At 44.1% G+C, this 144,179-nt stretch overlaps 2 protein-coding genes, 2 long non-coding RNA genes and 1 pseudogene across 4 annotated transcripts; 4 read left to right on the top strand and 1 right to left on the bottom strand.

Annotated features, from left to right (window-relative positions):
* The first annotated feature begins 17,840 nt into the window (after positions 1-17,840).
* On the top strand, positions 17,841-24,182 carry LOC140721334 (uncharacterized). The gene is made up of 3 exons (XR_012097363.1): positions 17,841-18,144; positions 19,795-20,042; positions 23,815-24,182. It is a non-coding gene; the product is annotated as an uncharacterized lncRNA (long non-coding RNA).
* A 6-nt stretch (positions 24,183-24,188) lies between these two features.
* On the top strand, positions 24,189-26,936 carry LOC140721353 (uncharacterized; the record flags this gene model as incomplete). The annotated part of the gene is made up of 1 exon (XM_073036194.1): positions 24,189-26,936. A coding segment is annotated over one exon (1,209 nt), but the record flags the coding sequence as incomplete, so codon positions are not given.
* Positions 26,937-33,610: 6,674 nt separating this feature from the next.
* LOC140721333 (uncharacterized) lies at positions 33,611-59,039 on the bottom strand. Its single transcript, XR_012097362.1, has 3 exons — positions 58,926-59,039; positions 46,566-46,669; positions 33,611-35,711 (listed from the first exon to the last, which is right to left on the bottom strand). It is a non-coding gene; the product is annotated as an uncharacterized lncRNA (long non-coding RNA).
* A 10,466-nt stretch (positions 59,040-69,505) lies between these two features.
* Positions 69,506-93,393, top strand: LOC140721354 (uncharacterized). The gene is made up of 3 exons (XM_073036195.1): positions 69,506-69,532; positions 72,085-73,658; positions 93,297-93,393. Exons 2-3 carry the CDS (start codon positions 72,496-72,498, stop codon positions 93,391-93,393), a joined length of 1,260 nt encoding a protein of 419 aa, XP_072892296.1. The 5' UTR covers positions 69,506-69,532; positions 72,085-72,495.
* Positions 82,715-119,585, top strand: LOC140721355 (uncharacterized; annotated as a pseudogene).
* The last annotated feature ends 24,594 nt before the right edge of the window (positions 119,586-144,179 follow it).

Consider the following 144,179-nt stretch of genomic DNA (forward strand, 5'->3'; position numbering starts at 1 on the left):
AAATTATCTACCATCACAGAATTATGTTTCTTGCAACAGTCTGCAATCTCTCTGTAGATTTGTTCCTCTATATCCCACGGCCTGTTGCGTGATCTGTAATAGAGCCCCATTAACGTGATTATATTTTTTCTTATTCCTCATACTACCCATAAAGTCTCACTAGACAAGTTCTCCAGCCTGTCCTGACTGAGCACTGCCGGGACATTATCCCTGACTAGTAACTGCACACCTCGCCCTTTAATCCATCCCAATCTGTAACGTCTAAATCAGTGGAACCCCAGTATATTGAGCTGCCAGTCCTGTGCCTCCTGCAACCTGTTCTCCATACCTCTCCTGTTGTCCATACCTCTCCTGTCTCCATACCTCTCACCCATCACTTTCACCCCTCCTGTCTCAGCACTACCTGATGCTCATCACACACTTTCCCACCATCTACCGCAAACGTCAGCCCTCTCTCACTCACGTTATTCTCACTCTCCCATCTTTCCTCACCATCGAACAGTCACCCCGATTCCTCACTGCATATTCCCCACACCCCTCTCTCCTTGCCGCCCATCTCACTCATTCTTCTCTCCTATGCCTTCCAGTCATTCACCCTGGTTGTTCACTGCATATTCCCCACGCCCCTCTCTCCTTGCCGCCCATCTCACTCATTCTTCTCTCCTATGCCTCCCAGTCATTCACCCTGGTTGTTCACTGCATATTCCCCACACCCCTCTCTCCTTGCCGCCCATCTCACTCATTCTTCTCTCCTATGCCTCCCAGTCATTCACCCTGGTTGTTCACTGCATATTCCCCACACCCCTCTCTCCTTGCCGCCCATCTCACTCATTCTTCTCTCCTATGCCTCCCAGTCATTCACCCTGGTTGTTCACTGCATATTCCCCACACCCCTCTCTCCTTGCCGCCCACCTCACTCATTCTTCTCTCCTATGCCTCCCAGTCATTCACCCTGGTTGTTCACTGCATATTCCCCACACCCCTCTCTCCTTGCCGCCCATCTCACTCATTCTTCTCTCCTATGCTTCCCAGTCATTCACCCTCGTTGTTCACTGCATATTCCCCACACCCCTCTCTCCTTGCCGCCCATCTCACTCATTCTTCTCTCCTATGCCTCCCAGTCATTCACCCTGGTTGTTCACTGCATATTCCCCACACCCCTCTCTCCTTGCCGCCCATCTCACTCATTCTTCTCTCCTATGCCTCCCAGTCATTCACCCTGGTTGTTCACTGGACCCCACTCTCACCCATCCCAATTGCCCCATCATGCACACCCCTCCTTCCTCACCCTTCTCTCTCTCACCCTGCCCTCCTCACACCCCTCCCCATTCTCGTCTCTCGCACTGTCCCGAAACTGCTCGCACTCCCCCTCTACTGCTATCAACTACAACCTCACTATCTCCCTCCACTCTCTCCCATCTGCCCCCTTCTTCCCACCTTTCTCTCTCCTATCCTATCCGCCACTTTACTCGTGACCCAGCCTTTTACCATCTCTTCCCACCTCTGTCTCCTCCAATCATTCATCCTCACCTTCAGTTTCCCCCTCTACAACTTCTGCACCCCCGCCCTGCCCCTTCCCATCCCCTTGATCACCTGCTCACTCCGATCCATCCCGTCATCGTCACCCTTACGCCAACACCATTTTAAAGGTTAGAGCCAACTGTAACTGGGAACGTTGCAGGTTCCATGCCCGAGGTAATGTTCTTTATATTAGGGAATGCCGCCGTTGGCCACGGACTGATTAATTTAAAGGAATCGGGGGTGAATATTTTTTCTTTATGTGTTAAATGTATTTGTCATGTTAAAATCTCTATCGCTGTACCCTGTAACAGGCATTGTTAGATGCAATATTAAAGTGACTTTGTGACTTTGGGTGAATCATTTCCTTCTGATTGCAGCAGAAAGGCTGTTCTTTGTTCTGAGCAATGTACACGGACAGGTCCCGAGGAATGTGTACAGGCAGGTCCTGAGCATCAAGTCTCACAAAACAACAACCCGCATCTTCCGAATCAAACAATGATTAGAGCAATGACGTGATATTTCCCCTGACTAGTAACGCCCCCCCCCCTCTGTAACCGCCCCCCTATAATCCCCTCCGCTCTATAATCCCCTCCCCTCTGTAATCCCCTCCCCTCTGTAATCCCCTCCCCTCTGTCGGGCCTAAAACAATGGAACCCCGGAATATTGAGCTGCCAGTCGAGCCCCTTCTGCAACCAAGCATCAGTAATAGCTGCAATATCTTAATTCCATGTGTTAATCGATAAACTGAATTCATCTGCCTTTGCTACGTCATGCGTTGAAAAAATATGCAGCTCAGGATATTATTCGCACCAATCTCATCTGTTTCATTCCTGACTTTGCCATAAGAACATGTCTCCAGAATCCCCCCATTATCTGATCTGGCACTCTGGTCCCCATCCCCCGAAGCTCTCGTTTAACCCCCAACACCCATTGCAGCTCGAGCAAACGCATTCCTTCTAGGGCTCTATTCCCACCTCCCTGTTCAGCGGCAAACCGACTCTTCTGTGCAATTCCCAGCTTCCCTGCCGCGAGCCGATGCTTTACGTACCCAGTCGGCGAACCTGAGTGAGCTACGTCTTCTCACACTTCGGATTCGGATTGGCCGCTGTTCAAAAAACGGTACAATCCCCAGTGTTTATCAGTAACACAATTACTGATCACATTAATGTTCAGTGTCAGACACCCAGTGACTGTAAGCACAATCTCCCACAGTCTGGTACTTACCACAGTTTCTGTATTTTACACTCCGGGTTCCTCAGAACCTCAGACACCAGTTTCACTCCTGAATCTCCCAGTCTATTACCACCCAGGTACAGTTCCGTCAGTGATCAGTTTGTACTGAGAATGGAGACGAGATCCTCGCACAGGAATCTGTGAGACTAACCACACTCAGCCTGGAGATGAGAGAGGGTGAGGGTGGAAGACGCAAAGAGACAGGAGACGGTACAAATCCCCAGTGTTTATCAGTAACACAATTACTGATCACATTAATGTTCAGTGTCAGACACCCAGTGACTGTAAACACTATCTCCCACAGTCTGGTACTTACCACAGTTTCTGTATTTTACACTCCGGGTTCCTCAGAGCTGCAGACACCAGTTTCACTCCTGAATCTCCCAGTCTATTACCACCCAGGTACAGTTCCGTCAGTGACCAATTCATACTGATAATGGAGACGAGATCCTCGGCACAGGAATCTGTGAGACTAACCACTCTCAGCCTGGAGATGAGAGAGGGTGAGGGTGGAAGACACAAAGAGACAGGAGACGGTACAAATCCCCAGTGTTAACCAATAACACAATTACTGATCAGATTAATGTTCAGTGTCAGATACACAGTGACTGTAAACACAATCTCCCACAGTCTGGTACTTACCGCAGTTTCTGTATTTTACACTCCGGGTTCCTCAGTAACCCAGACTCGGGTTCCATCTGAAGCATCCACGTCCTTCCAGCCAAGTCTAAACAAACAGAATAAAAAGAGAAACAAAGCGATTCAAACCCTGGGTCCGGAGGAGTTTCTCTGCCATGGGTAATTTAGGATCTGCACTGTAGTGTAGCAGTGAGCATTCTGCTATCAAAGCACCAACGACCGGGTTCCATTCCCGAGACTGTCTGTTTGTCCATTCTGCCCGTGACTGTGTGTGTTTTCTCCGGGTGCTCCAGTTTCCTCCCACTTCCCGTAGGTGTACGGTTCCGTAGGTTAATTGGTCATATTGGTGTAATTGGATGGCAAGAAATTGCTGGGTCCGTAGATCCTGTTCTTCCTTATCTTTACAATAAAATAAAGTAAAATTCACGAAGCATCAAACCTTCTGGAAGTGTCAGTCTGTCAATGCCCCTCACACCCCAGCTCCAGTGTGCTCGGTAAACTGATTCCCCAAAGGAGGGAATTATTCCTGACATGAGAGGGTCAGCGGGGACTAGGGGGATGGACGCAAGAAAGTCCCTCAGAGGGTGAGATATGGGTGGGAAATAACCCACAGGAGTTACGGGGATAATTCATACGGGAGAGGGATGGACAACAGGGATTCCACAGGAGGGGGTGATGGGGAAGAGAGATCCCCACAGGAGGGAGAGGATTGAGAAAATGGAACGGGTTGGGGTTGTGAATCGCAGAGGGAGGGGTGGTTGAAATGAGGCCGACAATGGAGAGAGACAAGAAATCCGGATGGCTGGCGTGGCGGGAATGACAAGAGTCTTGCAGGAGAGAGTGATGATAGCAACTCACGGTGGCAGGAAGGGGAATGGGGTGAGCAGAATGCCACAGATGTACCCCTCTCCCTCTCCTGGCCCTGAACAGAAAGAGGCTGTGAAGCTCTGACACAGCGACTGTTGCAGTTAGGAACAAGGTCCATGTCATAGGCACCGAAAAACACGGCCATTCCTGTGATTGACGGCCATTAAACCACTGGTCATTGTTCACTGATCTGATGATCACTCCAACATAACACAAGCTCCTTCAACATGACTCTAGGTCTCGGAACGCCGACTGTTTACTCTTTTCCGTGATGCTGTCTGGCCTGCGTGGCTTCCTCCAGCATTTTATGTATATTACTGATGTTCAGCATCTGCAGATTTTAAAGAGCAAACACGAGGAAATCTGCAGATGCTGGAAATTCAAACAACACACACAAAATGCTGGTGGAACACAGCAGACACAGTCCTGACGAAGGGTCTCGGCCCGAAACGTCGATAGTGCTTCTCCCTATAGAAGCTGCCTGGCCTGCCGTGTTCCACCAACATTTTGTGTGTGTTATCTGCAGATTTTCTCTTGTTTGCGATTCCACCTTGTATTCCTTGGTAGCCTCCAACATGAATGCATGAAATCAATTCCTCCTCCGGGTAAACAAATTTCGCTCTATTCCCGTCACTGACTTTTTGCCTCATCTCATCTACCTGTATCCTCCCTCAGGGCCCCGCCTCCTTACACTTTGGTCCAGCTGAAGGCAAGCCCCACCTGCTGGTGACATTCTGAATTACACACAACAAGCAGACTTCGAGTGAGATTGTCTCTAATTGATGAGTCAGAGATAGCACGATTACTTTGCAAACATGACAGTATTTTCATCCTCTGTATCGGAGCAGCAGTCGGCGTAGGGAGCAAACATTCCCCATTACCATCAACGTCCACACCATATCTTCATGCCTGTCCACTGATATCTGTTGCATCCAATGATAGAGTCGCAGACCATGCATACAGTCCCTTCTGCCCAGGGGGACTATGCTGACCACTGTGACCACCATGATGCTCCCAATTTCCCGTGATAGTCCCAGATCGCTCCGGGCCCCGAGCCTCTATGCACCAATCCAAACTGCTTCTTGAATGATGCTGCTATTCCTCTGGCAACTCACGACACATATTGTACAGGTTTGAAAAACTGGTGGATCAGATACCTTTTAAATATTCCCCTCTCACCATAAATCTCATTCCCTAGTTTGCGCTCCACCTCCAAAACGAAGCCCACCTAGAGGCCTTGCGCCTAAACAAGTTCACTGCCTAGTGTTAGACACACTACGGCATCTCATCCAGCTTGCCCATCCACATAGTATGTCAGGAATTCTTCCGGGACTCGCATAACATTCTGCCCAGTTTTCTGAAGCATTTTTAATAAAGAGGTGGGAATCAACACTAGGGAAATTGAAATCATCAACTATAACAATCAAGTTATATTTTCACCTTTCCAGAAGCTACCAGCTTATCATCTCCTCATTGTCCCAATGTCATTAGCGGGAGGGGAGGCTATAGAATACTTCCAGGGCGATCACACCTTTCCTGCCATTACACTAATCCTGTTGAAGGGATTCGGTCTGAAACGTCAACTGTTTTTTTTTCAATAGTTGCCTCATGACCTGCTGAGTTCCTCCAGCATTTTGTGTGTGTTACACGTTTCCTGTTTCTGACATTCACCTGCACTGAATCCGTGTCTGCTACTCCTTGTCCCGGTGAACACTGGAGTGGGGAGGTGCGATAGAACACTCCCAGTGTGATTATTTCCTTACTGCTTCCGACTTTCACTCATAAAAGACGGTGTAAACATGTATCATCTATTTACTGAACATTGTACTAAGTTACTGCTATTCTTCATACTGACAGTATTGACGTGAACACGTTTCAAAGCATCCAACTGAGTACATGATGCCCAGTCCACAGCTTATCCTGACACAGTCTCTCTGAACGTCGAGTCTACACTTATATCCACTGCTCCATCATTTGACCTAACACGCAGCTTCCATCCCTCATATCAGCCGAGTTTAAACAGACACCAGCAACTCCAGCAGAACTGCCTGCAAGGTATATCCCGTTCCCTTTGTGCACGTCGAAATGGGAACAGAGCTTCCTTCCAATTCCCACTTCTCCTTTATCACAGGGTCAAAGAATCTGACATTTTAATTCATAGAAAAATACCTAACGATACCTGACGTATATAAATGTAAATTACTGGTCGGTATTTGCTCATTAGGACTCACAGAAATGCTACGTTGGGACATGTCGCTTCAAGAGGGCTTGTTCTCAGCAGAGGCTGCCCAACAATACACTCGAGTGTCAGTATATCATTGCAGCTTGCAATGACCAGAAAGTCAATGAAATACTGCTGCTGTACATGGTAATTTCACAATTGTACGGGTGGGACCTGTACCAAATCCGAGGGGGGCCTATATTCTCGTGGGCATATTTACTAGAGCTGTTGGGAGACATTCGTGGCTGAAAGAAGCCCATAGTTGGGAGATAAATATCAAAGGATATACATTTTTTTCGAAAGGACAGGCAGGAAGGCACAGGCTGTGGTGTGTCTCTATTGGTAAGAGCGAATTTATTGAATGGCTACGAGATGGCTCTTTAGAGCAGCTTGTGCTTGAGCCCACTCGGGGAAAGGCTCTCTTAGACTGGGTCTTGAGTAATAATCCAGATCTTATTAGGAAGCTTAACGTAAAGGAACCCTTAGGAGGCAGTGGGCATAATATGATCGAATTCATTCTGCAATTGGAGAGGGTGAAGCATAACTCACATGTATCAGCATCGCAATGGAACAAAGGAAATTACTGAGGCATGAGAGGGGAGCTTGCCCAGCTGGATTGGAGGATACTGACAGGATGACGGCAGAGCAGAAATGGCTGAGGTTCCTGGGAGAAGCTCACAAGGCACAGGATTATTATGTCCCACAAAGGACCAATTTCTCAAATGGCAGGGGTAGGCAACCATGGCTGACAAAGGAAGTTAAGAACTGCATAAAAGCCAAGGAAAGGGCATATAAGGCAGCAAGCTGAGTAGGAAGATGGATGATTGGAAAGCTTTTAAAATTCAACAAAAGGCAACTAAAAACAGCTATAAAAATAGAAAAGATGAAATATGAGAGCAGACTAGCCAATAATATAAAGCAGCATAACCGAAGTATGATTGGAGGGTTGTGGATGTTTTTCCCTCATTCAAAAAAGGGAGTAGGGATAGCCCAGCAAATTATGGACAGGTGAGACTTAATTCTGTTGTTGGTAAGTTAATAGAGAAGATCTTGAGAGGCGGTAGTTATGAACATTTGGAGAGGCATAATACGATTATGAATAGTCAGCATGGCTTTGTCAAAGGCAAGTCGTGCCTGACGAGCCTGACTGAATTTTTTGAGAATATGACTAAACACATTGGCGAAGGTAGAGCCGTAGATGTAGTGTATATGGATTTCAGTGAGGCAGCTGATAAGGAACCCCATGCAAGGCTAATTGAGAAAGTAAGGACGCATGGGATCCAAGGGGACATTGCTTTGTGGATCCAGAACTGGCTTGCCCACAAAAGGAAAAGAATGGTTACAGACATGGAGCCTGGAGTTGGACCTGGATTTGGGCAGGGGACGACAAAACCAAACAACGATAGTACATTCGTATCTTGGGTCGGAGGAGCGGCAAAACGGCCCGCGATACTCAGCTGGACACAAGAGGACAAAAACAACGACAGACAATTCGGATCTTGACTCGGAATAGCGGCAAACGGACTGCAAATCTCAGCTGTATACGAGACGACAAAAGTAAACAATGACAGCCCATTCGTATCGTGGCTCGGAGTGGCGGTAAACTTCCGACAACTCAGCTGGCCAGGGGAGCAACAGAATTCACAAAGCAACCCGGGCACCGAAGCAACTTAGAGTCCACAATTCTTGTCGTCCCGGAACGTGCATTGCCGCACTGGCTCGGAAGACGGTCCAAATTCCTGGCGGCCGGAACGAGCATTGCCACACAACCCCGGAGACGCATCCGCAGCGAGTAGATGTAACCCGGAGTTTCTGTGCTGCCGGTTCGAATGAGGGTCAGGTGCCCTAATCAAGGAGCCCAGAGGAGTACAAGGGAAAGGAAATTAACTGAAATGTGTAGTTAATGGACCGGATCGTGACAACTTCCTGCTCTGGGAGAAAAGACAGTTGATTTACCGAATTGAAAATATTCCAGAAAAATTTGGAACAATTTAGCAAGGTATTTGGCAAGAGTCTCACGTGGGAGGTTAGTTAAGAAGGTTCAGAGGTCTGGCATTCGAGATGATGCGTTAAACTGGCTTTGACATCGGCTTCTCGGGAGAAGTCAGTAAGGGGTAGAAGATGGACTGATCCTCGCCAGTGAGCAGTCGGGTGCCGCAGGGATCGGCGCTGGGTCCATTGTTACGTAACATCTATGTCAGCGCACTGGATGACATAACTACTGCAATGTTTGTTTTTTGGTTTTGCGAGAGGTAACGTACACGTGCCTTGGACTGTACTCATTAAATCGGTTTAGAATAACTGATCAGATACCAACACGGTGAATTCAAGACTTTTGTTCCGCAGTGCCGCCCGCGGCTTTCTGTAACTGGTCATTCCTCCCCCCCCCCCCCCCCAATGCTTACTACGTATCGATGCCTTGAACAGAATTAAGGTCTTTGCTTCTACAGGGCATTGAGGAAATCAGCTTGAAACACCCACAATAAACACATTCGCAAAGAGAAAACAACACGCATTCATCTGAAATGACAAGACTTGGAAACGGAACTCCTGTTGCCGAAACAGCCTTTTGCCCGCGTACTTTGAAATCGTAACCCCTGAGTAGAGTACTGTATTTTTTTTTAAATCTCGACGATCTCAATAGTTCAGACGAAAACTGCAGCGTCAATGATACCACCACCGCCAGAGGAGGGTTATATGTCAAAACACAGTTAACGCGCTAATCGGAAATAAATATCAGAAGCTGAATTAGTCTCACCTCAATTACCCAAGAATGTTCTGTCTCCGTCTGGATATTATTTTCAGGTCGCTTTCTTCTCCCTTCATACAGACAGTCAGGCGAGGATCATTTAGTAGCTATGGGGGAGGGGCCGGGTTGGTGTTCTGTGAGTCTCACAGCGCGGGTTTCTGTGTCAAGCTGCTGCCTGTCCGCAGGGCGGATTCCGACACGCAGACATTCCTCAGAGCGGGAGCGGCTTCTCTGCTGAAAACAAATCCAAATGGTTCGACATTCCGCGCTCACAGTCAACTGTGAACAAAATTGTTCAATACTGTCTTTAAATAATTCTGTTACAGGGAATAAACTATAAAAAGTATGATATGGAGAAGCAAGTACTCCAGTGTCTGCAATCAGAATGTCTACTTGCTGCAATTGCTATCAGACCTTATTACCTTCCAGTATTTTAATTTTACCTCAAACTCCCATCATCTGTTGTTTTAATGTGCGTTTCTGTGCAATTTAATTAAATAAATCGATCTGTGATCTGTGGCATTCTGAACGGGGACGTTCCGAACAGTCGCACAGTTATTCTGAATAGTTTCTCTGAGTGTGTGTGTGTGTGTGTGTGTGTGTGTGTGTGTGTGTGTGTGTGTGTGTGTGTGTGTGTGTGTGTGTGTGTGTGTGTGTGTGTGTGTGTGTGTGTGTGTGTGTGTGTAAAAGATCAAGAGAAAGAGATCAGAGACGGGACACTGAGAGATTTCGGATGTCGCTGTCGGAGCGAAAGGTTCTTCTGCACCGACTCAGTACAAACCAATCAGAGAATGTTTGTGATTAAAGGTAACAATGTCGTTTCTTTCAATCCATTTGGTCAAAAATTAATTCCTTCACTTGAACATTTCCCTTCTCCCCTAATATTCCCTCCCTATCCCGACAGATGCCGAGCCGCGGGGTATACGCTCACTGGTTCCTGAGTAGCAGACACACCATTTACCTCTGATGTTGAAACGGGGTGGAGTTCAGTGAGTTCCCGGGTGACCGGTGTGATCACCATGCACCGGGATTTCAGTCTGATCCGCTGCTCCCGAGGCAATTCGGTTATATTGCGTCTGTCGCCCATTACAGGTACACAGGTCCGAGTGAGACGGGGTAAATGTGGATTTCAGCAGTCTGCCTCCGCAAACCCTCGCCAGTCTGGGACGTGTCGGATATCGGGATGAGAGGGGACTGGGACAAATGGAGGAGGCACAGACGGGAATATTAAAGACTGGGTTGACTGTCAGTCGCGACCGCAGCTCGGTTCTGTCCGGATTTCCGTGTAGATCTCACATTTCCCTTGTTCTTCCATCACAACCAATGGGGCGGAGGTTCGCTGTTTAATCCAGCGAATCCCAGGCTGTGGAAGGGATTCTGAAAGGTTTTATTCTTCACCCTGCGTGAGGACGGGCTTCCCGACGCTGGACGAGTTTGAGCTCAAACATTCCTGACCTGTCCCGGTACCGGGAGTCGCAGCTCTGCTGAAATCAAACCAAGCACTTTGGACAAATTTCCCCCAGAGGACATCTGAACAACTTCTGTCGTATATTTCTGAGAGATTCTCGATTACAGAAAATCTATTAATATTGCTTTATTAACACTAACATTAAGGTATTATTGCGTCTTCATCCGGACAAATGTTGTCACAAGAAAACCGTCACCGGCCGTCAACAACGGGCTTCATTTCACAAGCAGCGCTTGTTGACCCACATCACGCCAAAACTCATCAGAAATGCTCCTTCCCTGATTTATTTATTTAGCTCCCCCTCCCCTTTTTGTTCTCTCTCTGCCCATCACTCTGCCTGTTCTCCATCTCCATCTGGTGCTCCCCTCCCCCTTTCTTTCTCCCTAGGCCTCCCGTCCGATGATCCTTTCCCTTTTCCAGTTCTGTATCTCTTTTCCCAATCACCTTTCCGGCTCTCAGCTTCACCCCAACCCCTCCGGTCTTCTCCTATCATTTTGCATTTCCCCTCCCCCACCTACTTTCAAATATCTTACTATCTTTTCTTTCAGTTAGTCCTGACTGAAGGGTCTCGGCCCGAATCGTCGACAGTGCTTCTCCCTATAGACGCTGCCTGGCCTGCTGTGTTCCACTTTGTGTGTGTTGCTTGAATTCCAGCATCTGCAGAATTCCTCGTGTGTGGATTGAGATGCATTGTTTAAAACGGAGCTGATGAGGAATGGCTTTAGCCGGAGAGTGGTGAATCAGTGGAACTATTTCCCACAGGCAGCTAGGGAAGCGAAGTCTTTATTTATATTTAAGGCAGTTTGACAGACTCTTGATCGATCAAGGCAAGAACGATACGGAGATTAGTCAGTAGACTGGGGCTGTGGGGAAAAATGAATCAGCATAATGAAATGGCGGAGCAGACCCGATGGGCCAAATGGCCTAACTCTGCTCCTATATCTTCCCGTATTATGGCTCTATTGCACGTGACAGAGGCTTGTTTAGGGAAACCCTTTGCTCCTAGAGATCACAAAGCCAGTAAATCCAACTGAACTATGGAAAAACAGTGCACCGTGTTGAGATTTTAAACTGGAGAAATCTATCAGAAAGGATTTGACGTGTGGATTGGGAGCAGCAGTTTTCTGGCAAATCTGTACGTGGTAAACAGGAGACCTCCAGAAGGGAAACTGTGAGAGTTCAAAGCCTGTACGTGGTAAACAGGAGACCTCCAGAAGGGAAACTATGAGAGTCCAAAGCCTGTACGTGCCTCTCAGAATAAGAACTAAGTGTATCTGTTTGGGGAAACCGAGGTTTTCAAAAGATATTGAGGCCTTGGTAAAGAAAGAAAATGCAGGTGCATAACAGGTATAGATAGTTAGAAACAAATGCGGTATGTTTGGGGTCAAGGGAACATAAGGAAATACTTGAGAAAGATACCAGAATGTTTAAAGGAAGGCATGAATTTGCCCTAGCAGACAAGGTGATGGAGAATCTTATGGGATTATAATGATATTTGCAGAACAAAATGATCGTCAGGGACAAAATTGACCCTCTGGATAATCGATTTATGCAATTTATTGCAATTTATGCATGGAGACAAACAAAATGAGGGAGATTATAATGGTTTATTTGCATCTGTGTTATCTCTGAAAACGGACACAGAATCCACCGAAGTGAGGCAAAGCAGCAGCGACGTCATGGACCCTGGACAGAATGCGGAGGAGGAAGAGTTTGCGGATTTGAGGCAAATCAGGGTGAATAAATCCCCAACGCGAGACAAGTTGTTCCCTTGGATACTGAGAGAGGATATTACAGAAATTGTAGGGGTCGTAGCAGACATATTGAAAATACGCTTAGCGACAGGAGAGGCACCGGATGATTTTATGCTCACCTCACATTCGAATTACCTGCTGTTGTTTTCACGATGTCTTTAAATAAATCAACCCGCGGCAGTCCCGACCGCGACTTGACACAATATAAAGAACTGTATCAAGGGGGAGGGGAAGGGCAGGGGGTGTGTGTGGAAGCTCGTGAGGGGGAAGCTGAAGATGTGTTTCCCTCTGTGAGTAGGTTGAGAGAATGAGAAGGAGCAACAGAGAAAGAGATGGAAAGAGGGGAGAGACAGTGTGTGTGAGGAGGGGGAGGAAAGTAGGAGGAGTGGAAGCGACAAAGAGCGGGGTAACTAGAGGGGGCGAGAGCTTGAGTTAGAAGAGATGAGTGTAGAAGAACTGGATTATGAAGGATGGTGAGACGATAAGTAACAGAGGTAGAGAGCGGGGAATGTGATAGGACTGGCACCTCAATGTTCCGCAGCTCCGTTGTTTCAGACTCAACAAAGTTGGTGGGGGGGGGGGGTGGTGTAATTAAAGGGGCTGGTGGCATCACTATTCAGGCAAAATGTCATGATGACTCAGTCAGGCCAGACTGGAGAACTTGTCCACACACAACACAGAAAAGTGCAGCACAGCAGCAGGACATGAGCCAAAATGTTGTGCCGAACAAGCTAAAATGCAAATCACTACATCCCTTCGACATACGTCATGTCCGTATCTCCCAAACTTCCTTACCTCTATGTGCCAACCCAAACGTCTCCTAAAAGTCTCTAATGTATCTGCCTCCACCACCAAACCAGGTCATTTACAAACAGCACAAACAACTGAGGCTCTAGCGCCGATCGCTGCAGACTCTCCTCATTACAGACCTCCCGCTCGAATGTCCCTTCAACCACTACCACCTGTCTTCTATACGCAATACAGTTCCGAATTCAGGCAGCCGATTCACCCTGGACTTTCCCTTGTTCCCTTCACAAACTGAACAGCAAGATTGGCTACTGGCCAGTCCTTCGGGACATTGCCTGTGGCAAAAGATGACAAGGATACTGGTCAAGGGGCCGGCAATCTCAACTCCCGCCTCCTTCAATAACCCGGGGCTAATTAAACTTTGGGTCCGATCCACCTTAATACTCACCTTAATCGACAAGTGTCCATTGGAACAGGTTCTTTTCTGGAAAGAAAATATACTATGTCAGTGGGAGAACATCAAAGGTAAAATTTTGAGAGTTTAAGCTTTTCTGGGTCTGTCAGAATAAAAAGAAAAAGTAACACTTTTTGGGAATCTTGATTTTCAAGAGATATTGAGCCCTGGTAAAAAGAAAAATTGAGGTGTGTGTGATGCAGAGGCAGGTTGGAATGAATGTGGTACCTGTGGAGTATAGTAATAACAGTGAATGCTTAAGAAAGAAATCAGCATCTCTATAAGAAAGCATGAGGTTGCCTTAGCAGACAAGGTGATGGAAATCCGATGGGATAATACAGATATTTTAAGAACAAAGGGATTTCAAAAACAAAACTGACCTGTGGATTTTTAGAATGGTACTTTAGGCGTGGAGACAAAAGAAAAACAATGCGGGCGATCGTAAATGGAGATTTTATATCTGTGTTTACCCAGGAAACGGACAGAATCTATAGAAGTGAGACACAGCAGAAGTAGGTCATGGACGTGATACAGATTACAGAGAGGACGTGATTGCTCATTGAAGCACATTAGAGTGGATAAATCCTCAGAGATTGACAAATTGATCCCTCAGACCCCGAGGGAGGCAAGTGCAGAAAGTGCAGAGGCCATAGCTGATTTGAGGAAGGTGTAGGGGCAGCGAGAAAGGGTGCCAGAGGAATGGGACAGAGGGTCATGAGACGCGTATGGGAAGAGTGGGATAGGCGAGAGGAGAAAGCATGAGGAAAATGGAGAGCGAGGGTGAGAGAAGGGTAGGAGACCAGGGAGGAGTAAGGGGTAGGGAGAGTGAGGAATATGAGTAGTAGTGAGGGAGAAACAGATGGTGTATGAGACAGGATTAGGGAGATTGAAAGGGGGAGGGGAAATAACGGGGGCGAGGAGGGGCTGAGGGAGTGGGATGCAGAAGGAGAGGTGTGCGTCGAGGAGAAATCGGTGTGTGATAGGGGTAGCGAGCAAGGAGGGATGTAACTGAGGATGCGTGAGATGGTCTGCAGGGAGGGAGGGGTGGTGGACTCTGCGAAGAAACAGGGTGACGAAGTCGGACGGCGAAGAACAACGAGTGAGTGAGATGGCATCAATGACGACAGTGAGCGAGACGGGTTGGAGGCAGAAGGGGGGAACGTGTTTGCTGCGGAGGGGCAGGAGGGTGAGCATAACGGTGATGGAGAGAAAGAGAGTTGAAGTTGTCGGGTGGCGAGGTCAGAATTATTGGAACAAGTATTTATTTATCTACATTTGTAAGGATGTTCATCATGGCTTTTCACGAGTCACTGAACAAATCCAGTGTGAGATTGGGGTTCCTGGTCTTGGGACACCACAGCGGGGATGTTCAGCACGCAAAGTTCCTGGTCTGCGATTTTACACGGGAATTCTCCACAAACGATTCATTCTCGGTCTCTGGATCTTATCGCGCACCATTCCAGGCTTTACCACGCATGATTCTCATTCCCTGTATCCCACAGCAGGAGATTCACTGTGCACAGTCCCCGGTCTCCAGGTCGAACGTGTTAACCTGTCGAGTCCCATTGATCTGCTCTCCATCCCCTCCCATCCATGTTCCACGAAAAAAATGCGATGCTTATGGAGTTGAGGAAAAGCCAGATAATAAGGGAGAAAGAAAATATGAAGGCTAAAAGGTGGGATAAGGTTGCTTTGCAGAGAAGATGAGTAGGAATCCTAAGGGATTATACAGGTATTTGAAAAGCAAAAGGATTGCAGGGGACACAAATGATCCTCTGGATTATCAGAATGGTAATCTGTGCGTGGAGACAAAAAAGATGGAGGAGTTCCGAAGTGGATGTTTGCACCTGTGCTCACTCATAAAAAGGACACAGTATCTGTAGAAGTGAGGCCATGGACGTTGTACACGTTACGGATCAGGAGGTGCTTAGACAAATTAGGGTTGATAAATCCTCCACGACTGACAGGTTGATCCCTTGGACCCTGATGGCAGCGTATACGGAAATTGTAGGGATGCAGCGGATATGTTAAAATTATGTTTAGCGACAAGAGACCGACCAGAGGATTGGAGGATAAGTATTCTTGTTCCACTTTTTAGGAAAGGCACCAAATTTAAACTAGAAACTTATAGGCCAGTGCTCTTCATATCTGTAGTGGAAGGAATTGGATGGACCAGAATAGTTAACATTTGAACAAACAGGCCTGTTTAGGGACTTCGTGTTTTCTAGAAAATCCTGTAGGTTTTTTTTTGAAGAGGAATGTTAACAGGAAAATTGATGAAGGGAAGGCATTGGGTATTTTCTACATGGACTTTAGTAAGGCTTTTTACAAGATCTCACATCGGATGATGGTCAATCAAGTTCATTCTTCGGGCATTGGCGTTGTGGGAGAAGGCAGACAGTGGGAGTGTCGTGGTTTCTCGTGCCCCACAAACGACCAGGAGACGCAGAAGATTCTTCAAGAAGTATTAAACTTTAATTTGCAAATCAAAGCTGAGACAGTCAGTGAGCTAGTCGCTGATTGCCCACCGATCCTTGTACATAGCATTTTTTATAGCAATCTCCTGGTTTAGTTGCATTAGCATATCCAATCGGTCTACAGGTACAAGTACATCCGCCACTATTGTTTCTACCTATTGACTTAATCATGTTCTAATCTACATCTCTTAGCTACCTCTCATTAACACACCATTGTCTTCTACATTCTTAAGATTTCATTCTCCTACTAAATTGGGTACATGCATAGCAAATAGCAAGTTCAAACTACATAATCTACATCAAAGCTGACTACATAGCTTTGGTTACACAGCAAACAATGCAACTTTTGTACTCCAATAGTAGTAGATGGTTGCCTCTCTGACTGGAGACCTGTGACTGGTGGAATGTCGCAGGGATCGGTGCTGATATCCGTTGTTGTTTGTCACCTATATCAGTGATATGGATGATAATCTGATTAACCGGATCGGCAAATTTGCGGATGACAGCGAAGTTTGAGATGCATTTGACAGCGAGGAGGACTATCAGAGCTTGCAGAGGAATCTGCATCTGGTGGGGAAAACGGGCTGAAAATGGCAGATGGAATTTAATACAGGCCTGCGAGTTGTTGCTCTTCGGTATGATCAACGAGGATAGGTCCTACACGGCTCATGGTAGGGCACTAAGAACTGCGGTAGAACAAGGGCGCCTGGGAATACAGGTCCACATTTCATTGAAAGTTGAGGCACACCTAGACAAGGTAGTAAAGAAATGTTTGGCACGTTGTCCTTCATAAGTTAAAGTATTCAGTACAGGAGACTGCGTGAATTAAGAAGGTTATGAGGCCTAATTTAGAGTATTATGAGCAGTTTACATCACCTACCCACAGGAAAAATGTAAATAAGATTGACAGAGTACAACGACAATTTACAAGGATGTTATTGTGATTGCAGACCCGAGTTATAAGGGAAGATTAAAGAAGGTTACGACTTTGTTCATGAAACGCAGAAGATTTGGGAGAGATTTAATGAAGGTCTACACAGTCATGAGGGGTATAGATAGGTTACATGGGGTAGAGGGATGGGGGGAGAGTGAGTATTAGGTCAGGCGATAGAGGGAACTGAGAGTTCCATTTTTAATCAGCACACTACTACTCCCCACCCCACCCTGGTAGCTCATTTTCAATCAGCCCATCACCACGCCCCCTTGGTAAAACTTCTGGCCATTTGGAATAGCCGAATTTTAAGAGAAGCAAATTCCACAAGTATTTCCGGCAGGATGTGAATCAACAATCACTGCTTGTGAAACGAAACCCGCTGTTAACCGTGAGCGAGGGGATTTCTTGTGACAACAGTTGTCCGGATGGAAATACAATAATCTCTCAATGATGGAGTCTATAAATGTTAATAAACTCCACTGAATCGAGAGGCGCTGAGAAAATCATTGGCTATATTTTTTCCCAAATGAGTTGGAATATGTAGTCGAACGTGTTTGCATTAATTTCAGCAGAAAGGCGGCTCCCTGTACTTTGCCGGGCAGGCCTGTTTACTCACTGGGCGGAGCTCAGGCCCGCCCAGAACCCGGACTGGATCAAATCCGTAGCCTGGGACTGGCTGAGTTCAACAGAGAAACTCCGCCCCACTGGTTACGATGAAAGAAAAAGGAGAGATCCACACGGAAATCCGGACAGAAAGGTTAACGCAGCCTGTTTGTTTTCCTCTTTAGGTTGCTACATTGATCCCACTCCCGCCTCGTCCCGCTGTCAGTCCCGTCCTGAGCCGGTGAGAGTTAGTGTGACCCGGACTGCGGCAGTCCCGCTCTACCCCAGCTCACCCGGTCCTGTCCATCTGTAATGAGCGACGGACACATCACAGCCGAGTGGCCTCGGGAGCAGCAGCTCAGACTCAACTCTCCGTACAGGGTGAGCACACCGGTGCAGGACCATTGTCGATCACCCGGGAAGTAAGACTGAGATTTCCCAGGACCACACTGAACGCCGTCCGGTTAAACATCAGAGGTAAGTGTTGTCTATGATTCTGCACAACGATTCAGCGTTTACAGCGAGGCTCGGCTTTGATCGGAATCGGGAGTGAATTTAGTGGGAGGAGGGAGTCCTGACATGTTCATGTTAACGAGACAATCATTGTCCAAATGGATTAAGAGAAACGATGCCGTTGCCTTCAACCAGAAATACTCTCCAGGGTGGTTCTACTGAGTGCGAGCTGAAGGCATCTTTCACCCCGATAGTGACACGTGAAATCCCACGGGGTAGTGACTCATCACCGGTCACTCTCTCTCCCTCATTAAAACACAACTACTTAAAATAACAGGACGAGATCCCAGTCACATTACGGAATGTCGCTTTTGGTAATGCCTCGGTTCGATTTATTTGAAGAAAGCCTGAAAATTATTTTAGCACATCTCCAGATGAAGCGAGTCTGAGATTAAATCAAAATGCTGGAAACTCGCAGCAAAGTAACTGGTAACGTTGTGGGATCGAGACCACACGTAATGTTCTGTGCAGCACGTCATTGGGACTATCTCTTCCTGTAGCAGAAAGGGTTAAACTTCCTTCAGATTTGAAGGGCAGTGTTTTGTCCAACCGGTTGAATTTAGTTTCTGCATAACGGCCGCTCCCTGTTCTGAGGAATGTGTACGAGCAGGCAAATACTTGCACGCAGACACTGAGCTCCGAGACTCACAGAACAAGCCGCACCTTCCCAATCAGTCAATTTGGCCGCTTGCCCTTTCCATTCCAGTCCTAATGAAGGAACTCGGTCCGTAACGTCGACTATTTACACCCATCCATAGATGCTGCCTGACCTGCTGAGTTCCTCCAGCATTGTGTGTGTTGCCATGGTTACGAGAGATCCGTGTGGGGCAGTGGGCGGGGTTATTTGTCAGAAACGACACACGGTATCCACACTCTCAGAATATTCTTGGGGAATTACGGTGAGAATAATTCAGCTTCTGATATTTGTTTCGGACCTTTATTTCCAATTAGCCAGTCCTCTGTGCATTGGATCAGCGGTCAAGGAGATATTTTAAGCCATTTTTGTCTGTGGTGCTTTTTGTGTTCCGACTGTTACCTGTTTGCACAATTTACATTTTCCACAAGTTAAGTAAAGATTAAGAACAACTCTAGAACAATGGCCACCTGTTTCAAAGCAAGAGTGCGAGATCCGTACAGCAAAACACCTGCTTCGTTTTCAGAATGTCTTATTTCAGACGAATATATCGATTGTTCCTGTGCCGATTGGGAGAGTTTTGAACTCTACTCCTCAATGGCTAGTGAAAGCAAAGTCTTTGACTCAGTTTACGGCCGATATTGTTGATAGACAGCGGGATTGAAGTGTTTCAGGGATGGACGGGGGGAAGGGGGGGGGGGCTGGGAGAATGCGTAATGACATTTTAGATCAGATCTGCCGTGACCTCTTTATCTGCAGCAGCAGCTTCAAGCGGCCGTGTGGTCCAGTTATACGTATTGGTATGTTGACACGAAAAGCTCTGACAATTTAATCAGTGCAATTTAGTATAATGACGGCATGCGAAGAGGGATATGATTTTATTATAGGGTTGAACTGGAAACAAATATTAATATTATTTACCTGCTGATAAATAATCAACACACAAAGCTGGAATTTAAATAATTTAATTTATAATTAAGGTGAGGGGCTCACGGTGAGACGATTTGGGGAACCTTGTGTGCCCGTCATCTGCCAGACAACCGTTGTCAGGAGACGTGCGAGTTATTTAGCTCCATTGGTGCCGAAAAGTGTCAATCTCTGCCTCATCTCAGACTGAACTCCCCGCGCAGGTTAAGCACCCTGGTTCAGATCCACTGCCGCCCACCCGGGAAGTCAGAGTGAGGTTACCCGGGACCACACCGAACGCCATCCGGTTACAGCATCAGAGGTAAGTGGTGTCTCCTATATCAGGGTATAGGTTTTATCTGTTTCCCCGCAGGGCAAAGGGTTGAGTGAAATATGAAAGCGACGTCGATCATACCCAAACGAGAGTGAGTTGTTGGGTAAATTGGAGTTTGCGCGGATAGGGAGCAGCTGACACACAGAACCAAGTCCCACAGAACCACAACCCACTTCTCCCAAATCAATCAAACATCTGGCCCTTCCCCCTTCCTTTCCAGTACTGATGGAGTACTGATAAAGCTGTTCACCCTCTCAACCCCAGATCCACTGATGTCAAAGGGGGTCAGCCTGTCTCCATTCCTCCTGTAGTCCACAATCGGCTCCTTAGTTTTGTGACAATGAGGGAGAGGTTGTTTTGTTGACAAAAGACAGATGTTGTTCAGACGTCAGAACATGGAATTATGATATTGTAGCCATTACTGGAATTTGGTTTCACCCAACAGTCTGAGGGATTTAGAGGAACCTATTTATAGAGAGATCGCAGACTATGCCAAGAAACAATTTTTCATTTAGTAAGTGAGTTTAACTTTCCATATATTGACTGGGACTCCCGTACTGTAAAAGGACTAGATGGGGTAGAGGCGTCAAATGTTTCCTTAATCAGTACGTAGAATTCTCGACGTAGAGGTTAGGAAATGATCCAGGGCTAGAGACATATATTAGTGTATGGGGACACTTTGTGTCTAGTGATCATAATACCATGAGATTCCAAGTTAATACGGAAAGACAGAGGCCTGGACCTCTCTTGAGATTCCAAATTGCAGAAAGCTCAATTTTAAGGATTTGACAAGTGTGGATTGGGACAGAATGATTTTTGGCAAAGGAGTACTTGGTAAGTGGGAGGCCTTCAGAAGTGAAATATTGAGGATGTCTAGTTTGTATATGCTTGCCTAAATAAAAGTTGAAAGGGAACTGGTGCAGGTTACCTTGGTTTTCAAGAAATATTGAGGCCCCGGATATTTTGTTCCTCTAAATGCCTCAGACTGTTGGGTGCAGCCAAGAGTCATTAATGACTACATCATTGCATCATGACAACATGACTACATCATTCCACGCCGTGAGATCAGTTGACATTTTTTAGTGGTCTTCTGTTGGTTTCTAAAAGCTTCCCAATGGGTTTTGCTCGTTTGTTTGCCCTTTCTTTGGCTTTTATGCTGGCTTTGGTTTCTCATTTCAACCACAGTTGTGTCCTCCTGCCTTTCCAATGCTTCCACTTCTTTGGGATGTATCTACCACGCACCTCCTAAGTTGCTCCCAGAAACTCCAGCCATTGCTGCTCTGTCGTCACTCCTACCAGATTCCCCTTCCAGTCAAGTCTGACCAGCTTCTCTGTCACAGAAACATGGAGAAGATCAGAACAGAAACATGCCTACTCTGGACAATCAGAATGGTAATCTATACGGGAGACAAAATGGATGGGGGTGGTTTTAAATAGTAGTTTTGCATCTGTATTTACACAGGAGATGGACACAGAGTCTATAGAAGTGAGGCAAGGCAGCATCAACTTCAGGGACCCTGTACAGATTACAGAGGTGGAGGTGTTTTCTGTCTCAAGGAAAATTAGCGTGGATCAATCCCCAGGGCCTGGCAAGTTGTTCCCCAGGACCCTGCATAAGATAAGTGCAGAAATTGTCGAGGCCTAAGCACAGATATCTAAATCATCCTTAGTGACAGGTGAGGTACTGGAGGATTGGAGGACAGCCAATGTTGTTCCTCTGTTCAAGAAAGGTTCTAAAAATAAACGAGGAAATTGACATCAGTAGTGGGAAACTTATTGGAACATTTGTGCAGAAACAGAATATATAAGTATTTGGATCTACGTGGATAGATGGCATGGGTTTGTGCATGGTAGGTCATGTCTAACCAATCTTCTCTCTAGTTTCTCGAGGAAGTTATCAGGAAAGTGGGTGAAGGCAAGGCAGTGGATATTGTCTACATGAACTTTAGCAAGGCAATTGACGAAGTCTCATATGGGAGGTTGGTCAAGAAGATTCAGTCACTCAGCATTCAAGATGAGACAGTAAATTGGATGAGACACTGTCTCTGGCAGAATTCAGAATGTGCTAGCAGATGATTGCCTCTCTGACTGGGGGCATGTGACTAGTGGTGAGCCACAGGGATCAGTGCTGGATCTGTTGTTGTTTGTCATCTATATCAGTAATCCGGGTAATAACATGGATCGCCGTATCAGCTAATTTGTGGATGAAAACAAGACTGGGGGTTTAGCAGACTGATAGAAGATTATCATGGCTTGTAGTGCGAACCGGACCAGGTGGAGAAATGGTGTGAGAAATGGAAAATGGAATTTAATGCAGCCAATTTCGAGGTATTACACTTTGGTAGGATCTACCAGGATAGGTCTTACACAGTGACTGATAGGGCACTGAGGAGTGTTGTTGAAGAAAGGGATGGGACTATAGGTCTATAATTCACTGAAAGATGTGTCACAGTTGGATAGGGACAAAAAGAAAGAATTTGGCACATAGGCCTTCATAAACCGAAGTACTGAGTACAGGAGATGGATGTGATGTTGACGTTGTACAAGACAACGATGAGGCCTTATTTGGAGTATTGTGTGTAGCTTTGGTCACCATCCCCAGGAAAGATTTTAAAAAAGTTGAAAGAGTTCCGAGAAAATTCGCAAGGATGTTGCCAGGTCAGGAAGTCTTGGGTTATAAGGAGAGTTTGAACTGGACTTTATTCCTTGGAACGCAGAAGACTGAGGGGAGATTTGATGGAAGTGTACCAAAATTATGAGGGCATAGATAGTGTAAATTCAAGCTGACTTTTGCTACTAAGATTGGGTGGGACCACAACCAAACGTCATGGGTTAGGAGTGAAAGGTGAAACATTAAGGTCAACATGAGGCGAAACGTCATCATGTCATCGTGCGAGCGTGGAATGAGCAGCCAGCTCAAGTTGTGCATGCGAGATCGATTTCAGCATGTTAGAGGTTTGTACAGGTACCTGGATGGTAGCGATATGGGAGTGGGCAGATGGCCAACGAGCCTGTTTCCATCTTGTACTTTCTATGACTGTTACAAGAACCTGAAATAATACTAATAATCATTCTAAATCCTTTGAACAGCTGTGTGGAACAACTATTCATCTCAGCAGGATATATTTACATGGCTTTAAAAATGTGGCACTTTAAATTGACAGTACATGAAAGAAAGTCAACATAGGTTACTTGTGTGAGATTGTTTCTGTTGCTCTGGGGCCAGGCACAAATGCAGCTCAGTGGAAACAGGGAATAATACCAATTCGAGAGCCAGACTGAGCCAAGTCACAGTTTGGAGACAGCAGAAACATGGAAAAAAATCCAACAGCACAATACAGGCCCTTCGGCCCACAAAGCTGTGCCGAACATGTTATTACCTGAGAAATTACCCAGGGGTAGCCATAGTCCTCTAATTTTCTGAGCTCCATATACCTGCCCAGGATCCTCTTAAAGACCCAATTGTATCCGCCTCCACCACCGTGGCCGGCAACCCATTCCACACACGGACCACTCTCGGTGTAAAAATCTTACGCCTGATAACTCACCGGCACCGATTCTTATAGAGACAGGAGGAGCATCACAGAATTTCATGGGCATTCCATTTCCCAGCACTGTGCCCAGTTAGAAGGTCATTTCTCTCTCCAACTTGGGTTGACCTTCACTGTAACAGTGTGATGTCAGATCACACCTCGGCGACCAAAGTGATCTCATCTTAAATGTTGTCCTTCACCCACTGATTGATTTTGCTTTTTTTCAGGTTAAACACGACAAGAAATTTGTCTACGGGAATCTCGAACACAACACGCCAGTCTCGCTGTGCCTGCCCAGATATTTAAAAAGTGGAATGGGGTATTCGTGCAATCATCCTTCCTGCTCATTTCCCGATCCTACCTGTTTCGACTGGGAAGGGACTCGCTCGGTCATTTGACCTACTGGCATACCCGTCATTTTACACCGGGAAGCGGCCATTCATCTGCTCAGACTGTGGGAAGGGATTCACTCGGTCATCCCAATTACGGACACACCAGACGGTTTACACTGAGGAGAGGCCGGTCAACCGCTGAATTTGTGGGGAAGGTCATCTGACGTAATGGCAGATCAGCGAGTTCACACTGGAGAGGGGCAATTCACCTACTGAAACACCAGTCAGTCCACACTGGGGAGAAGCCGTTCACCTGCTCAGACTGTGGGAAGGGATTCACTAAATCATCTCACCTACTGAATCACCAGTCAGTCCACACTGGGGAGAAGCCGTTCACCTGCTCAGACTGTGGGAAGGGATTAGCTAAATCATCTCACCTACTGAAACACCAGTCAGTCCACACTGGGGAGAAGCCGTTCACCTGCTCAGACTGTGGGAAGGGATTCACTAAATCATCTCACCTACTGAATCACCAGTCAGTCCACACTGGGGAGAAGCCGTTCACCTGCTCAGACTGTGGGAAGGGATTCACTAAATCATCTCACCTACTGAATCACCAGTCAGTCCACACTGGGGAGAAGCCGTTCACCTGCTCAGACTGTGGGAAGGGATTCACTAAATCATCTCACCTACTGAAACACCAGTCAGTCCACACTGGGGAGAAGCCGTTCACCTGCTCAGACTGTGGGAAGGGATTCACTAAATCATCTCACCTACTGAAACACCAGTCAGTCCACACTGGGGAGAAGCCGTTCACCTGCTCAGACTGTGGGAAGGGGTTCACTCAGTTATCTAACCTAAAAGCACACGAGTCAGTTCACGCTGGGGAGCGGCCCTTCATCTGCTCAGACTGTGGGAAGCGATTCACTCGATCATCTCATCTGAAGGTACATCAGAGTGTTCACACTGGGGAGAGGCCGTTCACCTGCTCAGACTGTGGGAAGGGATTCACTCATTCATCCTACCTGAGGAGACACCGGGTAGTTCACTCTGGGGAGAGGCGATTCTCCTGCTCCGACTGTGGGAAGGGATTCAATCGATCATACGACCTACAGAAGCACAAACAAGTTCACACTGGGGAGAGGCCGTTCACCTGCTCAGTCTGTGAGAAGGGATTCACGCGGCCATTCGACCTACAAAGACACCAGCGAGTTCACACTGGGGAGAGGCCGTTCACCTGCTCAGTCTGCGGGAAAGGATTCACTTTCGCATCTCACCTACAGACACACCAGTCAGTTCACTCCGGGGAGAGGCCATTCAGCTGCTCAGTCTGTGGGAAGACATTCACTCAGTCATCTAACCTACACAGACACCAGCGAGTTCACAGTGGGGAGCGGCCGTTCACCTGCTCAGACTGTGGGAAAGGATTCGCGCGGTCATCTAATCTACTGAGACACCAGCGAGTTCACACTGGGTAGAGGCCGATCATCTGCTCAGACTTTCGGGAGAGATTCTCTCAGCCATCTCCACCAAATGTGCGTCATTGAGTTCACACTGGGGAGAGGCTGTTCACCCGTTGTGAATGTGGGAAGGAATTCACTCAGTAATCTAACCTTGTGACAAGTGGAGTTTAATATTCTGGATCTGAGACAAATAAGTTAGTTCTATTTTAAACTCTGTCTCTGGTACTTAGTGAATTTATAACATGCCTAGTGCAGAGTAGAGAGTCAACTCAGGCTAGCTGGACCCTGCCAGTGATTCTGTTCCAGGACAGTCCTTTAAATCCTCCCCGGTTGTTCCCCTCTCTCTCTCCCTGTCGGATGGGTTCCAGTCACCACTCTGTGGGTGAAGAGGCTTCCCTTGAATTCCCTGCTGACTGAAGAAGACGAGCTGACTGCAGTTCTGTCTGAGATGTTCTTCACCCCTCTCATCTCTGGACTGAAGAAGAATGACTTTGGTAGTTAACCTCCTTATTCACGATTGATTTCCACATTATGTGTCATTTTCCCTGCTTCTAAAAGTTGTTGAAAACACCCCTGTCCTTTAAAGACTGAAAGCAGAATGGAAAACCATCTGTTGGATGTTCAACGAAGCAGGGTCAGAAACCCGAGGGGTGTCTGCACAGGGCAGAGTTTGGGGCTCTGGATTATGAACGTATGATGATGAGAAGGGAAGCAGCAGCGGGGCGTGGCAACGAATGACAGAGTAGCAACATTTGGAAGCTGATTGACAGAGAAAATCTTTTGTTTGTCTGACTGATGAGAGAAACAATAACTGTGGTGAGGTGCTCCACTGGTCGTGGAACATGTGTGTGTTGGGAATGGTTTTATCTATTAAGGTTGTTGTTCCTGCTTGTTTATCTTGTAGTATTATATCCGGATGGTTATTATGGATTGTCCTATCTGAAACATTGTATTGATAATCATATAATTTGTAATATTTTGACTCTAAAACCGGATCAGGCTTGAATTTATGGAGCCTTTAAGAAGTGATAGAGGGCATTCATGAGTTTGTATTTTAAAGATTTTGGTAAATGATATTTGCCACTTGATTGTACTTTTGTAAGTAATCAGATTGAATTAAACTGCTGCAGGAGCCTGGAATGTCTTCGATTGTCTTTGGTTTCTCTTGGCATTTTCTGCACTTACTGCTTTGTTTGTTTGTTGGTAGAATCTGCGGGTAGAATGAAGGGATAGTAAATGTAAAAACAAACCCCCTTATGGGAATTGTATAGAGACCTCCAAACAGTAGTAAGTATGTGGTCCACAAATTACAATGGGAGATAGAAAATGCGTACCAAAAGGGCAATATTACAAGATCACAAGACAAAGGAGCAGAAATAGGTGAGTCTGCTCCGCCACTCCACCTTATGTTAATAAGAGGGTTAAAAATGGAACCAAGGCAAATTCATGTTTGATAGAGCTATTTAGAAAAAAGAAAAGTATAATTCAGATAATGGTAGTAGAGTAATTTCGAGCGTGTACATTAAAACAAAATGGGACAAGGAATGAGGAATATTTATATCTGAGGAAGAATGGACAATATTATGGAGTTATCAATTGAGGTGTACCAGTTCACAGACATGGACGGAGTTTGGATGGAAAACCTTGATAAGATATTTTATTACACCCTCTCAGAAATCCCATTATGATAGTTAACTTCCTGTTTGCTGGAGTAATTGTGGAAATGAAAATGCAAACCATTATCATATGTTCTGGGATTGCCCTGTTGTCAAAGACTATAGGAGTGGGATACACACTGCCCTGAAAGACATTTTAAATGTGACGTCCCCATAGAAAGTAAGACCATATATTTTGGGTATACACCTCAAGAATGCTAACAAAGAGATAAATATTTAATGAATTTTCTGCTGGTTGCTGGTAAAAAGATTTTTTTTTACCAAGAAATTGTTATCACAGGACAGCCCCACCTTAAACGCATGAATGGAAGTTATAATGGACATTTACAAAATGGAGAAGATAACAGCATCTGTTAGTCATAAGTTGGAACAATTTGATTCATACTGGAAAAAATGGTTTAACTACATAACACCTCATAGACCTGATTTTATTCTCACAAATGAATGAAAATATTGTAAAAAGGATCACTGCCTACTTGTACATAGTTTTCTCCTTTCGCTTGTTCTTTCTTTCTTCTCTTTTCTATAAGTGTATACCTCAGATGAATATTATGTGGAGATTCGTGGCAAATATATATGTAAAGTACCTGAAATACATCTTATGGAAATGTTTGTTGATGATGAACATCATTAAAAAAATAAATTACAATAAAAAGAGTCCCGAGGAAGGATCTTGGCCCGAAATGTTGATTCCCATCCATATATGCTGCCTGACATACTGAGCTCCTTCAGCACTTTGTGTGTAGTTCTCTAGATTTCTAGCATCTGCAGGCCCTCTTGCTTCTCAGATACTTATATGTTTCTTGAGAGAACAAGCTGGTAGTGGGGTTTGTGGCTCTGTTGGTAAAATATTAAATAAAATAATTAGAAAGAGGCGGCATAGGGTCTGAACGTGTAGAATCAGTGGGTAGAATGAAGGAATAGCAAATGTAAAAAAAAACTCCTTGATGGGAATTGTATAGAGATTTCCAAACAGTAGTAAGTATGTGGTCCACAAATTACAATGAGAGATAGAAAATGCGTGCCAACAGGGCAATGTTACAATAGTCATGGGGGATTGTCATGCAAGTGATTAGGAAAATCAGGATGGTGTTGGTCTCAAGAGGAGGAATTCCTAGAATGCCTACAAGATGCATTTTTAGAGCAGCTCATGATTGAGACCACTTGCGGATCAGCTATTTTGGATTGGGTGATGTAACGAACCGGAATCAATTAGGTCACTTAATTTCAAAGAACCCTTAGGGACAAGAGATCTTAATACGATTAAATTCACCCTGACATTAGAGAAGGAGAAGCAAAAGTCTGATGCGGAATAATTAGAGAGGCATGAGAGAAAAATTGGTCAAAATTGATTTGAAAAGAACACGGGCAGGGATGAAAACAGAGCAGCAATGGCTGGAATTTCTGGAAGCAATTCGGAAGGCACAGGATATATACATCACAACGAGGAAGTAGTATTCCAAAGAGAAGGTGACAAAACCGTGGCTGATAAGAGAAACCAAAGAAAACGTAAAACCCAAGGAGAGGGCATAGAGCAAAAATTACTAGGAAGTTAGAGGATTGGAAAGCTTTTAAAAACAAACAGAATGAAACTAAAATAATTAAGAAAGAAAAGATGTAATACATCGGTGTGCTAGCTAGTAATATTAAAGAGGATACCAAATTTTTCTTCAGCTACATATAGTGCAAAAGAGAGGCGGAAGTGGTCGGGACAACTGGGGACTGCAGAAGATGGAAATTAACTCCTTTAGCAAAGAGGTTAGAGAGTATTTGTTAGAGAGAGTGCAATGAAGATTCATCAGACTGATCCCTGGAGTGGTGGGGTCATCATATGAAGAAAAATCAAATATGATAACCCTTTCATTTAGAGAATCGAGGAGTGAGAGGAGAACACATTGAAATGCACAACATCCTTACTGGTTGAACCAGGGATCCCAGTCTCTGAAAAAGGGGTGGACTGAAAGATGATGCTGAACAGGTAATAATGGGGTTGTGGTGCAAAGTGATGGCAGAAGAACTGAGTAAGTATTGTACGTCAATCTTATCTCTCGAAGGCACCAGCAGGAATATGGAAGTCCCAGATGTTAGTGCTCAGAATGTGTAAAGTTACATTACACGAGAGAAGATTCTTCGGAAAAAGAGAGGGTCTGAAGGTAAATAGGTCACCTGGACCAGATGGTGTACACCCCAGAAATCTGAAAGAGGTGACTGAGGAGATGTGGAGGCATTAGCAATTGATTTTTTCAAGAATCGTTAAGGAAATAAAACCCTAATAAGTTTTTTCCTTCACTACTCCCCCTCTCGCAGTTTTACCTATCACCGACCACTTCTTCCACCCCTTCACCCTCACACTTCTTCCACCCCTCTCATCCTCACACTTCACTACTCCCCCTCTCGCGGTTTCACCTGTCACCGACCACTTCTTCCGCCCCTTCACCCCCACACTTCTTCCTCTGACGTCTCATCTTTTTTTTCCCCCCAGTCCTGATGAAGGGTCTCGGCCCGAAACGTCGAGTGTTTACTATTTCCCATATATGCTGCCTGGCCTCCTAGGTTCCTCCAGCATTTTGTGTTTGTGTTGCTTGGATTCCCAGCATCCACAGATTTTCTCCTGTTTTGGATAAAACCAGAAGCGGGGTCACGTAATACAGCAAGAAAACAGTGGGAAGTGAGAGAATTGGAAAGCTTTTACATAACCAACAGGAGACAACAAAAAACACACACAAGAGAGACAAGATGAAAAATTAAGGTAAGTGAGCCAATAATATCAAGTATCAAAAGTTGTTCAGATATATAAAGAGTAAAAGAGAGGCAAGAGTTGATATTGTACCGCTGGAAGATGATAGAGCAGTTAGTAATAGAGCAAAGAAATAGCAGCCGAATGTAACAAGTATTTTGTGTCAATCTTCACTGTGCAAGACACTAGCAGTATAAGACAATAAGACATAGGAGCAGAATTAGGCCATTCAGCCCATCAAGTCTGCTCTGCCGTTCTATCATGGCTGATCCCGGTTCTCACTCAACCCCATACAACTGCCTCCTCGGCATATCCTGTAATGCCCTAACTGATCAACAAACTATTAGCTTCTGCCTAAAATGTACCCACAGACTTGTCCCCCATCGCCGTCTGTGTCAGAGAATTCCACAGATTCTCTGCTCTCTGACTAAATAAAATCCTCTTTAACTACTCTAAAAGGTCGCTCCTCTGTTTTGAGGTTGTGCCCTCCGTTATGGCTACCCCCACCATACGAAAAGTCATCTCCTCATCCACACTATCTAGATCTTTCCACATTCGGTGGGTTTCAGTGAGATTTAACACCCCCGACCTACATTTATTAAACCTAAGTCAGTGCAGGAGTACAGGCCCAAGGCTGGAAACGCTCCTCGTATCTTAACCCCTTCATTACCGGAATCATCTTCTTGAACATCCTCTGGACTCTCTCCAAAGACAACACACCTTTTCTGAGATATGGGTCCAAAATATTCTAAGTGCGGCCCAAGTAGTGTCTTATAAAGTACTTGCATTATCTCCTTGTTTAGATATTCTACATCACTTTAAATAAATGCCAGCATTGCATTTGCCTTCTTTACCAATTTCCTTCTGTACTTCCGTTTTTGATCCTTCTCCCAATCAGATAATTATTCACCATTGTTCCTTTTCCAAAAATGCATTATCGTACATTTCGAAATATTGTATTACATTAGCCACTTTTTGCCCGTTCTTTAAATTTGTCTGTGTCCTGCTACAATCGCATTGCTTCCTCAGCACCACCAACGCCTCCACCAATCTTTGTATCATCCACAAACCTTGCCAGTAAGCCATCGGTTCCATTATCCAAGTCATTGACAAACTATGTGAAAAGTAGGGGACCGAATACTGACCTCTGAAGACCAATAGTCACTGCTAGACAACCAGAAAAGGCTCATTTTATTCCCACTCGCTGCCTCTTGGCTGACAGCCATTCCTCTATCTATGCCAGTATTTATTCTGATTTTTATCTTGTCGAGCAGTCTCATGTGTGACACCTTATCAGATGCCTTCTGAAAATCCAAGTAAATGATATCCGCTGCCTCTTGTTTGTCCATCCTCCTTATGACTTCCTCGAAGAACTCTCACAGACTTGTCAGGCAAGATTTCCCTATGCAGAAGCTATGAGGTTAAGCTAACTGGACTATAATTTGCTTTCTTTTGCCTTCCTCCCTCCTCAAAGAGTAAAATGACTTTTGCATTCTTCTGGTCCTCCGGGACCATGCCAGGATCCAGTGATTCTTGAGAAGTCATGACCACTGCGCCTGGTATCTCTTCAGCAACCTCTCTCAAGACTCTGGGATGTAGTCCATCTGGTCCAGGTGACTTATCCACTTTAAGAACCTGAGTTTGCCTAACACATTTCCGTTTGTAATAGCAATGACACTCTTTCTGGCACACTACTAGTGTCTTCCACGGAGAAGACGGATGTAAAATACCTACCAAGTTCATCTACCATCTCTTCCCCATTTCTACCAGATGAGCATCATTTTCCAGTGGTCAAATATCAACTCTCGCCTCCCTTTCGCATTTTTATAATGGTTTATTGAACTGTCTAGTTTGCTCTCATATTTCACCTTTCCCCTTCATATAGCTTTTTTTTAGTTGCCTGTTCTAGATTTTAAAAGCTACCCAAGCGTAGACGCCAAGTCATTGAGTGTATTTTAAAGGGATGTTCAAAGATTATGGGGAGAAGGCAGGAGAATGGGGTTGCGAGAGGTAATCAATTGGACAGGAAGGAATGGCAGAGCAGACTCGATTGGCTGAGCAGCCTCTGTCTCATTTCTCATGGCTCATGGTCTGAAGAAGTGACGAGTGAGGTTGCATTAGGGTTAGGGTATTGCTCGGGTATCCACGCCTGGATTATTGTATTCAGTTTTGGTCGTTCTGCTATAGGAAAGAGGACGCTAAGCCAGAATAAGTGCAGAAAAAATTACGAAAATGCTGCCGATACTCGAGGGACTGAGTTCTGGAGAGAGGTTGGACAGGTTGGGACTTCACACCTTGAAGTGTTGGAGATTGAGGCCGACATTGTGCAGGTGCTCCAAATTATCATTGTACAGAAACGGGGAATGTGCGCAGTTGAGAGAACTCAGCATTGTCTCCTTGTAGCGACTGAGGATGAGAGGTGACCTGATAGAGGTGTATAAGATAATGAGAGGCATTGATCGTGTGGATAGTCAGCGGTTTTTTCCAAGGGCTAAAATGGCTGCCACAGTGGGCACAGTTTTAAGGTGTTTGGAAATTGGTACAGAGGAGATGTCGGGGTACGTTTTTTACACAGCGAGTGATAAGTGCATGGAATGGGCTCCGGCAGTGTTCGTGCAGGGGGAAACGATAGGGTCTTTTAACAGCCTCCTGGATAGGTGCATGGAGCTTAGAAAAATAGTGGGCTATGGGTAACCCCAGTAATTTATAAGGTAGGGACATGCTCAGCACAACTTTGTGGGCTAAAGGGCCTGTATTGTGCTGTAGGTTTTATATGTTTTTCTGTTTATTTTTCTTCCGCCCCATTTTTGTAGAATCAACAACCAGAGAGCACCGGTTTTAAGGTGAAGGAGGATTGATTTAATAGGGATCCCAGGGGAAAACTATTAATCCACTCTCCCTTCCGGTTCATTGCTTAACTAACACGATGAGTGCACTCTCAGGTTGGAGGAGCAACACCTCATATTACATCCGGGTAGCATGAGCATCGATATCTTTAACTTCTATCTCCACCTTTTCATTTCATCAACCCACACGCCAGTCTCCTCCATTCTGTCTCCTCACTTCTCTCTTCTCCACTGCGGATCGTCTCCCTCTGGTTCCCCTTTACTTCCCCATTGTCCGCTCTCCTCTCCTATCAGTTTCCTCCTTTTCAGTCCTTTGCATTTTCCACCAACCACCTCACAGCGTCTCACTTCATCTCCCACCTCCCCCACCCTCTCACCTTCACTCTTATCTGGCTTCACATGTCATCTACCAGCTTGGACTCTTTCCACTCCCCACACCATCTTATTCTGGCTTCTCCCCACTTCCAGTCCTGATGAAGGGTCTCGGCAGGAAATCTGTGTTTTGATTTATCGCCCTCTATAGAAGCTACCTGACCTCCTGACTTCCTCCAACATTTTGTGTATGTTACTCTCCATCTCCAACATCTGCAGAATCTCATCCGGACAGAGAGCAGAATGCAGAGAGGACATCGGGTCTCACTAATGTCGAGGAGGCCACACCTGGAAAACTGGAAACAGTAGATGACCCCAACAGTCACGATGCTGAAAAGTTGCCTCATATGGAAGGACTGTTTGGGACTCTGACTCGTGGTGAGGAGAGTGGTTAGGGGCAGGTCTGGAACTTCATCGACTTGCAGCCCCTGGACTCCTTCTAACCGTTGCAAACCTTTCCTTTTTGTGGACAACACTGCCGCTTGGTGGTGATTTACCACAATAACCCCCTGATTTGTGGACTCCATTGTCACCAGGTGGCGCTCTGCCGCATTAACGCTGAGAGACAGAAATGTGACGCTGCAGCCTGCTGAAATATTAATTAAAGATTCAGGGTTGTTTAATTCCATTTCCAGCAGACACGTGTAAATGATGTCGAAATAATTATTACTCCGGCTCCAATACAGCACAAAAACACAATAGTAACAACATATATCCACAGCTTATATACTGTGCACGGACTGATTGTATGTTCATAAAGTGACGCTCGGCATAGGACGCCTGCATATAAGATGACAGACAGGAAATGTTAAAGTCGAGGTGTTTGGTGTTGTGGAAGGGTGGGTTAGAGGGTAGAGATATTTATTAGCTTTACTGCTTGGGAAAAGTAGCTGTCTCAGAGGCTGGTAGTCCTGGTGAGGATCCTGCGCATCTACCGACTAATGAGAGTGAGATGAATAGTCCATGAGTGGGATGGGTGGAGGTAGATTGTGAAAATTAGATTGGTGCTTGATCTCAAGAGAGGGCATTTGGAAAATACTAATGAGATGCTTTTAGAATAGCTTGTAATTGTGCCCTCTTGAGAAATGTTGATTCTAGATTGGGTGTTGTCCAAAGAACCAAATTTGATTAGGGAGCTGATGGTAAAGGAACCATGTTGACGCTGTGATCATAACATGTTGCAATTCACCCTGCACTTTGAGAGGGGAAAGGTACAACAAGATGCATCATTATTAGTAGGGTGAGTGGAACTACGGAGGCACGGGAGAGGAGATTACTAAAGTTGATTGAAGGGGACACTAGCAGGGATGATGGCAGAATAGCAATGGCTGGAGTTGCTCCACTTGACAGCCTCAGGGTTGAAGAGAAACACATCATATTCCAACTGCATAGCTCCAACCTGAAGGCATGAATATCGATTTCTCCTTCCAGTAAAAAAATTACTGCCCACATTTCTTTCCACATTCTCCCGAGTAACGTAACTTTACACATTCTGACCACTGACATCTGGGACTTCCATATTCCTGCCAGTGTCTTCTACAAATAAGAGTGATGTACGATACTGATTCAGTACATCAGCCATCACATTTCACCCTCACCCCATTAATACCTCTCCAGCATCATTTTCCATTGGTTTGATATTCGCCTCTGTCTCTCTTTTACACTATATGTGCCTGAATTAAAAATAGTATCCTCTTTAATATTACTGGCTAGCTCACCGAAGTATTCCATCTTATCCTTCTTAATGATTTTAGTTGCATTCTGTTTGCTTTTAAAAGCTTCCCAATCCTCCAACTTCTAGTAGTTTTTGTTCTGTGCCCTCTCTTTGTTTTATATGGTGTCTTTGGTTTCTCTTATCAGCCACGGTTTTGTCAGCTTACCTTTAGAATACCACTTCCTCTCTGTGACTTCTGAATTGCTTCTAGAAATTCCAGCCATTGTTGCTCTGTTTTCATTCCTGCCCGTGTTCTTTTCAAATCAATTTTGACAATTTGTTCTCTCATGCCTCTCTAATTCTTTATTCCACATCTGTCTTTAGTTTCTCCTTCTCTAATGTCGGGGTGAATTTCATCAGATTAAGATCACTTGTCCCGAAGAGTTCTTTGAACTCAAGTGACCAAATTAATTCCGATTCATTACAGCACCAAATCCAGAATAGCTGACCCCCCAAGTGGGCTCAGCCACGAGCTGCTCTAAAAAAAAAGCATCGTGTAGGCATTCTAGGAATTCCTCCTCTTGAGACAAACACCATCCTGATTTTCCTAATCACCTGCATGACAATCCCCCATGACTATTGTAACATTACCCTTTGGTACGCATTTTCTATCTCTCATTGTAATTTGTGGACTACTTACTTACTACTGTTTTGGGGTCACTATACAATTCCCATCAGGGATTTATTTTGTACATTTGCTGTTCCTTAATTCTACCCACAGATTCTACACCGCCCAACCCTATGCCATCTCTTATTTAATGATTTTATTTAATATTTCACCAACAGAGCCACACAACCCCACGACCAGCTTGTTATTTCACTAAACATATAAATATCTGGGAAACAAGGGGACTTGCAGATGCAAGAACTCAAGAGAAATTCACACGAAGTGCAGGAGAAGCTCAGCTGGTCAGGCAGCATCTATGGATGGGAATCAACATTTCCGGCCATGACCCTTCTTTGGGACTCTTGATAACCACGTATCTAAAAAAAAATCAACAAGCAAAAACAATAGAACGTAGTGCAATATTGGGAAAACCTTTGACAAAATTTATTTCAAGGCTTTAAAAAACTGTGGAACAGAGCTCAATAGTCAACAAATACAACAAAGACAATAAACACTTCCATCAATACCGACATTGACTTTTTATAATGAAAATATCTTAGTCCCATTTCAATCAGTAAAATGTACAAAGATAAGTAAGAACTGAAATGACAAGTTTAGAAAAGACTATTTACACTCAAACCCACTTAGATTAACACTACCTTGGACAGAAGGAGGAAAAGGAATAACGCACATGAGAAAGAAAATCACATAAGACCATAAGACACAGGAGCAGAATCGGCCATTTGGCCCATCGAGTCTGCTCCACCATTTCATCATGAGCTGATCCAATCTGCCCTTTAGTCCCATTCCACCACCTTTTCACCATAACCTTTGACGCCCTGACTACTGAGATACCTATCAATCACTGCCTTAAACACACCCAATGACTTGGCCTCCACTGCTAGCCATGGCAACAAATGCCACAGATTCACCACCCTCTGACTAAAAAAATTTCTCTGCATCTCTGTTCTGAATGAGCGCCCTGCAAACCTTACGTCATGCCCTCTTGTACTAGACTCCCCCAGTCACTCTCGAAATTGCATTCAGCAACGGGGATGGACAAATATCCAGCCTACAGCTAATTGAAACTTTCTCCCCAATGTGAACCCGGTCGTGTGTTACATGGTTAGATTATTGAGTGAATCCCTTCCCATATTCACAGCCGGTGAACGGCCTCTCCCCAGGGGAACACAATGATGCAGCCTTGGTGGAGACGGTTGAGAGAATCATTTCCCAAAGTCTGAGCAGATGATCAGCCTCCAACTGGTGTGAACTTGCTGGTGTTTTAGTAGACGAGATGATCGTGTAAATACCTTCCCACATTCACAGGTCGACGGCCTCTCCCCAGTGGAACTCACTGGTGTGCTAGCAGATCAGATGACTGAGTGAATCCCTTCTCACAATCTGAGCGGGTGAAATCTCTCTCTGCTGTGTGATCTCAGTAGGTGAGATGATGTGGTGAATCCCTTTCCACAGTCTGAGCAGGTGAACGACTTCTCCCCAGTGTGAACTCGCTGGTGTGTCTGTAGGTTGGATGACTGAGTGAATGTCTTACCACAGACTGAGCAGGTGAACGGCTTGGCCCCAGTGTGAACTGACTGGTGTACTTGTAGGCTAGCTAACTGTGTGAATCCCTTTCCACAGTCTGAGCAGGTGAACAGCCTCTCCCCAGTGTGAACTCGCTGGTGACTCTGTAGGTTAGATGATGAGTGAATCACTTCCCACAGACTGAGCAGGTGAAGTCCCTCACTTCAGTGTGAACTGACTGGTGAGTCAGTAGGTGAGATGATATGGTGAATCTCTTCCCACAGTCTGAGCCACACAACCCCATCAGTTCCATTATCCAGATCACTGACAAACCATGTGAGAAGTAGCGGACCGAATACTGACCCCTGAAGACCACAAGTCACTGCTGGCCAACCAGAAAAGTCCCCTTTTATTCCCACTTGCTGCCTCTTGACTGTCAGCCATTCCTCTGTCCATGCCAGTATTTCTTCTGATTTTATCCTGTTAAGCAATCTCATGTGTGACACCTTATCAGATGCCTTCTGAAAATCCAAGTAAATAATATCCACTGCCTCTCGTTTGTCCATCCTGCTTATGACTTCCTTGAAGATCTGTAACAGACTTGTCAGGCAAGATTTCCCTGCATAGAACCTATGCTGGCTTTGACTTATTATATCATTAGTCTCCCAGTACCCCAAAACCTCATCTGTTATCAAGTGATTCTTGACGTGTCATGACCAATGCATCTGTTATCTCTCCAGCAACCTCTCTCAGGACTCTGGGATGTAGTCCATCTGGTCCAGGTGACTCATCCACTTTAAGAACCTGAATTGGCCTAGCACGTTTTCCTTTGTAATAGCAATGGCACTCACTCCTGTACCCTGACACTCACGGATCTCTGGCACACCGGTGGTGTCTTCCACAGACAAGACGGATGCAAAGTACCTATCTAGTTCATCTACCAGCTCTTCCCCATTTGTACCCCAAGAGCATCATTTCCCAGTGGTCCAATATCAACTCTCACCTCCCTTTCGTATTTTTTTATAACTGGTTTATATTATTGTATAGTTTGCTGTCTTATTTCACCTTCCCCATTATAGCTTTTATTTTAAATTTGCCTGTTGTTGGATGTTAAAAGCTACCCAATTATCCAACCTACTACTCACTTTTGCTACCTTATATGCTTTTATGCAGTCCTTAACTTCCTTTGTCAGCCACGATAGCCTAGCCCCGCTGTTTGAGAACTACGTCTGTGGGACATATCTATCCTGTACATTATGAACTATTCCCAGAAACGTCAGCCATTTCTACTCTGGCGCCATCTCCACCAGCATCCTCCAATCCACCTGGGGAATCACCTTTCTCATGCCTCTAAAATTCCCTTTCATTCCATTGCGATACTACGCATGTGACCTGTGCTTCTCCCTCACAAATTGCAGTAGGAATTCAATCATATATGATCACTGCCTTCTAATGGTTCCTTTACATTGACCTCCCCAATAAGATCTGGGTTATTACACAACACCCAATCTAAGATAGCAGTTCCCCGAGTAGGCTCAACCATCAGCTGCTCTAAAAACCCATTTCGTTTGCATTCAATACATCCCCTCTTTTGCGATCTCACGCCAATCTGACTTTCCGAATCCTCCTGCAGATTGAAGTCACCCACTACAGCTGTGTCATTAAATTTATTACATAAATGCCAAACATTCAGCAGTACCTGGGGCAGAAGTGAGGATACGTGCTTTTACCAAGGAGAGAAGGTGTTTTTGAAGCTGAAAGGCCTGAAGGTAGATAAGGCACCGCAGAGTTCAGAAAGAGGAGGCTGAAGAGATTGTGAAGGCATTAGAGTCATAAAACACTACAACACAGGAATATGCCATTCGGCCAGTCTAGTCCGTGCTAAAGCATTAATCTTCTGAGTTCCAACAACTTCCACCTGGACCATAGCCCTCCATATGCTTCTCATCCAGTGACCTAAGCAAACTTCTCTTAAAGATTACAATCGTCCCTGCCACTTGCTCTGGCAGCTCGGTGCACACTCTCCCCGCCTCTGAATGAAGAAGTTCCCCCTTAGTTTTCTCTTCAAGTGATGAGTAATGATCTATCAGAAATCACTAGACTTTGGAACGGTTCTGGTGGACCAGAAATTTGCAAATGCCACTCCACAATTTAAGAAGAGAGGGGGCGCAAGAAAGAAAATTATTGGACAGTTAGTCTGACCTTAGTGGTCAGGAAGATGTTAGAGTATACTAAGAGTGTGTTTTTTGGGTACTGTAATTGGGGAAACATGATGAAGTAGGCCAAAGTCAGCCGGATTGTTTCGAGGAAATCTTGACTGACAAATCTCTTGGAATACTTTGCGGAAATAACAGGCAAGATAGATAAAGCAGAGGCAGTGTATGTTGTTTGCTTGGATTTTCAGATGATCTTCAACAAGGTACCCCATGCAAGGCTTATTGAGAAAGTAAGGAGGCCTGGGATCCAAGGGCACATTGCTTTGTGCATCCAGAACTGGCTTGCTCACAGAAGACAAAGAGTGGTTGTAGACTGGTCATATTCTGCATGGAGGTCGGTGACCAGTGGTCTGCCTCCGGGATCGGTTCTGGGACCCCTACCCTTCGTGACTTTTATAAATGACCTGGATGAGGAAGTGGAGGTACGGGTTAGTAAATTTGCTGATGACACAAAGGTTGGGTTAGGTTGCGGGGAGATATTGATAGTCTGCAAACCTGGGCTGAGAAGTGGCAAATGGAGTTCAACCCCAAGAAGTGTGATGTGGTTCATTTTCTTCGGTCAAATATGATAGAATATAGTATTAATGGTAAGCCTCTTGGCAGTGTGGAGGAACAGAGGGATCTTGGGGACGGAGTCCATAGGAGACTCAAAGCTGCTATGTAGGTTGACTCTGTGGTTAAGAAGCCATACTTTGCATTGGCCTTAATCAACCGCAGGCTTGAGTTTAAAAGCCGAGATGTAATGTTGCAGCTATATCGGACTTTGGTCAGACCCCACTTGGAGTACTGTGCTCAGTTCTGGTCGCCAAACTACAGGAAGGATGTGGAAGCCATAGAAAGGGTGCTGAGGAGATTTACGAAGATGTTGTTTGGAAAGGGGAGCATGCCCTTTGAGAACAGGTTGAGTGAACTCAGTCTTTTCTCCTTGGAGTGATGGAGGATGAGAGGTGACCTGATAGAGGTGTACAAGAAAATGAGAGACATTGATTGTGTGGATAGTTAGAGGCTTTTTCCCAGGGCTGAAATTGCTAGCACGAGAGGGCATAGTTTGAAGATGCTTGGAAGTAGGTACAGAGGAGATGTCAGGGGTAAGTTTTTTACACAGGGGTGAGTGCTTGGAATGGACTGCCGGCAATGGTGGTGGAGGCGGACACGACAGGGTCTTTTAAGAGAGTCCTGGATAGGTACACGGAGCTGAGAAAAATAGAGAACTGTAGGTAACCCTTGGCATTTCAAGAGCAAGGACATGTTCGGCATCGCTTTGTGAGCCAAAGGGCCTGTAACGTGCTGCAGGTTTTCTATGTTTCTAAGGTGCTGCACGTGAGGCTGCTGAACAGGATCACAGCTCATGGAATTACAGGAAAGAAACTTGTACTGACAAGGGAGAAAGAGTCATAATAATGTGGGCAATTCTGTTTTGCTGTCGGTAACTAATGCTGTTCTGCAGGGGTCAGTATTGAGACCGCATCATTTCATGTTAAATCTGAATGATATGGATGACGGAATTGATACCTTGGTGACGAACATTGCAGTTGATACAAAGATAGGTACGGGACAGGTAGTTTAGAGCAAAGCGGGAGTCTGCAGAAGGACTTCGATAGGTCTGGAGAATGCCAGCAAAGTAGCAGTTGAAATACAGTGTATGCAAGTCATGTACATTTGGTAGAAGTAATTGGGTGTAGGAAAAAAATAAATGGGAGAAACTTGAAAAAATTAGAGGTGCATAAGTGCTTGTGAGTCCTTGAGCAAGAGGCGCTAAAGGTTTGCTTGCAGATGGAGTTGATTAAGGATGACAACTGCAATGTTAGCAATATAAGAGCAAGGATGTGATACTATAGCTTTATAACGCATTGGGCAGATCACTGTTGGTGTATTGTGAGCAGAGTCCGACCTGTACTTCCGACTTATTATCTGAGCAAAAGATGTGTTCTTATTGGAGTGGGTCCGGAGAAGTTTCAAAGAATGATTCCAGGAAGACCAAGAGTGGATGACCTGGATGAGGAAATACGTGGGAAGGGATTCACTCAGTCATCCAACCCACAGAAATTTATCAATATCCACTGTTGCTGATTTCCACACACAAATAAATCAAAAGGGATTTCCCCAATCAAATCGATAATTAATCGATCAATAGCCCCCAAACAACACGGCACAGCCGGACACAAAACAGGGGACTTTACATCTCACAACACTGGATTCAGTAATGAAACCCGTGATTAATGTTGTTGTCCCTCTCAAATCATAAGAAACACACATTAAGGTGCATTTAAATGCGAGCGCATCCCCACAGGTGATGTCACACAGACCCCCGTCGCGCCTGACGTCACGCATGGGCTTCCCACATCGGGATCTGCCCTTACGTGCACAGCATCTTACGTCATCCATGCGCTGGTGAACTCGGGCTTTATCAGTTTAATAGCTGGGCTAATAATCACGTGACCAGCCCTCCCCCACCGCTGTCAACAGAGGATTCAGGGGCTGCGCTATTCCCATTGGTGCAAAGCGATGTCAATCACTTGTTACCACCAGTCGCAGAGGTGGACAAGTCCAGAGGGCGTTACCCCCGCTGAGTTCGCCTCCCGCTCTGGCCTCAAACTCCACATCATGCGGAGTAAATGTCCGTTTTTTGATTTATTTCCATTTTCCTCCAAGGAAAGTTGGGGGGGTTTGTGAAGCGTCTTCTGTGGCCGGAGTCTGATGTGTCGCCGAGAGGTAGGAGGAGACCGCTCGGCCCGTCAGTTTGATGCCAGTTCCCTGGGGAGGGAGAGGAGGGATTTTATTGAAAGGAAAAAGATGGTGTGAGAGGGGGCGGACAGGATGTTTGTCCCGGTGGAAATCTGTGGAAATGTCTGAGCCCACGCTGGTGGCGAGCAGAGGGATTCACGTTGGGGGGGAAACACCGGCAGACGGTTGACCTGCAAGTGGGGCCAATGACAGGGGTAGGAGGTGAGTGGTTGGGGCAACACGGGGCTACAGAAGATGGACATTTTTTGCACAGAGGATTAACAAAGTGGTTAGAGAGTATTTGTTATAGAGAGTGCAATGAAGTTTCAATAGACTGATCCCTGAAATGGTTGGGTCATCATATGAAGAAAAATCAAATGTGATAACCATTGCATTTAGAGAATCGAGGACTGAGAGATGAACACATTGAAATGCACATCTTTACCGGTTGAAACAGGGATCACAGTCTCTGAAAAAGGGGGTGGATGCCTATATTTTATAATATAACCCCTATTGTTTTACCTTTACCTCCTCTCCCAGTTTTATGTTTCCCTCGTCTTTCACACCCCCTTACCTGCTTAAGATTCAGCCCATTAGCAACAGTCAGCAATTCATTCCTTTTGGCTTTTCCTAATGCCTCAGGGGTTGGCGCTTCCAGAAATTTATAAATCTCCACTGCTGCTGATTTCCACACAAATAAATGAAAAGGGATTTCCCCAATCAAGTCGATAATTCATCGATCAATAGCCCCCAAATCTGTTCATATCCCAGACCCACGCCCCAAATTTTTTACAAACCATAATGCTTTAGAAACAAACCAGCAGCAATAGACTACACCTGGAGTCTGGTTTTGATGTTAAATCTATCTTTATTAGAATCTACTTGTAATATTGCAACTTAAACAAGATAAACAGAAGTTAACAGTGTTAAGTTTATAGATGTGTGTAAATGTAACTCCCAAACTATTGAGCTCGGGGGAAACAAGGCTTGGAGTCTTGAGATGGTAAAGTATGAAAGTTCCGTTCAACTACAGAATAGACGATGAGAGAGAGATTTGTAATCCATGGTAAATGGCGAGAGAACGCAAATATGTAGAATTCCACAGGTTCTACGGTGGTAAAACGAGAGAACAGTTGCTGTAGATTTTATCCATCATCGTTCCAAATCCACATACAAATTCTCACCGAAAGTGACTTGTCAGAAGGTGTATCGTCTTCAAGTGAACTACCACATCACAGCCAGGCAAGGGTTAACACATAAGGGGTCTCCACAGGATACACCAAATCCGATCCACTCCTATGGATCAAACAAGGTGACAACCACACATTCTATGTACATGAATCGATAATTAACCCACCTTGTGGGCATAGGAAAGTTCTAAACAGTGACCCTTGGCCACTAGTTCCCTGGTTTCGATCCTTCAGTTTTTCCTCCTTCGTCTCCGTCTGACTCTGAGTGTCTGTGTCCTCGGTTAAAACTAAACAAGCTGCGAGCGATGTAAACAAGCTGCAAGTCAGACTGATTCGCCTTCTTAATCTCTCTCTCTCTTAAAATAACAGTATACAGCAAACAAAACCCAGGGATTCATAACAACGGCCAGTCCCCACTGTGAACTGACTGGTGTGCCAGTAGTTGTGATGACTGAGTGAATCCTATCCCACAGTCTAAGCAGGTGAACGGCTTTTCCCCAGTGTGAACTCGCTGATGTACCAGTAGGTTAGATGACTGAGTGAATCCCTTCCCACAGACTGAGCAGGTGAATGGCCTCTCCCCAGTGTGAACTCGCTGGTGTCTCTGTAGGTAGAATGACAGTATGAATCCCTTCCCACATTCTGAGCATGTGAATGGCTTCTCCGCAGTGTGAACTCACTGATGTACCAGTAGGTTGGATGACTGAGCGAATCACTTCTCACAGACAGAGCAGGTGAATGGCCTATCCCCAGTGTGAACTCGCTGGTGTCTCTGTAGGTAGAATGACAGTATGAATCCCTTCCCACATTCTGAGCATGTGAATGGCTTCTCCCCAGTGTAAACTCGCTGATGTACCAGTAGGGTGGATGACTGAGTGAATCCCTTCCCACATTCTGAGCAGGTGAACGGCCTCTCCCCAGTGTGAACTCGCTGATGATTCTGTAGGTGGGATGACTGAGTGAATCTCTTCCCACATTCTGAGCAGCTGAACGGCCTCTCCCCAGTGTGAACTCGCTGATGAATCTGTAGGGTGGATGACTGAGTGAATCTCTTCCCACATTCTGAGCAGGTGAACGGCTTCTCCCCAGTGTGAACTCGCTGATGACTCAGAAGGCTGGATGAATGAGTGAAACCCTTCCCACATTCTAAGCAGGTGAATGGCTTCTCCCCAGTGTGAACTCGCTGGTGACTCTGTAGGTTAGCTAACCGAGTGAATCCCTTCCCACAGACTGAGCAGGTGAACAGCTTCTCCCCAGTGTGAACTCGCTGATGACTCAGTAGGTGGGATGACTGAGTGAATCTCTTCCCACATTCTGAGCAGGTGAACGGCTTCTCCCCAGTGTGAACTCGCTGATGACTCAGTAGGTGGGATGAATGAGTGAATCCCTTCCCACAGACTGAGCAGGTGAATGGCCTCTCCCCAGTGTGAACTCGCTGATGACTCAGTAGGTGGGAGGACTGAGTGAATCTCTTCCCACAGTCTGAGCAGGTGAATGGCTTCTCCCCAGTGTGAACTCGCTGATGACTCAGTAGGCTGGATGACTGAGTGAATCCCTTCCCACAGACTGAGCAGGTGAACGGCTTCTCCCCAGTGTGAACTCGCTGATGAATCTGTAGGGTGGATGACTGAGTGAATCTCTTCCCACATTCTGAGCAGGTGAATGGCTTCTCCCCAGTGTGAACTCGCTGATGTACCAGTAGGGTGGATGACTGAGTGAATCCCTTCCCGCAGACTGTGCAGGTGAATGGCTGCCCCCTGGTGTGAACACATTGGTGTGCCATTAGGTCAGATGATCGAGAGAATCCCTTCCCCGAAATTCAGCAGATGACTCTGAAATTCTGCCCAGTGTGATCTGACTCTTGGGTCCACAGGTGGGATGCCCGGCAGAATCCTTTCTCACACACAGAACAGATGAATGGCCTCGCCCAGTGTGAACTTGCTGATGTACCTTCAGTTGAAATGACAGAGTGAATCCCTCCCCACAGTCTGAGCAGGAAGGATGGTTGATTGAATCCCTTGCTCCACTTCTTAAATATCTAGACAGAGACAACAAAACTGGCGTGCTGTGTTTGGGATCCCTGGAGACAAATTCCTTCTCGTTTTTAACCTGTAGAAGATTTACAAAATCCATCAATGGGTGTAGGACAACATTTCAGATGAGATTACTTGAGTTGCCAAGGTTTGATTTGGTATCACACTGTTACAGTGAGGTTAAACCCAAGTTGGAAGAGAAATCATCTCCTGACTGGGCAGAGTGCTGGTATCTGAAATGACCATCAATCCCCATATGCGTTTCAAGTTCCAACTCCTTAAAGTGCAGGGTTACAAGCTGCAGCTGGATGCATTTCTTGTAAGTGAGGGCATCAGGGACACTACAGGTCTCCCCATCTTCCCTCCAATACCCCCTCTAATTGTAATAACCAGTGTGTACATAAGTCTTGCACTGTGCATTTTTTTTACCCAGTGACAAGATGTGCACAGTGAATTTTTTTATAGAGAGGTATTCATTTTCACAGCTAGCAAATCACTGTCAATAGGAACTTTGATCTCCTCTGGGTTCGATGCAGTTCATCTGCACTCTCACACAACCTATGTAGCAGGCCTGTAATGTGTAATGAAGGATTTTCTCACCAAAGATTTTGCATATTGTCCATATGTGGTTTGCTTGCTAAGTTACACCTTAAAAAGTCAGATTTCCAAATATCACTCCACTTCTTCCCACTTGCAAATTCTCCAGCAACTTTTGCAACACCACAATACACACAGGGGACTCAAGTATCACCAGTTTCTGTATTCTACATAAATATTTCCCCTGAACCCTCCCCCCCCCCGCCAATGACTACAGTGGTGAACTCAGTTTCTATATTCCCCTGAAGCCTCCCCCAATTCTCCAGCAATGTTTGCATCGCCACAATACACACATCAGACAAAAACTGACAGTGGTGAACTCAGTGATGGCAATGCCACTAAATATGAAGGGAAGGGCAGTAGTCTGTCTCATTGGAGTCTGGCACATTTGTGATGTGAAAGCTACTTGTTGCCCAGGACAAAGGTGTTTGATATCATAATGCACTCAGAGAGAATGGGACAAAACATGTTCTCACAGGTAAAAAAGTCCAGAACAAGAGGTGGTAGAACAAGCAACAGACACAAAATGCTGGAGGAACTCAGCAGGCCAGGCAGCATCTATGGAAAAGAGTACTAATGCTGAATTTCGCTGGCATTTTGTGTGTGTTGCTTGGATTTCCAGCATCTGCAGATTTTCTCTTGTTTGTGATCGGTGGTAGAAGAAAGGTGATTTTCTCAGCTGGTGATGTAAAATATTTTGTTCCCTTTCTCCGAGTTGCTAATCCTTGCATTTAGATAGCTGGAGCTCAGCTCTGTCTGAGAGATCCATCGGTTCCCATTCCCTCATCAGCCGGAAGCTCCCCGGGGTCCGTGTACGGATCGTGGGGCTGAGAGACAGGGATGAGAGCAGGACTGTCCCGGGATTGTTGGCCACGGTGTTCGGATTTCACAGGAATTGTTGTGAATTCGGTGTTTAAGATAAAATCACGGAGAATCGCTCTTACCTGCAACCGACATTTTCAAGGCGTGAAACTCAGGGACGTCCTCAGCCTGATGCTGGCGCATTTCATCGGTGCTTCAGCGCCGGCAAAATTCTTAACGCATGGCCCTATGGGTAATCACGATGCCATTAACCATTTCTGCAAGCACCGGTTCAATGTCCATACCTCATTTTTTTTCGTGTGTATAGAAAAATCTGCAGCTGTTTTAACGCAGAAAGCGGCTCCCATAAGCAATATACTCAATATCAACGTGTATCTAATGCCAAAGTAAAATGCAGATATAAAACACAGGAGATTCTGCAGTTGCTGGAAATACAGAGACGCACACACACACACAATGCTGGAGGAACTGTGCAGTTCAGGCAGCAACTAAGCAGCGGAGTACACAGGCTAGGTATGCTGAAGGGGCTCGGCCTAAACATTGTCTTTTTATTCCTCTCCACATTTGCTGCCTGAAATTAACCACCTTTTTATCGGTCAACCAGTTTACAAATGTTTCTGATCTTTCTTTTGTAGCCACATCCTGTTGGTCTGATTCCTCCTCCTCCTGGTAAACTCTGGACCACATCTCTCTCTGGAGCCCCAAAGCCCTGACTCAGGCTGGCAACTTTTTTGGTTTTTGACTCTGCACCATCGAAGATTTACTCACTGGTCTGCTGTCAGACTTTAGAGGTGCATTGTGTTGCGAGACCGCGGGTTCATTTACTGTGAGTGTCGCTTTAAGTGCCTGAGTGAGGCGGGGCTGTGACGTCAGACACAAGGAGAGAGAGGGAGAGAGAGAGAACATCAAAACCACAGTGAGATCCTCTTATTCAGCCTGGTGAAAATCAAGCAGATGTATAAGATGATGAGAGGCATTGGTCGTGTGGATAGCCAGAGGCTTTTTCCCAGGGCTGAAATGGCTAACATGAGGGGAATAGGTTTAAGCTTCTTGGAAGTAGGGACAGAGGAGATGTTAGAGCTAACTTTTTTAAGCAAAGAGTGGTGTGTGTGTGGAATGCACCGCCAGCGACGGTGGTAGAGGTGGATACAATAGGGTCTTTTAAGAGACTCTCAGATAGGTACATGGAGCTCAGGAAAATAGGTGGCTCTGTGGTTGAGTAATTCTGAGCAGTTTCTAGAGTAAGTTACATGATCGGCACGGCAATGTGGGACAAAGCATCTGTAATGTGTTGTGCATTTATATGTTTCCATGAAATTCACGGGAAATCTCCTATCCCACGGAGTGGTGACTAGTTGCAACCTGTCATCTCAGGGAGAGTGAGAGGGGAATGACAGGGAGAGATTTTGATATACTGATATGGAACAGAAACATGGGCAGGAACCAGATGGGCTGAGTGGCCTTTCTAGTGTACATTGTGAGTGTGGTAGAGACAGTAAGTACCTGAGACACGGGATTTGATACAGAACTGATTCATCTTTCACAGATCCACAATATTAAACACCAGTCTAGTTTAAGGCTAACATCAGCAGAACAGACTCCTCCAATGCTCAGTGACCAGGGTTCAATCCTGGGTGCGATGAGCAGCCGCAAGAACTGCAGAATCTGACAGTAACAGTCCCTCATGAACCTACAGCTGCCTTCAGTCACCATGATGGCTAAACTTTTAACACACAGATGATTTGAACTTCCTCCCTGATGTAGGAGCGCTCAGACTGAAGGTGTAGGGGAGAAGGCAAGAAAATAGAGAATAAAGTTATTTGCACCGTTAGGGATAAACAGAGAGGAAGAGGTGGAAAGTTTCTTGAATGCATCTATTTTAATGTTAGAAGCATTGTAAGAAAGGTGGATGAGCTAAGAGTATGGATTGATAACTGGAAAGATGATGTTGTATCTATTAGTGAAACATGGTTGCAGGGGTGTGATTGGCAACTAAATATTCCAATATTTTGTTGCTTCTGGTGTGACAGAATCAGAATGGCAAGAGGGGAAGGTATTGCAATGCTTGTCCGAGAAAATATTACAGCGGTGCTTTGACAGGACAGATTACAGGGCTCATTTAGGGAGCCTATTTGGGTGGAATTGAGGAATGGGGAAGGTATAGTAACACCTATAGGGGTGTCTTATAAACCACCTAATTGGGAGTGAGAATTGGAGGAGGAAATTTGTAAGGAGATAGCAGATATTTGTAGTAAGCACAAGGTTGTGATTGTGGGAGATTTTAATTTTCCACACATAGAAACATAGAAAATAGGTGCAGGAGTAGGCAATTAGGGCCTTCGAGCCTGCACCGTATTCAGTATGATCATGCCTGATCATCCAACCCAGAACCCTGTGCCTGCTTTCTCTCCATACCTCTGATCCCTTTAGCCACAAGGGCCATATCTAACTCCCTCTTAAATATAGCCAATGAACCGGCCTCAACTGTTTCCTGTGGCAGAGAATTCCACAGATTCACCACTCTGTGTGTGAAGAAGTTTTTCCTCATCTTGGTCCTAAAAGCCTTCTCCTTTGTCCTTAAACTGTGACCCCTCATTCTGGACTCCCCCAACATCAGAAACAATCTTCCTGCATCTAGCCTGTCCAATCCCTTTAGAATTTTATACGTTTCAATAAGATCCCACCTCAGTGTTCTAATTTCCAGCGAGTATAAGCCTAGTCGATCCAGTCTTTCTTCATATGAAAGTCCTGCCATTCCAGGAATCAATCTGTTGAACCTTCTTTGCACTCCCTCTATGGCAAGAATGTCTTTCCTCAGATTAGGGGACCAAAACTGCACACAGTACGCCAGCTGTGGCCTCACCAGGGCCTTGTACAGTAGCAGTAGAGCCTCCCTGCTCCTGTACTCAAATCCTCTTGCTACGAATGCCAACATACCATTTGCCTTTTTCATCGCCTGCTGTACCTGCATGCCCACTTTCAATGACTGGTGTACAATGACACCCAGGTCTCGTTACACCTCCCCTTTTCCTAATCAGCCATTCAGATAATAATCTGTTTTCCTGTTCTTACAACCAAAGTGAATAACCTTACATTTATCCACATTAAATTGCATCTGCCATGAATTTGCCTACTCACCTAACCTATCCAAGTCACCCTGCATCCTCTTAGCATCCTCACAGCTAACACTGCCGCCCAGCTTCGTGTCATCTGCAAACTTGGAGTTGCTGCATTTAATTCCCTCATCTAAATCATTAATATATATTGTAAACAACTGGGGTCCCAGCACTGAGTCTTGCAGTACCCCACTAGTCACTGCCTGCCATTCTGAAAAGGTCCTGTTTACTCCCACTCTTTGCTTCCTGTTTGCCAACCAATTCTCTATCCACATCAATACCATACCCCCAATACCGTGTGCTTGAAGTTTGCTAACTAATCTCCTGTGTTGGACCTTGTCAAAAGCCTTTTGAAAATCCAAATATACCACATCCACTTGTTCTCCCCTATCCATTCTACTAGTTATATCCTCAAAAAATTCTGTAAGATTCGCCAGACATGATTTTCCTTTCACAAATCCATGCTGATGTTGTCCTATTATTTCACCTCTTTCCAAATGTGCTGTTATCACATCTTTCACAACCAACTCTAGCAGTTTCCCCACCACCGATGTCAGGCTAACCAGTCTATAGTTCCCCGGTTTCTCTCTCCCTCATTTTTTAAAAAAGTGAGGTCACATTAGCCACCCTCCAATACTCAGGAACTAATCCAAAATCTAAGGAGTTTTGAAAAATTATCACTAATGCATCCACTATTTCTTGGGCTACTTTCTAAAGCACTCTGGGATGCAGACCAAGATAGATAGATAGATAGATAGATAGATAGATAGATAGATAGATAGATAGATAGATAGATAGATAGATAGATAGATAGATAGATAGATAGATAGATAGATAGATAGATAGATAGATAGATAGATAGATAGATAGATAGATAGATAGATAGATAGATAGATAGATAGATAGATAGATAGATACTTTATTAATCCCCATGGGGAAATTCAACTTTTTTCCAATGTCCCATACACTTGTTGTAGAAAAACTAATTACATACAATACTTAACTCAGTAAAAAATATGATATACATCTAAATCACTATCTCAAAAAGCATTAATAATAGCTTTTAAAAAGATCTTAAGTCCTGGCGGTAGAATTGTAAAGCCTAATGGCATTGGGGAGTATTGACCTCTTCATCCTGTCTGAGGAGCATTGCATCGATAGTAACCTGTCGCTGAAACTGCTTCTCTGTCTCTGGATGGTGCTATGTAGAGGATGTTCAGAGTTATCCATAATTGACCGTAGCCTACTCAGCGCCCTTCGCTCAGCTACCGATGTTAAACTCTCCAGTACTTTGCCCACGACAGAGCCCGCCTTCCTTACCAGCTTATTAAGACGTGAGGCGTCCCTCTTCTTAATGCTTCCTCCCCAACACGCCACCACAAAGAAGAGGGCGCTCTCCACAACTGACCTATAGAACATCTTCAGCATCTCACTACAGACATTGAATGACGCCAACCTTCTTAGGAAGTACAGACGACTCTGTGCCTTCCTGCACAAGGCATCTGTGTTGGCAGTCCAGTCTAGCTTCTTGTCTAACTGTACTCCCAGATACTTGTAGGTCTTAACCTGCTCCACACATTCCCCATTAATGATCACTGGCTCCATATGAGGCCTAGATCTCCTAAAGTCCACCACCATCTCCTTGGTCTTGGTGATATTGAGACGCAGGTAGTTTGAGTTGCACCATATCACAAAGTCCTGTATCAGTTTCCTATACTCTTCCTCCTGTCCATTCCTGACACACCCCACTATGGCCGTGTCATCAGCGAACTTCTGCACATGGCAGGACTCCGAGTTATATTGGAAGTCTGATGTGTACAGGGTGAACAGGACCGGAGAGAGTACGGTTCCCTGCGGCGCCCCTGTGCTGCTGACCACCGTGTCAGACCTACAGTCTCCCAACCGCACATACTGAGGTCTATCTGTCAAGTAGTCCACTAACCAATCCACCATGTGAGAGTCTACTCCCATCTCCGTTAGTTTGTGCCTTAAGATCTTGGGCTGGATGGTGTTAAAGGCACTAGAGAAGTCAAGGAATGTAATCCTCACAGCAGAACTGACCCCCTCTAGGTGAGAGAGTGATTTGTGCAGCAAATACGTGATAGCATCCTCCACTCCCACCTTCTTCTTATACGCAAACTGAAGAGGATCCTGGGCGTGCCTGGTTTGTGGCCTCAGATTCTGTATTATCAGCCGCTCCATGGTCTTCATCACGTGCGACGTCAAGGCAACAGGTCTGAAGTCATTCAACTCCTTTGGTTGTGGTTTCTTCGGTACCGGGACAATACAGGATGTTTTCCACTGTCTGGGTACTCTTCTCTGCTCCAGGCTCATGTTGAAGATGCGCTGTAGTGGTTCTCCCAGCTCAGTCGCACAGGCCCTCAGTAATCGTGGGGAAACTCCATCCGGTCCAGCCGCCTTGCTGGTACAGATCTTCCTCAGTTGACCTTCCACCTGTGCAGCCGTAATCCTGGGCGTGGGCAAGGTCTCCTGTGAGTGGCTATTTTCCTGTGAGGGAAGTAAGAGGGAGGACAAGTAGAAAGACAAGCCTCGTGTGGAGTTCTGCGGTGAGGATGAGATTGTGCTGTCGAACCTATTGAAGAAGTTGTTCAGCTGGTTCGCTTTCTCCACATCTCCACTTATGTTTGCCCCCCCGCTTTGCACCGCATCCGGTGATGATCTTCATCCCATCCCACACCTCCTTCATGCTTTTTTTCTGCAGCTTTTGTTCTAGCTTCCTCCTATACTGCTCCTTTGCCCCTCTTATCTGTACTCTGAGTTCCCTGGGGATTTATCTGCCTTTAATCCCTTCAATTTACCTAACACCACTTCCCTACTAACATGTATTTCCCTCAGTTCCTCCATCTCACTAGACCCTCGGTCCTCTACTATTTCAAGAAGATTATTTATGTCCTCCATAGTGAAGACGGAACTAAAGTAGTTATTCAATTGGTCTGCCATATCCTTGATCCCTATGATCAATTCACCTGTTTCTAACTGTAAGGGACCTATATTTGTCTTAACCAATCTTTTTCTTTTCACTTATCTCTCAAAGCTTTTACAGTCAGTTTTTATGTTCCCTGCCAGCTTTCTCTCATAATCTTTTTTCCCTTTCCTTATTAATCCCATTGTCCTCCTCTGCTGGACTCTGAATTTCTCCCAGTCCTCAGGTGTGTCACTTTTTCTGGCTAATTTGTATGTTTCTTCTTTGGACTTGATACTATCCCTAATTTCCCCTGTCAGCCACGGGTGCACTACCTTCCCTGGTTTATTCTTTTGCCAAACTGGGGTGAACACTTGTTGTAGTTCATCCATGCAATCTGTAAATGCTTGCCATTGCATATGAATGTTGAGGAACCAACTAGAGAGCAGGCCATTCCACATTGGGTATTGAGCAAAGAGGAAGGGTTAGTTAGCAATCTTGTTGTGCGAGGCCCCTTGGGTAAGAGTGACCATAGTATGGTGGAATTCTTCATTAAGATGGAGAGTGACATAGTTAATTCAGAAACAAAGGTTCTGAACTTAAAGAAGGGTAACGTTGAAGGTATGAGACGTGAATTCGCTAAGATAGACTGGCAAATGATACTTAAAGGGTTGACGGTGGATATGCAATGGCAAGCATTTAAAGATCGCATGGATGAACTACAACAATTGTTCATCCCAGTTTGGCAAAAGAATAAACCAGGGAAGGTAGTGCACCCGTGGCTGACAAGGGAAATTAGGGATAGTATCAAGTCCAAAGAAGAAACATATAAATTAGCCAGAAAAAGTGGCACACCTGAGGACTGGGAGAAATTCAGAGTCCAGCAGAGGAGGACAAAGGGCTTAGTTAGGAAATGGAAAAAAGATTATGAGAGAAAGCTGGCAGGGAACATAAAAACTGACTGTGAAAGCTTTTACAGATATGTGAAAAGAAAAAGATTGGTCAAGACAAATGTAAGGACCTTTACAGTCAGAAACAGGTGAAATGATCATAGGGAACAAAGACATGGCAGACCAAACTGAATACCTACTTTGGTTCTGTCTTCACTAAGGAGGACATAAATAACCCTCCGGAAATAGTAAGGGACCGAGGGTCTAGTGAGATGGAGGAACTGAGGGTAATACATGTTAGTAGGGAAGTGGTGTTAGGTAAATTGAAGGGATTAAAGGCAGATAAATCCCCAGGGCCAGATGGTCTGCATCCCAGAGTAGCCCAAGAAATAGTGGATGCATTAGTGATAATTTTTCAAAACTCCTTAGATTCTGGATTAGTTCCTGAGGATTGGATGGTGGCTAATGTAACCCCATTTTTTAAAAAAGGAGGGAGAGAAAAACTGGGGAATTATAGACCAGTTAGTCTGTCGTCGGTGGTGGGGAAAATGCTAGAGTTGGTTATCAAAGATGTGATAACAGCACATTTGGAAAGAGGTGAAATCATCGGACAAAGTCATCATGGATTTGTGAAAGGAAAGTCATGTCTGACGAATCTTATAGAATTTTTTGAAGATGTAACTAGTAGAGTGGATAGGGGAGAGCCAGTAGATGTGGTATATTTAGATTTTCAAAAGGCTTTTGACAAGGTCCCACACAGGAGATTAGAGTGTAAACTTAAAGCACACGGTATTGGTGGTATGGTATTGATGTGGATAGAGAATTGGTTGGCAGACAGGAAGCAAAGAGTGGGAGTAAATGGGACCTTTTCAAAATGGAAGGCAGTGACTAGTGGGGTACCGCAAGGCTCAGTGCTGGGACCCCGGTTGTTTACAATATATATTAATGATTTAGATGAGGGAATTAAATGCAGCATCTCCAAGTTTGCGGATGACACAAAGTTGGGCGGCGGTGTTAGCTGTGAGGAGGATGCTAAGAGGATGCAGGATGACTTGGATAGGTTAGGTGAGTGGGCAAATTCATGGCAGATGCAATTTAATGTGGATAAATATGAGGTTATCCATTTTGGTTGCAAGAACAGGAAAACAGATTATTATCTGAACGGTGGCCGATTAGTAAAAGGGGAGGTGCAACAAGACCTGGGTGTCATTGTACACCAGTCATTGAAGGGAGGCATGCAGGTACAGCAGGCGGTGAAAAAGGCGAAAGGTATGCTAGCATTCATAGCAGAAGGATTTGAGTCCAGGAGCAGGGAGGTTCTGCTGCAGTTGTACAAGGCCTTGGTGAGACCACACCTATAATATTGTGTGCAGTTTTGTTCCCCTAATCTGAGGAAATACATTCTTGCCATAGAGGGAGTACAAAGAAGGTTCAACAGATTGATTCCTGGAATGGCAGGACTTTCATATGAAGAAAGACTGGATCGACTAGGCTTATACTCGCTGGAAATTAGAACACTGAGGTGGGATCTTATTGAAATGTATAAAATTCTAAAGGGATTGGACAGGCTAGATGCAGGAAGATTGTTTCTGATGTTGGGGGAGTCCAGAACGAGGGGTCACAGTTTAAGGATAAAGGGGAAGACTTTTAGGACCGAGATGAGGAAAAACTTCTTCACACAGAGAGTGGAGAATCTGTGGAATTCTCTGCCACAGGAAACAGTTGAGGCCAGTTCATTGGCTATATTTAAGAAGGAGTTAGATATGGCCCTTGTGGCTAAAGGGATCAGGGGTATGGAGAGAAAGCAGATACAGGATTCTGAGTTGGATGATCAGCCATGATCATACTGAATGGCAGTGCAGGCTCGAAGGGCCGAATGGCCTATTCCTGCAAATATTTTCTATCCACCATCAACCCTTTAAATATCATTTGCCAGTCTGTCTTAGCTAATTCACGTCTCATATCTTCAAAGTTGCCCTTCTTTAAGTTCAGAACATTTGGTTCTGAACTAATTATGTCACTCTCCATCTTAATGAAGAATTCCACCATATTATGGTCACTCTTACACAAGGGGCCTGGCATGACAAGATTGCTAATTAACCCTTCCCCATTGCCCAATACCCAGTCTAGAATGACCTGCTCTCTAGTTGGTTCCTCGACATGTTGGTTCAGAAAACCATCCCGCACACATTCTAAGAAATCCTCTTCCTCAGCACCCTTACCAATTTGGTTCACCCCACTACCTGCTTTCTCCCAGTACGTGGATTGTTACACCAGGGGTAACAGGACTATTGACCTGCTGTATGCAAACGTAGAGGATGCATACAGTGCATCCCCGCTGCCTGCACTGGGGAAAGCTGATCACAACCTGGTTTTGTTACAGCCCAGATATAAATCAATTGTGATGAGGCATCCCACTACTACACGCTCTTTTAGAAAATGGACTCCTGAAGCTGAACAGGCCCTGAGAGACTGCTTCGGTACTTCTAACTGGGATGTACTGCAAGGGGGGCTTTGTGGGGGCGTTGGGGAGGTCACTGAATGCACAACGGACTATATTAACTTTTGTGTGGATGTCGTTGTTCCTGTTAGAACTGTTCGCTGCTATCCCAATAATAAGCCCTGGATCACTAGTCACATCAAAGGCCTCCTAAATCAGAAGAAGAGGGCCTTTAAAGATGGTGATCGGTTGGAGCTTAAAAGAGTTCAGAAGGAACTCAGAGTACAGATAAGGGGGGCAAAGGAGCAGTATAGGAGGAAGCTAGAACAAAAGCTGCAGAAAAAAAGCATGACGGAGGTGTGGGATGGGATGAAGATCATCACCGGATGCGGTGCAAAGCGGGGGGGCAAACATAAGTGGAGATGTGGAGAAAGCGAACCAGCTGAACAACTTCTTCAATAGGTTCGACAGCACAATCTCATCCTCACCGCAGAACTCCACACCAGGCTTGTCTTTCTACTTGTCCTCCCTCTTACTTCCCTCACAGGAAAATAGCCACTCACAGGAGACCTTGCCCACACCCAGGATTACGGCTGCACAGGTGGAAGGTCAACTGAGGAAGATCTGTACCAACAAGGCGGCTGGACCGGATGGAGTATCCCCACGATTACTGAGGGCCTGTGTGACTGAGCTGGGAGAACCACTACATCACATCTTCAACATGAGCCTGGAGCAGAGAAGAGTACCCAGACAGTGGAAAACATCCTGTATTGTCCCGGTACCGAAGAAACCACAACCAAAGGAGTTGAATGACTTCAGACCTGTTGCCTTGACGTCGCACGTGATGAAGACCATGGAGCGGCTGATAATACAGAATCTGAGGCCACAAACCAGGCACGCCCGGGATCCTCTTCAGTTTGTGTATAAGGAGAAGGTGGGAGTGGAGGATGCTATCACGTATTTGCTGCACAAATCCCTCTCTCACCTGGATGGGGTCAGTGGTGCTGTGAGGATTACATTCCTGGACTTCTCTAGTCCCTTTAACACCATCCAGCCCAAGATCTTAAGGCACAAACTAATGGAGATGGAAGTAGAATCTCACATGGTGGATTGGATAGTGGACTACTTGACAGATAGACCTCAGTATCTGTGGTTGGGAGACTGTAGGTCTGACACGGTGGTCAGCAGCACAGGAGCGCCGCAGGGGACCGTGCTCTCTCCGGTCCTGTTCACCCTGTACATATCAGACTTCCAATATAACTCGGAGTCCTGCCATGTGCAGGAGTTCACTGATGACACGGCCATAGTGGGGTGTGTCAGGAATGGACAGGAGGAGGAGTATAGGAAACTGATACAGGACTTTGTGATATGGTGCAACTCAAACTACCTGCGTCTCAATATCACCAAGACCAAGGAGATGGTGGTGGACTTTAGGAGATCTAGGCCTCATATGGAGCCAGTGATCATTAATGGAGAATGTGTGGAGCAGGTTAAGACCTACAAGTATCTGGGAGTACAGTTAGACGAGAAGCTAGATTGGACTGCCAACACAGATGCCTTGTGCAGGAAGGCACAGAGTCGACTGTACTTCCTTAGAAGGTTGGCGTCATTCAATGTCTGTAGTGAGATGCTGAAGATGTTCTATAGGTCAGTTGTGGAGAGCGCCCTCTTCTTTGTGGTGGCGTGTTGGGGTGGCAGCATTAAGAAGAGGTACGCCTCACGTCTTAATAAGCTGGTAAGGAAGGCAGGATCTGTCGTGGGCAAAGTACTGGAGAGTATAACATCGGTAGCAGAGCGAAGGGCGCTGAGTAGGCTCCGGTCAATTATGGAAAACCCTGAACATCCTCTACATAGCACCATCCAGAGACAGAGAAGCAGTTTCAGCAACAGGTTGCTATCGATGCAATGCTCCTCAGACAGGATGAAGAGGTCAATACTCCCCAATGCCATTCGGCTTTACAATTCAACCGCCAGGAGTAAGATATGTTAAAGTGCCGGGGTTAGGACTCAATGCATTTAAGTAAACTACTTAAGAACTTTTTAAAAGCTATTATTAATGCTTTTTGAGAGGGTGATTTTAGATGCATATCATATTTTTACTGAGTTAAGTATTGTATGTAATTAGTTTTGCTACAATAAGTGTATGGGACATTGGAAAAAATGTTGAATTTCCCCATGGGGATGAATAAAGTATCTATCTATCTAATGATGTTTTGTCAGAATGACTTCAAACATTTAGTTTTTAGTGCAGATCTTCAGCAACTTGAGATTCTGCCTGACTTCCACCGAATGACAGACTAGTGACAGTGAAGGGGGGGGGGGGGATTTCCAAACACGATTTGAACACCAGACTCACGGGTCTATTTCTACTGTTGTAAACACGGAAAAGCCGATCCGGAGACGTCAGAACACACCACAGCTACTGAATTAATGATACATACTACTGTATAAAACATTCAGAAATAACAAAGTTAGAAGAAACCAAAAGAACTTTGTCATATATTCTTTGACCCTCACCAAATTTTTATCAAAACCCCATAGAAAGTTTCCCATCCGGACACTTCACGCTTTGCACGATAACTACTCTGCCCGTGACTGTGAGGAACGGCAGAGACCTTTGGATACACATCGGCACATCACAGAAACCATTCTCCCCCCGAGACTTCACGGTTCCTCGGTAAAGCAGGCAGTGAAATCAAAGATCTCCACAACCTGGGACGTTCTCCTTTCTCACCCACCCCACTCCGGGAGAAGACACAACAGCCATAAAGCTCCAGGACAAATGCGAGGAGCTTCAGGAAACGAGGCGAGTTCGGGGAAGTTAATGGAACTCAGTGGGCAAAATCACACCACGTGATTTGGCGTCACAAAGCGGAGGGCGGGGCAAATGTGCAGCACACAGCCTCACGTGACCTGTCGGCGGGACTTCCAATTCAATTCTGCGGAAACAGACAACCAGGGCTCCTGGTTTGGATCGTTCAATGCAGATTAAGTGAAGTCGACACATTTCTGACGAGCCCCGATAATTGGAAAATAAATGAGTAACTAGCCCTCAGTTCGGAGCTCACGACCAACATCGGATCTCCCCGCTCGGGATTGGTCTCAATACTCACCGATGGGAAAGTGATACCTTCGGCCCGCAGACAGAGATCCCGACGGAAGAGACGAAAGGCTTTCCCGAACACATAGCCGACCCACTTCAGCTCTGAGCGGAGAGGATAACTCCGTCCACACGGAGACTGTGAGCATGCGCGTAGAGATTGTTACATCATCGGGAGGCGGGGCCTCGGAAACAGACGCGCAGATGCTGCCCATCTGCGGTTAAATGGGAGGGGCAAACGGGATCACGTGTCAGGAGTGGTGACCCCCTCCCCCCCCCAGGCAGAGAATCCAGCTACTCATTAGTCTGTGGAAAGAAGCAAACTTGCCGCTCACATCTCCTCTCACCTTAAATGTATTAGACATTTCAACCCCCAGGAAAAATATATCGTCTGTCCATTCTATCTATTCCCCTCGTAATCTTATAAACGTCCACCAAGTCTCACCCCAGCCTGCGCCGCTCTGGAGAAAACAACACAAGTTTGTCCAGCCTCCCGTTATAGCTCATGCCCTCTAATCCAGGCAGTGTCCTGGTAAACCTCTTCTGCGCCCTCTCCAAAGCCCCGACATCCTTCCGAGAATGGGGGCGACCAGAACTGTATGAAACACTCCAGATGTGGTCTAACTACTTTTATAAAACTGTGTTACGAACTGAAACGTTTTAGAAACGAACCAGCAGCAATAGAGTTCACACTGGAGTCTGGTTTTGATGGTTAAAACAATCTGTTTATTAGTATCTACTTATAATATAGTAACTTACCGAAATAAAGGAAAGTTAACAGTGTTAAGTGTATATATGTATAAATGTAATTCCCAGACTATCGAGCCTGAGGGAACAAAGCTTAGAGTCTTGAGATGGTAAAGTAGGAAAGTTCAGTAATCCACGGAATAAATGATGGGACAGAGATATTTGTAATCCAGGGCGAAACGTAGAGAAAAGGCCGTTACTTCAAAATAACCGCCGTCGAAGTTCTTATCCGTTGAATCCGTCCACATCCGAGTTATCAGCGAAAGTGACCTGTCACAGGAATACCGTCTTCCAGGGGTTACCACACAACATACCCAGGCAAGGGTTAACACAATATATTCCAAAACCCACTCCTATGGATTATACGAAGTGACAGCCACACACATTCGTTGTGGTTCCGTGTACCGATGATCAACCCACTCTTGTGGGCATAGGAGAGTTCCAAGCCTCAGCTGCGACTAACTGAAGCGATCAGCTTTTCCAGTCTCTCTCTCTCTCTCTTTAGACTGGCCGACTGCCTGTCTGCCGATCGCTCTCTCTCTTATGGTTCAGTCCACAGTCAGCGCTGTCAGCCTGTGACTGACGTCATAGTCCCGCCTCCTCACGCCGGCGCTGTTAAAGAAACAGTCACAGTACGACCGCAGGCTCGTAACAGCCGCAACACCACTCCCGACTTTTGAACTCAATGCTTCAACTAATAAAGACAAACGTGCCATTTGCCTTCTTAACCACCCGATCAATCTGTGCAGTCTCTTTCAGGGAGCGAAGAACTTGGAGTCTAAGATCCCTCTGATCATCAACACTGTTCAAGGTTTTACATTTAACAGTGTACTGTCTCATACATTCGACCTACCGAGCTGCCAAGATGATCATCACTAATCAAATCTCACTGAGATTTCTCAGGTCCTGTTGAATTTATTGCCAAGTGCACAAGTACGGGAAGGTACAGGGACAGAGAAACACTGACTTGTGGCAGCATCACAGGCAAGTACATTCAGATAACACACGGAACACAAATTATACGATTCTCTCTCAGTAACAATCTGTAAATATGTTTTGGTCATTAACAATATATAAAATACATTGTGTCATGATCAATATTAAAATGTACATTTTGTGTCAATAACAGACTTGCAAATGTTGAATTTGGTCCCTGTCTCCATTCCTCCTGTAATCCACAACCAGCTCCTGTGTTTTTGTCACAATGAGGGAGAGGTTGTTTTATTGACACCACTGTGTCGGGGTGATGACTTCTTCTCTGTAGGCTGCCTCGTTATTATTTGAGATTAGGCCAGTCAGTGTAGTGTCGTCAGCAAATTTAATTAGCAGATTGGAGCTGTGGGTGGCGACACGTCATGGAATACAGAGAGTAAAGGAGGGGTCTAAACAGACAACCCTGTGGGGTATGTGTGCTGAGGGTCAGAGAGACAGAGGTGAGGGAGCCCACTCTTACCACCTGCCGCGGATCTGACAGGAAGTCCAGGATCCAGCTACACAAGGCAGGGTGAAGGCCGAGGTCTCTGAGCTTCTTGTCGATACTTCACGCCTTCGTATGGCTACTGCTCTGCCCATGACTGCAAGGAACTGCAGAGAACTTTGGAGAGCAGAGAACATCAGAGAAACAAGCCTCCCCTTCATGGACTCTCCCTACACTTCCCCTGCCTCGGAAAAGCAGGTCATGTACTCAAAGACCCTCACAATCTGGACATTCTTGCTGCAAACCCGCTCTCCCATCGGGTAAGAGATACAAAAGCCTTAAAGCGCGAACCACCCGGCTGAAGGACGGCTTCCTGTCTGTGGTTAGAAGCCAAATGAATGATAAAATGTACTCGGCCTCACAATGTAACTCGTCGTGACTCTGCACCATATGTCTAGTGATTGTTTTGCCAGTTTCATTTTTCATTTTTAGAATCTTTTTTATTGATACATAAACTTCTACAGCTATAAAATGATACAAAACGTCAATAGATTAATATGTATACAATTAATAAAGCTGAAAAAACTGATCGTAAAATATAAAAATGGAAAAAATATATATAGAAAAATAAGGGAAAAAATTACCCCATCTAACTCGGAGAAAAACCCAGAAACCACAAAAAAAGAGGAAAAATCCATTAGGAATGAACCCTCCGGAGCAATATGTTTGATCAACATCTAATTTTTTTAAAAAAGAATCATCAACCGTAATTTCGTATTTATAAAATATAAAATTGGATGGAAACCATATAACATAATTCAAATTAAATGATAATATTTGGCAAAGGAACCCCATCTTCTCTCAAAATCGAATCGAGGATCAAAAGTTCTACTTCTATGTTTTTCCAAACTAAGACATAACATTCCTTGAGAAAACGATTCAATTAATGTAGGGGAAGAAATATCTTTCCATTTTAATAAAATAGCCCTTCTTGTCACTAGTGTAACAAATGCAATTACATGTTGATCTGAAGATGAAATACCCTGATTATGATGTAGAGCTATTCCAAATAGAACAGTCAATCTATCAGGTTGTAAATTAATTTTCAGAGCTTTAGAACTTGTAGAAAATAAAGATTTCCAAAACTATTTTAATGAAGAACATGACCAGAACATATGTGACAAAGTAGCTTCTTGAGTTTTACATCTATCTCAGCATTTGTCTATGCTAGGAAATATTTTAGATAGTCTCCCCTTTGTTAAATAATAACGGTGAACAGATTTAAATTGAATTAAACAATGGTTGGCACATACAGAAGAAGAATTTACATTTTTCAAAACTCGAAGCCAATCTTCATTAACAAAGGTCATATTAAGTTCTCTCTCCCAATCTTGTTTAATCTTTAGTGATAGGTTCTCGTTTTGTAACAAAAATAAATTATAAATTCTGCCAATGGAACCTTCCACTAAGGGATTCAATTTCAAAATGGTATCCAACAAATCAGATTCTTGTAAACATGGAATCTTAGGTAAATATTGTAAAAAATGTCTAAACTGAACATATTGCAAAAAATGTGTATGAGCGAGAGGAAATTTGTTAATTAACTCTTCAAAGATCATAATGGACCATCACAAAATAAATCTGTAAAAGAATGGATCCCTTTATTTTTCCATAGGAGAAAAATGGGGTCAGTTGTTGAAGGTATAAACGAGAAGTTTCGATGTAAAAAATTAGTCATCTTAAACTCTTTAAAAATTTTTAAAAATCGAAACTGAACCCAAATCCGTAGGGATTGTTTAATAACTGCGTAAAGATTTAAATTTGGAATTTTGGAGAGCTGTAAAAGTAATGGAGCTCCAAATAATGAAGTTAAATGAAATAGTTTAACTGCTTTTAATTCCAAATCAACCCATAATGGATTTTGGTTCTTATCAAGCCAATATAACCAAAAACATAATTGTCTAATATTCACAGTCCAATAATATAGTCTTAAATTAGGAAGTGCAAGTCCACCATCTTTTTCAGATTTTTGTAAATGATACTTATTAATTCTTGGACTCTTATTGTTCCAAATAAAGGAAGAAATAAGTGAGTCAATTTGATCGAATTTTCTTTCAGTTAAAACGATAGGTATATTTTGGAAAATACATAAAAATCCAGGTAAAATCATTTTCACAGCATGAATACGACCTATTAAAGAAAAAGCAAGTGGATTCCATCTAGAAAATTGTTGTTTCATGGAGTCCATTAAAGGAACTATATTCGCTTTATAGAGATCTTTATATTTTTTTAGTAATTATAATACCTAAATATCTAAATGTATTAACAGTTCTAAAAGGAATGTCGTTATATATACTAACAGGGACATTTAATGGAAACAATTCACTTTTATCCAAGTTAAGTTTATATCCAGAAAATTTAGCGAAATCTTGTTTTTCCAAAAGATTAGGAATTGATTCCTCAAGATCTGAAATAAAAACCAAAAGATCATCTGCATAAAGAGCAATCTTATGTATGGTTCCATTCATAGAGATACCAAGAATATTTTTAGCTTCACGTAGTGTTATAGCTAAAGGTTCCAATACAAGATTAAATAATAAATGGCTTAACGGACATCCCTGTCCAGTGCCACGAGAAAGTGTGAAAAAAAGAAGACCTGCAGTTCTTAGTAATGACAAGCTCAAGGGCAGCTTCCTGCCTGTGTTTATAAGCCAAATGAATGATAAAATGGACTCGACCTCACAATGTAACTCGACGTGACCCTGCACCATATGTCTATCTGCACTGCACTTTCTCTGCAGCCATAATGCTTTGTTACAGTTATTGTTTTGTCGTATATCAGCTCATTGTACTGTTGAAATGTATCCATCTGTGTGGATGGTACGTCAGGCAAGATTTTCACTGTAGCTCATTACATGATGAGAATAAAGAAATTCCCCATTTTAATTGTGTGGAAATATTAGACAGACTGAGCTTCTGCTCTGGAACCTCAGAAGGAAACTTAACTGTTGTCATTTCTGTGGAATACAAATATATGGAAAAGGCTTGAAACTCACATTACGATCTGCAGTAACTGGGAACAGGTGACCGGTGGTGGGTCTCCCATATCAATATCAGAATCAGGTTTAATAGCACCGGCATATGTCATGAAATTCGTTGTCCCTGCGGCAGCAGTAGAACCTAATTCATAACAATAGATTTTAACAATTGTGACTTAAAATAAAAATATACATTTTAAGTAGTTAAATTATATAAATAGTACAAAAATATTTTTTAATGTAATAAACTATTTTAATTGTGTCGACTATTTGACTGACTGGGTTGTTGCTTTGGAAGAAGTGCAGTGAAGGCTAAATTCTCACATAAATGGGTCAGACACCCAGAAACATCGGCTGCACTTCAGCAGACAAAAACAGTGGAATGAAACATGCTGAAAATATTGCAGAAAAAAAAACATATTGCCCACCACAACGAGAGGACGTGACAGATCCGGATCTCACTGCCTTGTCTGAACGGGGAAAGATGAAGCTACACGTACACGTAAAGTGACCCGCAGATGCTGCAGATCTGCGGAAAAACGTGAACAGGAAACGGGATCACGTGACCGGTTTGGTCTCCCACCCCAGACGGAGAACCAGCTACCCACCACTCTGTGGAAAGAAGCAAACTTGCCGCTCACATCTCCTCTCACCTTAAATGTATTAGACATTTCAACCCCCAGGAAAAATATATCGTCTGTCCACTCTATCTATTCCTCTCGTAATCTTATAAACGTCCATCCAGTCTCACCCCAGCCTGCACCACTCTGGAGAAAACAACACAAGTTTGTCCAGCCTCTCGTTACAGCTCATGCCCTCTAATCCAGGCAGTGTCCTGGTAAACCTCTTCTGCGCCCTCTCAAAAGCCCCGACATCCTTCCGAGAATGGGGGCGACCAGAACTGTATGAAACACTCCAGATGTGGTCTAACTACTTTTATAAAACTGTGTTACGAACTGAAACGTTTTAGAAACGAAACAGCAGAAATATAGTTCACAGTGGAGTCTGACTTTGATGTTAAAACTACTCTCTTTATTAGTATCTACTTATGATGTAGTAACTTAATGAAATAAAGGAAAGTTAACAGTGTTCTGTGTATATATGTGTAAATATAATTCCCAGACTATCGAGCCTGAGGGAACAAAACTTTGAGTCTTGAGATGGTAAAGTAGGAAAGTTCAGAAATCCACGGAATAAATGAAGGGAGAGAGATATTTGTAATCCAGGGTGAAACGTAGAGAAAAGTCCGTTACTTCAAAATAACCGTAGACGAAGTTCTTATCCGTTGAATCTGTCCACAGACGAGTTATCAGCGAAAGTGACCTGTCACAGGAATACCGTCTTCCAGGGGTTACCACACAACATACCCAGGCAAGGGTTAACACAATATATTCCAAAACCCACTCCTATGGATTATACGAAGTGACAGCCACACACATTCGTTGTGGTTCCGTGTACCGATGATCAACCCACTCTTGTGGGCATAGGAGAGTTCCAAGCTTCAGCTGCGACTAACTGAAGCGATCAGCTTTTCCAGTCTCTCTCTCTCTCTCTCTCTCTTTAGACTGGCCGACTGCCTGTCTGCCGATCGCTCTCTCTCTCTTATGGTTCAGTCCACAGTCAGCGCTGTCAGCCTGTGACTGACGTCATAATCCCGCCTCCTCACGCCGGCGCTCTTAAAGAAACAGTCACAGTACGACCGCAGGCTCGTAACAGCCGCAACACCACTCCCGACTTTTGAACTCAATGCTTCAACTAATAAAGACAACCGTGCCATTTGCCTTCTTAACCACCCGATCAATCTGTGCAGTCTCTTTCAGGGTGCGATGAACTTAGAGTCTAAGATCCCTCTGATCATCAACACTGTTCAGGGTTTTGCATTTAACAGTGTACTGTCTCATACATTCGACCTACCGAGCTGCCAAGATGATCATCACTAATCAAATCTCACTGAGATTTCTCAGGTCCTGTTGAATTTATTGCCAAGTGCACAAGTACGGGAAGGTACAGGTACAGAGAAACACTGACTTGTGGCAGTATCACAGGTAAATACATTCAGATAACACACGGAACACAAATTGTACGATTCTCTGTCAGTAACAATCTATAAATATGCTTTATGTCATTAACGGTATGAAAAAATACATTTTGTCATGATCAATATAAAAATGTGCATTTTGTGTCAATAACAGATTTGGAAATGTTGAATTTGGTCCCTGTCTCCATTCCTCCTGTAATCCACAACCAGCTCCTTTGTTTTGCCACAATGAGGGAGAGGTGGATTTCTTGACACCACTGTGTCGGGGTGATGACTTCTCTGTAGGCTGCCTCGTTATTATTTGGGATCCGGCGGATCAATGTAGTGCCGTCAGCAAATCTAATTAGCAGATTGGAACCCGCCACTGCTCCCCACAGTGCACCATGTACTGATTGCAAAGCTACGAAATTGCATGTGAATGGCCTCCCCTCCCCCAACTCCACTCTCTGCGTCACCAGCAGACTGGGGCATCTCACATCTCGCTGCCTCCGCCAGGACATTAAACTGTGAACAACTGTGGTCAGGGACTGATCTCTGGGGTACTCCAAACGCTACCTCCTTCCAGTCTGAAAACGACCCACTCATCCAGACACACACTACCGGCAGTTTATCGATCTCCAACGGAAAAGCCTAATCACCTACTCCTGAGCTTCAATACCATTGTTGACTCTGAGTTTACCACCGTCAAATGCCGGGAGATACATAATAATCAGAAAGTCTCTAGTCACAGCCGTGTAAATAAAATGTGATCTCAGTAGGTGTGTGGCGCATGCTCAGAATGCGAAGGAGACAGACAAACTGAGCCAAGTCACAGTCTGATGAAGGGGAGGAATGATCCATTTTGATACAGAGAGGGAAGCAGAGAGTTTGATATTGTGCCTGATACCGGAACTGTGGCCAGTTAAAAGATGATAGATAGATAGATAGATAGATAGATAGATAGATAGATAGATAGATAGATAGATAGATAGATAGATAGATAGATAGATAGATAGATAGATACTTTATTCATCCCCATGGGGAAATTCAACTTTTTTTTCCAATGTCCCATACACTTGTTGTAGCAAAACTAATTACATACAATACTTAACTCAGTAAAAAATATGATATGCATCTAAATCACTATCTCAAAAAGCATTAATAATAGCTTCTAAAAAGTTCTTAAGTCCTGGCGGTTGAATTGTAAAGCCTAATGGCATTGGGAAGCTTTGTTCCTTCAAAATGTTTTGAGTTGTGACATTGTTTTTATCAGAAGGCACCATGAAGACTCAAATTATTTCAGTTGAATTGCTGTACTTCACCCACTGACGTGCTTTGTAAAATTTTAGCAGTGTAGAAAAGTCAAAAGATTTGTGTATGGGAATCCCAACACAACAGCACGTTAGTTCCGCTGTATCTGTCAGTTCACCAGCGCTTGAATGCCGCCGATCCTTGAATGTGGAGGCGGAGATGCTGGAGAAGACAGCGCCCCACTTGCTGCAAGGAGTGATCCATGTGTCCATGTCCGTGATCTGATTGGATACACCGCCATGACGTTCAGAGCACTGTGACGTCATTCACTGGCTCTCATTTTGGAAAGGATTCAGTCAGCCATCGCAGATACACCAACAGCTTCGCTCTGGGAAGCGGCCGTTCACCTGCTCCGTGTGTGGGAAGAGACTCATTCAGTTAACCCACCTTGTGATGCTCCGGTGAGTTCACAATAAATAGAGGCCACATTTCTGTCCGGAGTGAGCAAAGAGTTTTACTCAGTCATCCCAGCTGCTGCAACACCAGCAACTTCACATCAGGGAGGAAGTTCAAACCAGCTCTGTGTTAAATGTTTAACCATCACGGTGACTGAAGGCAGATGCAGGTTCATGAGGGACTGTTACTGTCAGATTCTGCAGTTCTTGCGGCTGCTCATCGCACCCAGGACTGAACCCTGGTCACTGAGCATTGGAGGAGTCTGGTGCTGATGTTAGCCTTAAACTAGACTGGTGTTTAATATTGTGGATCTGTGAAAGATAAATCAGTCTGTGTCAAATCCCGTGTGTCAGGTACTTACAGTCTCTACCACACTCACTGTGTATACTAGAGAGGCCACTCGGCCATTCTGTTCCTGGCCCATGTTTCTGTTCCATATCAGAATATCAAAATCTATCCCTGCCATTCCCCTCTCACTCTCCCTGAGATGACAGGTTGCAACTAGTCACCACTCCGTGGAATAGGAGATTTCCCTTGAATTTCATAGAATCATAGAAATCTACAACACATTACAGACCCTTTGGCCCACAATGTTGTGCCGACCATGTAACCTACTCTAGAAACTGCTTAGAATTACCCTACCTCATAGCCCTCTATTTTCCTAAGCTCCATGTACCTATCTAAGAGTCTCTTAAAAGACCCTATTGTATCCGCCTCTACCACCGTCGCTGGCAGTGCGTTCCACACACACACCACTCTTTGCTTAAAAACCTTAGCTCTGACATCTCCTCTGTACCTACTCTCAAGCAGCTTAAACCTATTCCCCCTCGTGTTAGCCGTTTCAGCCCTGAGAAAAAGCCTCTGACTATCCACACGACCAATGCCTCTCATCATCTTATACACCCGCATGAATTCTCTGCATGATTTTCTCCGGGCTGAATAAGACGATGAGCTCACTGTGGTTGTAACGTTCTTCAGGGCTCCGGACGAAGTTGGTTAAACTCCTTCTTCCCTGCTCTTTTCAACGTTTTGGGTCATTTTCACCAATTTTAAAGGACTGTGCCTCAGACAGCACAATTATTACGTACCAGCAGCAATAGATCACTAATGGAGTCTGGTTTCGATGTGAAAACCACTAGCTTTATCTGTATCTACTCCAAATATAAAAGATTAAACGAAATAAACAGAAGTTAACAGTGTTGTGCGTATATATAGCTCCCAAACTATCAAGCTTGGGAAACAATGCTTAAAGTCGTAAGATGGTAAAGTGGAAAAGTTCAGTAATCCACGGAATAAGTGAGTGAGAGGAGAAATTTGTAAATCCACTCGAAAATGTAGCATTTTGTGTGTGTGCGTCTCTGTATTCCCAGCAACTGCAGAATCTCCTGTGTTTTATATCTGCATTTTACTTTGGCATTGGATACACGTTGATATCGAGTATATTGTTTATGGGAGCTTTAGGCGTTAAAACAGCTGCAGATTTTTCTATACACACATGAAAAAAATGAGGTATGAATATTGAATCAGAGCCTGCAGAAATATTTAATGGTACCGTGATTACCCATAAGGCCGTGCGTTTAAAATTTCGCTGGCGCTGAAGCACCGAACAGATGCGCAGGCGTTAGGGCTGATGACGTCCCCAAATATCACGCATGCGCACGGTACACAGAAGGCCTTCGAAATAGCGTCTGCAGGTAAGATCGATTCTCTGTGTTTTTATCTTAAGCACCGACTGAGGGACGATTCCTGTGAACTGCGGGCACCGTAGTCCACAATCCCGGGACCGTCCTGCTCTCTCCCCTCTCTCTTAGCCCCACGGTCCGTACACGGGTCCCGGGGAGCTTCCGGCTGATGAGGGAATGGGAACCGATGGATCTCTCAGACAGAGCTGAGCTCCAGCTATCTAAATGCAAGGATTAGGAACTCGGAGAAAGGGAACAAAATCGTTTATATCACCAGTTGAGAAAATCAGCTTTGTTCTACCTCCAATCACAAACAAGAGAAAATCTGCAGATGCTGCAAATCCAAGCAACATACACAAAATGCCGGCGGAACTCAGCATTAGTACACTTTTCCATAGATGATGCCTAGCCTGCTGAGTTCCTCCAGCATTTTGTGTGTGTTCTTGTTCTGGACTTTTCTAGTGGTGAGAACATGTTTTGTCCAATTCTCTCTAGGTACCTAGTGATATCAAACACTTTTGCCCTGGGCAACAAGTAGCTTTCACATCACAAATGTGCCAGACTCCACTGAGACAAACTACTGCCCTTCCCTTCATATTCATTGGCATTGTCATCACTGAGTTCACCACCGTTAGTCACTTGAGGGAGACTTAAGGGGAATTATTAATGGACAATACAGAAACTGGTGTTACCTATGTGCATTGTGGTGATGCTAAAGTTGCTGGAGAATTTGCAAGTGGGAAGAAGTGGAGTGATATTTGGAAATCTGACTTTTTAAAGCATAGTTTAGCAAGCAAACCACATATGGACAATATGCAAAAGCTTTGGTGAGAAAATCCTACATTACCCATTACAGGCCTGCTACATAGGTTGTGTGAGAGTGCAGATGAACTGGATCAAACCCAGAGGAGATCAAAGTTCCTATTGACCGTGATTTGCTAGCTGTGAAAATGAATACATCTCTATATAAAATTCACTGTGCACATCTTGTCACTGGGCAAAAAATGCACGGTACAAGATTTATCTGCACACTGGATATTACAAATTAGAGGGGTATTGGAGGGAAGGAGGGGAGACCTCCAGTGTCCCTGATGCCGTCACCTACAAGATGTGCATCTAGCTGCATCTTGTAACCCGGCACTTTAAGGAGTTGGAACTTGAAATGGATGAATTTTGGATCATCCAGCAGTTGGAGGGGGTGATAGATATGACATGAAGAGAGGTGAGTTACACCCAAGGTGAGTGTCAGGAAGGGGAATGAGGTTAAATAGCCATCACAAAGTACTTTGTTGCTATCCCGCACAACAGCAGGTGGACCACTTTAGACATTGTTGGGGGCAATTGCCTGACAGAGGAAAGTCAAAGGGGTGATAGGAGATTTGTTAGTTAGGGGAACAGACCAAGAGGCAACTAATATCCTAGTGATAAGGCTTACTGGAGGTAGTGCGGGGGGTGGGGGGGGGGTGGTGATGTGGTTTACATAAGTTGTAGGGGGAATGGGAGCTAGATTGACAGAACATATAGTGGAGAGGGTGAATTGAATTGACTTTATTACAAATATCCTTCATATAGATGAGGAGTAGAAATATTTACGTTACGTTACCATCTAAATGTGCAATGTGTAATTTAAATTAACTCATAATAATTAGTTTGTATATAGGCCAGGCAAGAAAATAGAAATCAATTAATCATTCTGATGGCCTGGTGGAAGGTGATGTCCCGGGGCCTGTTGGTCCTTTTGCTGTGGTACCGTTTTCTGGATGGTAGCAGCAGGAACAGTTTGTGGTTGTGGTGAACTGAGTCCCCAATATCCTTTGGGCCATTTTCACACAAATCCATACGCCTACCATCCAGGCTCCCATCCAAACTTCTTTTAAATGGTGAAACCGAGCTCATATTCACCACTTGTGCTGGCATCTCATTCCACACTCTCACAACCATTTCAGTGAAGAGCTTTTCCACATGTTCCCATTAAACTTTCACCTTCCCCACTTACCCATGCCGTCTAGTTGTCACCCAACCTCAGTGGAAAAAGCTGCTTGCATTTATTTACCCAATCTTCTCCCTCATGATTTTGTAGACTTCGGACAAATCCTCAAAGCAATGTATAATGTCCTTGTTTATGTTTAGAGCCTTTTTTAGGTGTATAAGATGATGAGGGACATTGATCGTGTGGATAGCCAGAGGTTTGTTTTCCCAGGGCTGAAATGTGTGGAATGCACTGCCAGCTTTTTCGGTGAGCGTGTTTCAGTTACTGTGGGGTGAGGAACCCATGCAGCTCAGTGGGAACAGGAATAATACCAATGGAGAGAGTCAAACTGAGCCAGGTCACAGATTGGAGATGGCAGAAATGCTCCATTCTTATAGAGACAGGAAGAACATCACAGCGTTCAATGGTCATTCCAGATACCAGCAGTGTGCCCAGTTAGAAGATGATCTCTCTCTCCAACTTGGGTTGAACCTCACTGTAACAGTGTGATGTCAGATCACACCTTGACAACTCAGTGATCTCATCTGAAATGTTGTCCTACACCCTCTAATGGATTTTGTATATCTTTTTACAGGTTACAAATCACAAGGAATTTCTCTACGGGAATCTAAAACACAGCACACCAGTTTTGCTGTCTCTGTCCAGATATTTAAGAAGTGGAGCAAGCGATTCACTCAATCATCATTCCTGCTCAGACTGTGGAGAGGGATTCACTCTATCATCTGATCGACTGGCACACCGGTCATTTTAAACGGGTAGGGGTGCCCATTCATCTGCTCAGACAGTGGGAATGGATTCAGATGGACATTTCAACTGAAGGGACATCAATAAGTTCACACTGGGACAAGGCCATCCACCTGTTCTGTGTGTGAGAAAGGATTCAGTTGGTCTTCCCACCTGTGGACACACCAGTTAGTTCACACTGGGGCAAATGCTGGTCATTTACTGAATTTGTGTGGAAGGTTTTACTCGGTCATCTAACCAAATGGTTCAGCAGCAAGTCCACACTGAGGAGTGGCTGTTCACCTGCTCAGACTGTGGGAAGGGATTCACTAAGTCATCTAAACTGAAGCTACATCAGAAAGTTCACACTGGGGAGAGACCATTTACCTGCTTGGACTGTGGGAAAGGATTCACTCAGTCAGCCCACCTACAAGCACACAGGTCAGTTCACACTGGGGAGTGGGCTTTCACCTGCTCATACTGTGGGGAGGGATTCACTTTGTCATCGCAGCTACTGAGACACCAGTCAGTTCACACTGGGGAGCGGCCGTTCACCTGCTCAGTGTGTGGGAAGGGATTCACTCGGTCATCTCACCTAATGGCTCATCAGCGAGCTCACACTGTTGAGAGGCCGTTCACATGCTCAGACTGTGGGAAGGGATTTACTCAGTCATCCCACCTATTGGCACACCAGCGAATTCACACTGGAGAGAGACCATTCACCTGTTCAGACTGTGGTAAGGGATTCACTCGGTCATCTCAAGTGAAGGTACATCAGAGAGTTCACACTGGGGAACGACCGTTCACCTGCTCAGTCTGTGGGAAGGGATTCACTCTGTCATCTAAACTGAAGGTACATCAGCGAGTTCACACTGGGGAGAGGCCGTTCACCTGCTCATACTGTGGGGAGGGATTCACTTTGTCATCGCAGCTACTGAGACACCAGTCAGTTCACACTGGGGAGTGGCCATTCAACTGCTCAGTGTGTGGGAAGGGATTCACTCAGTCATCCACCCTAATGGCTCACCAGCGAGTTCACACTGGGGAGTGGCCGTTCACCTGCTCCGTCTGTGGGATGGGATTCACTTGTTCACCTGACCTGAAGGTACATCAGAGAGTTCACACTGGGGAACGGCCGTTCACATGCTCAGACTGTGGGAAGGGATTCGCCTACTCATCCCAACTGAAGATACATCAGCGAGTTCACACTGGGGAACGGCCGTTCAGATGCTCAGACTGTGGGAAGGGATTCACTCGGTCATCTCAACTAATGGTTCATCAGCGAGTTCACACAGGGGAGCGGCCATTCACATGCTCAGACTGTGGGAAGGGATTCACTCAGTCATCCCACCTATTGGCACACCAGCAAGTTCACACAGGGGAGCGGCCATTTACCTGTTCAGACTGTGGGAAGGGATTCACTCGGTCATCTCAACTGAAGGTGCATCAGCGACTTCACACTGGAGAGAGGCCATTCACCTGCTCAGACTGTGGGAAAAGATTCACTCAGTCATCTCAAATGAAGGTACATCAGAGAGTTCACACTGGGGAACGACCGTTCACCTGCTTAGACTGTGGGAAGGGATTCACTCTGTCATCAAAACTGAAGGTACATCAGCGAGTTCACACTGGGCAAGGCCATTCACCTGCTCAGACTGTGGGAAGGGATTCACTCAGTCAGCCCACCTACAAGCACACTGGTCAGTTCACACTGGGGAGAGGCCGTTCACAGACTCAAGCCTGATTTATCCCTCTGTGTAGACGCTACAGTGTAGCATACACAGTAGCCCACGCAAGTGGCCTATGCCGTTGTGTGCATTTTTACTTGTGAGTTCGTGTGTCTGCGTTGCTCTGGCAAAACGCCAGTTGGCGTTGGGGTTCTATGTCACTGTGTTGAATTGACTCGTGGAGTTGGGAACGATGGCAACTGCTGAGTACATCTTGCTGGAGTTGGAGCTAATTGATGTTGAACAAGAGTTACTTTTATTGAAATTACTGCAGCGCAGAAAAGAGAGAAGTTTTTCCATTTCTTTGTGCAGTCCGTGACGTCCAAACCGACGTTTGTGGAAATTTCTTTACACAAATTTCATGTCATTTGCAAGTCTTTATAGTATATCAATGAAGAGTCGTACAAATGTAGATATTTTCTGACTTCCTCATTTAACCTCTCCTTGATTTGGTCCATTTTCCAACTTTGAAGCAACAGGAAATCCCTAGGAGGAAATGTGCTGCTACCAAGCAGACCGATCACAGTTCTCGCGGTCTGTGACGCACAGTTACATTTTCATAAGGTGCGCATTAGGCTACGGCATACGGTATGGCCTAGGGTGCCGCGTCGGGTACACGGCTACGCAAAGCGTACGGTGTAGCTTACACGGTGAAGCATAATTCAGGCTTCAGTGTGTGGGAAGGGATTCACTCGGACATCTCAACTGCAGAGACATCACTGAGTTCACACTGTGGAGAGACCGATCTCATGCTCAGACTTTGGGAAGATATTCCTTCAGCAAAATCAACCTAATGTGCATCATTGAGTTCACACTGGGGAGAGACCGTTCACCTGCTGTGTATTTCAGAAGCAATTCACTCAGTAATCTAACCCTATGCAACTCTTGCTTCGACTAGCAGCTAAATATAGGGGGGGTTAACCCCCCAGCCCGGCCAAACTTAAGAAATCTTGTTTGGGTGGATGCTGTGTGATGTATCCCCTGTTACAAATCAGTACCCCCGCAGTAACAAACGATACACAATATGTGATTAAACGACTGAGATGTATAATTCTTACTTTGACTAGATGGTTAGGGAAGTAATGAAAAAGAAAGAAAAAGGGCCCACTCTCTCTTCTTCTCATCTCTCCCCAACAAAAGAACACAAAAATCTCTCTTCCAGACTCACAAGGAAGAACATTTCTGTCATTGGATAGTCCCACACTCCAAAACCCTGTTATCTCTAGTCTTACCCTAAACATTGCTGCTGCAGAGAAGCCATTAACTCAACAGTGAAACATTGCAGAGAGTCCACTGCATCAGCAGTGAAACCTTACAGCGCGTTACACTTGTGACACACTACCTGGTTCACACTTGGGAGAAAGTTTCAATGAGCTGCATGCTGGATATTTGTCCATCACTGTTGCTAAATGCAATTTGGAGAGTGGTTGTGTTATGTACCCCGTAACTGGGTGTCTGACCAGCAAAGATAGAAGAATCCTTTGGAGTCTGGTGGTACTATTTTCAAACAGTGTTTATTAGTAAACATATATAAAAGTATAAAGTATCTAAAATATACAAATCAATATCAACAATGAAAATATATAGATAATACATGTTAGCAATACTAAACCTAAAAGTGTGGGTATAATAATAATCAATAATAAACAAGCTCTATCGATGTCTAGGGGATAATGAATTGTATTATGTGAATATAATATTCAGTTCAGTTCATACGTGCTGAGGTAGTTGTTGGTTCTTGTGTTTTAATCGTTGGAGAGAGAGAGCGAGCGAACAGTGACAACTACAGTCAAGCAAACCTTCCTTTACGTTCTTGATCCGTCGATGTGTTGTGCCCATTCAGGTATGACCCCTCTGTCCTTCAGCTAGACCGTTCTTCTGTGGTGGACTCGTCACCCAGGCAAGGGTGGACACACACACAAACCCCACCGGCCCTGCTATAACACTGTGAGTTAAACTGACCGATCCTTTGTTCGGTCCCCGATGCCCCACACCTTCTCGTGGGTTCCAACACTTAAGCAGTGCTCACTAGTGTGTATCCTGGTGTGTCTGAGGGGTGTCTCCCCAGACCTCACTTTTATTCCTACTCACGGGGTCTCAGTTGTCAATCAGTTTTGAATGGCTTAGTGCATCAAACCATCCCACTCCGGCTGTCCACTGAGGAATTTTAATGAACAGAATGGTACCAAGTAAACAGCCCACTCCGGAGCCATAATTCTTACAGGAGTCATAATATGGTGGGTCAACAAGTCTCTCTCTCCCGGTGTTATCTCTCCCTTATCTGAAGCAAATGTTCCAGTCCCAGTATGTTTTCCCTTTGTCTCTCTTTCTCTCTCATTAGCAGCGTGGTAACAGTAACAGTTTGGGATTCTCCCCGGGGGGGACATGGGCAACTCTGCACCCTTCTGCCCATCAGAGCTGTTCATCCTTCGTAGCAGTTGTCAGTGCTGAACTCTGCATTTATCTCTGCTGTTCACCACACCCAGTTCTGCACCCTGGTCACTGGGCATAGAAGGAGTTTCTTCTGCTGCATATTCACCTTTAATGGGACTAGATCTGTGACAAATAAATCAGTTCTATTTTAAACACTGTATCTGGTACTTAGTGAATTTATAACACACCTAGTGTACAGTAGAGTGTCAACTCAGGCCGGCTGGACCTGATTCTGTTCCACAACAGATCTTTCAAATCCTCCCCTGTTGTTCACCTCTGTGGTGATGGGTTCCAAATTGTCATCGATCTGGGTGAAGAGGTGTCCCTTGAATTTCCTGAAGAAGTTGAGCTGACTGCAGTTCTGTCTGAGATGTTCTTCGCCCCTCAAATCTCCGGCTGAGGAAGAATGACATTGGGAGTGAACGTCCTTATTCAGGGCTCATTTGTCACCATCTCGTCTGCTCAGATCGTTGGGATGTCTCCCATGGAGGGTCTTACTCATTCCACTGGTTCATGTTTTCTTCCAGGGTGATGATTCATTTTTCTGAGTTGGCCTCTCATGTACGTGTTCTATATAGCCATATAACAATCACAGCACGGAAACAGGCCATTCCGGCCCTCCTAGTCCGTGCCGAACACTTAATCTCACCTAGTCCCACCTACCCGCACTCAGCCCATAACCCTCCACTCCTTTCCTGTCCATATACCTATCCAATTTTACCTTAAATGACACAACTGAACTGGCCTCTACTACTTCTACAGGAAGCTCATTCCACACAGCTATCACTCTCTGAGTAAAGAAATACCCCCTCGTGTTTCCCTTAAACTTTTGCCCCCTAACTCTCAAATCATGTCCTCTCGTTTGAATCTCCCCTACTCTCAATGGAAACAGCCTATTCACGTCAACTCTATCTATCCCTCTCAACATTATAAATAGCTCGATCAAATCCCCCCTCAACCTTCTATGCTCCAATGAATAGAGACCTAACTTGTTCAACCTTTCTCTGTAACTTAAGCGCTGAAACCCAGGTAACATCCTAGTAAATCGTCTCTGCACTCTCTCTAATTTATTGATATCTTTCCTATAATTCGGTGACCAGAACTGTACACAATATTCCAAATTTGGCCTTACCAATGCCTTGTACAATTTTAACATTACATCCCAACTTCTATACTCAATGCTCTGATTTATAAAGGCCAGCGTTCCAAAAGCCTTCTTCACCACCCTATCTACATGAGACTCCACCTTCAGGGAACTGTGCACTGTTATTCCCAGATCTCTCTGTTCCACTGCATTCCTCAATGCCCTACCATTTACCCTGTATGTTCTATTTGGATTATTCCTGCCAAAATGTAGAACCTCACACTTCTCAGCATTGAACTCCATCTGCCAACGTTCAGCCCATTCTAACCGGCATAAATCTCCCTGCAAGCTTTGAAAACCCACCTCATTATCCACAACACCTGCTACCTTAGTATCATCAGCATACTTACTAATCCAATTTACCAACCCATCATCCAGATCATTTATGTATATTACAAACAACATTGGGCCCAAAACAGATCCCTGAGGCACCCCGCTAGTCACCGGCCTCCATCCCAATAAACAACTATCCACCACTACTCTCTGGCATCTCCCATCTAGCCACTGTTGAATCCATTTTATTACTCCAGCACTAATACCTAACGACTGAACCTTCTTAACTAACCTTCCATGTGGAACTTTGTCAAAGGCCTTGCTGAAGTCCATATAGACTACATCCACTGCCTTACCCTGGTCAACATTCCTCGTAACTACTTCAAAAAATTCAATAAGGTTTGTCAAACATGACCTTCCACGCACAAATCCATGCTGGCTACTCCTAATCAGATCCTGTCTATCCAGATAATTATAAATACTATCTCTAAGAATACTTTCCATTAATTTACCCACCACTGATGTCAAACTGACAGGTCTATAATTGCCAGGCTTACTTCTAGAACCCTTTTTAAACAATGGAACTACATGAGCAATACGCCAATCCTCCGGCACAATCCCCGTGCTAGTCTGTATTTCTTATCGCAGTTGCATATACACACATGGAGTGCTGAATCCTGTTCATGTTTTGATGAAAATATATACGAGGGGTGATTGATATGTTCGTGGCCTCAGGTGGAAGGAGTCAATTTTAGAAAACCGAGCACATTTTTTCCCCCAACGTGTTCCCGTCCTACATTTACACACTTAGTCCAGCAGTGGCATGCAAAGGTTTGGGCATCCCTGGTCAAAATTTCTGTTACTGTGAATAGCTCAGCGAGTAAAAGATGACCTGATTTCCAAAAGGCATAAAGTCAAAGATGACACATTTCTTTAATATTTCAAGCAAGATTACATTTTAATTTCCATCTTTTACAGTTTAAAAATAACAAAAAAGGGAAAGGGCGCGAAGCAAAGGTTTGGGCGCCCTGCATGGTCAGTACTTAGTAACACCTCCTTTGGCAAGTATCACAGCTTGTAAACGCTTTCTGTAGCCAGCCAAGAGTCTTTCAATTCTTGGTTGGGTGAATGTCTGGGTTCAGTCATAAACAGCAAAGTACTGATGTGGAAATTACCATTAGAGTCACAGAGAGCAGCAGCAATGAAACAGGCCCTTCGGCCCTTCCTGTCAATACTGATCTGTTTTGTTGTTACTGCCTAGTTGCAACTACCTGCACCAGAGCCTCCATACACCTCCCATCCACGTCCTCACCCAAATTCCTCTTTAGTGTCTAAATCAAACCCACATCCTCCACTTCCACTGGCAGCTCATTCCACACTCTCACCAACCTCTGAGTGAAGAATCCCCCTTCAGATTCCCCAAAATAATTCACTTTCACCCTGAACGTATGTCCAATGTCACGGTGAGAGGGAGGATGGGGCAGAGAGGGAAGACAGTAAGGGTTTGGGGTGAACACAGGAACAGTCACTGGGCAGCCTCTACACTGATTCTATAAATTATCGGGTTCGGTAATTAGCAGCAAAGCACTGACTGTGGAAATTACAAATCAGAATATTATTAGTGTCACAGAGACCAGCAGCACTGAAACAGGCCTTTCGGCCCTTCTAGTCAATACCGACCCGTTTTTGTTTTTACTGCCAAATACCTGCATACACTTCCCATCCATGTCCTTACCCAAATTTCTCTTTAGTGTCTAACTTGAACCCACATCCACCACTTCCACTGGCAGCTCATGCCACACTCTCACCAACCTCTGAGTGAAGAATCCCCCTTCAGATTCCCCAAGAGTATTTCACCTTTCACCATGAAATATCAAGTGTGACAGTGGGAGAGTGTGTATTGAACCGGTGGAAAGAGCAGAGGTACTTAATGTATACTTTACTTAAGTTTTCATTATGGAAAAGGAGCTTAGTGATTTTAGTGGATTGGATAGTGGACTACTTGACAGATAGACCTCAGTATGTGCGGTTGGGAGACTGTAGGTCTGACACGGTGGTTAGCAGCACAGGGGCGCCGCAGGGAACCGTACTCTCTCCGGTCCTGTTCACCCTGTACACATCAGACTTCCAATATAACTCGGAGTCCTGCCATGTGCAGAAGTTCGCTGATGACACGGCCATAGTGGGGTGTGTCAGGAATGGACAGGAGGAGGAGTATAGGAAACTGATACAGGACTTTGTGATATGGTGCAACTCAAACAACCTGCGTCTCAATATCACCAAGACCAAGGAGATGGTGGTGGACTTTAGGAGATCTAGGCCTCATATGGAGCCAGTGATCATTAATGGAGAATGTGTGGAGCAGGTTAAGACCTACAAGTATCTGGGAGTACAGTTAGACGAGAAGCTAGACTGGACTGCCAACACAGATGCCTTGTGCAGGAAGGCACAAAGTCGACTGTACTTCCTAAGAAGGTTGGCGTCATTCAATGTCTGTAGTGAGATGCTGAAGATGTTCTATAGGTCAGTTGTGGAGAGCGCCCTCTTCTTTGTGGTGGCGTGTTGGGGAGGAAGCATTAAGAAGAGGGACGCCTCACGTCTTAATAAGCTGGTAAGGAAGGCGGGCTCTGTCGTGGGCAAAGTACTGGAGAGTTTAACATCGGTAGCTGAGCGAAGGGCGCTGAGTAGGCTACGGTCAATTATGGATAACTCTGAACATCCTCTACATAGCACCATCCAGAGACAGAGAAGCAGTTTCAGCGACAGGTTACTATCGATGCAATGCTCCTCAGACAGGATGAAGAGGACAATACTCCCCAATGCCATTAGGCTTTACAATTCTACCGCCAGGACTTAAGAACTTTTTAAAAGCTATTATTAATGCTTTTTGAGATAGTGATTTAGATGCATATCATATTTTTTTACTGAGTTAAGTATTGTATGTAATTAGTTTTGCTACAACAAGTGTATGGGACATTGGAAAAAAGTTGAATTTCCCCATGGGGATGAATAAAGTATCTATCTATCTATCTATCTATCTATCTATCTATCTATCTATCTATCTATCTAGTGATGACTTGCAGCAGACTGAAAAGCTTGAGCATGTAGATATTAAGAAAGAGGATGTGCTGCAGCTTTTGGAAAGCATCAAGTTGGATAAGTCGCCGGGACTGGATGAGATGTACCCCGGACTACTGTGGGGGGCGAGGGGGGAGGTTGCTGAGCCTCTGGCAATCATCGTTGCATCATCAATGGGGACCAGAGAGTTTCCAGATGATTGGAGGGTTGCGGATGTTGTTCCTTTATTCAAGAAAGGGAGTAGGGATAGTCCAGGAAATTATAGACCAGTGATTCTTACCTCAGTGGTTGGTAAGTTGATGGAGAAGTTCCTGAGAGGCAGAATTTATGAACACTTGGAGAGGTATAATATGACTAGTAATAGTCAGCATGATTTTGTCAAGGACAGGTCGTGCCTTACGAGCCCGATTGAATTTTTTGACGATATGACTGAGCACATTGATGAAGGAAGAACAGTCGATGTAGTGTATATGGATTTCAGCAAGGCATTTGATAAGGTACTCCATGAAAGGCTTACTAAGTAAGGAGGCATGGGATCCAAGGGAACATTGCTTTGTGGATCCAGAACTGGCTTGCCCACTGAAGGCAAAGAGTGGTTGTAGACGGGTCATATTCTGCATGGAGGCCGGTGACCAGTGGAGTGCCTCAGGGATCTGTTCTGGGACCCTTACCTATTTGTGATTTTTTAAATGACCTGGATGAGGAAGTGGAGGGATGGGTTGGTAAGATTACTGATGACACAAAGGTTGGATGTTTTGTGGATAGTGTGGATGGCTGTCAGAGTTTACTGCGGGACATTGATAGGATGCAGAACAGGGCTGAGAAGTGGCAGATGGAGTTCAGCACAGGTAAGTGTGAAGTGGTTCATCTTAGTAGGTCAAATATGATGGCAGTGAAAATGTCGGGACTGAGATGAGGAGAAATGTCTCCACGCCGAGGGTGGTGAATGTCTGTAAATCTACACCACAGAGGGTGTTGAAGACTCGGTGATCGTCCTCACATAAAACAGAGGCTGACAGATTTGTGGAGACCCAAGGGATCGAGAAAATGAGGATCGGTAGAAGCATGTGGCTGAGATGGGAGAGTAGCCTCCATCTTGCTGATGGTTAAAGGGGCCTAATGGCCTCCTCCTGTTGTTTCTCACTTAATGTTTCAGTGTTCCTGTCCAGTGAGGCTAGAGGAATGTGAATAAAAATGAGTGTTTATAAACATAGACTGATTTAAATGACAAACACGAGGAAATTTGCAGATGCTGGAAATTCAAGCAACACACACAAAATGCCGGTGGAACGCAGCAGGTTAGGCAGCATCTATAGGGAGAAGCGCTGTCCACGTTTCGGAACGTTTCAGGACTGTCGAAGGGTCTCGGCCCGAAGCGTCGACAGCGCTTCTCCCAAGAGATGATGCCTGACCTGCTGCGTGCCACCAGCATTTTGTGTGTGTTGACGGATTTAAAAGAAACCTGCTCATTTTCTGTGTGGGTCTGAATTGTGTGTCGGGATGGGAAGTGAATCGAAACTATAACTCTGAGAACTCTGTGACCTGGGGCTGGAGGGAAAGTGATCGGGGAAGATATCGAGGGAAAATCTAAATACGTATGGAAATGATATAGGGAAATAATGAAATAATTTGGGAAATGCGGCAGTGGGTAGGGCAGTATGTGAAGGGCGAGGAACAGTCACCGGTCACATGGGAGACCCTCCAGCGAAACGTGATCATATTTTACCGCAGATAGGCAGCATTTGCGGGTTTGTTTCCGTGGCCCCGCCCACCGCCTGTGCCGCATGAAGCACAGTGCGCATGCTCACATGCCCGAGCAAGGCAGTGATGTTTTTTTCGTTCTTTGTGGAAGTGGGTCAGCGGTGGGTCCGGGTTCGGGATCAGGATCCGGAGGGGGTCCTCGCCCCCTTGGACGGCGAGCCGGAGACGGATTATTCTCTGCGGGGCAACACCAACAATTTCCCTTCGGTGAGTATTGAAGCCGGTCCCGAGCGGGGAGGTCTGACGTTGAGCAGTGACTTAACTTTCCCGAACTCAAACAAAAGAAAATCTGCAGTTGCTGGAAATTCGAGCAACGCGCACAAAATGCTGGAGGAACTCAGCAGTCCGGGCAGAATCTAGGGGAAGAATACAGTCGACATTACCGGCCGAAACCCTTCGGCAGGACTGGAGAATAAAAGATGGGGGTGGGGAGGGAAGAGAGAAACACAGGGTGATCGGTGAAACCTGAAGAGGGAGGGGATGAACTTTCCCGAACTGGCGGCCTCGCCTCGCTTCCTTCACAGAATCTGCCGGGGTCGGACAGGGTTGTGAGACCTTCACACCGAACCGTCTGAGATGAGCCGCCGCTCAGCCCCTGGTGTTCTGGTCCTATTAGCAGGATGAAGTAAAACATATTTCTGTATTGTTACTGACAGAGAATTGTATAATTTGTGTTCCGTGTGTTATCTGAATGTACTTGCCTGTGATGCTGCCACAAGTCAGTGTTTCTCTGTTCCTGTACCTTCCCGTACTTGTGCACTTGGCAATAAATTCAACAGGACCTGAGAAATCTCAGTGAGATTTGATTAGTGATGATCATCTTGGCAGTTCGGTAGGTCGAATGTATGCGACAGTACACTGTTAAATGCAAAACCCTGAACAGTGTTAATGATCAGAGGGATCTTAGACTCCAAGTTCATCGCTCCCTGAAAGAGACTGCAGAGATTGATCGGGTGGTTAAGAAGGCAAATGGCATGGTTGTCTTTATTAGTTGAAGCATTGAGTTCAAAAGTCGGGAAGTTGTGCTGCAGCTTTATAAAACTAGTTAGACCACATCTGGAGTGTTTCATACAGTTCTGGTCGCTCCCATTTTCGGAAGGATGTCGGGGCTTTGGAGAGGGCGCAGAAGAGGTTTACCAGGATATTGCCTGGATTAGAGGGCCTGAGCTATAACAGGAGGTTGGACAAACTTGTGTTGTTTTTCCGGAGCTGTGCCGGCTGGGGTGAGACTGGATAGACGTTTATAAGATTACCAGAGGATTAGAAGCCATGTCTCAGAAAGGCAGCGTCTATTATCAAGGACCTCCAGCACCCAGGGAATGTGGTTTTCTCAATGTTACCAGCAGGTAAGGAGGTACAGAAGTCTGAAGGCTCACACTCAGTGATTCAGGAACAGTTTCTTCCCCTCTGCCATCCGATTGCTAAATGGATATTGAACCCTTGAACACTACCTCACATTTAAAATATATAGTATTTCTGTTTGTTGCACGATTTTTAATTTATTCACTGTGTTACGTACCCCGTAACTGGGTGTCTGACCAGCAGAGAAAGAAGAATACGTTGGAGTCTGGTGGTACCAAACTAAAGGTGTTTATTAGTAAACTACACAATACACTATCAAAATTGCAAATATACATATAAAACAAGTTAGCAATAATAAACCTAAAAGTGTAGGAATAATAATAATAAATAATAAACTAGCTCTATCGATGTCTAGGGGTAAATGAATTGTCATAGGAAAGTATAGAGTTCAGTTCATAAATGCTGAGGTGGTTATGGCTGTTGTATTGAAATCGTTGGAGAGAGAGTGAGAGCGAGCGAGATGTAACAGCAACAGCTGCGACAGGCAAACCTTTTGTGGCTTTCTTAATCCATCATATCGTTATGGCCATTCAGTTATGACCCCTCCCTCCTTCAGCTAGACCATTCTTCTGTGGTGGACTCATCACTCTGGCATGAGTGGAGACACACACAAGTCCCCACTGGCCCTGCTGTAACACTGTGAGCTTTACTGACCGATCTCCTGGTTCGGTCTCCGAAACTGGTGTCTGAAGGATGTCTCTCCAGACCTGCCTTTTATCCCCACTCACGGGGTCTCAGCTATCCATCAACTCTGAATGACCGTGTCCATCAAATCAGGCCACTACTGCTATCTCCTGAAGAATGTTAAGGAGCAAAGTGAAGTCCTTGTAGTGGAAGGTAAATAATCCAGGAAGAGTCATAATACAGTAAATCAACAGTCTCTCTCCCCCTCTTATCTGTAGCAGATGTTCTTGCCTGGGCTTTATCTCTCTCTTTCATGATCAGCATAACAACAGCAATAGTTCGTAGTTCTCAGGAAGGGGGTTGGGAATGGTTAACTCTGCACCCCATTGTCCATCAGGTCTGTTCATCACTCATAACAACAGAAACATAGAAAACCTACAGCACAATACAAGCCCTTCGGCCCACTAAGTTGTGCCAACATGTCCCTACCTTTGGATACATAGCCCTCTATTTTTCTAAGCTAGTTTTTCATTATTTTTCTCCAGTGTCTCCAGGTACCTATCCAAAAGACACTATCATACCCACCTCCACCACCGTGGCTGGTAGCCAATTCCACACACTCACCACTCTCTGAGTAAAAAACTTATCCCTATCATTTCCTCTGCAACTACACACGAGCACCTTAAACCTGTGCTGTCTTGTCATAACCATTTCAGACCTGGGAAAAAGTCTCTGACTATCCACACGATCAATGCCTCTCACCATCTTATACACCTCTATCAGGTCACCTCTCATCCTCCGTTGCTCCAAGTAGAAAAGGCCGAGTTCACTCAAACAATTTTAAAAAGGCATGCTCCCCAAACCAGGTAACATCTGTGTAAATCTCTGCAACCTTTCTATGGTTTCCACATGCTTCATGTAGTGTGGCAACCAGATTGAGCAAATTGGGGTGTGACCAGCATCAGATATAGCTGCAACATTACCTCTCGGCTCCTAAATTTAATCCCACGATTGAGGAAGGTCAATGCACCATATGCCTTCTTAACCACAGAGTCAACCTGCGTAGCAGCTTTGAATGTCCTATGGACTGGGAACCCAAGATCCCTCTGATCCTCCACACTGCCAAGAGTCTTACCATTAATACTATATTCTGCCGTCATGTTTGACCTAACAAAATGAACCACTTCACACTTATGCTGGTTGAACTCCATTTGCCACTTCTTAGCCCATTTTTGCATCCTATTGATGTCCCGCTGAAACCTCTGATAGCTCTCCACCCTATCCACAACTCCCCCAACCTTTGTGTCATCAGCAAATTTACTAACCCATCCCTCCACTTCCTCATCCAGGTCATTCATAAAAATCATGAAGAGTAAGGGCCCCAGATATATGTATACTGTAATTGATTTAGTTATTTTTATTATTTTAATTAGGGTTTTTTTGTTCTATATTATGTATTGCATTGAACTGCTGCTGCGCAGTTAACAAATTTTCTGACACACGCCATTCATAATAAACCTGATTGTGATTCTGAGTGGACTGATGATACATTTTTCCTGGGGCTTGAAATGTCTGATACATTTCAGGTGAGAGGAGATCTGAGCGGCAGGTTTGCTTCTTTCCACAGAGTGGTGGGAGACCCCACTGGTCACATGATCACATTTGCCCCTCCCATTTAACAACAGATGGGCAGCATCTGCCCATCTGTTTCTGAGGCACTCACTTCGCGCATGCTCTCTGTCTCCGGCTGGGCGGTGTTTTCATTTCCGCTCAGTGCTGAAGTACTTCATCTGTGGGATTGGGAAAGGGTCCTCATCTTCTGGGTGGGGGAGCCAGGGATCGGGATCACTGTCTGCGGGCCGAAGATATTGCGTTCCCATTGTTGAGTATTGAGACCAGTCCCGAGCAGGGAGATCCATTGTTGGCCGTGAGCCCTGAACTGATCACTAATTACTCATTTATTTTCCGATTATCTGGGCTTGTCAAAAATGTGTGGACTTCACTTAACCTGCATTGAATGATTCAAACCAGGAGCCCAGGCTGTCTATTTCCACAGAGTTGAAATGGAAGTCCCGCCAATAGGTCATGTGAGGCTGTGTGCCACAGATCTGCCCCGCCCTCCGCTTTGTGACGCAAGATCACATAGTGTGATTTTCGTCACTGTGTTCATTAACTTCCCTGAACTCGCCTCGTTTCCTGAGGCTGCTCACATTTGTCCTTGAGCTTTCTGGCTGTTGTGTCTTCTCCTAGACTGGGGTGGGTGAGAAAGGAGAACGTTGCAGGTTGTGGGGATCTTTGATTTCACTGCCTGCTTTAACGAGGGACTGGGAAGTCTCGGGGGGAGAGTGGTTTCTGTGATGTGCACGTGGCCAAGTGGTTAAGCAATCTGAAGGTCATGAGTTTGAGCCTCAGGCCAGGCAGTGCATTGTATCCTTGAGCATGGCACTTAACCACACATTGCTCCTGCACGTTTATCGCCCAGATGGATCAAATCACCTAATCCTGTTCCTGTGTCTTATGTATTACCATGACAGAATAATGACTCCTTCTTATCCCATATTGTTTTGTGATGTGTGAGGGACAATAAAAGATTGTTCACTGAGATGATTATATTTGGCTTCAACGTTTAAATTTCGGTGAGTTTTGTTCTTAGTAACATTAAGCAGAAATGTTTGGTTCTCCTTTTCATTGTTAATGTGCTTCATTATCTCTCTGGTTAATGTTAGACCTGCGGTGAGATGTTTATTGGAAGAAAAACCCCAACTGGAAGCAAACCATGGCTGAAGATGTGGGAATAGCAACAAGTGAACCAGCCTGAGGACTGAGAGCATCAACTGGAGAGAACACCTCTGAATCAGCTGACTTGAAGTTCCCAGTGAGTCAGTGAGGAGGAAGTTTGGTGAGTCTCATTTACTCAAACACTGGTCCTTTATACATTACATACCTGTACAATAGAAGGTGGGAAATAGTTGGAGTGAGACTGAATGTGCCCAGAAGAACCATTTATGCCTCTGTCAGACCTAGTTGCAATCACTGCAGGTCTGGTAATGTGCTTCCAGCACCCCAGCCCTTTAAAATCACTCGCATTTTGTGGAAGTCAAATCTGGATAAAGTGGTGGAAATCGGGCAGAATCTCAAATTGCTGGAGATCTGCATTAAAAACTGAAAATGAAGTCATCGTGACAAAATGTTTTTAACCTGAATTGTAAAGATTGTTCCTGTCCCCACAGCTGTTCCTTACATGCTGAGCAGTTTGGTAATTCCAATTTCTTTTTATTACATTCACTCTGGATTGGATTATGTTTCCTGAAATGTACCGGTTTTAATATGAACATGGAAATGGCTCACTCTGTGATAGTAGAACAGTAAAGTAACCACAACTTTCCCCTGCAAATTACCCTGGTACCAATTAGTTTGTTATTCCTAGAAATGTGTTCAGTACAGTTGCTGCGAACAAGGTTTACAAGAATAATCTCAGGAATGTTCGGCGTTATGTATGAGGAGCATTTGATGGCTCTGGACCTGTGCTCAGTGGAGTTCAGAGGGACGGTGGGGGTGGTGGGGGATGTTTGGTTAAGTAAACCTACCAACTGCTGAAAAGCCTGGATACAGTGGACATGGAGAGGATGTTTCCATTAGACTGTGATCTGACAGCACAGTCTCGGAATAAAGAAGCTTCCATTTAAAACTGAGAGGAGAAGAATTTTTTGGCCAGAAGATGTCTGATCTGTGGAATTTGTTGCCACAGAGGCTGGTTGAAGCTGCCATTTGGGTATATTTATGACAGAGATTAACATATTCCTGATTGCTGAGTAGCTCAGGGTTACAGGAGGAAGGCAGGAATATGGTGTTGGAATGAAAATCAGCTGTGGTTAAATGGTGGGGCAGACCAGATGGATCGAATCATCTAATTCTGTTCCTGACTGAATGATGGCTCCTCCTTATCCCGTATCATTTTGTGATGTGTGAATGACAATAAAAAAATGTTTACTGAGATCATTATATCAGCCTTCAACGTTTTGTTCTTAGTAACATTAACCAGAAATGTTTGGTTCTCCTTTTTATTGTTATTGTGCTTCATTTTCTCTCTGGTTAAAGTTAGACCTGCGGTGAGAGGTTTATTGGAAGAAAAAGCCCAACTAGCAGCAAACCACGGCTGATGACGAGGGAACAGCAACAAGTGAACCAGCCTCAGGACTGAGAGCATTAACTGGAGAGAACAGCTCTGCCTCAAGAGACTCGGAGATTCCATTTATTCAGTCAGGAGAAAGTTTGGTGAGTCTCATTTACTCAAGCACTGATCCTTTAGACATTACATACCTGTATAAGGGAAGGTGGGGTATAGTTGGAGTGAGACTGAATGTGCCCAGAAGAACCATTTATGCCTCTGTCAGACCCAGTTGCAATCACTCCAGGTCTGGTAATGAGCTTCCAGCCCTTTAAAACCACTCCTATTCTGTGGAAGTCGAATCTGGAGAGAGTCACTCAGAGACCGTATAAGTGCAAACGCTTTGTTCCAAGCACCTGAGGCTTACTCAGTTAGTCACTCAGACAGGCACAGTCGATGACTGTCCCCACCCAATCCACTAACTGACTAACAATTCCCCTTACACCACAGATCTATCCATCCAGATACTCCCCACGCAACACAGGCTGGAGCCAAAGATATTTACTACATGAGCCGCCCCTATAGACAAATTACAGAACAGTCATAATGGCTTCCAGACACAGAACAGACTGAAGCTGTCCTATCTCTTCGCATGAGTGCACATGGAGATAAGCATCCTGAAACCCTAGCTAGCTACCCTCAAGAAGAAATATGGCTCAGCATGGCTTAGCACATCTGTTGTTCATCAGCAGTTTCTTTCAGAAAAACAGGCTGCTATTGTTTAATGAAGTGTTAACCCTTTTACATACTTTATCATTCCATCTTTTAGATCATTACATGATCAACAAAGCAGTAACTTTTTACAGAGAAAGCAACCGAGTACAGCTTTGACTTCTCAGTGGTTAATGACAGTGTACAACAGTAATTATAACAAAGATATGTACAACTATTAGGCCATAATGCAGTATCATGCCCCACATATTACCAAACAGGTCTTCAAGATCACCGTTTCGATCCTTCGGTGAACCCGTGTAAATCCTGCCCTACTTTCTTGATGCTGTCAATCTCCTTTGCAGTGTGCTCGGAGAGGGATGTAATGTTAGCAGATTCATCAGGGATAAAGGTTCAACATTCTGTGTCAATAATAGCACAGCTTCCCTCTTTCTCAGCTGGGATAAACTCTAAAGCCCTACGATTCTGTATGACTGTTTGCTGGATTGCAATAATTTTAGTGGATATTTCTGTTACTTGGGCCTGTGTTTCTGTCAGGGCCCCTGCAGTATTGTGGCCAGCTCCTCAAGTGCTGTATCCAAATTGATTATCTCTCATGAATTCCCGGCTACTCCATAGGAGAGAAAAGTAATCATCCAAAATCAATCAGTCTCAGTTGTTCCTCTCGGCTGCTGGGCACCTGCAAGTATGGCCAGGATGCATGTTTCCCAGTATTGGAAGTTCTGTTTGGTGGGGGCCTGACACACCATTCCTCAAAACACTGACAGCCACAGTCATCTCTGACTGGACCACAGGTCCTCAACTCACTTCCCCGGATGTTATTTGAGAAAGCCCAGGCTGAGAGTTCCTCACTCTGGTTGAGCAGGATTACTGACATTGGAACCTTAGTTTTACCATGCTGTGGAATTTCAGCACAAACCCAGCAGGCCCCTAGTTCTACCTGTTTGGCATAGGTATGACAGAAAGACGGAAATGTGTTAACATGGGGGCCCCCGGATGCTGGGGTGAGCCCTCTCAAAGACATAAACATGAACACCACTAACAACCAATACATTCCCATTAGTCCGAGAGAGACCTTCTACACAGTTCCTTCAGTAACATGTTTGGCACCTAATTGATGTATCCACCGAGATTGCCCCTTCGGTTTCACACCCATGTGAGTGGTCGGCACACCTAATATGGTCCTCTCCACCGAGGTCCAAGATTCCCTCAATCCCAGTTGTTTGTCAGGAAAAAAATATCCCAGGTTCCATGGTGGGATAGTCACCCCTCTCTGCAGAGTAGTTCTCTTCCTTGTAAGCCTGTCGTACCTGTGAATGTATGCTTGGAAAATTTTGGTTAGTTGGCATATATATGTCCCCATGTCTTCCCCTCGGGTATGAATATCCAATTTTGCTGGTAGACTTTCTGGGAGCAATGGTACACAAGGTCTTAGTCCCCAGGGTGTCTTCATGGGTCATCCATAAATGATTTCAGCTGGTGACAAGCCTGTTTTCCCCTGTGGGGTAACCCTCTTGTGGAACTGGGTAACGGTAGGACCTTCAACCGAGTCCAGTCTCCACTGTTAGTTTGGCCAGTTTACTCTTCAGAGTGCCATTGACTCTCTCCACTGTGCCAGCGGCCCATGGGTGGTGTACACAGTGGAATTGTTGCTTGATACCTAGTTTGTTACGTACGCCTTTGTTTATTTTCATCACGAAGTGTGGGTCATTGTCAGAGCTCAGCATCTCTGCCAGGCTGTACCCGGGAAGTATTTCCCGTAATAATACCTTCACAACAGTCATAACAGTATTATTGGTAGTTGGAACAGCTTCAACCCATCTACTAAACACATCTATAATAACTAAGCAGTATCTATAGCAATGTACTCTAGGCAATTCAATAAAATCAACTTGTAGACACAGAAAAGGATCCACCTGTCAAGGGAGTCATACCCGGTGTGCAGGGTACAGGATACCAACCATTCCCTCCTTTCCCAGGTGTGTACAATTATGTATATAATCGACCAATATTGGTAAAAACTCTGTAGGAACACAAACCTGTCCCGCTGGGGTGATCCGAAAACCTAGGTTGGGGTCTTTCTGGCACCCCATCTGGGACCACAGTTTTCACTCCTCCTCAGAGGTGTCCCCCTGAGAAGAACAAAACTCGAGGTAGCTGTAGAGTGGTGTGTAAGTTCTTTCCAAAGGTGACATTACTAATGGGGTGGCCAGAGGAAGTCAGGAATCCCCATGTTCCCAGCGAGCCCTGTAGTCATGTACAATTCCAAATGCATAACGGGAGTCTGTGTAAACGTTCCCACTTTAGTCTGTTGCTGGGATACAGGCACGAGTCAGAGCAAACAGCTCAGCCTTCTGGGCAGAGACAGCTGCTTCAAAAGAGGCTTGCTCAATTACTTCACTGTCCATCACTATCGCATAGTCAGGATATCGTTTTCCTGCTGGATCCACAAAGGAGCTTCCTTCCTCATAAAACGTTGCCTCGGGATTGAGGGGATATTGCAGAATGGATGGGAGAGTCTGTCCTTCTTTCATGGTGATCCAGACAGGGGGACAGTTGGTGCGACAGATTTCTTGGCCTGAAATTACACAGAGATGGGATACAGCATCTTGGGATTGGACACTATTAAAAGGTTGTCTTACCAGATATCCCGTCTTCACCTCAGACTCCTTCCCGTATTAGACTAGACCCGCGGCCAAGTCTTGCCAGTCTCCCTCGGTGCTGGAGGCTTGTTTCGTTAGGGTGTAGGCCAGGAACCATGGGCTCTTTGGCTTGAACCCAGTGCAAACCCTAATGGTGGTATGGGGAACTACCAGTTCTGTCTGTCACCAAAGGAAATCTGGAAATTCGGCCAGTAATGCAATACCGTCTCTTCCTTTAACCTGTCTAATCACTGTGACTGGGAACTTCTGTCCGTCGAGGGGTGCATAATATTGGCTTTCCTCAGTGGCACACCCCGTAGGGTCAAAGCACAGAGTCACATGAGGGTCGGCTGCTGGCAGAAGGAATGGAATCTAAATTAAGTGCCCTCCACTTGGGGGTCGGAAACTGGGGAAGCTGCCGGTTGTTCACCTGTCAAGGGTGACAGCATTGTCTGTGCAAAGAATCTCGACTTCCAACAGACAGAGCAAGTCTCTCCCTGCTAGATTACACCCCCCGTCTGGTGGTGACTGTAAATGAAACCTCACACTGGCTCCCCTGGAATTCCACCTGCAGTGGCTGGGTACGTGAATACGTACGTTCCGTGCCTTCGAACCCTGACAGAGTGATTATAATGTCTGATAGCTGGAATCCCTTTTCCAATACTATTTCCTGATCGAGAGTGGTTGTGGTTGCCTCATATCAATCATAAACGGAACTGGATTTCCAGCAACTTGCAATATTACATTGGGCTCTTCCTGAGGGTTGGCACTCATGGTTGGAAGCATCGTCTTGTCAGTTTCTAAACGGGTTGTTGTCCCTACCTGTCCTGTGCTAGGTTTTTTCTCCCATTTCTGTTCCTCAGATATAGCCCGCTCGCGTCCTTCTTCCCGCTGAGCATATTCACCTTTAATATTAGTTCCCTTCGGGGTTGATCGAGATTCGAAAGTTGGGTCCTAATGATATATCAAAGCTCGTCACATTTGATTTCGGTCATTGTCAGTCCAATCCATATTATTTGTTTTAATCATGTTGGCTTACTTAGTTGGTAAGCATTGGAGCAGTAGGGCATTAAACTGGGGGGGACAGATTTGCTTGGTCTCCTGCGAAGGTGCCGTAGCAGGCCACAAATCGCTCTCAATAGTCTGGTCCTGATTTCCCAGCCTTATGTTTGCATTCAGGTACTTTAGTGATGTTTACAGGTTGCTGGAGAGCCCTTTCCAAAGCTTGAACGATTTGGTCCATCTGTTCATTCTCATTATGTTTTCCCGCCTGTGACTGCTGATAGGTTTGGTATCTCAATTCTGCCTTCAATTTCCACCCCTCATCAGCTGAGAGAATCATGCAGCAGAGACCAAATAAATCTTGCAGAGTCACATTAAACTTTTGTGTAGTACTGTGGACACACTGCGCAAACTGTGCTGGTTTTTCTTTTCTATCTGGGGCCTGATTCATGATCATTATCATTTCTTGAGGCTTCCAGGGTGCATACACAGGAATCACTGAGGGCTGTCCCTCCTCCTAATCCTAGGGGGAGCGTTTGCTACTGTTGTTCAGGAGGATTGAAACTAATGTGGCAGGGGGATAGGAACAAGTGCAGAGAGACAGAGGGGTGCAAAATGAGAGTAGAAGCAAAAAGTAGTAAGGTGAAAAGTAAAATGTTCTGAACTTAAAGAAGGGCAACTTTGAAGATGTGAGATGTGAATTAGCTAAGACAGACTGGCAAATGATATTTAAAGGGTTGACAGTGGATAGAAACATAGAAAATAGGTGCAGGAGTAGGCCATTCGGCCCTTCGAGCCTGCACCGCCATTCAGTATGATCATTGCTGATCATCCAACTCAGAACCCTGTACCTGCTTTCTCTCCATACCCCCAATCCCTTTAGCCACAAGGGTCATATCCAAATATAGCCAATGAACTGGCCTCAACTGTTTCCTGTAGCAGAGAATTCCACAGATTCTCCACTCTCTGAGTGAAGAAGTTTTTCCTCATCTCGGTCCGAAAAGTCTTCCCCTTTAACCTTAAACTGTGACCCCTCGTTCTGGACTTCTCCAACATCGGAAACAATCTTCCTGCATCTAGTCTGTCCAATCCCTTTAGAATTGTATACGTTTCAATAAGATCCCCCATCAATCTTCAAAATTCCAGTGAGTATAAGCCTAGTCGATCCAGTCTTTCTTCATATGAAAGTCCTGTCATCCCAGGAATCAATCTGGTGAACCTTCTTTGTACTCCCTCTATGGCAAGAATGACTTTCCTCAGATTAGGGGACCAAAACTGCACACTAGGTGCGGTCTCACCAAGGCCTTGTACAACCGCAGTAGAACCTCCCTGCTCCTGTACTCAAACCCTTTTGCTATGAATGCCAGCATACCTTTCACCTTTTTCACCACCTGCTGTACCTGCATGCCTCCCTTCAATGACTGGTGTACAATGACACCCAGGTCTCGTTGCACCTCCCCTTTTCCTATTCGGCCACCGTTCAGATAATAATCTGTTTTCCTGTTCTTGCAACCAAAGTGGATAACCTCATATTTATCCACATTAAATTGCATCTGCCATGAATTTGCCCACTCACTTAACCTATCCAAGTCACCCTGCATCCTCTTAGCATCCTCCTCATAGCTAACACCGTCGCCCAGCTTCGTGTCATCCGCAAACTTGGAGATGCTGCATTTAATTCCCTTGTCTAAATCATTTTTTTATATAACAAATAAAGCATTTATTAAACACTGAAAAACAAACTCCCAAAAGTAGACAAACCGCTAACGTAACTGGAAATCAGCTGCTGTGCGGCAGCATAAACAGTTCTTAAAGCAATAAAGCTTAAACAGTTCTTAAAACGATGTTGCAAAAACAGTTCTTCAAAGTAGTATTGCAAAAGTTCAAAATGCTTACAGTCCATTAATGGAGAGACTTTTTAGACAATTTCAATTCTCTTTCACGTCGTGTTGTTGTGGTACCCAGTCGAACTATACTTTTCCTGGAGAATTTACGAAGATGAAAATGAAACGGCTTAAAGGCGCTGACCTTTCCTTTATAAAACTGTGCCCAATCCTCTCTGCTATATTTCGCAGGGATTAACATGGGGACAGCCAACGAATTCTTTCTGAATGTGGATCAAACAAGGTCGAACCTGTTTCACCGTCGAAGTCGACTTTTCTTGATCTTTTAGCTCCCGAACTCCGATCTTCACTCTCCACTGATTTTTAAATGGCAGTATTATAAAGCTGTCGATGACCTTTTAAACTTTAGGCATTAATTAAAACTCCAGCTTTCAACCAAAAAATGAGATAACAATTCCTTCTCTATTGTCAAATGGTTTCTTTGATGCTTATTACATTTCTTAGAAAAGTAAGCTACTGGATGATCAACCTCATCACCCTCATTACTTTGCATTAATACTGCTCCTGCAGCCTCATCACTAGCATCTACAGCTAATGAAAAAGGTTTTTCAAAGTCAGGTGCCTTAAGCACAGGCTGTTGACATATCATAGTTTTCAATTTTTCAAATGCTTCTTTTTTAAAAATATTTATTTATTAATTTTTAGAAAATTACAAAGAATAAATGTGATGATAAATAGTGAGAAAAATAATATTAACCCTCCCCCCTCCCCCCTTAAACCTTATCTAAAGAGAGAAAAAAAAAGAGAAAGTTTGCCTGGATATCGGAGGATCCCCACATGCTCCATGGAGTTCAAAATAATTTTAATATTTATTTTTACTTTCCCCAATTACTTTATAATTTTATCTTCAAAGGACCTATGTATTTAATCCTATCTTTTGTAGGTATGGGAGCCAAATTTTCAAAAATATATCATATTCATTTCTTAGATTGTATGTAATTTTTTCAAGTGGAATACAGCTATGTATTTCATTAATTCAACAATCCATAGTTAAATATAAATCAGATTTCCAAGTAACTGCGATAACTTTTTTGGCTACTGCCAATGCAATTTTTATAAATTTTTTCTGATACTTATTCAATTGAAGTTTCGGTATTGTCCCTTCAATGTCTCCTAATAAAAATAATACTGGACTATGTGGGAGTTGTACTCCAGTAATTTGTTCCAATAAAAGTCTTAGATTTATCCAAAATGGTTGAATTTTAAAACAAGACCAAGTAGAATGTAAAAAAGTACCAATTTCTTGATTACATCGAAAACATTGGTCAGACATATTTGAATTTAACCTATTTATTTTCTGTGGTGTTATATATAATTGATGTAAAAAATTATATTGTATTAATCTAAGTCGAACATTTATTGTATTTCTCATACTATCAGAACATAATCTTGACCAGTTTTTTCCATCAATTTTAACATTCAAATCAAATTCCCATTTTTGTCTTGATTTATGAATTCCTGATTTAATTGTCTGTTTTTGAATCAAATTATACATACAAGATGTAAATTTTTTAATTTTACCTTTTCGAATTAATATTTCTATTTCACTAGATTTTGGCATCAACGTTGTTTGACCCAGCTTTTCTCGTAAATAAGCCTTTAATTGAAAATAACAGAACAGAGTGTTATTTGATATTTTATATCTATTTTTTAATTGATCAAACGACATCAATATACCTCCTTCAAAACAATCACCTATATATTTAATCCCCTTTTGGAACCAATTATGTAAAAGTTTATTATCTATTCTAAAAGGAATAAGCCTATTTTGAATTAAAGTTCTTTTTGCTAATAAAGATTTCTTTATCTCATCGTCCATAGTTACCTTATTCCATAAATCAATCAAGTGTCTTAATATAGGAGATTCTTTTTTTCCCGTATCCATTTAGATTCCCATTTACATACATAATCTTCTGGTATATTTTCTCCTATCTTATCTAATTCTATTCTAATCCATGCCGGCTTTTCTTCATCAAAAAAAGACGCATTAAATCTAAGTTGATTTGCTTTATAATAATTCTTAAAATTTGGAAGTTGTAACCCTCCTAAATCAAATTTACATGTCAATTTTTCCAATGATATTCTTGACATCTTTCCTTTCCAAAGAAATTTCCTTACATATTTATTCAGTTCTTGAAAAAACTTCTGAGGTAATTGTATTGGTAAAGTTTGAAATAAATATTGCAATCTAGGAAATATATTCATTTTTACAGCATTAACTCTACCTATTAATGTTATTGGTAACATCATCCATTTATCAAGATCCTCTTTTTTTTAATAATGGCAAATAATTTTGTTTATATAAATTTTTTACATTATTATCAACTCTAATACCTAAATATTTTATCCCGTTTATTGACCATCGAAATTAAGTTACTAATCGACATTGATTATAATTTCCTTTGGTAAGGGGTAAAATTTCACTCCTTTCAGATTTTTGGAGAAGGACTTCTGAGAATCGGAGCAAGAGTGAGGAGGAAGCCATTTTGAATTTTACCGGTTTTCATCTGAGTTGAGAGAGGCGGGACTGCGCAGGCGTGTGACGTCGGGCAGTGAAGTGCGGGAGATTTAAAAGGAACATAGCCCGATACACGGGGCAGCGTCATTGCGGGCAGTGGAGTGAGCCGGGAGTAGAGTGGAGGCCTAAGGGCTTTGGCTCAACGGGCTTCGGCAGAACCGGGCGAGGCGAGGAAGACCGGAGCTGCAGAGCTCTCACAGCTAGTTGCTTGGTAAGTATTGGTAAGTAGTCCTGCTTCCTTTTACACTTATGACTTTAAAAGTATTGTTAAATAGTGTGATAGTTAGCTGTATTGGGGCAAAGGGTTCTTGCATAACTAATACTAGTACATTAAATTAACTATATAGCATGGAGCAGGTGATGTGTTACTGCTGCGAGATGTGGGAACCGGTGGACCCCTTTGAGGGACAAGGTGACTACATTTGCAGCAAGTGTTTGTTGCTCGAGGAAATCCAGCTTCATATTGATGAGCTGCAGTCCGAGCTTCAGACACTGCGACACATCAGGGAGGGGGAGAGTTACCTGGACTCTGTGTACCAGGAGATAGCCACACCTAATAGATTAACTAATGTAGATTGCAGTCAAGCACAGGATGATGTGGCTATGAGTGAGGCAAGTAGGGGAATCCAGGAGGTAGGGCTGGAAGAGATGCAGGCCTTGCTCTTGTCCAACAGATTCGAGGCTTTAACTCCCTGTGAGGGCAGGAGCGGGGACTGTGGGGAGGATGAGCAACCTGCCCATAGCACCATGGAGTGGGGGGCCATTCCAGAGGGGGGAGTCAATAGAAATGTTGTAGTAATAGGGGACAGTATCGTCAGGGGGATAGATAGGGTTCTCTGCAACCGAGAGCGAGAGTCCTGAAGGCTATGTTGCCTGCCTGGTGCCAGGGTTAAGGACATCTCTTCTGGGCTGGAGAGAAACTTGCAGTGGGAGGGGGAGGATCCAGTTGTCTTAATACACATCGGTACCAATGACATAGATAGCACAAGGAAGAAGGTTCTGTTACAGGAATATGAGCAGCTAGGGGTCAAATTAAAAAACAGAACCTCAGGGGTAATAATCTCTGGATTATTACCTGAGCCACGAGCAAATTTGGCTAGGTTAAATAAAATTAGGGAGTTAAATGCGTGGCTCAAAGACTGGTGTGGGAGAAGTGGGTTTTGCTTCTTGGGACACTGGCACCAGTACTGTGACAGGAGAGAACTGTTCCGGAGGGATGGGCTTCACCTGAACCAGGCTGGGATTAGTGTCCTGGTGAATCATATAACTAGGGCTGCAGAGAGGTCTTTAAACTAACTAGTGGGGGGGGGGGGGGAGGATTCTAGAGAGCAAATAATTAAAAAGACAATGGAGAATGTAATAGATGTAGGTAAGAGTGGAGGAGTAAAAAGACAGAGTGTGTCAGGAGGGGAAAGAATGTACGGAGATAAGCGTAAAGTTGTACAAAAGGAAAAGGTAGGAAATAAGTGTCAAACATATTTGAAAGTCCTTTATTTGAATGCACGTAGTATTAGGAATAAAATTGATGAGTTGACAGTACAAATAATTATGTATGGTTATGATATTGTGGCAATTACGGAAACATGGCTGCAGGGTGACCAGGACTGGGAATTAAACATACAACGGTATTCGACAATTAGGAGAGACAGGCAAGAAGGAAAAGGAGGTGGGGTGGCTATGTTAATAAAGCAAGAAATCACTGCAATAAAGCGAAATGATATTGGCTCAAAGGATCAGGATAACGAAACAATTTGGGTAGAAATAAGAAATAGTAAAGGGAAAAGAGCAGTGGTGGGAGTAGTCTATAGGCCTCCAAACAGCTGTAACTCAGTTGGTCGGAGCATAAATCAGGAAATAGTTGGGGCTTGTAATAAGGGAACAGCTATAATTATGGGGGATTTTATCTTTCATATTGACTGGACTAATCCAGTGGGACACAGCAGCCTTGAAGAAGAGTTTATTGAGTGTATTCGGGATGGGTTCCTTGAACAATACATTACTGAGCCGACAAGGGGGCAAGCAGTCTTAGATCTGGTCCTGTGTAATGAGACAGGACTAATAAAAAAACGTCCTAGTAAAGGATCCTCTTGGAATGAGTGACCATAGCATGGTCGAATTCCATATTCAATTAGAGGATGAGAGGGTTGGATCTCAAACAAGCGTACTGAGCTTAAATAAAGGAGACAATGATGGTATGAGAGCGGAATTGCTTAAGATGGATTGGGAAAATAGATTAAAGGGTAGATCTGTACTTGATCAGTGGTGTATATTTAAGGAGTTATTTTACAACTATCAAGAAAAATATATTCCACTGAAGAAAAAGTGTGTAAAAGAAAAAATAGTTATCCGTGGCTAAGTAAAGAAATAAAGCAAAGTATACGACTAAAAAGAAAGTTATATAAGGTAGCTAAATCTAGTGGGAAGATTGAAGATCGAGAAGCTTTTAAAGATCAGCAGCAAATAACAAAAAGATTGATTAAGAAGGGGAAGATAGATTATGAAAGTAAATTGGCGATAAACATAAAAGCAGATAGTAAGAGTTTCTATAGTTACATAAAAAGAAAAATGCTGGCTAAAGTAAATGTTGGTCCCCTAGAAGATGAGACCGGGAAATTAATGGTAGGGACATGGAGATGGCGGAAACGCTGAACAAATATTTTGTATCAGTTTTTACAGTAGAGGACACTCAAATTATCCCAACACTCGATAAACAGGGGGCTCGAGGGGGAGAGAAGCTAACTACGATTCAAATCACCAAGGAAATGGTACTTGATAAATTAATGGGACTGAAGGTGGATAAATCCCCTGGACCAAATGGCTTGCATCCTAGGGTCTTAAGGGAAGTGGTGGTCGGGATTGTGGATGCATTAGTGATAATTTTTCAAAACTCGCTGGACTCGGCAATGGCCTGGCAGATTGGAAAAATGCTAATGTAACTCCTTTATTTAAAAAGGGCAATAGACAGAAGTCTGGGAATTATAGGCCAGTTAGCCTAACATCTGTGGTTGGCAAAATGTTGGAATCGATAATTAAGGAAATAGTAACAGGGCATTTGGATAAACATAGCTTAATAGGACAAAGTCAGCTTGGCTTTACAAAAGGGAAGTCATGTTTGACAAATTTGTTGGAGTTCTTTGAGGACATAACATAAAGGGTATGTAACGTTCTCGCTCGGGTGTGACGTAACGCCGAGGTAAACGTCGAGATAAACCAGAATTAATGCAAACAAGGCCGCAGTAAGATTAACCATTTACTGTTCACTCTTCACATTAACGTATGGTGAAAACTGTTGAAAAACAATACAAGATTGGTACAGTGTTTGTTTCCTTCTAAATATCACATTTACATTGTGAATACTTGCAAAGGTAAAACTACAATAACTACATTACATTAAAGTGCAGCATACAGTCAGAATCTAGCTGCTCCATTGACTGCTTTAGATACACTTCAATACAAACTATCCCGACTCTTTAACTGATGAAAACATAAACCTTACCGACCGTCGTTACTTTTAACAGAATCGGCGTTAGCATTTTAACTCAACATATCGATTATCTAACGACTTACAACGTTGCTTTCACTGTGTCTTTGGTGCATAGAGAAAAGCTAGCTGGCGCTATGGTGGCACATGCGAGTGACCCCCACCCTTGCGTGTCTCTCAAACCGGTGATCTCCCACAAGACGCGGCGAACCCGGATGTGACGTCATCGCAGCCGCGATGTATTACAAATAAATTGATTTAAACAATCTTAACTTTAACTAAAAAAATGCTAACAAATTACTAAGCGAAAATATTATAAACTAAATAACTGCCATAAAGGCAGCACAGGGTAGATAAAAGGGAACCAGTGGATGTGGTGTATTTGGACTTCCGAAAGGCATTTGACAAGGTGCCACACCAAAGATTATTACTTAAAGTAAAAAATCATGGGATTGGGGATAATATTCTGGCATGGGTGGAGGATTGGCTTTCTAACAGAAAACAGAGAGTTGGGATAAATGGTTTATTCTCAGACTGGCAGTTGGTGACTGGTGGTGTTCCGCAGGGGTCGGTGTTGGGACCCCAACTCTTTACAATCTATATTAATGATTTGGAGAAAGGGACTAAGTGCAACGTATCGAAGTTTGCTGATGCCACAAAGATGGGAGGGAGTGTAATGAGTGCGGAGGACATTGAAACCCTGCAGGGGGACATAGATAAGCTGAGTGATTGGGCAGACATTTGGCAGATGAAATATAATACTGACAAGTGTGAGGTCTTGCACTTTGGCAGGAAAAATAATAGAGCAAGTTGTTATCTAAATGGAGAGAAACTGGAAAGTGCTTCTGTGCAAAGGGATCTGGGGGTCCTGGTGCAGGAAACACAAAAAGTTAGTATGCAAGTGCAGCAGGTGGTCAATAAGGCCAATGGAATGCTGGCTTTTATTGCTAGGGGGATGGAGAATAAGAACAGGGAGGTCTTACTGCAGTTGTACCGGGTATTGGTGAGACCACACCTGGAGTACTGCGTGCAGTTCTGGTGTCCATATTTAAGAAAGGACATACTGGCTCTCGAGGCAGTGCAGAGAAGGTTCACTAGGTTAATTCCGGGGATGGGTGGGTTGATGAATGATGAGAGGTTAAGTAGATTGGGACTCTACTCATTGGAGTTCCGAAGAATGAGAGGCGATCTTATTGAAACATATAAGATTGTGAAGGGGCTTGATCGGGTGGATGCGGGGAGAATGTTCCCATTGATGGGTGAAACTAGGACTAGGGGGCATAATCTTAAAATAAGGGAATGCCGTTCCAGGACTGAGATGCGGAGAAATTTCTTCACTCAGAGGGTAGTGGGGCTGTGGAATTTACTGCCCCAGAGAGCTGTGGAAGCTACTACACTCAATAAATTCAAAACGGAGATAGACATTTTCCTGGATAAAAATGGCATTAGGGGATATGGTGAGCGAGCAGGTAAGTGGACATGAGGCTAGGTTTAGATCAGCCATGTGATCTCCTGGACCAGTTTTCGATAGCCTGGATGGGTCGAAGAGGAATTTTCCAGATTTTTTCTCCTCAATTGGCAACTTGATTTTTTTTACCCCGGGTGATCACATGGGTTTGGGCGGGATGAATAATAAAATAAAATGGGCGGCATGGTGCCCTGTTGGTTGGCACTGTTGCCTTGTGGGATTCGGTGAAAACTAGAGTTAAGATTGGATCAGCCATGATCTTGTTGAATGGCGGAGCAGGCTTGAGGGGCCGATTGGCCTACTCCTGCTCCAATCTCTTATGTACTTTATACCCTGATACTTTCCCATATTCTTCCAATCTAAAAGATAATCTTTGCAAAGATTGCAATGGGTTTGTTAAATAAATCAAAACATCATCAGCAAATAAATTAATCTTATATTCTTCTTGATTAACTCTAAAGCCCCCAATGTCTGAATCTCTTCTAATTAATTCAGCTAATGGTTCTATTGCCAATACAAATAAAGCAGGTGATAATGGGCAGCCTCGTCTAGTTGACCTCGTTAAGCAAAATGGTGTTGAAATCTGACCATTTGTAGCTACTTTAGCTTGAGGATTAGTATTTAAGGTTTTAATCCATTGTATAAAAGATTTTTCTATCTCATATTTTTCCAATACCTTAAATAAAAAATCCCATTCCAATCTATCAAATGCTTTTTCTGCATCCAAAGCAACTGCCACACTCATTTCCTCTCTTTTTTTGTGCCAAATGAATTATACTAAGTAACCGGGTTATATTATCCATTGTTTGTCTGCTTTTAATAAAACCTGTTTGATCCATATGTATTAATTTTGGTAAATATTTAGATATTCTATTAGATAAAATTTTTGCGATTATTTTATATTCTGCATTCAACAAAGAAATAAGCCTATATGATGTTGGTTTTAAAGGATCCCTATCTTTTTTTGGCAGTACAGTTATGATCGCTGTTAAAAAAGATTGTGGGAGTTTATGCATTCTTTCCACTTGGTATATTAATTCCATAAAAGGAGGAATTAATAAATCTTTAAATTTTTTATAAAATTCAGGAGGAAAACCATCTTCTGCTGGGGATTTATTACTCTGAAGTGATCCTAAAGCTTCTTCAACCTCTTTTAATATAAAGGGCCTATCTAATCCTTTCTGTTCTTCCAAATTTAATTTTGGAAGGGTTATTTGTGATAAAAATTTATCTATCTCAGCAATCTTATTTTGTGATTCTGATTGATATAGTTCAGTATAAATTTTTTTTAAAGTTTCATTAATTTCTAAAGGTTTATAAGTAATCTTATTTACACTTGTTCTAATTGCATTTATTGTTTTAGAAGCCTGTTCTGTTTTCAACTGCCAAGCCAGAATTTTATGTGATCTTTCACCTAATTTGTAATATTTCTGTTTAGTTCTCATAATTACTTTTTCTGTACGATATGTCTGGAGTGTATTATATTGTAGTTTTTTATTAACAAGTTGTCTTTGTTTTTCTTCTGTCATATATCTCCTCATCTAAATCATTAATATATATTGTAAACAACTGATGTCCCAGCACTGAGCCTTGCGGTACCCTACGAGTCACTGCCTGCCATTCTGAAAAGGTCCCGTTTACTCCCACTCTTTGCTTCCTGTCTGCCAACCAATTCTCTATCCACATCAATACCATACCCCGAATACCATGTGCTTTAAGTTTACACACTAATCTCCTGTGTGGGACCTTGTCAATAGCCTTTTGAAAATCTAAATATACCACATCTACTGGCTCTCCCTATCCACTCTACTAGTTACATCTTCAAAAAATTCTATAAGATTTGTTACGTATTCAGGCAACAATAAATATATATGAGTTAGGCAAGGGATTTTATAACAAATAACACGTTTATTAAACACTGAAAACAAACCCCCCAAAAGTAAACAAACTTTAGTTTAACCGGAATTCAGCTGCTGTGCGGCAGATTCACAGTTCTTAATAGCATTGCAGTTCAAACAGTTCTTAAAGCGGTATTGAAAAAAAACAGTTCTTTAAAGCGGTATGCCGAAAGTTCAAAAGCTCACAGTCCATTTAAAAGGAGAGACTTTTTAAGGCGATTTAAATTCTCTTCCACATCGTTGTCCTTCTATCCCCGGCGTCGAACTTTCCCACGAAGAATTTTATGAAATATAACGGCTTAAAGGCACTGACCTTCCTTCCACACTATTCTCAATCTCCTGCTATCCCAGCGGAGATTAACACGAGAACAGTCAAAGAAATCCTTCCGAATGAGGATCACACAAGGTCGAACTTTCCACCGTCGAAAATCGATTCTCCTCGATCTTTATCTTCCAAATTCTTATCTTCACTCTCCACCAGCAAAGAAACCGCTGGCAATGACATTTTAAACTTTTAGGCGTTAGATAAAACTTCATTTTTCAACTAAACTGTGTCATCACATTAAATCACGCAGTGACATAAAGTCATCTTGGCAAATCTAGCCACGAACTGCCCCACCTGACAGGGTGGGTCTTCCTTTTATACCCTGTAAAAAAAAACCTGACACGTGACCTCTACTGGCGGGAAAATGACATCACTCCACCATCACAAGACCATTACCTCAAGTCCAGTATAACTTCAACCCCAGTCACGTGACAAGGGTACCACTGTCACGTGTCACGGGTACATAACACCTCCCTCCAAAAAAAACATTTTTGGTCTTACAAGAACAAAAATTTTAACAATTACTTACAAGAAAAACAAATGTATAAATTATATAACATACACAATATACAATACAGTAGGAGTGTTACAATTAAAAAAACCACTCCAAAAAAAAATTACATTGTACATTCAACATCGAGATAGACAATCAGCAACCACATTATCTTTACCTTTAACGTGAGTTATCACAATATTGTACTCTTGTAACATCAAACCCCAATTTAATAATCTTCTGTTTTTGTTTTTCATCTTACTTAGAAAAACTAACGGATTATGATCAGTGTAAACAATAAGTGGTTTTTGAGTTGTACCAACATATACCTCAAAATATTCCAAGGCTAAAACAAGAGATAACAATTCTTTCTCTATTGTTGAATAGTATCTTTGATGCTTATTAAATTTCTTAGAAAAGTATGCTACTGGATGATCAACCTCATCACCCTCATTCCTTTGCATCAATACTGCTCCCGCAGCCTCATCAGTAGCATCTACAGCTAATGAAAAAGGTTTTCCAAAGTCAGGTGCCTTAAGCACAGGTTGTTGACATATCATTGTTTTCAATTTTTCAAATGCTTCCTGACAAGGCACTGTCCACACAAACTTCACATTCTTCTGCAGAAGGTTAGTTAATGGAAGGGCAACATTAGCAAAATTCTTACAAAATTTTCGATAATATCCTACCATTCCCAAAAATCTTCTGAGAGTTTTTTTTTTTCCCATCGGAGTGGGAATCTCTAAAATTGCCTGAACTTTTGCCCGAACAGGAGCTACCTTACCTTGACCTACAACATAACCAAGGTAAGTCACAGTCGCATGTCCAAATTCACTCTTGGCTAAATTAATAGTCAAGTTAGCTTTTGAAAGCTTTTCAAACAATTTCTCCACCGCAATTATGTGTGCTTCCCAAGTATCATTTCCTGTCACTAAATCATCAATATAAGCCTCAGTATCTTTCAATCCCTGAATCACAGAATTAATCATCCTCTGGAAAGTACCTGGGGCATTCTTCATCCCAAATGGAAGAACATTATACTCATATAACCCAGATGGAGTTACAAATGCAGAAATCTCTACCTCTGTCCGTTAATGGAACACACCAATACCCTTTCAATAAATCAATCTTTGTAAGGAACTTTGCTTTTCCAACCTTATCTACACAATCATCTACTCTAGGAATTGGATATGCATCTGTTTTCGTTACAGCATTCACCTTCCTATAGTCCATACAAAACCTAATACTACCATCAGGTTTTGGCACCATAACACATGGCGAACTCCAAATCGAGTTAGAATGTCTAATAATATCATTCTCAAACATGTATTCAATTTCTTTCTCAGCAAGTTCACATTTTTCCATGTTCATCCTATATGGATGTTGTTTAATAGGTTTGGCATCTCCAACATCTACATCATGTGAAGCTATAGTAGTCCTTCTCGGAACATCTGGAAACAAATCCTTATACTTAAAAATCAATTCCTTCATCTGATGTTTCTGCTCTAGCTGTAAATGTGCTAATTTCTCATCCATATTTTCCAGAATGGCCGAATTAGGTAACCTAACAGAAACAATGTTAGATTTAGAATGAAAGTCAGATGAAACATCTATCATGTTCCCAGTTAAATCAAACTCATTCTCACTAACCACAACAGTCACAGTATCAGATTGTTTCCCAAAATATGGTTTAATCATATTTATGTGGCAAAGTTGTGTTGACCTTCTACGATCTGGAGTTTTTATTACGTAATCCACATCATTGATTCTAGACACAATTTCATAAGGACCATGAAATCTAGCTTGTAAAGGATTTGTCTGCACTGGGAAAAGAACCAACACCTTATCTCCAGGCTTAAACATCCTCATCCTAGCTTCTTTATCATACCAAGTTTTCATTTTCTCCTGAGCCAACTTTAAATTTTCCTTGGCTAAGCTACAAGCTTTATGTAACCTGTCCTTAAATTTCAAAACATAGTCCAACAAATTAGTGTGTACCTCCTTACTAATCCACTGTTCTTTCAATAAAGCTAAAGGTCCTCTAACTCTATGCCCAAACACAAGTTCAAATGGACTAAAACCTAAAGATTCCTGTACCGATTCCCTTACTGCAAATAAAAGTAAGTTTCTACTCTCATCCCAGTCACTTTCATTTTCCACACAATATGTCCTAATCATATTCTTGAGGGTAGAATGAAACCTCTCCAAGGCACCTTGCGATTCTGGATGGTATGCAGATGAAGTGATTTGCTTAGCTCCCAATTTATAAACTATCTGTTGAAACAATCGAGACATAAAATTACTGCCTTGATCAGTTTGTATTTCCTTAGGCAATCCAAAATAAGTAAAGAATTTTATAAGAGCCTTCGTCACAGTTTTAGCTTTTATATTCCTAAGTGGTACTGCCTCTGGAAACCTAGACGAAGTACACATGATAGTCAACAAATACTGATAACCAGTTTTTGTCTTTGGTAATGGACCAACACAATCTACACTAACTTTAGAAAACGGTTCACCGAATGCTGGAATAGGTTGTAATGGAGCTACCGGTGTAACCTGATTTGGTTTACCCACAATTTGACAAGTATGGCACGTCTTACAAAACATCGCAACATCTTTTCTTAGACCAGGCCAGTAAAAATGCTTTAGATAGATAGATAGATACTTTATTCATCCCCATGGGGAAATTCAACTTTTTTTCCAATGTCCCATACACTTGCTGTAGCAAAACTAATTACATACAATACTTAACTCAGTAAAAAAAAATAAATATGATATGCATCTAAATCACCGTTTCAAAAAGCATTAATAGCTTTTAAAAAGTTCTTAAGTCCTGGAGGTAGAATTGTAAAGCCTAATGGCATTGGGGAGTATTGACCTCTTCATCCTGTCTGAGGAGCATTGCATTGATAGTAACCTGTCACTGAAACTGCTTCTCTGTCTCTGGATGGTGCTATGTAGAGGATGTTCAGAGTTATCCATAATTGACCGTAGCCTACTCAGCGCCCTTCGCTCAGATACCGATGTTAAACTCTCCAGTCCTTTGCCCACGACAGAGCCCGCCTTCCTTACCAGCTTATTAAGACGTGAGGCGTCCCTCTTCTTAATGCTGCCTCCCCAACACGCCACCACAAAGAAGAGGGCGCTCTCCACAACTGACCTATAGAACATCTTCAGAATCTTGTCCACAGTTTTCCTTACCCCTTGATGTCCACCAAAAGGCACACTATGAGCTAAAGTCAAAATCTCATTCCGAAAAACTTTAGGAACAACCACCTGATAAACAACATTCCATTCCTCACTTGTAGGAATTGTAGGCGACCTCCACTTCCTCATCAACACTCCTTTTTCCAAGTAATATCCTACTGACACCTTCTCAATTTCACTACCTAGTAAAGCTTGTTCCCTTAATTTTATAATCTCAGGATCTCTATTCTGCTCTGCTATCATCTCCTTCCGAGACAGAGATAAATCTTCATAGTCAGACTTACTCCCAGAATCTTGTTCAAACAACAAAGGTAAGAAAGTCTCTGACACATCCTGTATTGCGTACAGTTCTGGTCACCGAATTATAGGAAAGATATCAATAAATTAGAGAGAGTGCAGAGACGATTTACTAGGATGTTACCTGGGTTTCAGCACTTAAGTTACAGAGAAAGGTTGAACAAGTTAGGTCTCTATTCATTGGAGCGTAGAAGGTTGAGGGGGGATTTGATCGAGGTATTTAAAATGTTGAGAGGGATAGATAGAGTTGACGTGAATAGGCTGTTTCCATTGAGAGTAGGGGAGATTCAAACGAGAGGACATGATTTGAGAGTTAGGGGGCAAAAGTTTAAGGGAAACACGAGGGGGTATTTCTTTACTCAGAGTGATAGCTGTGTGGAATGAGCTTCCTGTAGAAGTAGTAGAGGCCAGTTCAGTTGTGTCATTTAAGGTAAAATTGGATAGGTATATGGACAGGAAAGGAGTGGAGGGTTATGGGCTGAGTGCGGGTAGGTGGGACTAGGTGAGATTAAGTGTTCGGCACGGACTAGGAGGGCCGGAATGGCCTGTTTCCGTGCTGTGATTGTTATATGGTTATATGGTTATATCCTCAAAACTCGAATCCTGAGTTGAACAGTCAGGAGTAACAACATCATTCTGCACATCAATTTTTTTAGCCATAGCTCTAGTCACAACACGGGAAGAATCTGTGTTAGAATTCATCTCTGGTTCCTCTGACTCCATTGTCAAATGTACTTCAGGAAAAACTTGTCCACCTGCCAAGTCATTACCTAACAAGAAAGAAATACCCTTCACAGGTAAGCTATGCTGTAATCCTACTTTAACAAATCCTGTAACTAGCCCTGACTTTAAATTTACTTTATGTAAATGTATAGGCATAAAATCACTTCCAACACCTCTTATGTAATTCACCTCACCAGTATCACTCTCTTCATTAAACTTCAACACATTGTCTAACATCAGTGATTGAGAAGCTCCAGTATCCCTAAGGATTTTTATTGGCACCAGAGTAGATCCCTCTTTCAAGGATACAAGCCCTTCAGTTATAAAATGATCATATCCCTTTCTAACTTGGTCAGACTCTAACAAATCCTCATTTGTGTTTACGAAACCCTGTAACTTTACAGGTGCTTCAGTATGTTGCACACAAGCATCTGGAACTGCTTCCTTCTCTTTCTTTTTCAATTTGAAACAGTTAGCTATTACATGGCCAAGCTTCTTACAATAGTTACAAATAAGACCAAACTGTCTTTCCTTCACAGGTTTTCCTTCCTCCTTACCTCTCTCATTAACCTCTGATTTAATTTCTGATTTACCTTGAGTCTCCATATTATTTTTCCTCTTAAAAATTCTACCCTGAGGAAATTTATTCTTATGGATTAAAACATACTCATCAGCTAATCTAGCACAGTCCTGCAATTTATCCGTATCCCTCTCATTTAACTAGGTCCTTACTTCAACAGGAATGCTTCTTTTAAATTCCTCCATTAAAATCAGCTCTCTCAATGTATCATAGTCTCCATTTACATTTTTAGAAGAAACCCATCTCACAAAATACATAGCTTTATCATAGGCAAATTCCACATAAGTCTTTTCCACAGACTTTTTCAAACTCCTGAATCTTTCCCTATAATCTTCTGGGACTAATTCGTATGCTTTGAGAATATTCGTTTTCACAATATCATAATCTAATGCTTGCGCAGCAGTTAAAGCTGTTTAAACTTGTGCTTTGACTTTAATTACACTCTGTAACCACACTGACCATTTATCTTTCGGCCAGTCTGATATCCGAGCAATAGTTTCAAAATGTTGAAAATATCTTTCCACTTCTGTTTCACTAAACGGAGGGACCAATTTAATTTCTTGGCTAGCAACAAACGGTTTTTTAGAATCAGAAGACTGATTCCCAGACCTTAAATTCGCCATTGCATATTCAAACTCTCTCTCTTTCTGTTCAGCTTCCAATTGCTCCAATTTCCAAGGCTCCAATTCTGCTTTACTTTGATCCAACTTCATTTGTTCAATTTGCAACTGTATCTCCAGATTACTTATTGGAAACGATTCTAAAATCGATTCATCAAAATCACCCGAAGCCACAAAGTGTGATGCGATTTTTCTCTGTATTACAGCCTTTGATGTAGTCTTCAAAATACCTTTAAGTTGCAATCTATTAGCAATCTCAGATACTTCAGTTTGTTTCGCCTTCGCTAACAAATCCGCGTCGGGCGAATCCAGAAACTCATCAATATTCATTGTTGCCGAATACCACTCACAAGCCAATCAAACAAAAGGATCGAGCATTCCCCGTTACCAAAACACCGATTCAAAAGTTAACAAGCATTTAAACTCAAACGATCCAATCCCGGACGCAGCCCCCATATTTATGTTACGTATTCAGGCAACAATAAATATATATGAGTTAGGCAAGGGTTTTTATAACAAATAACACGTTTATTAAACACTGAAAACAAACCCCCCAAAAGTAAACAAACATTAGCTTAACTGGAATTCAGCTGCTGTGCGGCAGATTCACAGTTCTTAATAGCGTTGCAGTTCAAACAGTTCTTAAAGCGGTATTGAAAAAAAACAGTTCTTTAAAGCGGTATGCCGAAAGTTCAAAAGCTCACAGTCCATTTAAAAGGAGAGACTTTTTAAGGCGATTTAAATTCTCTTCCACATCGTTGTCCTTCTATCCCCGGCGTCGAACTTTCCCACGAAGAATTTTATGAAATATAACGGCTTAAAGGCACTGACCTTCCTTCCACACTATTCTCAATCTCCTGCTATCCCAGCGGAGATTAACACGAGAACAGTCAAAGAAATCCTTCCGAATGAGGATCACACAAGGTCGAACTTTCCACCGTCGAAAATCGATTCTCCTCGATCTTTATCTTCCAAATTCTTATCTTCACTCTCCACCAGCAAAGAAACCGCTGGCAATGACCTTTTCAACTTTAGGCATTAGATAAAACTTCATTTTTCAACTAAACTGCGTCATCACATTAAATCACGCAGTGACATGAAGTCATCTTTGGCAAATCTAGCCACGAACTGCCCCACCTGACAGGGTGGGTCTTCCTTTTATACCCTGTAAAAAAAACCTGACACATGACCTCTACTGGCGGGAAAATGACATCACTCCACCATCACAAGACCATTACCTCAAGTCCAGTATAACTTCAACCCCAGTCACGTGACAAGGGTACCACTGTCATGTGTCACGGGTACGTAACAGATTCGTCAGACAAGTCTTTCCTTTCACAAATCCATGCTAACTTTGTCCGATGATTTCACCTCTTTCCAAATGTGCTGTTATCACATCTTTGATAACCGACTCCAACATTTTCCCCACCACTGACATCAGACTAACCGGTCTATAATACCCCAGTTTCTCTCTCCCTCCTTTTTTAAAAAGTGGGGTTACATTAGCCACCCTCCAATCCTCAGGAACCAATACAGAATCTAAGGAGTTTTGAAAAATTATCACTAATGCATCCACTATTTCTTGGGCTACTCTGGGATGCAGACTATCTGGCCCTGTGGATTTATCTGCCTTTAATCCCTTCAATTTACCTAACACCACTTCCCTACTAACATGTATTTACCTCAATTCCTCCATCTCACGAGACCCTCGGTCCCTTACTATTTCCGGAGGAATATTTATGTCCTCCTTAGTGAAGACAGAACCAAAGCAGTTATTCAGTTGGTCTGCCATGTCTTTGTTCCCTATGATCAATTCACCTGTTTCTGACTGTAAAGGACGTACATTTGTCTTAACCAATCTTTTTCTATTCACATATCTGTAAAAGCTTTTACAGTCAGTTTTTATGTTCCCTGCCAGCTTTCTCTCATAATCTTTTTTCCCTTTCCTAATTAAGCCCTTTGTCCTCCTGTGCTGGTCTCTGAATTTCTCCCAGTCCTCAGGTGTGCCGCTTTTTTTTTTGCTAATTTATATGTTTCTTCTTTGGACTTGATACTATCCTTAATTTCCCTTGTCAGCCACGGGTGCACTACCTTCCCTGGCTTATTCTTTTGCCAAACTGGGATGAACAATTGTTGTAGTTCATCCATGTGATCTTTAAGTGCTTGCCATTGCATATCCACCGTCAACCCTTTAAGTATCATTTGCCAGTCTATCTTAGCTAATTCACATCTCATACCTTCAAAGTTACCCTTCTTTAAGTTCAGAACCTTTGTTTCTGAATTAACTATGTCACTCTCCATCTTAATGAAGAATTCCACCATATTATGGTCACTCTTACCCAAGGGGCCTCGCACGACAAGATTGCTAACTAACCCTTCCTCATTGCTCAATACCCAATGTAGAATGGCCTGCTCTCTGGTTGGTTCCTCAACATTCCTATGCAATGGCAAGCATTTAAAGATTGCATGGATGAACTACAACAAGTGTTCACCCCAGTTTGGCAAAAGAATAAACCAGGGAAGGTAGTGCACCCGTGTCTGACAAGGGAAATTAGGGATAGTATCAAGTCCAAAGAAGTAACATACAAATTAGCCAGAAAAAGTGGCACACCTGAGGTCTGGAGGAAATTCAGTGTCTAGCAGAGGAGGATAATGGGATTAATTAGGAAAGGGAAAAAAGATTATGAAAGACAGCTGGCAGGGAACATAAAAACTGACTGTAAAAGCTTTATAGATAAGTGAAAAGAAAAAAATTGGTTAAGACAAATATAGGTCACTTACAGTTAGAAACAGGTGAATTGATCATAGGGAACAAGGACATGGCAGACCAATTGAATAACGACTTTAGTTCTGTCTTCACTAAGGAGGACATAAATAATCTTCCGGAAATAGCAGAGGACCGAGGGTCTAGTGAGATGGAGGAACTGAGGGTAATACATGTTAGTAGGGAAGTGGTGTTAGGTAAATTGAAGGGATGAAAGGCAGATAAATCCCCAGGGCCAGATGGTCTGCATCCCAGAGTAGCCCAAGAAATAGTGGATGCATTAGTGATAATTTTTCAAAACTCCTTAGATTCTGGATTAGTTCCTGAGGATTGGAGGGTGGCTAATGTAACCTCACTTTTTTAAAAAAGGAGGGAGTGAGAAACCGGGGAATTATAGACTGGTTAGCCTGACATCGGTGGTGGGGAAAATGCTAGAGTTGGTTGTGAAAGATGTGATAACAGCATATTTGGAAAGAGGTGAAATAATCGGACAACATCAGCATGGATTTGTGAAAGGAAAATCATGTCGCGCGAATCTTACAGAATTTTTTGAGGATGTAACTAGTAGAGGGTCACAGTTTAAGGATAAAGGCGAAGCCTTTTAGGACCAAGATGAGGAAAAACTTCTTCACACACAGAGTGGTGAACCTGTGGAATTCTCTGCCACAGGAAACAGTTGAAGCCGGTTCATTGGCTATATTTAAGAGGGAGTTAGATATGGCCCTTGTGGCTAAAGGGATCGGGGGTATGGAGTGAAAGCAGGTACAGGGTTCTGTGTTGGATGATCAGGCATGATCATACTGAATGGCGGTGCAGGCTTGAAGGGCCTAATGGCCTACTCCTGCACCTATTTTCTATGTTTCTATGTGTGGAATATTAAAATCTCCCACAATCACAACCTTGTGCTTACTACAAATATCTGCTATCTCCTTACAAATTTGCTCCTCCAATTCTCGCTCCCAATTAGGTGGTTTATAATACACCCCTATAAGTGTTACTATACCTTTCCCATTCCTCAATTCCACCCAAATAGTCTCCCTAAATGAGCCCTGTAATCTATCCTGTCAAAGCACCACTGTAATATTTTCTCGAACAAGTATTGCAATACCCCCCCCCCGCCCTTCTGAAGCAACGAAATGCAGGAATATTTAGTTGCCAATCACACCCCTCCTGCAACCATGTTTCACTAATAGATACAACATCATATTTCCAGTTATCAATCCATACTCTAAGCTCATCCACCTTTCTTACAATGCTCCTAGCATTAAAATAGATGCATTCAAGAAACTTTCCACCTCTTCCTCTCTGTTTATCCCTAACGGTGCAAACAACTTTATTATCTCTTTTTTTCCCTTCTCCCCTACATCTTTGGTCTGAGCGCTCCTACATCAGGGAGGAAGTTCAAATCAGCTCTGTGTTAAATGTTTAACCATCACGGTGACTGAAGGCAGCTGCAGGTTCATGAGGGACTGTGACTGTCAGAATCTGCTGTTCTTGCGGCTGCTCATCGCACCCAGGACTGAACCCTGGTCAGTGAACATTGGAGGAGTCTGTTTTACCGATGTTAGCCTTAAACTAGACTGGCATTTAATATTGTGGATCTGTGAACGATAAATCAGTTCTGTATCAAATCCCGTGTCTCAGGTTCTTACTGTTTCTACCACACTCACAATGTACAATAGAAAGACCACTCAGCCCATCTGGTTCCTGCCCATGTTTCTGTTCCATATCAGTATATCAAAATCACTCCCTGCCGTTCCCCTCTCACTCTCCCTGAGATGACAGGTTGCAACTAGTCACCACTCCGTGGGATAGGAGATTTCCTGTGAATTTCATGGAAACTTATAAATGCACAACACATTACAGATGCTTTGTCCCACTTTGCTGTGCCGCCCATGTATCTTACTCTAGAAACTGCTTAGAATTACTCTACCACATAGCCACCCATTTTCCTAAGCTCCATGTACCTATCTGAGAGTCTCTTAAAAGACCCTATTGTATCCGCCTCTACCAACGTCGCTGGCAATTCATTCCACACACACACCACTCTTTGCTTAAAAAAGTTAGCTCTGACATCTCCTCTGTACCTACTTCCAAGCAGCTTAAACCTATTCTCCCTCGTGTTAGCCGTTTCAGCCCTGGGAAGAAGCCTCTGGCTATCCACACGACCAATGCCTCTCATCATCTTATACACCTGCATGAATTTCCTGCATAATTTTCTCCGGGCTGAATAAGACGATGAGCTCACTGTGGTTGTGACGTTCTCTCTCTCTCTCCTTGTGTCTGACGTCACAGCCCCGCCTCACTCAGGCACTTAAAGCGACACTCACAGTAAGCCAAACTGCGGTCTCATAACACAATGCGCATCTAAAGTCTGACAGCAGACTAGCGAGTGAATCTTCGATGGAGCGGAATCAGAAACCAAAGTGTTGCCAGCCTGAGTCAGGGCTTTGGGGCTCCAGAGAGAGATGGGGTCTGCAGTTTACCAGGAGGAGGAGGAATCAGACCAGCAGGATGTGGCTACAAAAGAAAGATCAGAAATATTTGGAAACTGGTTCACCGAAAAAAAGGTGGTTAATTTCACGCAGCAAATGTGGAGAGCAATAAAAAGACAATGTTTAGACCAACCCCCTTCAGCATGCCTAGCCTGTATACACCGCTTCTTAGTTGCTCTCTGAATTGCAGAGTTCCTCCAGCGTTCTGTGTGTGTGTCTCTGTATTTCCAGCAACTGCAGAATCTCCTGTGTTTTATAACTGCATTTTACTTTGGCATTAGATACACGTTGATATTGAGTATATTGTTTATGGGAGCCGCTTTCTGCGTTGAAACAGCTACAAATTTTTTCTATACACACTATATAAAAAAAAGAGGTATGGACATTGAACCGGTGCTTGCAGAAATGGTTAATGGCACCGTGATTACCCATAGGGCCATGCGTTAAGAATTTTGCTGGTGCTGAAGTGCCGATGAAATGCGCCGGCGTCAGGCTGAGGACGTCCCCGAGTATCACGCATGCGCGCAGTACACAGAAGGCCTTGAAAATGTCGGGTGCAGGTAAGAGCGATTCTCCGTGTTTTTATCTTAAACACTGAATTCACAACAATTCCTGTGAAATCTGGTCACCGTGGCCAACAATCCCGGGGCAGTCCTGCTCTCGTCCCTGTCTCTCAGCACCACGATCCGGACACGGGCCCTGGGGAGCTTCCGGCTGCAGAGTGAATGGGAACCGATGGATCTTTCTGACAGAGCTAAGCTCCAGCTATAATAAAGGCAAGGATTAGGAACTGAGAGAAAGGGAACAAAATCTTTTACATCACCAGTTGATAAAATCACCTTTGTTCTATCTCCAATCACTAATAGGAGAAAATCTGAAGATGCTGGAAATCTAAGCAACACACTCACAAAATGCCGGCGAAATTCAGCATAAGTACTCTTTTCCATAGATGTTGCCCGGCCTGCTGAGTTCCTCCAGCATTTTGTGTCTGTTGCTTGTTCTACCTCCTCTTGTTCTGGACTTTTCTACCCGTGAGAGCATGTTTTGTCCCATTCTCTCTGAGTACATAATGATATCAAACACCTTTGCCCTGGGCAGCAAGTAGCTTTCACATTACACATGTGCCAGACTCCATTGAGACAGACTACTGCCCTTCCCTTCATATTCATTGGCATTGCCATCACTGAGCTCACCACTGTCAGTCATTGGGGGAGGCTTCAGGGGAATACAGAAACTGGTGATACTTGTGTGTATTCTGGTGTTGCAAAAGTTGCTGGAGAATTTGCAAGTGGGAAGAAGTGAAGTGATATTTGGAAATCTGACTTTTTAAAGTGTAACTTAGCAAGTAAACCACATATGGACAATATGCAAAAACTTTGGTGAGAAAATCCTTCATTACTCATTACAGGCCTGCTACATACGTTGTGTGAGTGTGCAGATGAACTGGATCGAACCCAGAGGAGATCAAAGTTCCTGTTGACAGTGATTTGCTCGCTGTGAAAATGAATACCTCTCTATAAAAAAAAAATCACTGTGCACATCTTGTCACTGGGTAAAAAAAAATGCACAGTGCAAGACTTATGTACACACTGGTTATTACAAATTAGAGGGGGTATTGGAGGGAAGATGGGGAGACCGGTAGTTCCCTGATGCCCTCACTTACAAGAAATGCATCCAGCTGCAGCTTGTAACCCTGCACTTTAAGGAGTTGGAACTTGAAACACATATGGGGATTGATGGTCATTTCAGATACCAGCACTCTGCCCAGTCAGGAGATGATTTCTCTTCCAACTTCGGTTTAACCTCACTGTAACAGTGCGATACCAAATCAAACCTAGGCAACTCAAGTAATCTCATCTGAAATGTTGTCCTACATCCATTGATGGATTTTGTAAATCTTTTACAGGTTAAAAATGAGAAGGAATTCGTCTCCAGGAATCTCAAAATTGTTGTCTCTGTCTGGATATTTAAGAAGTGGAGCGAGGGATTCAATCGACCATCCTTCCTGCTCAGACTGTGGGGAGGGATTCACTTGGTCATTTGAACAACTAGCAAGCCCGGCATTTTACACAGGAGAAAGGCCGTTCACCTGCTCAGACAGTGGGAATGGATTCACTCGGTCATTTCAACTGAAGGTACATCAGCAAGATCACACTGGGCAAGGCCATTCATCTGTTCTGTGTGTGAAAAAGGATTCAATCTGTCTTCCCACCTGTGGACACACCAGTCAGATCACACTACACTGGGCAGAGGCTGGTCATCTGCTGAATTTCGGGGAAGCGATTCTCTCGGTCATCTGACCTAATGGCACACCAACGTGTTCACACCAGGGGGCAGCCATTCACCTGCACAGTCTGCGGGAAGGGATTCACTCAGTCATCCACCCTACTGGAACATCAGCAAGTTCACACTGGGGAGAGGCCATTCACCTGCTCAGTCTGTGGGAAAGGATTCACTCGGTTAGCTAACCTACAGAATCACCAGCGAGTTCACACTGGGGAGAAGCCATTCACCTGCTCAGTCTGTGGGAAGAGATTCACTCAGTCATCCACCCTACAGATTCATCAGCGAGTTCACACTGGGGAGAAGCCATTCACCTGCTCAGTCTGTGGGAAGGGATTCACCCGGTCATCCAACCTACTGGTACATCAGCGAGTTCACAGTGGGGAGAGGCCATTCACCTGCTCAGACTGTGGGAAGGGCTTCACTCAGTCATCCAACCTACTGAGTCATCAGCGAGTTCACAGTGAGGAGATGCCGTTCACCTGCTCAGAATGTGGGAAGGGATTCACTCAGTCATCCAACCTACTGGTACATCAGCGAGTTCACACTGGGGAGAGGCCATTCACCTGCTCAGACTGTGGGAAGGGCTTCACTCAGTCATCCAACCTACTGGTACATCAGCGAGTTCACACTGGGGAGAAGCCATTCACATGCTCAGAATGTGGGAAGGGATTCATACTGTCATCCCACCTACAGAGTCATCAGCGAGTTCACACTGGGGAGAAGCCGTTCACCTGCTCAGAATGTGGGAAGGGATTCACTCAGTCATCCAGCCTACTGGTACATCAGCGAGTTCACACTGGGGAGAGGCCATTCACCTGCTCAGACTGTGGGAAGGGCTTCACTCAGTCATCCAACCTACTGGTACATCAGCGAGTTCACACTGGGGAGAAGCCATTCACCTGCTCAGTCTGTGGGAAGGGATTCATACTGTCATCCCACCTACAGAGACACCAGCGAGTTCACACTGGGGAGAGGCCATTCACCTGCTCAGTCTGTGGGAAGGGATTCACTCAGTCATCTAACCTACAGAATCATCAGCGAGTTCACACTGGGGAGAGGCCGTTCACCTGCTTAGACTGTGGGATAGGATTCACTGACACTTCCACCCTGCAGAGTCACCAGCGAGTTCACACTGGGGAGAGGCCATTCACCTGCTCAGTCTGTGGGAAGGGATTCACTCAGTCATCCCACCTCCAGAGTCATCTGCGAGTTCACACTGGGGAGAAGCCGTTCACCTGCTCAGTCTGTGGGAAGAGATTCACTCGGTCATCCAGCCTACAGAGTCATCAGCGAGTTCACACTGGGGAGAAGCCGTTCACCTGCTGAGAAGGTGGGAAAGGATTCTCTCAGTCATCCCACCTGCTGGCACACCTGTCAGCTCACAATGGGGAGTGGCCATTGTTATGAATCCCTAGGTTTCGTTTGCTGTGGACTGTCATTTTAAGACAGACAGAGAGATTAAGAAGGCAAATGTGTCTGACTTGCAGCTTGTTTACATCGCGTGCAGCTTGTTTAGTTTTAACCGAGGACACAGACACTCAGAGTCAGATGGAGACGAAGGAGGAAAAATGGAAGAATCGAAACCAGGGAACTAGAGGCCAAGGGTCACTGTTTGGAACTTTCCTTTGCCCACAAGGGTGGGTTAATTATCGATTCACCGTACATCGAATGTGTGGTTGTCACCTTGTTTGATCCATAGGAGTGGATCTGATTTGGTGTATCCTGTGGAGACCCCTTATGTGTTAACCCTTGCCTGGCTGTGGTGTGGTAGTTCACTTGAAGACGATACACCTTCTGACAAGTCACTTTCGGTGAGAATTTGTATGTGGATTTGGAACAATGATGGATAAAATCTACAGCGACTGTTCTCTCGTTTTACCATCGTAGAACCTGTGGAATTCTACATATTTGCATGCTCTCGCCATTTACCCTGGATTACAAATCTCTCTCTCATCACCTATTCTGTAGTTGAACTGAACTTTCATACTTTACCATCTCAAGACTCCAAGCCTTGTTTCCCCCGAGCTCAATAGTTTGGGAGTTACATTTACACACATTTATAAACTTAACACTGTTAACTTCTGTTTATCTTGTTTAAGTTGCAAGTTTACAAGTAGATTCTAATAAAGATAGATTTAACATCAAAACCAGACTCCAGGTGTAGTCTATTGCTGCTGGTTTGTTTCTAAAGCATTATGGTTCGTAAAAAATTTGGGGCGTGCGTCTGCGATATGAACAAATTTGGGGGCTATTGATCGATGAATTATCGATTTGATTGGGGAAATCCCTTTTGATTTATTTGTGTGTGGAAATCAGCAGCAATGGACATTTATAAATTTCTGGAAGTGCCAACCCCTGAGGCATCAGAAAAAGCCAAAAGGAATGAATTGCTGACTGTTGCTACTGGGCTGAATCTTAAGCAGGTAAGGGGGTGTGAAGGACCAGGGCAAGCATAAAACTGGGAGAGGAGGTAAATGTAAAACAATAGGGGTTTTATTATAAAATATAGGCAACCACCCCCTTTTTCAGAGACTGGGATCTCTGTTTCAAACGGTAATGATGTGCATTTCAATGTGATCACCTCTCCGTCCTCGATTCTCTAAATGAAAGGGTTATCACATTTGATTTTTTTTTATATGATAACCCAACCATTTCAGGGATCAGTCTGTTGAAACTTCATTACACTCTCTATAACAAATACTCTCTAACCACTTTGTTAATCCTCTGTGCAAAAAATGTCCATCTTCTGTAACCCGGGTTGCCCCAACCACTCACCTCCTACCCCTGTCATTGGCCCCACTTGCAGGTCAACTATCTGCCGGTGTTTCCCCCCCCCCCCCCCCCCCCCAATGTGAATCCCTCTGCTCGCCACCATCGTGGGCTCAGACATTTCCACAGATTTCCACCGGGACAAACATCCTGTCCGCCCCCTCTCACACCATCGTTTTCCTTTCAATAAAATCCCTCCTCTCCCTCCCCAGGGAACTAGCATCATACCGACGGGCCGAGCGGTCTCCTCCTACCTCTCGGCGACACATCAGACTCCGGCCGCAGAAGACGCTTCACAAAAGCCCCAACTTCTCTTGGAGGGAAATGGAAATAAATCAAAAAACGGACATTTACTCCGCTGTGATGTGGGGTTTGAGGCCGGAGCGGGAGGCGAACTCAGCGGGGATAACGCCCTCTGGACTTGTCCACCTCTGCGACTGGTGGTAACAAGTGATTGACATCGCTTTGCACCAATGGGAATAGCGCAGCTCCTGAATCCTCTGTTGACAGCGGTGGGGGAGGGCTGGTCACGCGATTATTAGCCCAGCTATTAAACTGATAAAGCCCGAGCTCAGCAGCGCATGGATGACGTAAGACGCTATGCACGTAAGGGCAGATCGCGGTGTGGGAAGCCTATGCGTGACGTCAGGCACGAGGGGGGTCTGTGTGATGTCACCTGTGGGATGCGCTCGCATTTAAATGCACCTTAATGTGCGTTTCTTATGATTTCAGAGGGACAACAACATTTATCACGGGTTTCATTACTGAATCCAGTGTTGTGAGATGTAAAGTCCCCTGTTATGTGTCCGGCTGTGCCGTGTTGTTTGGGGGCTATTGATCGATTAATTATCTATTTGATTAGGCATATCCCTTTTGATTTATTTGTGTGTGGAAATCAGCAGCAGTGGATATTGATAAATTTCTGTGGGTTGGATGACTGAGTGAATCCCTTCCCACGTATTTCCTCATCCAGGTCATCCACTCTTGGTCTTCCTGGAATCATTCTTTGAAACTTCTCCGGACCCACTCCAATACGAGCACATCTTTTGCTCAGATAATAAGTCGGAAGTACAGGTCGGAATCTGCTCACCATACACCAACAGTGATCTGCCCAATGCGTTATAAAGCTATAGTATCACATCCTTGCTCTTATATTGCTAACATTGCAGTTGTCATCCTTAATCAACTCAATCTGCAAGCAAACCTTTAGAGCCTCTTGCTCAAGGACTCACAAGCACTTATGCACCTCTAATTTTTTCAAGTTTCTCCCATTTATTTTTTTTTCTACGCCCAATTACTTCTACCAAATGTACATGACTTGCATACACTGTATTTCAACTGCTACTTTGCTGGCATTCTCCAGACCTATCGAAGTCCTTCTGCAGACTCCCGCTTTGCTCTAAACTACCTGTCCCGTACCTATCTTTGTATCAACTGCAATGTTCGTCACCAAGGTATCAATTCCGTCATCCATATCATTCAGATTTAACATGAAACGATGCGGTCTCAATACTGACCCCTGCAGAACAGCATTAGTTACCGACAGCAAAACAGAATTGCCGACATTATTCTGACTCTTTCTCCCTTGTCAGTACAAGTTTCTTTCCTGTAATTCCATGAGCTGTGATCCTGTTAAGCAGCCTCACGTGCAGCACCTTAGAAACATAGAAAACCTGCAGCACGTTACAGGCCCTTTGGCTCACAAAGCGATGCCGAACATGTCCTTGCTCTAGAAATGCCAAGGGTTACCTACAGTTCTCTATTTTTCTCAGCTCCGTGTACCTATCCAGGAGTCTCTTAAAAGACCCTATCGTGTCCGCCTCCACCACCATTGCCGGCAGCCCATTCCAAGCACTCACCACTCTCTGTGTAAAAAACTTACCCCTGACATCTCCTCTGTACCTACTTCCAAGCATCTTCAAACTATGCCCTTTCGTGCTAGCAATTTCAGCCCTGGGAAAAAGCCTCTAACTATCCACACGATCAATGTCTCTCATTTTCTTGTACACCTCCATCAGGTCACCTCTCATCCTCCATCACTCCAAGGAGAAAAGACTGAGTTCACTCAACCTATCCCTATCCAAACAACATCCTCGTAAATCTCCTCAGCACCCTTTCTATAGCTTCCACATCCTTCCTGTAGTTTGGTGACCAGAACTGAGCTCAGTACTCCAAGTGGGGTCTGACCAAAGTCCGATACAGCTGCAACATTACATCTCGGCTTTTCAACTCAAGCCTGCGGATGATTAAGGCCAATGCACAGTATGGCTTCTTAACCACAGAGTCAACCTACATAGCAGCTTTGAGTCTCCTATGGACTCCGTCCCCAAGATCCCTCTGTTCCCCCACACTGCCAAGAGGCTTACCATTAATACTATATTCTATCATATTTGACCGAAGAAAATGAACCACATCACACTTCTTTGGGTTGAACTCCATTTGCCACTTCTCAGCCCAGGTTTGCAGACTATCAATATCCCCCTGCAACCTAACCCAACCTTTGTGTCATCAGCAAATTTACTAACCCGTACCTCCACTTCCTCATCCAGGTCATTTATAAAAGTCATTAAGGGTAGGGGTCCCAGAACCGATCCCTGAGGCAGACCACTGGTCACCGACCTCCATGCAGAATATGACCAGTCTACAACCACTCTTTGTCTTCTGTGAGCAAGCCAGTTCTGGATGCACAAAGCAATGTGCCCTTGGATCCCGTGCCTCCTTACTTTCTCAATAAGCCTTGCATGGGGTACCTTGTTGAAGATCATCTGAAAATCCAAGCAAACAACATACACTGCCTCTGCTTTATCTATCTTGCCTGTTATTTCCGCAAAGTATTCCAAGAGATTTGTCAGTCAAGATTTCCTCGAAACAATCCGGCTGACTTTGGCCTACTTCATCATGTTTCCCCAATTACAGTACCCAAAACACACACTCTTAGTACACTCCAACATCTTCCTGACCACTAAGGTCAGACTAACTGTCCAATAATTTTCTTTCTTGTGCCCCCTCTCTTCTTAAATTGTGGAGTGGCATTTGCAAATTTCTGGTCCACCAGAACCGTTCCGAAATCTAGTGATTTCTGATACATCATTACGCATCACTTGAAGAGAAAACTAAGGGGGAACTTCTTCATTCAGAGGCGGGGAGAGTGTGCACCGAGCTGCCAGAGCAAGTGGCAGGGACGATTGTAATCTTTAAGAGAAGTTTGCTTAGGTCACTGGATGAGAAGCATATGGAGGGCTATGGTCCAGGTGGAAGTTGTTGGAACTCAGAAGATTAATGCTTTAGCACGGACTAGACTGGCCGAATGGCATTTTCCTGTGTTGTAGTGTTTTATGACTCTAATGCCTTCACAATCTCTTCAGCTACCTCTTTCTGAACTCTGCGGTGTCTTATCTACCTTCAGGCCTTTCAGCTTCAAAAACACCTTCTCTCCTTGGTAAAATCATGTCTCCTCACTTCTGCCCCAGGTACTGCTGAATGTTTGGCATTTATGTAATAAATTTAATGACACAACTGTAGTGGGTGACTTCAACCTGCAGGAGGATTGGGAAAGTCAGATTGGCGTGAGATCGCAAAAGAGGGGATGTATTGAATGCAAACGAAATGGCTTTTTAGAGCAGCTGATGGTTGAGCCTGCTCGGGGAACTGCTATCTTACATTGGGTGCTGTGTAATAACCCAGATCTTATTAGGGAGGTTAATGTAAAGGAACCATTAGAAGGCAGTGATCATAATATAATTGAATTCCTACTGCAATTTGTGAGGGACAAGCACAGGTCACATGCGTAGTATCGCAATGGAATGAAAGTGAATTACAGAGGCATGAGAGAGGTGATTCCCCAGGTGGATTGGAGGATGCTGGTGGAGATGACGCCAGAGCAGAAATGGCTGACGTTTCTGGGAATAGTTCATAATGTGCAGGATAGATATGTCCCACAGACGTAGTTCTCAAACAGCGGGGCTAGGCTATCGTGGCTGACAAAGGAAGTTAAGGACTGTATAAAAGCATATAAAGTATTAAAAGTGAGTAGTAAGTTGGATAATTGGGTAGCTTTTAACATCCAACAACAGGCAAATTTAAAATAAAAGCTATAAGGGGAAAGGTGAAATATGACAGCAAATTATACAATAATATAAACCAGTTATAAAATATACGAAAGGGAGGCGAGTGTTGATATTGGACCACTAGAAAATGATGCTCATGGGGTACAAATGGGGAAGAGATGGTAGATGAACTTGATAGGTACTTTGCATCTGTCTTGTCTGTGGAAGGCACCACCAGTGTGCCAGAGGTCCGTGAGTGTCAGGGAGCAGGAGTGAGTGCCATTGCTATTACAAAGGAAAACGTGCTAGGCAAACTCAGGTTCTTAAAGTGGATAAGTCACCAGGACCAGATGGACTACATCCCAGAGTCCTGAGAGAGGTTGCTGGAAAGATAACAGATGCATTGTTCATGACCTGTCAAGAATCACTTGATCTTGGCATAGTCCTGGAGGACAGGAAGATTGCAATGGTCAATCAACTCTTTGAGAAGGGAGGAAGGCAAAGTAAAGCAAATTATAGTCCAGTAGGCCTAACCTCAGTGGCTGGGAAAGTGTGGAGTCATGATAACAGATGAGGTTTTGGGGTACTAGGAGATTAATGATATAATAAGACAAAGCCAGCATAGGTTCTGTACAGGGAAATCTTGCCTGACAAGTCTGTTACAGATCTTCGAGGAAGTTATAAGCAGGATGGACAAACGAGAGGCGGCGGATATCATTTACTTGGATTTTCAGAAGGCATCTGATAAGGTGTCACACATGAAACTGCTTAACAGGACAAAATCAGAAGTAATACTGGCATGGATAGAGGAATGGCTGACAGCCAAGAGGCAGTGAGTGGAAATAAAAGGGGCCTTTTCTGGTTGGCCAGCAGTGACTTCTGAGGAGGAATTCCTAGAATGCCTACAAGATGCTTTTTTAGAGCAGCTCGTGGTTGAGCCCAGTTGGGGATCAGCTATTCTGGATTGGGTGTTGTAATGAACCGGAATTAATTAGGTCACTTGAGTTCAAGGAACCCTTCGGGACAAATGATCTTAATATGATCAAATTCACCCCGACATTAGAGAAGGAGAAACTAAAGAAAGATATGGAATAAAGAGAATTAGAGAGGCATGAGAGAATAAATTGTCAAAATTGATTTGAAAAGAACACGGGCAGGAATGAAAACAGAGCAACAATGGCTGGAATTTCTAGAAGCAATTCGGAAGTCACAGAGAGGAAGTGGTATTCTAAAGGTAAGGTGACAAAACCGTGGCTGATAAGAGAAACCAAGGACAACATATAAAACAAAGAGAGGGCACAGAAGAAAAAATACTAGAAGTTGGAGGATTGGGAAGCTTTTAAAAGCAAACAGAATGCAACTAAAATCATTAAGAAGGAAAAGATGGAATACTTAGGTGAGTTAGCCAGTAATATTAAAGAGGATACTATTTTTTCTTCAGGCACATATAGTGTAAAAGAGAGACAGAAGCGAATATCAAACCACTGGAGAATGATGCTGGAGAGGTAGTAATGGGGTGAGGGTGAAAGATGATGGCTGATGAACTGAATAAGTATCGTACATCACTCTTATCTGTAGAAGACACTGGCTGGAATATGGAAGTCCCAGATGTCAGTGGTCAGAATGTGTAAAGTTACGTTACTCGGGAGAAAGTAGAAGGAAAGGTGGGCCGTAATTTTTTTTTTACTGGAAGGAGAAATCGATGTTCATGCCTTCAGGTTGGAGCTATGCAGTTGGAATATGATGTGTTTCTCTTCAACCCTGAGGATGTCAGGTGGAGCAACTCCAGCCATTGCTATTCTGCCATCATCCCTGCTAGTGTCCCCTTCAATCAACTTTAGTAATCTCCTCTCCCGTGCCTCCGTAGTTCCCCTCACCCTATTAATAATGATGCATCTTGTTGCACCTTTCCCCTCTCAAAGTGCAGGGTGAATTGTAACATGTTATGATCACAGCGTCAACATGGTTCCTTTACCATAAGCTCCCTAATCAAATTTGGTTCTTTGGACAACACCCAATCCAGAATCAACATTTCTCAAGAGGGCACAATTACAAGCTATTCTAAAAGCACCTCATTAGTATTTTCCAAATGCCCTCTCTTGAGATCAAGCACCAATCTAATTTTCATAATCTACCTCCACCCATCCCACTCATGGACTACTCATCTCGCTCTCATTGGTGGGTAGATGCGCAGGATCCTCACCAGGACTACCAGCCTCTGAGACAGCTACTTTTCCCAAGCAGTAAAGCTGATAAATATCTCTACCCTCTAACCCACCCTTCCACAGCACCAAACACCTCAACTTTATCATTTCCTGTCTGTCATTCTATGCAGGCATCCTATGCCGAGCGTCACTTTATGGACATACAATCAGTCCGTGCACAGTATATAAGCTGTGGATATATGTTGTTACTATTATGTTTTTGTGCTGTATTGGAGCCGGAGTAATAATTATTTCGACATCATTTACATGTGTCTGCTGGAAATGGAATTAAACAACCCTGAATCTTGAATAAACATTTCAACAGGCTGCAGCGTCACATTTCTGTCTCTCAGCGTTATTGCGTCAGAGCGCCACCTGGTTGACAATGGAGTCCACAAATCAGGGGGTCCTGTTATTGTGGTAAATCACCACCAAGAGGCAGTGTTGTCCACAAAAGGGAGAGGTTTACAACGGTAAGAAGGAGTGCAGGGGCTGCAAGTCGATGAAGTTCCTGACCTGCCCCTAACCACTCTCCTCACCACGAGTCAGAGTCCCAAACAGTCCTTCCATCTGAGGCAACTTTTCAGCATCGTTACTGTTGGGGTCATCTACTGTTTCCAGTTTTCCAGGTGTGGCCTCCTCGACATTAGTGAGACCCGATGTCCTCTCTGCATTCTGCTCTCTGTCCCGATGAGATTCTGCAGATGTTGGAGATGCAGAGTAACAGACACAAAATGTTGGAGGAAGTCAGGAGGTCAGGTAGCTTCTATAGAGGGGGGTAAAGCAAAACAGAGATTTCCTGCCGGGACCCTTCATCAGGACTGGAAATCGGGAGAGGTCGGAATAAGATGGTGTGGGGAGTGGAAAGTGTCCAAGCTGGTAGATGATAGGTGAAGCCAGATAAGAGTGAAGGTGAGTGGGTGGGGGAGGTGGGAGATGAAGTGAGACGCTGTGAGGTGGTTGGTGGAAAATGCAAAGGGCGGAAAAGGAGGAATCTGATAGGAGAGGAGAGCGGATAATGGGAAAGTAAAGGGGAACCAGAGGGAGGCGATCCGTAGTGGAGAAGAGAGAAGTGAGGAGACAGAATGGAGGAGACTGGCGTGTGGGTTGATGAAATGAAAACATGGAAGTAGAAGTTAAAGATATCAATGCTCATGCTACCCGGAAGTAATATGAGGTATTGCTCCTCCAACCTGAGAGTGCACTCATCGTGTTAGTTAAATAATGAAACAGAAGGGAGAGTGGATTCATAATTTTCCCCTGGGATCCCTATTAAATCAATCCCCCCTCACCTTAAAACCGGTGCTCTCTGGTTGTTGATTCTACAAAAATGGGGGTGAAGAAAAATAAACAGAAAAACATATAAAACCTACAGCACAATACAGGCCCTTTAGCCCACAAAGTTGTGCTGAGCATGTCCCTACCTTATAAATTACTGGGGTTACCCATAGCCCTCTATTTTTCTAAGCTCCATGCACCTATCCAGGAGGCTGTTAAAAGACCCTGTCGTTTCCCCCTGCACGAACACTGCCGGAGCCCATTCCATGCACTTATCACTCGCTGTGTAAAAACGTACCCCGACATCTCCTCTGTACCTATTTCCAAGCACCTTAAAACTGTGCCCACTGGGGCAGCCATTTTAGCCCTTGGAAAAAACCGCTGACTATCCACACGATCAATGCCTCTCATTATCTTATACACCTCTATCAGGTCACCTCTCATCCTCAGTCGCTACAAGGAGACAAGGCTGAGTTCTCTCAACTGCGCACATTCCCCATTTCTGTACACTTATCGTTTGGAACACCTGCATAATGTCACCTCAATCTCCAGCACTTCAAGGTGTGAAATCCCTACCTGCCCGACCTCTCTCCAGAACTCAGTCCCTCCAGTATCGGCAGCATTCTCGTAAATCTTTTCTGCCCTTATTCTAGCTTAGCGTCCTCTTTCCTATAGCAGAACGACCAAAACTGAATACAATAATCCAGGCATGGATACCCGAGCAATACCCTAATCCTAATGCAACCTCACTGGCCTCTTCTTCAGACCATGAGCCATGAGATATGAGACAGAGGCTGCTCAGCCAATCGAGTCTGCTCCGCCATTCCTTCCTGTCCAATTGATTACCTCTCGCAACCCCATTCTCCTGCCTTCTCCCCATAATCTTTGAACATCCCTTTAAAATACACTCAATGACTTGGCGTCTACGCTTGGGTAGCTTTTAAAATCTAGAACAGGCAACTAAAAAAACAAGCTATATGAAGGGGAAAGGTGAAATATGAGAGCAAACTAGACAATTCAATAAACCATTATAAAATGCGAAAGGGAGGCGAGAGTTGATATTGGACCACTGGAAAATGATGCTCATCTGGTAGAAATGGGGAAGAGATGGTAGATGAACTTGGTAGGTATTTTGCATCCGTCTTCTCCGTGGAAGACACTGGTAGTGTGCCAGAAAGAGTGTCATTGCTATTACAAACGGAAATGTGTTAGGCAAACTCAGGTTCTTAAAGTGGATAAGTCTCCTGGACCAGATGGACTACATCCCGGAGTCTTGAGAGAGGTTGCTGAAGAGATAACAGGCGCAGTGGTCATGACTTCTCAAGAATCACTGGATCCTGGCATGGTCCCGGAGGACCAGAAGAATGCAAAAGTCATTTTACTCTTTGAGAAGGGAGGAAGGCAAAAGAAAGCAAATTATAGTCCAGTTAGCTTAACCTCATAGTTTCTGCATAGGGAAATCTTGCCTGACAAATGTGTGAGATTTCTTCGAGGAAGTCATAAGCAGGATGGACAAACGAGAGGCAGCGGATATCATTTACTTGCATTTTCAGAAGGCATCTGATAAGGTGTCACACATGAGACTGCTTAGCAGGATAGAAATCCGAAGTAATACTGGCATGGACAGAGGAATGGCTGACAGCCAAGAGGCAGCAAGTGGGAATAAAAGGAGCCTTTTCTGGTTGGCCAGCAGTGATTAGTGGTCTTCAGGGGTCAGTATTCGGTCCGCTACTTTTTACATTGTTTGTCAATGATTTGGATAATGGAACTGATGGCTTTGTGGCAAGGTTTGTGGATGATACAAAGATTGGTGGAGGCGTTGGTAATGTTGAGGAAGCAATGCGATTGCAGCAGGACACAGACAAATTTGAAGAACGGGCAAAAAATGGCAAATGGAATACAATATTTCGAAATGTACGATAATGCATTTTGGGAAAAGGAACAATGGTGAATCTGACTGGGAAAAACTTCAAAAGCGGAAATACAGAAGGAAATATGAGTCTTCGGGCAAGACTCCCAGAAGGTTAATTTACAGGTTGAGCCTGTGGTAAAGAAGGCAAATGCAATGCTGGCATTTACTTAAAGTGAAGTAGAATATCTAAGCAAGGAGATAATACTGGTGTTTATAAGACACTACTTAAGCCGCACTTAGAATATTTGGGACCCATATCTCAGAAAAGGTGGGTTGTCGTTGGAAAGAGTCCAGGGGATGTTCAAGAACATGATTCCGGGAATGAAGGGGTTAAGATATGAGGAACGTTTCCAGCCTTGGGCCTGTACTCCTGCACTGACATATGTTTAATAAGTGTGGGTCGGGGGTGTTAAATCTCACTGAAACCGACCGAATGTGGAAAGGTCTGGATAGCGTGGATGAGGAAAGGAATTTTCGTACGGTGGGGGTAGCCATAACGGAGGGCACAACCTCAAAACTGAGGAGCGACCTTTTGGAGTTGTTAAAGAGGATTTTATTTAGTCAGAGAGCAGTGAATCTGTGGAATTCTCTGACACAGACCGCGGTGGGGGACAAGTCTGTGGGTACATTTTAGGCAGAAGCTAATAATTTGCTGATCAGTCAGGTCATTACAGGATATGCCGAGGAGGCAGGTGCGTGAGAACCGGGATAAGCCATGATAGAACGGCAGAGCAGACTTGATGAGCTGAATGGCCTAATTCTGCTCCTATGTCTTATTGTCTTATACTGCGAGTGTCTTGCACAGTGAAGATTGACACAAAATACTTGTTACATTCGGCCGCTATTTCTTTGCTCTATTACTAACTCACCAACATCATCTTCCAGCGGTACAATATCAACTCTTGCCTTTCTTTTACTTTTTGTATATCTGAGCAACTTTTGATACGATATTATTGGCTCACTTACCTTAATTTATCATCTTCTCTCTCCTGTGTGTGTTTTTATTTGTCTCCTGTTGGTTATGTAAAAGCTTTCCAATCCTCTCACTTCCCACAGTTTTCTTGCTGTATTATATGACCCCACTTCTGGTTTTATCCAAAACAGGAGAAAATCTGTGGATGCTGGAAATCAGAGCAACACAAACACAAAGTGCTGGAGGAACCTCGGAGGCCAGGCAGCATATATGGGAAATAGTAAACAGTCGACGTTTCGGGCCGAGACCCTTCATCAGGACGGGGGGGGGGGGAAGATGAGACGTCAGAGGAAGAAGTGTGGGGGTGAAGGGGTGGAAGAAGTGGTCGGTGACAGGTGAAACCGCGAGAGGGGGAGTAGTGAAGTGTGAGGATGAAAGGGGTGGAAGAAGTGTGAGGGTGAAGGGATGGAAGAAGTGATCGGTGACAGGTGAAACTGCGAGAGGGGGAGTAGTGAAGGAAAAAAACTTCTTAGGATCTTATTTCCTTAACGATTCTTGAAAAAATCATTGCTAATACCTCCACATCTCTTCAGTCACCTCTTTCAGATCTCTGGGGTGTACTCCATCTGGTCCAGGTGACCTATTTACCTTCAGACCATCTCTGTTTCCCAAGAATCTTTTCCCGTGTAACGTAACTTTACACATTCTGAGCACTGACATCTGGGACTTCCATATTCCTGCTGGTGCCTTCGAGAGATAAGATTGACGTACAATACTTACTCCGTTCATCTGCCATCACTTTGCACCCCAACCCCATTATTACCTGTCCAGCATCATCTTTCAGTCCACCCCCTTTTTCAGAGACTGGGATCCCTGGTTCAACCGGTAAGGATGTTGTGCATTTCAATATGTTCTCCTCTCACTCCTCGATTCTTTAAATGAAAGGGTTATCATATTTGATATTTCTTCATATGATGACCCCACCACTCCAGGGATCAGTCTGATGAATCTTCATTGCACTCTCTATAACAAATACTCTCTAACCTCTTTGTTAATCCTCTAAAGAGTTCACTTCCATCTTCTGCAGTCCCGTGTTGCCCCGATTACTTCCGCCTCTCTTTTACACTATATGTAGTTGAAGAAAAATTTGGTATTCTCTTTAATATTACTACCTAGCTCTCTGATGTATTCCATCTTTTCCTTCTTAATTATTTTAGTTGCATTCTGTTTGTCTTTAAAAGCTTTCCAATCCTCTAACTTCCTAGTAATTTTTGCTCTATGCCCTCTCCTTGGTTTTTACGTTTTCTTTGGTTTATCTTATCAGCCACGGTTTTGTCACCTTCCCTTTGGAATACTACTTCCTCGTTGTGATGTGTACATCCTGTGCCTTCCGAATTGCTTCCAGAAATGCCAGCCATTGCTGCTCTGTTTTCATCTCTGCCCGTGATCTTTTCAAATCTATTTTGACCAATTTTTCTCTCATGCCTCTCTAATTATTCCACATCAGACTTTTGCTTCTCCTTCTCTCATGTCAGGATGAATTTGATCGGATTAAGATCTCTTGTCCCTAAGGGTTCTTTGAAATTAAGTGACCTAATTAATTCCGGTTCGTTACATCACCCAATCCAGAATAGCTGATCCCCAAGTGGGCTCAATCACGAGCTGCTCTAAAAATGCATCTTGTAGGCATTCTAGGTATTCCTCCTCCTGAGACCAACAACATCCTAATTTTCCTAACCACCTGCATGACAATGCCCCATGACTATTGTAACATTGCCCTTTTGGCACTCATTTTCTATCTCCCAGTGTAATTGGTGGACCACATACTTCACTACTGTTTGGAAGTCTCTATACAATTCCCATCGATTACTTTTTACATTTGCTATTCCTTAATTTTACCCACAGATTCTACACATTCAAACCCTATGCCACCTCTTTCTAATTATTTTATTTAATATTTTACCAACAGAGCCACACAACCCCACTACCAGCTTGTTCTCTCAAGAAACATATAAGTATCTGGGAAACAAGAGGACCTGCAGATGCAAGAAATCTAGAGAACTACACACAAAGTGCTGGAGGATCTCAGCATGTCAGGCAGCATCTATGGATGGGAATCAACATTTCGGGCCAAGATCCTTCCTCGGGACTCTTGATACCCACGTATCTGGAATATCAACAAACAAAGAAAATAGAAAATAGTGCAAATAGGGAAAACCCTTGACAAAATTTAGTTCAAGGCTTTAAAAAAGCCAATAAGCAAAGGCAATAAACACTTTCATCAGAACCGACATTGACATTTTTTTAAATAAAAATATCTTGGTCCCATTTCAGTCAGTCCAATTTACAAGGATAAATAAGAACTTTAGAAAGCTTTAGAAAGGACTATTTACACTGAAACCCACTTGGAATAACACTACCTTGGACAGAAGGAGGAAGAGGAATAACAAACATGAAAAACACAATAATCACACAACAGACAGATAAAACTTCTGCATATTTTTCATCCAAAATAAAAAGGATTCAGCACTCTATGTGTGTATATGCAATCGTGATAAGAAATACAGACCAGAACACGTACACGAGAGGCCAACTCAGAAAAATACATAATCAATACGGAAGAAAACATTAAACAGTGGAATGAGTATGACCCTCCATGGGAGACATCCCAACGATCTGAGCAGACGAGATGGTGACAAAGAAGCATTGAGCACCTGACTGGGTGTTGGAGACCTCTTCCCAGAAACAGAGGGGTTCCTTGCAGAAATACAGGACAAGGTGGTCAACAAAGGGAAAATAAATCGAAAATACATGAAATACCAACAAACAAAGCAGTAAATGCAGAAAATGCCAAGAGAAACCAGACACAATCCAAGACATTTCAGGATACTGCAGCAGTTTAACTCAATCTGATTACTTACAAAAGTACAATCAAGTGGCAAATATCATTCACCAAAATCTTTACAACACGAACTCATGAATGTCCTCTATCACTTCATAAAGGCACCATAAATTCAAGCCTGATCTAGTTTTAGAGTCTTACAAATTATAGACAATCAATACATTATTTCAGATAGGACAATCCATAATAACCATCCGGATATAATATTACAGGATATACGAGCAGGAACAATTCCCTCAATAGATAAAACCATTCCCAACACACACGTGTTCCACGTGCAGTGGAACACCTCGCCGCAGTTATTCTTTGTCTCATCAGTCAGACAAACGAAAGATTTTTTCTGTCAATCTGCTTCCAAATGTTGCTACTCTGTCATTCGTTGCCAAAACCCGCTGCTGATTCCCTTCTCCTCAGCATCTCATCTCCTCATCTCCTTCTCCTGACCCTGCTTCGTTGAACATCCGACAGGTGGTTCCCCATTCTGCCTTCAGTCTTTAAAGGACAGTGGTGTTTTCAACAACCTTTAGAAGCAGGGAAAATGACACATAATGTGGAAATGAGTCGTGAATAAGGAGGTTAACTACCAAAGTCATTCTTCCTCAGTCCAGAGATGAGAGGGGCGAAGAAGATGTCAGACAGAACTGCAGTCAGCTCGTCTTCTTCAGTCTGCAGATAATTCAAGGGAAGCCTCTTCACCCACAGAGTGGTGACTGTTTGGAACCCATCACCACAGGGAGAGTGAGAGGGGAAAACCGGGAGGATTTAAAAGGACTGTTGTGGAACAGAATCAATGGCAGGGTCCAGCTGGCCTGAGTTGACTCTACTGTACACTAGGTGTGTTATAAATTCACTAAGTACCGGAGACAGAGTTTAAAATAGAACTGATTTATTTGTCTCAGATCCAGAACATTAAACTCCAGTTCTCACAAGGTTAGATTACACATTCAGAACGGGTGAACAGTCTCTCCCCAGTGTGAACTCAATGATGCACATTTGGTGGAGATGACTGAGAGTATCTCTCCCGAAAGTCGGCCTCTACCCAGTGTGAACTCGCTGGTGTCTCAGTAGATTAGATGACTGAGTGAATCCCTTCCCACAAACTGAGCAGGTGAACGGCCGCTCCCCACTGTGAACTCGCTGGTGTCTCTGTAGGTTAGATGACTGAGTGAATGTCTTCCCACAGACTGAACAGATGAATGACCTCTCCCCAGTGTGAACTGACTGGTGTGTCTGTAGGTGAGATGAGAAAGTGAATCCTTTTCCGCAAACTGAGCAGGTGTACGGCCTCTCCCCAGTGTGAACTCGCCGGTGGCTTTGTAGGTCGAATGGCCGCGTGAATCGCTTCTCACAGACTGAGCAGGTGAACGGCCTCTCCCAAGTGTGAACATGTTGGTGCTTCTGTAGGTCGTATGATCGATTGAATCCCTTCCCACAGTCGGAGCAGGAGAATCGCCTCTCCCCAGAGTGAATTAACTGGTGTCTCCGCAGGGAGGATGACTGACTGAATCCCTTCCCACAGTCTGAGCAGGTGAACGGCCTCTCCCCAGCGTGAACTGACACGTGTGCTTTTAGGTTAGATAACTGAGTGAACCCCTTCCCACACAAAAAACAGATGTATGGTCTCTCCCCAGTGTGAAGTCTCCGATGTGCCTTCAGCTGAAAGGACCGAGTGTATCCCTTCCCACAGTCTGAGCAGGTGAACGGCTTCTCCCCAGTGTGGACTGACTGGTGTTTGAGTAGGTGAGATGATTTAGTGAACCCCTTCCCACAGTCTGAGCAGGTGAACGGCTTCTCCCCAGTGTGGACTGACTGGTGTTTGAGTAGGTGAGATGATTTAGTGAACCCCTTCCCACAGTCTGAGCAGGTGAACGGCTTCTCCCCAGTGTGAACTGACTGGTGTTTCAGTAGGTGAGATGATTTAGTGAATCCTTTCCCACAGACTGAGCAGGTGAATGGCCTCTCCCCAGTGTGGACTGACTGGTGTTTCAGTAGGTGAGATGACTGAGTGAATCCCTTCCCACAGACTGAGCAGGTGAATGGCCCCTCTCCAGTGTGAACTCGCTGATCTGCCATTACGTCAGATGACCTTCCCCACAAATTCAACAGGTGACTGCCCTCTCCTTAGTGTAAACTGACTGGTGTGTCCGTAAGTGGGATGACCGAGTGAATCCCTTCCCACAGTCTGAGCAGATGAACGGCCGCTCCCCGGTGTAAAATGACGGGTATGCCAGTAGGTCAGATGACCGAGCGAGTCCCTTCCCAGTCGAAACAGGTGGGATCGGGAAATGAGCAGAAAGGATGATTGCATGAATAGCCCGCTCCAATTTTTAAATATCTGGGCAGACGCAGCGAGACTGGTGTGTTGTGTTCGAGATTCCCGTAGACAAATTCCTTGTCGTGTTTAACCTGAAAAAAAACAAACCCAAAATCAATCAATGGGTGAAGGACAGCATTTAAGTTTAGATCACTTTGGTGGCCAAGGTGTGATCTGACATCACACTGTTACAGTGAAGTTCAACCCAAGTTGGAGAGAGAAATGACCTTCTAACTGGGCACAGTGCTGGTGTCTGGAATGCCCATCAAATTCTCTGATGCTCCTCCTGTCTCTATAAGAATCGTAGCAGACGCGTTATCAGGCGTAAGATTTTACGCAGAGATTGGTCAATGTGTGGAATGGGCTGACGGCGACGGTGGTAGAAGCGGATATAATAGGGTCTTTAAGAGGCTCCTGGGCAGGTATATGGAACTCAGAAAATTAGAGGGCTATGGCCACCCCTGGTAATTTCTCAGGTAATATCATGTTCGGTACAGCTTTGTGGGCCGAAGGGCCTGTATTGCGCTGTTGGATGTTTTTTTTATGCTTCTGCTGTCTCCAATCTGTGACTTGGCTCAGTCTGACTCTCGAATTGGTATTATTCCCTGTTTCCACTGAGCTGCATTGGTGCCTGTTCCCAGAGTAACTGAAACAATCTCACACAAGTAGCCTTTGTTGACTTCCTTTCATGTACTGTCAATTTAAAGTGCCACATTTTTAAATCCATGTAAGTATATCCTGCTGAGAAGAATGGTTGATCCATACAGCTGTTCAAAGGATTTAGAAAGAATATTAGTATTATTTCAGGTTCTTGTAACAGAGTCATAGAATGTACAAGACGGAAACAGGCCCGTTGGCCATCTGCCCACTCCCATATCGCTACCATCCAGGTACCTGTACAAACCTCTAACATGCTGAAATCGATCTCGTATGCACCACTTGCGCTGGTTGCTCATTCCACACTCGCATAATGACATGATGACGTTTCGCCTCATGTTGACCTTAATGTTTCACCTTTCACTCCTAACCCATGACGTTTGGTCCCACCATATCTCAATAGAACAAGCCAGCTTGAATTTACCTTATCTATGCCCTCATAATTTTGGTATACTTCCATCAATTCTCCCCTTAATCTTCTGCGTTCCAAAGAATAAAGTCCAGTTCAAACTCTCCTTATAACCCAAATCCTCCAGACTTGGCAACATCCTTGCGAATTTTCTCGGAACTCTTCCAACTTTTTTTACGTCTTTCCTGTAGGATGGTGACCAAAACTACACACAATACTCCAAATAAGGCCTCATCATTGTCTTGTACAACGTCAACATAACATCCATCTCCTGTACTCAGTACTTTGTTTTATGAAGGCCTATGTGCCAAATTCTTTCTTTTTGTCCCTATCGAACTGTGACACATCTTTCAGTGAATTATATACCTATAGTCCCATCCCTTTCTTCAACAACACTCCACAGTGCCCTATCAGTCACTGTGTAAGACCTATCCTGGTAGATCCTACCAAAGTGTAATACCTAGAAATTGTCTGCATTAAATTCCATTTTCCATTTCTCACACCATTTCTCCACCTGGTCCGGCTCGCACTGCAAGCCATGATAGTCTTCTATCAGTCTGCTAAACCCGCAGTCTTGTTTTCATCCACAAATTAGCTGATACGGCTACCCATGTTAACATCCAGATTACTGATATAGATGGCAAACAACAAGATCCAGCACTGATCCCTATGGCACACCACTAGTCATATGCCCCCCAGTCAGAGAGGCAACCATCTGCTACCAAACTCTGACTTCTCCCAAAGCCGGTGTCTCATCCAATTTGCTATCTCAGCTTGAATGCTGAGTGACTGAACCTTCTTGACCAACCTCCCATATGAGACTTTGTCAAGTGCCTTGCTAACGTCCATTGAATTGCCTTCATCCACTTTCCTCATAACTTCCTCGAGAGACTAGAGAGAAGATTGGTTAGACATGACCTACCATGCACAAAGCCATGCCGTCTACCCACATAGATTCAAATACTTATATATTCTGTTTCTGCACAAATGTTCCAATAAGTTTCCCACTACTGATGTCAATTTCCTCGTTTATTTTTAGAGCCTTTCTTGAACAGAGGAACAACATTGGCTGTCCTCCAATCCTCCAGTACCTCACCTATCACTAAGGATGATTTAGATATCTGTGCTTAGGCCACGACAATTTCTGCACTTGTCTTATGCAGGGTCCTGGGGAATAACTTGTCAGGCCCTGGGGATTGATCCACGCTAATTTTCCTTCAGACAGAAAACACCTCCACCTCTGTAATCTGTACAGGGTCCCTGAAGTTGATGCTGCCTTGCCTCACTTCTATAGACTCTGTGTCCATCTCCTGTGTAAATACGGATGCAAAACTACTATTTAAAACCTCCCCCATCCATTTTGTCTCCCGTATAGATTACCATTCTGATCGTCTAGAGTAGGCATGCTTCTGTTCTGACACTCTCCATGTTTCTGTGACAGAGAAGCTGGCCAAACTTGAGTGGAAGGGGAATATGGGAGGAGTGACGACAGAGCAGCAATGGCTGGAGTTTCTGGGAGCAACTTAGAAGGTGCGTGGTAGATACATCCCAAAGAAGTGGAAGCATTGGATAGGCAGGAGGACACAACCGTGGTTGAAATGAGAAACCAAAGCCAACATAAAAGCCAAAGAAAGGGCAAACAAACGAGCAAAACACATTGGGAAGCTTTTAGAAGCCAACAGAAGACCACTAAAAAATGTCAACTGAGCTCACGGCGTGGAATGATGTAGTTATGTTGTCATGATGCAATGATGTAGACATTAATGACTCTTGGCTGCACCCAACAGTCTGAGGCATTTAAAGGAACAAAATATCCGGGGCTTCAATATTTCTTGAAAACCAAGGTACCCTGCACCAGTTCCCTTTCAACTTTTATTTAGGCAAGCATATACAAACTAGACATCCTCAATATTTCACTTCTGAAGGCCTCCCACTTACCAAGTACTCCTTTGCCAAAAATCATTCTGTCCCAATCCACACTTGTCAAATCCTTAACATTGAGCTTTCTGCAATTTGGAATCTCAAGAGAGTTCCAGGCCTCTGTCTTTCCGTATTTACTTGGAATCTCATGGCATTATGATCACTAGACACAAAGTGTCCCCATACATTAATAAATGTCTCTAGCCCTGCATCATTTCCTAACCTCTACGTCGAGAATTCTACGTACTGATTAAGGGAACATTTGACGCTTCTACCCCATCTAGTCCTTTTACAGTATGGGAGTCCCAGTCAATATATGGAAAGTTAAATTCACTTACTAAATGAAAAATTGTTTCTTGGCATAGTCTGCGATCTCTCTATAAATAGGTTCCTCTAAATCCCTCAGACTGTTGGGTGAAACCAAATTCCAGTAATGGCTACAATATCATAATTCCATGCCCTGACGTCTGAATAACATCTGTCTTTTGTCAACAAAACAACCTCTCCCTCATTGTCACAAAAACTAAGGAGCTGATTGTGGACTACAGGAAGAATGTAGACAGGCTGATCCCCTTTGCCATCAGTGGATCTGGGGTTGAGAGGGTGAACAGCTTTGTCAGTACTCCATCAGTACTGGAAAGGAAGGGGGAAGGGCCAGATGTTTGATTGATTAGGAAGAAGTGGGTTGTGGTTCTGTGTGTCAGCTGCTCCCTATCCGCGCAAACTCCAATTTACCCAACAACTCACTCTCGTTTGGGTATGATCAAAGTCGCTTTCATATTTCACTCAACCCTTTGCCCTGCGGGGAAACAGATACAACTTATACCCTGATACAGGAGACACCACTTGCCTCTGATGCTGTAACCGGATGGCGTTTGGTGCGGTCCCGGGTAACCTCACTCTGACTTCCCGGGTGGGCGGCACTAGATCTGGACCAGGGTGCTTAACCTGCGCGGAGATTTCAGTCTGAGATGAGGCAGAGATTGACACTTTTTGGCACCAATGGAGCTAAATAACTCGCACGTCTCCTGACGACGGTTGACTGGCAGATGACGGGCACACAAGGTTCCCCAAATCTTCTCAGTGTGAGCCCCGCACCTTAATTATAAATTAAATTTATAATTTAATAAATTAAATTATTTAAATTCCAGCTTTGTGTGTTGATTATTTACAGGCAGGGGGAAATAATCAACGCACAAAACTGGAAATTAAAAAATAAATCGATTTATATTTGTTTCCAGTTCAACCCTATAATAAAATCATATCCCTCTTCGCATGCCGTCATTATACTAAATTGCACTAATTAAATTGTCGGAGCTTCTCGTGTCAACATACCAATACGTAGAACTGGACCACACGGCCGCTTGAATGTGCTGCTGCAGATCATGAAGCCACGTCATATCTGATCTAAAATGTCATTACGCATTCTCCCCCCCCCCCCCACCCCTGTCCATCCCTGAAACACTTCAATCCCGCTGTTTATCAACAATATCGGCCGTAAACTGAGTCAAAGACTTTGCTCCCACTGGCCATTGAGGAGAAGAGTTCAAAAACTCTCCCAATCGGCACTGGAACAATCGATATATTCGTCTGAAATAAGACATTCTGAAAACGAAGCAGGTGTTTGCTGGACAGATCTCGTATCTTTGCTTTGAAACGGGCGGTCATTGTTCTACAGCTGTTCTTAATCTTTGCTTAACTTGTGGAAAATGGCAATTGTGCAAACAGGTAACAGTCGGAAGACAAAAAGCACCACAGACAAAAGTGGCTTAAAATATCTCCTTGACCGCTGATCCAATGCACAGAGGACTGGCTAATTGGAAATAAAGATCCGAAATAAATATCAGAAGCTAAATTATTCTCACTGTAATTCCCCAAGAATATTCTGAGAGTGTGGATACCGTGTGTCGTTTCTGACAAATAACCCCGCCCACTGCCCCACACGGATCTCTCGTAACCATGGCAACACACACAATACTGGAGGAACTCAGCAGGTCAGGCAGCATCTATGGATGGATGTAAATTGTCGACGTTACGGACCGAGTTCCTTCATTCGGACTGGAATGGAAAGGAGAAGCAGCCAAATGATTGACTGATTGGGAAGGTGCGGCTTGTTCTGTGAGACTCAGAGCCCAGTGTCTGCGTGCAAGTATTTGCCTGCTCGTACACGTTCCTCAGAACAGGGAGCGGCCGCTCTGCAGAAACTAAATCCAACCGGTTGGACAAAACACTGCCCTTCAAATCTGAAGGAAGTTTAACCCTTTCTGCTACAGGAAGAGATAGTCCCAATGACGTGCTGCACAGAATATTACTTGTGGTCTCGATCCCACAACGTTACCAGTTACTTTGCAGCGAGTTTCCAGCATTTTGCTTTTAATCTCACACTCGCTTCATCTGGAGATGTGCTAAAATAATTTTCAGGCTTTCTTCAAATAAATCGAACCGAGGCATTACCAAAAGCGACATTCCGTAATATAGCTGGGATCTCGTCCTGTTATTTTAAGCAGTTGTGTTTTAATGAGGGAGAGAGAGACCAGTGATAGGTCACTAACCCGTGGGATTTCACATGTCACTATCGGGGTGAAAGATACCTTCAGTTCCCACTCATTAGAAACCACCCTGGAGAGAATTTTTGGTTGAAGGCAAAGGCATCGTTTCTGTTAATCCATTTGTACAATGACCGTCTCGTTAACATGAACATGTCAGGACTCCCTTCTCCCACTAAATTCACTCCGGATTCCGATCAAAGCCAAGCCTCCCTGTAAACGCTGAATAGTTGTGCAGAATCATAGACAACACTTACCTCTGATGTTGTAACCGGACAGTGTTCAGTGTGGTCCCGGGAAATCACAGTCTGACTACCCGGGTGATCGACAATGGTCCTGCACTGGTGTGCTCACCCTGTACGGAGAGTTGAGTCTGAGCTGCTGCTCCCGAGGCCACTCGGCTGTGATGTGTCTGTCGCTCATTACAGATGGACAGGACCGGGTGAGCCGGGGTAGAGCGGGACTGCCGCAGTCCGGGTCACACTAACTCTCACCGGCTCAGGACGGGTCAGACAGCGGGAGGAGGCCGGAGTGGGATCACTGTAGCAACCCTAAAGAGGAAAACAAACAGGCTGCGTTAACCTTTCTGTCCGGATTTCCGTGTGGATCTCTCCTTTTTCTTTCATCGCAACCAGTGGGGCGGAGTTTCTCTGTTTAACTCAGCGAGTCCCAGGCTGCGGATTTGATCCAGTCCGGGTTCTGGGAGGGTCTGAGCTCCGCCTCGTGAGTAAACAGGCCTGCCCGCCATAGGTATAGTTTCAGCTCAAACGTCTCTCACCTGTCCAGGTACAGGGAGCCGCCTTTCTGTTGAAATTAATGCAAACACGTTCGACTACATATTCCAACTCAATTTGGGAAAAAAATAGGTCAATGATTTTCTCAGCACCTCTCGATTCAGAGGAGTTTATTAACATTTATAAACTCCATCATTGAGAGATTATTGTATTTCCATCTGGACAACTGTTGTCACAAGAAATTCCCTCGCCTACGGTTAACAGCGGGTTTCGTTTCACAAGCAGTGACTGTTGATTCACGCTCTGCCGGAAATACTTGTAGAATTTGTTTCACTTAAAATTCGGCTATTCCAAATGGCCAGATGTTTTACCAAGGGGGCGTGATGATGGGCTGATTAAAAATGAACTATCAGAGTGGGGGTGCGGAGTAGTAGTGTGCTGATTAAAAACGGGACCCTCAGTTCCCTCTATCGCCTGACCTAAACCTTACTCTCCCCACCCCTCTACCCCATGTAACCTATCTATACCCTCATGAATGTGTAGACATCTATTAAATCTCTCCCAGATCTTCTGCGTGTCATGAGCAAAGTCGTAACCTTTTCAATCTTCACTTATAACTCGGGTCTTCCAATCACAGTAACATACTTGTAAATTGTCGTTGTACTCTGTCAAACTTATTTACATTTTTCCTGTGGGTAGGTGACGTAAACTGTTTATAATACTCCAAATTAGACCTCATAACCTTCTTAACTCACGCAATCTCCTGTACTGAATACTTTAACTTATGAAGGACAATGTGCCAAAGATTTCCTTACTACCCCACTTTCAATGAATTGTGGACCTGTATTCCCAGCCGCCGTTGTCCTACCGCAGTTCTTAGTGCCCTACCGTGCACTGTATCAGACCTATCCTGGTTGATCATACCAAAGAACAACAACTCGCAGGCCTGCATTGAATTCCATCCGCCATTTTCAGCCCATTTTCCCCACCTGATGCAGATCCCCCTGCAAGCTCTGATCATCCTCCTCGCTGTCAACTGCATCCAAAACCTTGCTAACATCCGCAAATTTGCCGATCCGGTTAATCAAATTATCATCCTTATCACTGATATAGATGACAAAAACAACGGATATCAGGACCGATCCCTGCGACATTTTGCCAGTCACAGGTCTCCAGTCAGGGAGGCAACCAGATCATCAGTCAGTCAGACCATCATCCGATGTGGGACCTTGTATAAAGTCCAGGTAGAAAATATCCAATGCCTCGCCTTCATCAATTTTCCTGGTAACATTCCTCGCACATTCTTCAAAAAATCTATAGGATTGTCTGGAACACCTGCAATCCCTAATCAGACCTGTTTGTTCAAATGCTAGTTATTTTGGTCATTCCAGCGCCTT

The sequence above is a fragment of the Hemitrygon akajei genome, unplaced genomic scaffold, assembly GCF_048418815.1.
Source record: "Hemitrygon akajei unplaced genomic scaffold, sHemAka1.3 Scf000054, whole genome shotgun sequence".
NCBI lineage: Eukaryota > Metazoa > Chordata > Chondrichthyes > Myliobatiformes > Dasyatidae > Hemitrygon > Hemitrygon akajei.

What these genes read in the sequence shown, in the direction of transcription:
- LOC140721354 (XM_073036195.1), top strand. Translation starts at nt 72,496, where the DNA reads ATGGTTCAGCAGCAAGTCCACACTGAGGAGTGGCTGTTCACCTGCTCA. An exon ending in TGTGGGAAGGGATTCACTCG is followed by an intron (nt 73,659 to 93,296) that starts GTCATCTCAACT and finishes GTTTGCATTCAG; the next exon opens with GTACTTTAGTGATGTTTACA.